Source organism: Hemitrygon akajei, chromosome 21 (genome assembly GCF_048418815.1).
Source record: "Hemitrygon akajei chromosome 21, sHemAka1.3, whole genome shotgun sequence".
Taxonomy (NCBI): domain Eukaryota; kingdom Metazoa; phylum Chordata; class Chondrichthyes; order Myliobatiformes; family Dasyatidae; genus Hemitrygon; species Hemitrygon akajei.
This window is the reverse complement of record NC_133144.1, coordinates 15,437,729-15,566,365: the sequence shown is the minus strand read 5'-3', so window position 1 is coordinate 15,566,365 and position 128,637 is coordinate 15,437,729. Positions and strand designations below refer to the sequence as shown.

At 40.7% G+C, this 128,637-nt stretch overlaps 1 protein-coding gene across 1 annotated transcript; it reads right to left on the bottom strand.

Annotated features, from left to right (window-relative positions):
• Positions 1–15,582: 15,582 nt before the first annotated feature.
• LOC140714099 (ras-related protein Rab-8B) lies at positions 15,583–82,763 on the bottom strand. The gene is made up of 8 exons (XM_073024850.1): positions 82,579–82,763; positions 34,372–34,432; positions 28,379–28,439; positions 27,280–27,357; positions 22,136–22,225; positions 21,979–22,044; positions 19,904–19,954; positions 15,583–18,427 (listed from the first exon to the last, which is right to left on the bottom strand). The coding sequence occupies exons 1-8, from the start codon at positions 82,700–82,702 to the stop codon at positions 18,332–18,334; spliced, it is 627 nt and encodes a 208-aa protein (XP_072880951.1). The 5' UTR covers positions 82,703–82,763; the 3' UTR covers positions 15,583–18,331.
• Between the last annotated feature and the right edge of the window lie 45,874 nt (positions 82,764–128,637).

The window sequence follows — 128,637 nt, the reverse complement described above, 5'->3', positions numbered from 1 at the left end:
CACACTCACTTGAGCATGTGTCACACAGGAAGCGTCACCCTGAAAAGAAGTCTGTAATGAACGGTAGCCGACCCTGGCAGCTGAAACCCTCAGCGTTCACGGACCTCTGATGATGAAGATAATAATGATGAATACTGATCACAAGTGGGAAATTCTTTTGTTACAGCAGCAACATTTAAAAACACACTTAGCAGTGTGCAGATTTAACTAATAATAAAGTATTAAGAATAACAATGAACACAATGATTTACCAGTGTAAAATAATTTGCAATAATAATGCATGAAATAATAAAAAAAGAGACTGTTGTACTATGATGTCCGGATGTGCTGGCGTTGTTGAAGCTGCACTTCCTAGCATTCACACCAATGCGCATGAGGTAAAAACTCAGTCTGGTTCACAGCCACAGGTGTCCTTAAGTTGGGGCCTTGCTAACTGGGCTTATTGTGTTAGGGAAAGGAGGAATGATGCACTGCTGCCTGAGTAGTCCAACAGCCATTTTTAAAAACCTCCCGTAGTCCATCACAGGTGCATTAGTGAGGGCTATGTGAACTTGATCAGGCATTTGCTGCACGAAGAGTCCTTTAAAAACAAAACAAGGATGGTGGTTTCCCAGGAGAGACAGCATATGGTCCATTAGCTCAGATGTGATGTGTTTCATGTTTAAGAAAAACTGTAGCAACTCATTGATTGTATTCCAAGCACTGAACACAAAGCGCAGTAAAGATGCTTCAGGTAATTATGTAATCACGTCAGGCCTGCCTCTTAAAGTGAGCCCCAACTCAATTCTGTACATTGCCACCAATTACATCATCCGAGAACTGCATCGATATGTTGGGTCCAGGATAGATCCTCAGAGATATTGACCTTCAAATTGCTCACTCTCTCCACTTCTGCTCCCTCTTTGTGGCCTGTATGTTCCTCATCTTACCCTTCCTGAAGTCCACAATCAACTCTTGGGTCTTACTGACGGTGAGTGCAAGGTTGTTGCTGTGACACCACTCAACTAGCTGGTGCACCTTGCTCCTGTGCACCCTTATCTGAAATTCTGCCAACAATAACTGTATTGTCAACAGATTTATAGATGATGTTTGAGCCGAGCCGAGCCATACGGTCATCGGTGTAGAAAGAGTAGAGCACTGGGCTGAACACACATCCCCAAGATGTGCCGGTGTTGATCGTCTGCGAGGAGGAGGTGTTAGTCCAAACCCCGCAGATTGTGGTCTTCTGGTCAGAAAGTCGAGACTCCAGTTGCAGAGGGAGGTGCAGAAGCCCAGGTTCTGGAGCTTTTCAATCAATCTGTAGAAATAACTGTGTCAGACGCTGAGCTGTAGTTGGTAAAGAGCATTCTGATATAATTATTTGTATTGTCCAGGTGTTTCAAGACCACGTGAAGAGCCAGTGAGACACTATAGACCTATTGTGGCAGTAGGCAAATTGCAGTGAGTCCAGATCCTTGCTGAGACAGGTATTAATTCCAGCCATAAACAACCTCTCAAAGCACTTTATCACAGTAGATGTGAGTGCTATTGAACAATAGTGATTAAGGCAGCTCACCCTGCTCTTTTTGGTTACTGATATAATTGTTGCCCTTTTGAGGCAGGTGGGGACTGTAGCAATGAGAGATTGAAGATGCCTTTGCACACCCCAGCCAGTTGGTTAGCACAGGCTTTCAGAGCTTTACCTGGTACTCGATTGGGGCTGTTGCTTTGCGAGGGTTCACCTCTTGAAATATGTTCCGATATCAGCCTCTGAAACAGATCACAGGGTCATTGGATGCTGTAGGTTTCCTCGGAGCTGTGGTTTAATTCTTAAAGCATGCATAAAAGGCATTGAGCTCATCGGAGAGTGAAACATCACTACCATTCATGATGTTGGGTGTCGCTTTGTAGGAAGTAATGACCTGCAAACTCTGCCAGAGCTGATGTGCCAGTCAGCCTATCAAGTCTACTCCACCATTCGACCATGGCTGATTTATTATCCCTTTCAACCCCGTTCTCCTGCAATCTTTGATGCCCCTACTGATCAAGAACCTATCACTTCTGTTTAAAATATACCCAATGAGTTGTCCTCTGCAGCCATCTAAAAAAATTCCTCCTCATCTCTGTTCTAAAGGGATGTCCTTCAAATCTGAGGCTGTGCCCTCTGGTCCTTCAATATTGGAAGCATCTTCTCCACGTCCACTCTATCTAGGCCTTTCAATATTCAGTATTCAATACCCAGCAAACTTAGGTCTAGAACCATAAATGGTCCTCATATATTAACTATTTTATTCCTGGGATCATTCTCGTGAACTTCTGGACTGTCTCCGATGCCAGCGTATCCTTTTTTTTAGATAAGGGGCCCAAAACTGCTCATCATACTCCAAATGTGGTCTCACCCATGCCTGATAAAGCCTCAGCATTGCATTCTTGCTTTTCTATTCCAGTCCACTGGAAATGAATGCTAACATTGGAGAGAGTGCAGGCTGTAGGAAGGAGGAAGTTACAGACAGACAGACATACTTTATTGATCCCGAGGGAAATTGGGTAAGATTTCCAGTGCTAAAAACCAGAATAAAACTCTCTCCACCAGCATGTTAGAGAGGGTGCAGCTTCGATGTGTTACCGTGAAAGAAAAAAAATACAACAAATAACGTAAGTTAGAAAAGTAGAAAACTAGTCGGAGCGGCTGTAACAGGCTGCATGCACAGCCAGCGCATGTGCACAAGTTAGCCCCATGGAGACAGTGGGGTGAGAGAGAGAAGAGATAAGATTGAACTGAATCAGGCTCTTTGTCCCACTGAGCCCACACTGACCATTAACATTCATCTGATATTAAAATTATCATCAACTTCTCCCCCCAGATTCTACCACTTGCCTCCACTAGGGGCAATTTAGAGACTGATGGATGAATGAACAGGCACATCTTTGGGATGTGGGAGGAAACTGGAGCACCCAGAGGAAGCCCATGTGGTCAGACAGAACGTGCAAACTCCACACAGACAGCACTGTGACGCGATGCCATTAGACAGTGGGTCTAATCACTGTGCCACTGCGCTGCCCTGGAGAAGGTGAGGATGTGAGGCTAGAAGGTGAGGGCTTAGGTTTAAGATCAGAAGTGATAGATTTAAAATGGACAGCAGGGCAGTTTCTTAACACAAAGGGTGGTGCTTATTTGGAATGAGCTGCCAGAAATAGTGGTTGAGGTGAGTAGATTAGCAACATTTAGAAGTGATCTAGATAAGTTCATGGACAGGAGTTATTTAAAAGGCCAAATGAAGGCAGGCGGGACTAGCTCTCTGGGCAACACAGCTGTCTTAGACCAGTTGGGCCTGTTATATACCTCGTGGGTATTTTGTGACTGTCTTATGAGCATGATGCAATTGAATGTCTTGTGAGCATGATGTAATTGTCTTGTGATGGTGGGGTGATGTAATTCTCCCGCCAGTGTAAGGTCACATGATGCAATTTCCCTGCTGGTGTGAGGTCACATGATGGCCTGTTCCAACGGGAAAGCCCTGCTGTGACGCAGGAGTTTCGTGTTGGTTGGTTCGTCAGTTACTCCGTTAGTTTTTAGTTTTGCTGCGTATTCGTCTCATGACGCAGTTTCATTTTAAAGTGGAGTTTTACTTTCTATTGTAAGGTAAAGTCGTTGTGCTGGCAGTTTTGCCAATCGCTGCCAGTTTTGTTTGGAGTATCTTTGATTTACCTTTACAGTCCAGGGTTGGAGAGCAAAGGAAGAAGTGGGGAAAGTTGGTGTCGTTTGGCGGTTTTATAAAGGATCGACCTTATTGAATCTTCGTTCAAGAGTAGTGGCCTGCATCTGAGATACCTCTGCAAGAGCAGGAAGGTTTGGTGCAGTGTCTATCCTCCAGAATAAAAAGGTCAGCTCCTTTAAACTGTTTTATTTCCCTCGCCATGGATCCTTCGGACGGCATATTTTGGCTGGGATCATCACATCGTCAAGGAATTCTTTGCTTCAGGAAAGTCTCTCCTAATTGACTGTATAAATCACTTGGACTTTCAAATTTACCACTTTAAGAACTTTTCCAGAGTTGCCGTCTAGCAGTTAACTTCAGGTTAAGTTAGTCGTTTGAATACTTTTTGCTATTGTTGAGCAGAGAGTTTAATAAATGTTCATGTTTGTTTATAAAACTTGTCTCAATTATATATTCATTGTTGCTGGACACGTGGCAGGCCAAAGGGCCTTGTTTCTATCCTGTAAGGCTTTGTGACTCTGTAGAAGTATTTCCAATCATGAGGGTAAAGACAGAACAAAACTGACCCCATTGCAAAGGGGTCAAGAATCAGAAAATGGCTGTTTCTCGGGGTCCGAGGAAGACTACATTCTGCAGGGTGGCAGTGTTTTTTTTACGAGGTTGAGTTGCAAGCGCGACATCAACCCGCATTAGGATGGAGAGTGTGCTTGGGGGCGGCCTGTCACTGGATCGAACTCGGGAACCTCCATTCTTGAGCCCGGCACTGATCTCACTGAACCATCGGCCTACCTTTTTGCACAACGTAACCAGTGCGTGAAAGATATTAAAGTGGAAAAGCCTGGCACAGAGACGATCCCACTCTCTCGGCTTCAGAAGTCAGGAACCAGTGGTGCGAAGAAATGTTATGTCTGGCAACTTCCTTGGCTGCATTGGATGGCCGCGTCTTCTTAAGTGTTCTGCCGCGCCCTACGCACTCCACAATGCGCTGCTGTAACACTTTCTCAGCCGTTGAACCCCCGGGGTTTCCTCGCCTGATCCACCGAAGCAGTCTTCACATGCTGGGATGAGCAACTTCCTATCTCACCAAGGGATTCAGACCCGTTGGCTACCCTCACCTGGTTTAGCCGGCCTGTCGAAGCCGTTGCCAGGGGTGTGGCCGCTGTCACAGGCAAACAGCTACGAGGAGCCACAGGGGAGAGCCGGGCGTTGGTGGGGACCAATAGATGATGAGCCACTCCAAGGAGTGCGACAAGCCCCCCATCTAGAGGTGCTACCCCTCCCACGCACCCCATACTAAATGACAAAAAATGACCAACGATAACATTAAGAGAAATGTTTTGTTATGCAGCAAGTGCTGATGTGTCAGGGACAATCCATCCCAGGCAATATCCTGGTGAACCTCCTCTGCATCCTCGCTAGTGTAAGCACATGCTTCCTGTGGCGTGGTGACTGGAACTGTACCCGGGACTGCAGTTATGCCTTAACCATATAAAGGAACAGCATTACCTCCTGCTAATTAAGGTTATTATCCCATGTGCTTCACTGGCCATCTTATGGTGTGCTCTCTCCTTCAGGGATCTTGGATGTACACCAAGGTCTCTTCTGTTCTTGATTACACCCCAGGACCATTTGTGTATGTTATAGCCCCCCCCCCCCACCCTTAATACTCCCAAAGGGTGTCACCTTACTCTCAGCACCTTCCATTGCTTTGCTTATCTTATCAATATCGTTCTGAAGTTTATGACTATCCTCCTCACCGTCAACAGCAAACCCCCCCCCCCCAATTTCTGTATCATCTGTGTACCTCATCATGCCTTTTACATTGTCATGTATGTAACAAACATCAAGAGCCCCAGCACCAATCCCTGGCTCAGGCTTCCAACCACAAAAGCAACCCATCCACCAGCGTTGGCCTCCTAGCACCAAGCCAATTTTGGATTCAATTTTCCAAACTCACTTGGATCTCATGGGCTCTAACCATTTGGATTAAGTTGTCTAGTTCATGAACTGAACAGCTTAAATATTAGGAGGTATGATATGTCTTAGTGGGCTTACCGATGGTCTGATGAGATGTGTTCTAGGCTACTCTGATAGTTGTGAGTGGATGATGCATCCTGATGGAGACATTTGAATCTTTGCTGGTCACAAGTGAAAAGCCAAATGAGTGAAATTCAGCAAATTTGGCCCCTTTATTTGAGAATAGGGACAGGGATAAACCAGGTAATTACAGCTAATGACAGTATAAGGCAGTTATTGCAAAAAATATGATCAAAAGGATTAATTTGCACTTGGAACAGTGGGATTGATCAAAGATCATCAGCATGCATTTGTTAGAGGGAGATAGCGTCTGAGTAATTTGAATTGAATTTTCTCAAAGAGTTTACAAAGTGTGTTGATGTGGGCAGTGTGGTTGACGTAATCTATGTGGAATTCAGCAGCCCCTTTGACCAGATCCCACATGGGAAGCTGGTCCAAAAGGTTCAAGCCCAGTCCAAGAAGTTGGCAATTGGATCCAAAATTGTCTTAGCAATAGAAGGAAGAGGGTGACGTGGAGCATTGTTGTGGTTGGAACCCTATGATGTGTCATCTCCCACAGGGATCCGTGCTGGGACCCTTGCAATTTATTACATACAGTACATTAACAATTCCAATATGAAAGTAGGATGCATAATAAGTTGAAACAAATAGTAAGTTGAAACAGATGAAACAAATATTGCTTGTGTTGAAAGGAGGGTAGTCTTGGGCTAAGGATAATTTGATAAGTTGGTAGATGGTTGGAGCAACAGTAGATGGAAGCCTGATAGCTGTGAGGAGATGTACTCTCAGAGGATATGATATACACACTGATTGGTAGCGAGGGCCTTGAGCTCCCTGTCCATCTCATTCTGCTTCCCACTCCATTTCTGACCTTTTCTAGTTCTGGCCCCTACATTATTGCAACAAAGTTGAAGAAACACTCCTTACCTTCTGCCTGGGTGCTGCTGAGAAGGAACCAGTCTTCTAAATCCAGCACTGAATCCAAGGGTCTAGACAATCAGCTTTTACTGCTTTGCATCTCACACTTCCATCTTCTCCGATGTATTATATCCTCCCCCTCACCCTCTCCCTGACAAAACTTTTGTTCCTTCTCAGCAGCACAGCCTTGTGACTCCAATCTGCATTGCACCATCCACAAGCACCAAGTCTACCCACACCTATCACACCATTTGCTGACTCCAGCATGGGATGCTATGTTGCTAAATTATAAAACACTAATTGGACCCCACTGGAAATTTTGAGTGCAGTTCTGCTCACTGGCCTATGGGAAAAACGAGGTTACATTGCCGAGCAGATTCACCAGTAGCACACAAAGTATTGGAGGAATGTAGCAAATCAGGCAGCATCTAGAAAGAGAAATAATCAAAGTTTAAAGTAAATTTATTATTAAAATACATAGAGTATATGCCACTATATGCAGCCCTGAGATTCATTTTCTTGCGGGCAATCACAGTAAATACAAAAGAATCAATGAAAGATTGCACCCAACAAAACAGACAACAACCAGTGTAAAAAAAAGTGCAAATACAAAAAGAAAATGAAAAAAAAGAATAATAATAATAATAAATAAACAATAAATATTGAGAACATGAGATGAGGAGTCCTTGAAGGTGAGTCCATAGGTTGTGGGAGCAGTTCAGTGATGGGATGAGTGAAAGAGACTGAAATTATCCACTCTGGTTCAAGACCCTGATGGTTGAGGGGTAATAGCTGTTCCTGAACCTAGTAGTGCAGGTCCTGAGTCTCCTGTGCCTTCCTGATGGCAGCAGTGAGAAGAAAGTACACTCTGGTGATGGGGTCCTAGATGATAGACACTGCTGTCCTGGAACAACCCTCCATATAAATGTGCTCAGTGGTGGGGAGGGCTTTACCCATGATGCATTAAGTTATATTCACTACTTTTTGTAGGCTTTACTGTCATGATGCAACCAGTCAATATACTCTTCAGCACACAACTGTAGAAGTTTCTCAGATTTTTAGATGACATGCTGAATGTTCTAATAAAGTTTTGCTGTGCTCTCTTTGTAATGGCATTTACATGCTGGGCCCAGGACAAACCCTCTGAAATGATAACACCGAGAAATTTAAAGTAGCTGTCCCCCTCCATGCTCTCTCTGATCCCCCAACGAGGACTGGCTCATGGACCTCTGGTTTCCTCCTCCTGAAGTCAATAATCATCTCTTTGGTCTTGCTGACATTGAGTGAGGGGTTGTTTCTGTAGCACCACTCAAGCAAATATTCAGTCTGCCTCCTATATGCTGATTTTTCACCACCTTTGATTCAGCCAATGACAGTGATATCTTTGGCAAACTTAAATATAGCATTGGAGCTGTACTTAAGCCTCACAGTCATATGTATAAAGCGAGTAGAGCAGGGGGCTGAGCACAAAGTCTTGCGGTGCATTGTTCTGAAGGAGATTGTGGAGGAAATGTTGTAGCCAATCCAAACCAACTGGGGTCTCCAAGGGATGAAGTCAGGAATCCATTTGCACAAGGAGGTATGGAGGCTGAGGACCTAGACTTTATTGATTAGTTTTGAGGGGATGATATTACTGAATGCCAAGCTGTAGGTGATGAGGAACATCTTGATGTATGCATCTTCACTGTCCAAATGTTCCAGGGTTGATTGAGGAGCCAATGAAATGACATCTGCTGTTGACCTGTTGCTCTGGTAGGCAAATTGGAGTGGATCCAAGACGCTTCTCAGGCAGGAGTTGACAAGTTTCATCACCAACTTTTTAAAGCACTTCGGTGCTATCGGACCACAGCACAGCATTGTAGACATGAAACTTCAACAGTCATCGTTTCAGGCCACAACCCTTCATCAGGACCGGAAAGGAAGGTGACAGGAGCCGGAATGCAGTGGTGAGGGAGCTAGCCGGAGGGGAAGCAGGGTAGGTGTGGGGAGGGTGATGAAGTAAGGTGCTGATAGGTGGAAGATTTAAAGGGCTGACAAAGAAGGTATATGATACATTTGTAGAAGAGGACAGTGAACTATGGAAGAAAGGGGGGGGGGGGAACCAGAGAGAGAGAGGTGATGGACAGGTGAGAGAAGGGGTAAAAGGGATAAGCAGAGTGGGGATGGAAAAAGAGAGAAAGAGGGATGAAGGAGAAATTAGCAGAATATCTAGAAATTGATGTTCATGCATAAAGAGATTCTGGAAAAGCTGGAAATCCAGGCCATATTTATGGAGGGGAATAAACCGTTGATGTTTCAAGCAGGGATACTTCCTCAGGGCTGGAAAGGAACAGGAAGGAGCCAGAATAAGAAGGTGGGATGAGGGGAAGGAATACATCAGACATAGGAGCAGAATTAGGCCACCTGCACCATCAAGTCTGCTCCGCCATTCAATACATGCTGGCATTTGAAGTCAGGTGAGGGGGAAGGTGGGTGGGAGGATGAGAGGAGATGAAGTCAGAAGCTGGGAGGTGATAGGTAGAAGAGCAGGAACACTTTTGGGTTTTGAGTAGTTGGACCTTTCAGCACAATCTGTATCATGGAGAAGATCAGGTAGATCAAGTCTGTTCCCCACATTTACATCTACTTCATTCTGGACTCTACTAGTCACTAGGGACAATTTACATTGGCCAGTGAAGCTACCTTCCTCCAGGCGTTCCAGTTTCCTCCCAAAAATGCACATTACTGGGATGTGTGAGGAAACTGGAATACCCAGGGAAAGCCCATGGATGTGCAAACTCCACATAAACGATACCCTGAGGTCAGGGTCGAACCTGGGTATCTGGAGCGGTGAGGCAGCGGCTCCACCGGCTGTGTCAGTGGGCTTCTCATTTGAAATTATTAAGGTCGTAGACAGAATAGACAGAGATTGGTCCTTCGGTGAAGGCAAAAGACCAGGGGTCAGTGAATGAAGGTGACTGACACAACAGACATAGTATTTACCCAGCAATAGCTCCGGCCTGGAATGGGCAATCAGGGGAAGTACAGGAGGCAGAGTCAAAGAGAAGCTGTGAAAGGATGGCAAGGCTGTAAGGTGGGGGTAGAGTCGATGGGGGAAGGGAGAGGATGGTGATGGGGAGCAGATGTGGCAGGGGTTGTTGGGACAGGGGAGACTACATGACGTGTATAGCTGAATAGCTCAGTTAAGGCTGATGGAACCCCTGGCTCATTGTGTCACTGTTGAGTCATAGAGCATTAACTGCATGGATACAGGGAATCCATGCCAACCACACCCACATTCACTTTGAATGTTTATTAAGTTATTTGATTGCGACTAGAGATGTGCCTCCACCAATATTTCAGTGGGTGACAGATTCTCACTGCTCCCCAAGCGAAGGCACTCCCCTCTAATATCCCAAATCCCTCTGGTTCACATCATCCGGATATAAGGCAAGAGTTCGTTATCTGGGTTGCCTGGGGGAACGGGGTGATGGGGGTAAGGGGACCAGTTTATTGGTTCATAAAGAAATAAAGATGAATGCAATTTCAGTCAAACACCATCTTGCAAGACATACAAAAAGGTATCAGACATGATCACCCATTCACTCTGAACCCACCATTGAGGAAGTGGTCAGTGATGGTCATCACTCTGATTGATCAAGGTTGTAAGCCAAGTCAGGCAAAAAGCACCAGTTCAGAGAGATATCTGTTAGCTGCCATGTTTATATTCTGTTTTAAACAATCTGCTGATGCCAGCCACAAACTGACAGGTACTCTTTGGGGTCCTCCTTGATGAAGCCCTATGACTATGAACTTTCTTGACATATAAAGGTTCATAGGCCCCAGAAAGTGGTGACACGTGGATAAGTTGGTAAAGACATACAACATGTTTGCTTTCATTTGTTGGTAAAAGTTGGGAACTCATGTTGCAGTCACACTGAAGTTTGGTTGGGCCGCATTCGGAGCACTGTGTGCAGCTCTGATTGCCCTTCATAGGAAGGGCTTTGGAGAGGGTGCAGATGAAGTCCACCAGGATATTGCCTGGATTGGAGAGTATTAACCATTACTGCTGGAGAGATTAGACAAACGTGTCAGAGGCTGAAGAGTGACCCAATAGCAGTGCATAAAATTAGGAGAGGATTGCATAGAGTTAGAGTCACACACCCATAGAATAATACAAACCAAAACAGACCCTTTGGTCCAACTCATCTAGATCAACCAAACTGCTTATCTAAGCTGCTCCCATTTGCCCCCGAGATCCCTTTTAAATTTAATTGTCAAGAGTCTCTTGCAGAATGAAAATGTCAAACACTAGAGGGCAGTGCTCTAAGGCGAGAGGATAAAGCTTAAGAAGATTTGCAAGGCAATGCACACAGACTACTGGAGGAACTCAGCAAGTCAAGCAGCATCTATGGAGGAGAGTAAGCAGTGTTTCGGGCCAAGACCCTTCATCAGCCCGGAAAGGAAGGGGTAGAAGCCAGAAAAAGGTGAGGGAAAGGGGAAGGAATATATGGTGGCAGATGAAGGTTGAGCAGTAGCCAGAGCTAGTGGCAGTTACCCAGACCCACGTAGCTGCGTACAGGCACTCGGTCACCTTACTGACCCTCCTCCTGACATATGCAAAACCATACAGTGCCATGTATTGGCATCATGCCAGTCTATACTTGTGTGCTAGGCCACTCTGCCCCACACTGCTAGCAGGTTTGTGGTGTGTGTGGAATGGCACCAGTAGGTACATGAGGGGAATATTTGAGGAGTGGGTTGTCTCAGAGACTGCAAATAAAAACCCAGAGTGCCACCCAAAGACCTTTCTAAGATGTCTCCAATACCATTCCTGGGAGTGGATTCCTGCCACCCACTTCATCATTCCACACCATTGCATCTGCCCTCAGCTTCCTCCACTGCCAGTGTGGGGCTAAACACAAACTAGAGGAACTACCCTCATAATCTGCCTGGGCAGTCTACAACCTGATAGTATAAACATTGAAATCTCCAACTTTTAATAACCTGCTTCTCTCACCTGCTGATCAGAGTTGAGGCCTGGGATAGATCAGCTTTGAACATACCAACTCAAACTGAGTGAGAAGTAGGCTTGAGTGGCCTCCTCCTATTCATTTCTTCATTACGTTATTGTGTATCTGTATCCTTGGCAGATGTAAAGTACTACTTTTGTTCCCTTAACCTCCTTGAATAGAGTTAAGTTCTCAGTTTCTGATCAGACCCTCTTCCTGTTGCAGCCCAACAGAGTACTTTCACGCTTGCTGTAATTTGCCATGCACTATCATTTCACACATTCTTTTTACCTTCACTCCAAATCTTGCAGTCAACCTGGCACTCACAAAGGCTCTCCTTTTTCCGGGATTTTATTTCTGTTCCATGGGAAAACACCTAAACTGTTGTACATATATCTGCACTTCAAGGGCTTCCCCTTGTTCACGTAAAGTTTCACTAGCCGAGCTTTTGATTCCAGTTTACCCGGGCCAGATCTGTTGTTGACCAACTGAAATCAGCATTTTCCCGATGAATGATCTTCACCGTTGTCTGTTTCCATTGTTTTTCTAAACTCAGTGATATGATTGGTTACCCCATTCACTGGTCTGGCTCATCTCGGAATCAAGTCCAGGAATAGCACCTTTTGTCGTGGGCCAGAAACAGAAAAAGTACAGCACAGAAGTAGACCCCTCAGCTCCCCATGTTATGCCAAACTAACTAAATTAATCCCTTCTGCCTATACAATGGAGAAATGTCCATTCTCCACACATTTCATGAGCCTATCAAAGAAGCTCTTATATTTGGCTCCAACATCTCTGGCAGTATATTCTAGGCACCCACTACTTACAGTGTAAAAAGGCTTACTCCCTCTCATCTTAAATGTATGCTCTCTAGCACTAAACATTTTGACCCCGGGAGAAAGCTATTGGTGGTCAACTATATCCATGCCTCTGAAAATCTTATAATCTTCTAACAGGTCTCGTCTCAGCCTCTAACACTCTACAGAAAACAACCCAAGCTTGTTCAACCTCTCCCGTAGCACACGCTCTCTAATCCAGGCAACATCCTGGAAAAACTCTTCGGCCCCCTTTCTAAAACCTCCACATCCTTACTGTAATGGGCGTGGGGGTGGGAAAGAACATCAAAAAATTCTCAGGAACATACCTTAGAAGCTCTGCTGTCTTTTCTTCTGTACGTTTAGCTACTACAGTCTAACATTTATTTAATTCAAGTGAGCCATCATCTTAAATTCACGTCTCTTGCATTTTTCTGCATATTTGCTCCTATTTACATCACTAGTTAGTGGCTGAGAGAATTGTCCTAGTAATGTGCCCACACCTTGTTTCTGTTCCAGATTCTGCTCATCATTTCAGAATTTCTCCATTTCCCTCCATAGATGCTGCCTGCCCTGCTGAGTTCTTCCAGAGTGGTACTTGTGTATGGCTCCACAATTTCAGCGCCTGTAGTCTCTCATGTCTGTTTTTCTTAGACACGAGAGACTACTAATTTATGTTTTTTTTAAAAAAACACTAATTTTCTTAATTTCAATAATTTTTGTACCCATGTCTTGACTAAATGAAACCAGGACAATGGATGAACTATAGGTGTAAAGCCTCCTGCTTGCACAAGTTTGTGCTCCAGGAATTGAAAGCACTTTGTCCAGCATCTTTTTTTTCTAGTCACATTAATCTTTACTGCACCGTTTCTGAGCAGAATGATATTACTAACATTTAAATCCCTATCTTTAATTCCCATCTCTTCAAAACCTGCCTGCATCCCCTTTTCTATTTATGTCTTTATACCACTACCTCTGATAGTTCATCCTTTGCAATTTTGATGCAGTTTAGTGATCAACATTAACAAACTGAAATCACATCTGGAACCACAGAAACCTTGTGCTAACTACAGAATCCATTTAAAGTAGCTCTAACTGAGCCATCCAAGGTTCAATGTCCTTGTCAATGCTGTATTTTTCAGGGAAACAATACTCCCAGTCTTGAAACCTTCAGTGGTTTCCGAAACCCCCTGCCTGTCTTCTTTTCCTGTCTGGCAGAACTTGACTGCACCAATTCCCTTGAGAAGCAGGCTGATCACTTCCTGTACACGCTGTCTTACAGGCAGCACCTGCCTCCAATTTAAAAGTTCACTTCCTTCAGCTGATGACACTTCCTGTGTCATTCAGAACACTAATGACCATTGGGCAACCCCTCCCCCAACACACTGGATAGAATATACAGTCCACACCCCTGAGATGCTATGCCAATTCTATTTATTAGATCAACTCAACAAGTAATAAACTTAAAATGCCATTCCTATTACTTACTTTTACTTAACTTGAACAAACCCTAATTCCCTGACTAAATGTTTAAAGCAAATGCTAATTGAAACTTGTTAGGTCCCTCCATTCTTCAGAACTTGAACCACACCACAGTTTAGTCTTATGAAACCTTCATGAGATTCTGACAGAACACACTGCTCAGTTCTTAGCAATGTTTAGTTCTTTGATCTCCCATTAAATAGGCAAGGCTTCAATCTTTAGAGCTTAGAGAATGGTGGGCAACATTGAAATGTACAAAATTCTCAGAAGACTTGACAGTAGCTACATGAGTTTTCTCCTGTCTGAGTTTAGAACTGAAATGGAGCCATTTCCTCCCCAAACCAAGGTGAATCTTGAGCATCCTCTACCCAAGAGGGCAGTGGGGAAAAAAAAAGAGTCAAGGTTAATTCAAAGTTGAAATCTCTTGATTCCTCTCCAAAAATCTAGCAATATGGGGCCAGGACCTTGGCACCAAATGTCTTGAGAAAGTAAATCACTTGATCTTGTTAAATGGTGGGGTAGAGTCAAGAGCCAACAATCTCCTACAGCCTTTTTTAAATGTTCAAATCATCTACTGGCTTCAAAAACAAGCCAAACAATTTTGCTGTAATGATACTGGGACTGAACTAGATGACAACGTACAGAATTAAAGCTTTATCAGATTTAAAAGGATTAAAAAGGTTTGACAACACAGCTGAGGGAAACCAAGATGATCTGGAGTTTTTAAATTAGTTGCGATAACGACATGCAATAAGGCTTGGCAGGATGCAAACTCAACAGCTGGTTTTGACAGGATGAGTAAGGATTGGCTGCAAAGCCTTCTTGCTAGTGGAGCTGAGAACAGGGTTGGGAAGTCATGGACAGAAACAAATTGATACTACTGTTATTCAAGTTGATGTCTGGAGACACTTCACTCAAGGGGTATGTAAATCTGAAACTCCTCTCCCAAAATATCAACTCTTGCATGTTTTGGGATCAAACACAAGGCTGATATATTTTTGTTAGATAAATGCACTGCTTTAGACTCAAGGGAGACAAATAAAATTAGCATCCATAACCAATAAATATTTCAAATGTTAACAAATCTGATGGATTGTTTCTAGCTGGGATACTTTGCTCTGGAAAAATCTGGGTCAATTTATTTCAGGGCAGGGCAGCAGAGTCCTGCAGAGCCACTTACCATTACTGCACAAATTATTTGGCATCTTCAGCTCCACAGCTGGGCTACAAACTGTCAGGCTTCAAATCTGCAACAGCACAGTGCCACAAGAGAAATCTATCAAGGAACTTTCAAGTGTTGCATGCAGCAAATGAGAACACTTTAGTTTCTAATATGTTTGCGACTTGGAATCTGTGACTTAATACAGCTATATCTACAAATTCTTGAAATAACGCCATGCCTCAGGGTATGAGGCTTCAATTTATGAAGCCACTTTTCACAAAAACAATGCATTTGTATATCAAAATATGCATAATGCACTTTGCAGAGTCTTTGATTTACAAAAATTTGCTTATATATATGTTATTCAGGAGCACATGCCCCTTGTAAATTGAGAAAAGCTGCAGTTAAATTGGGCAAATGTACAAAACTCTCCTCTGAAGTGCAACTTGAACATGGCATTACAGACTACTCACTGCTCATTCTGGCATTTAATTTTTATTTCAGACTCATTATAAAAAAAAGTCCACACTGAATAATAAAACCCACCAAGTTTACTTTACAGAACATCAGTACATGAATTAATTGGTTTCAAATGTTAAAACACTTATCATAGGAACTCATCCTATTCATTTAGCTGCAGGTACATACAATATTGTCAGGGTTTTTCTCAAATATTTCAAATGTTTAGAATTAATAAAAAAAAACACACTTAAAAATTTCCAAGGGCTTTTGGAAAGGGCAAGGAAGGAGTGTGATTATGTATTTTAATTTACAATGCAATAAAATTACTGATGGTCCCTGGTAAATGTTCTTGACAAACTGTAAGGTAATTAAAAAAGTTATTTTCTGTCTATTGAACAAGATTTTATGCAACAAGATACAGTCATGGGAACAAATTAACATGTGCTTACAGTTACTGCAAGCTCAGTTATGCCAAACTCTGCATTCCACAGGACCGAGATTAAAAATAAACACTGTAGTTTATTAAGAATTAATGATAATAAAGTGCAGCCCTGGAAACAGTAATACTGCTGCAAATATGCTTTCTTTTCCACAGTCCAGTTTCTTGTAAACCATACACATTGATCATTTTATGAAACAAGATTCAAAATCCACAGGGAATAGTTTTTTTTTTGTTAATTAGTATCCATACTGCAAGCCAACCCCCAGTTTTGCAGACTTACTGTTACAGTGTTGTGAACAAGTTCACAATAAGAAAGCATTTAATACCAATGCAAATCGTTTCTTTTAGAAACCTCACTCTTGCCATGCGGAAAGTGAACTTCCTACGGGCTTCCGCGATGTATTTATAATTTAGCATAGCTACAGTTAAGAAAATAGCAAAAACTTTTTTTATACATCAGAGCATATACTCCACTGTACCGCTGCGTCAAGAAGCATATTCGATAATAGTCATTACAGGCTGGAGAAGGTTGTTCTTGGAGACAGGCATGTGTGTACACATTCTTGTAGCAATTGCCAGTAAATGGTCAGTGACATGTGAAAAGTCAAGGCTTATAAGACAATTGCAACATTTGATGCATCTCTGATAATGCCCAGTGGTTTTCCTTATAATAAAGCTTTAATATTAAAATCATGAGATTGATGTCTTTAGACGAAGAAATTGCAGGAGACTTGTCAACAACATGCTCACAGCTGTTAAAGAACAGGCTACAGATTCTCTACTATTACCACACAATGACTGCAGCCACGGTATGAAAGAAACATTCAACAATAGTGCTCTGGCAGTCAGGGCATACAGACCTCAGCACTGTGAGAAGCAGCCACTTGAATCTGATTCAGTTTGTTACAGTGTACCAAAACAGCCTGAGAGACAAAGTTTGTGTCTGGTATCAAGTGACTAAGAGCAGCACAAAGTCCAGAGGGGCTGCCACTAAAGAACATACATCAGAGAGAGCCTCTGGTGGCGTGGCTCAATACACAGGGAAAAAAAGGTGATTGTGGTCTCACAGTGCAATTTAGGAAGGTATTGGCTCTCAAGTGGAGTTTCAAAGATGGAGCAGCAAAGACAGTGAGTTTGGCAATATCAGAGAGAGCTTGTGTCCAGTCAGCACTCCCACCAGGCCATACAATGTTTGTGCTCGTCTTACTGATTTCCAAATTATGGGGATGCTCGTCCTTCCACCTACACCCTCTAAAATCCAGTCACATATAGTCTGAGTGTCTGCCTCCATTCTTTCTTCCACCAGTTCTTTCATCACTCTGCCTCTCAAGACACAAATTCCTTGCTGGCACTGGGGCTCATGAGAATCAAAGTGGCCCTTTTTCCTCTGCATGCCCTGAACAGCTCATTTGGTCAGAACATCACCAAGCTGCTCAACAATCTCACACAAAATACTTTCAATGATAGGAGAGCGATGGGTCAACAATAAACAGTAGGATCCATGGCTGATGTCTCCATCTTGACACAAAGGCATGAAGTTCCAGTGCAGCACTCCTGCATCTAGCAGTCAGCAACTAACTCTAGCCCCAACACTAGGCTGGCTGATACAAGCAATCACAAGGAAATTTCACTAGACAAACACCGAGATAGAAATAATCTAAGTAGCTTTTACTTCAGGGCACTTAGCCGAAAAAGAGCATTCAGAGAAGTTCAACCTGTCCAGGGCCACTGCTTTTAATATTCAAGTTAACCTGGTTATGGCAATGTGCGTAGCGAATTGAAAAAGGAAACTGAGATCCAGAAGTATTTGTATTGAAAGATGAGAATAGAGGAAGGGAAAAGGAGGTCAGGAAAGGTTAGAGAGTTGGTAATGGGAACACAAGCACAAATAAAGTTGCAAGGAGTTTGCCAGGACCAAAGGCGAATTTGGCATATATACTGTAGGGATGGTTCCATTCACAGACAGCAGCTTCTACAGCAGGCAGTCGAGATTAAACAAGTTCACACAGCATATTCCTGTATCTCCATTTCTTCCATTTCATTTTCCGTCACAGTGGCCAAACGTGAGCCAACTGTGCTAGGGAGGGCAAGGGGGGAGGGAGATGGGGGGGGGGGGTAGAGGGAGGAGTGGAATGAGAGGGTGGGCTTGGGTTGGCACACGTGTATCTGCCCAACCCATTCAGGGAAGACCAACGGGTGATCTGCAAACAGCAAGCTCTCAGCAGCAGCAGGTGGAATTAATTTCAGAGGCTGATCAACACTGTGCTTTCACGGAAGCAAAGAAGGTTGCCCTAAGGATGCTGCAGTCTGTCATTTTAGGTCCATCAAAGCAGCGTACACCGGAAGAAACTGCTTTTCTTTGACTGGTTCTTGGCGGTGATTTTAACTTGTCCACTGCCTCCTGGAGGACTGTTTTCATTCTAGAAACAGAAAAACATTGTCAGATGTTTTTTTAGGCACATGGAGGTAAGCAACGTTTGTCATGCAGTATTCTCATTTATCTCATTACACTGCTGCTGTATTGTCAAGTTCCAAATATTCTTAAGACCATGTCCATGTCATCTGGTAAAATGTCAGTTGTTTAGAATTAAAAAGAGACTGTCAACCACATTTGCTCATTCTTTTGTTGTGGCACTAGGGAACAACATTGGAAGGGAGTGAAACAAAAATCTGGGCGTCTCAAAAGTCCATTATAGGGATTTCCCATAGAATTCTATAAAAGGTTTTCACACACAAAATGAGGAAACAATGGTCTGTTATCTACTTAGCAAAACCTCAGGCAACTATTTAAGTATCAGATAATCCATTCATCTGGAAAGTCTTGCTCCTCAGTAAGCACAGAATCTTTTCAGACTTGCACCAAGAATTAGAACTAGAAAGACGACTGCAGCTTTCAAGTTTAATTATAGGATTTCCGATGAGGCATGATGCCAGCAAAACTTTGCCCAAATAGATTTCTCTATCTTACATGAGGGCATTTGGAAATGGCAGCTTTCAGAATTGCACCCTGACTTAAAACAAAGTCCACTATCTTTGATGATAAAACTGTATATGTTTGTGGACTAACAACCAGAAACTGAAGCTGTTCTTACAAAACAGACAGTCAGCATCCACTTGCCTGCTATGTCACAACTGTTTCAATTCAAAATGCAAGACAATGGTATATTTGTAATTATCTTTGAAATGAGATGTCATCTCTTATACAGCAGGCCTGGGGCTCAAGCGGTTTCCATTTTCAGTATTGATTTGACTTTCTTGGTATGAAGGAATTTTAAAGGGAAGATAGAAGACCCTTAAAAAGATAAACAGTGAGAATATTTTTTCTCTGCTGTGCTGGCTCACTCTCACCAGAATGTCTACAAATTCTCTCGTCACTCACTGCACACAAACCAGCAGTGCACTACTGAAATTCTTGGTGATAGTCATGTGCCATTTGATACACAAAGGAATCTGGCTCAGCAACCTTTGCAGTGTGGCCCCCTCACCTATTCTATGTAGAGTAATGCAAGGATTCATTCAATCTTCACCCATATTACAACTCAAAGCTTTTACAGTTTGTGAAACACAATTGCTTTCCTGGTGAAGACCCAGTAACAATAAAAAGATGATATCCCACAAATTTCTTGAGTGCTTTAAAATCCAAAATGCCATGACTGTTTTTTTGGTGATGCCCGGCACCAGAGTGCGAGGTATGGATCCTCTCATGGACGAGGTATTACAGCAGTGTTAGGAACAGTGGCTAAAGGACACAAGGAGCACATATTGCTAAGCCGTAGTGAAATCTTCTCCAATCACAAGCTCTACCGGTAGAAGAAGTAATTCTCAGCATTCCTAGCCAATATCTCAATATTAAATTTCCACAAGTACATCTTGCAGTCCCAGAAACATTTACCTACCATTTTCCGGTTGAGTTTTGTCATGATATCCCGTGCAAGTGTAATAAATGCCTGCAATGAAATAAATAGGCCACTGTTACATGTAGCTCTGTTTATTACGCACCCGTGTTTCAGGAAATTGAGTCATGGTGTTAAAAGCTGCACATTTAGCATAACCCCAAAAAAGATACAACTTCCTGATAGATTCAGTGCTACAAGAAGGTTGTTTACTATCTTGCACATAATGATCACCAAATCGTGCATGAGTTTCATGTGTGCAGAATCCCCTCCACCAGCAACATTGAAGGGACTTTACGAGCCTTTGGCTACAACAAATTTAGAGGAATCATTTTCACATGTAACATGCGTTTCAAAGTTAAAATCAGGATTCTGAAAGGTGAAGGACAAAGGTTCCAGCATTTACAATTCTTTAGGAAACAGATGAGAACTATTTTGATTTTAAAATAAGCAAAAGAAAAAGTTTCACAGTATTTGTATGAAGAGAAGCAGTTAATAATGAAGGATAACAACTCTTCCTCAGTTATCCTGTTCACCCCCATGACACATTCTGATGTAAGATATCTGGCCTTAAGCACTGTGTCATCTTCTCAGGGGCTTTCTGAGCTGCAAAGTGTTGTCAGCATTTGGTTTCCATTTTAAATTTTCAGCTTTTACCATATTTTGCTTGTGTCATTTCAATTCTGAGAGCTCATCAGGCACAAAACTAATGTTTGCAAATTTTGCTTTTATTTTAAATACAGAACCAGAAGCTGGAGTGTTGCCACAAGCTGCACTATTTCAGTGTGACTGGCAAAATAAATACTGCTTATTCTATAGAGATTAGCTTTTTTTACTTGCCAGTTATGAAAACTAAACTCAAACAAGAATTTAAGCTGTAGCAAAGTCCTCAAAGACGATCAATATGTTTAAAACTTTTTCTGGCCTGCATGTAATCTCACCAATTCATTCATTCTGCACCACTGTTACCATATTTAGAAATGTTAATTGTGCTAATTATATTGCAGTTGATGTTTATAAATAAATTGAAACCATCTTCCTGAAGCAGATAAAACAGTGCTAATACTAAGCCAGGTGGGCAAAAGGCTGAAAACAGCAAAGAAAGAATGTGGCAAAGCAACGCAAGGGAAAGGAAATGAGAAAAGATGAGACAGCCACTTACTGCGCCAACAGCACATTTTAAAAATTCACTCTGTGTGTGGTAGGTGCTACTGGGTAGACTTGTAGTTATTGCTAACCCCAACTGCTAGGCCCAAGAGTTAAGCATATTGCTGTGGGTCTAGTCACAAGGACAAAACCTGATCCAGGAAAGATCTTTATTTAAATACTGAGACACAGCAGCCTTCCTGCCTTTCCTTAAATACATGAATGAGCCATCAAATGATAACTACAATCATTTGATTGGCAAATTTAAATTGCTGAAAAAACATAATTATGTCTCTTGATCCCTAACTCAATAACCTAACCACTTTGCCATCATACCCTCATGCAGCCCAAGTGAACTTGAATTATGGACAACCTTAATTGGTCCAAAATTTCTCCCCAAAATATGTTTTACATTTCAGGACAACACCATACTTTCACAAACACCAAAGACAATATCGGCTGGTTGTTCAAATTTACAAAAGTGAATTTGATTTCTCCATCTGCTGAAGTGGAATTTGGACGAATATTTCCACCAGTAGATCAGACTTCTGGTTGCCAGTCCGGTAACTTAACCACTAACCTGTTATATTCATCTTTACTGTCCTCTTGGATATTTCACGGAGTTCATTCCCTCTTCAACAACTATCTTTGATCCTACCTTTTTTTGCACTACCTTATCACAGACACTTCCATAAAGTCCTTTCTTCCCCTCCTCTTTCTCCCCCTAAAAATTGTCTACAGCTTTTGAGAAAAGATCAACATGAAAGATAAAAGATCATCCCTTCTAGTGAAGGCTAATTGTTTCTCCCGCTCACAAATGTTACCTTTCTTGCCTAATATTTGTTATAAATTAGTTGGGGAGTACAGACTGTACAATTGCCTCGTACATTTAATCTATGCATCAGTATGCAAAAATTTCCTCAGGTTCTTACCTCTTCAACGTTTATGCTGGATTTTGCACTGGTTTCCAGGAATTTAATCCCGTAATCTATCGCTAACTGTGGAACAGTAAAAATAAGCATCAATTAAAAACCTAGAAAAACACACTTGAACGATCAATCTTAAACAGATGAATTTTTATTGCCTTACCTTCTCCCCTCGCTCCTTTGACACTTGCCTTTTCTCATTCATATCACATTTGTTGCCCAGAATCATCCTTTCCACATCAGAAGACGCATGCTAAAAACAAAACAAAGATTTTACTCAATCCAAAAAAAGTAATTTCACTACATTAATTTTTAAACTGCCAAGATTCACTTTGGCATCTATGTTGCTCAGTTTCCATGTCAGCATACACTGTTATATCTGTGTTCCCACAAAAACCCATCAAGTGAAGAAATGACTCACGCTGATACAAAGCCAGAATGGCTACAGAAGGCAACTTTGAATGATTCAGCAACAGCTTGTACAGTGAGATCACAACATATCTGACTTCCAATTCCTCTTCCCCTCACTCCTTCATCCCTTCCAGTGAAGGTGGCAGCATCTTACTATGTTTGTCCCTCAATTTAATTAAACATTCAGATTTGAATCAGATAACATCTCAATAGAAAAATCATACAAATTCTGAATGAATATCATAACCACAACCGTCTAAATGCCTTTTAAACTAGGATCTCTCCAACTCAGGTCAGGAACATGAGCAAACAAAGAATCTGTGAATCTTTGCCTTTGTTTGGTTGCTGTTAAGTAAAAGAAAGGTGAGAGACAATGTATTGTGACCAACTAGACTCAAATTCACAAAGCTGACAGAAGCAAGTGCTCAGTTTGTGCAAATCAGCAGTGGAGACTGCAGAATAAATTCTCTGCTCACTTTACAAATTTGAGGACAACTTAATTGCTCTGAAGAGAAAATTACCTCAGGACAATTACAAACTATGTTCCCAAATGCTCAGGTTGGGTACAATTTTTTTTCCAGTATCACACTCATCCTTGTAAAACTATAGACACAGAGTGATTATCAGTGGCTCATAGCAAACAAAAACCACACTATCTGGTTTCCGCACCATCATTGCTGGAATACATAGAAGTGGAATGCGTAGTGAACTGGGGAAGATAATTGACTGAGGGGAAAACAAGCAGGCTGGGGTGGAATTGGGTGATAGTTGACAGATAAAATGCAAGTGTTAACTTGGAGAAAACAGTAAAGAAAAGTAATATAAACAAGTGGGCAGAATTAGAACAATGAGGATCGGGGGGGGGTACATATACATAGTTTGCTAGTAGGATGAGCAAGTGTGTGAAAAGTAAGAGGATCTTCAGTTTTAAAAACAATCAAGGGCCAACTTTATTCACCATATATATTTACACATATCAGGAACTTGCTGTGTGTGTTGGTCAAGGTGCAACATGCAAAACAGCAAATTCAACAATTATAAAGACTCAGGTATTTTAAAAAGTTCAAGGATAAAGTTTGTATACAGAATACAATGTGAATAAATACCTGTATGTATTTACAATGCAAACAGCATTCTAAAAAGTGGACAGAAAGAAAGCCTTCCCATCAGCAACAAAATACATTAAGAAAAAGATATGAATTAAAAAATGACTGCTTGGGTCTGTAGTGCATTGTTAGAGCAGTATTGAAGGCAGAATCAATTGCAGCATTCAATAGTGACCTAGAAATACATATAAAAGGAAAGGATTTGCTGAGCTGTTGAGAGAAAGGTGGGGGAGTGGGACAAGTTTGATTGCTCTTACATTAAACTATCCCGTGACTCTGAAAATAACAAAATGTATTTAAAAGCGACTAAATTATTTGCAAAACAGCAACTTTGGTGATATTCCTTCTATACCACATATTAGCTGGTGTGTACAAGATTTTAGCCTGTAGTATAAATGATCTGAGTGGCTAAATGGTCTCCAAGTTTCTGAAAGTGTAACAAGGTGAACTTAGTTATGCATTCAAATGTCTAACCCTACATTTGTTAAATACTAAGTGCTTTCTAAAAGTTACCTGCCCTGGAAATCTATATTTAAAATCATGAAACAATTGAGACTACAAAAATCACAATGCCATGACAAGTGTTAGGTTTATTCTGTACTTTGTAATAAGCCTGCAACACACTAGATGCCAAAACATGACATTTCAGCTGCTATTAGCACATTTCCAAGTTGTTAGGTGCTAGACTAGTTTATCTTGCTCTTTCATAATCAAAAAAACATACTGTAATGACAAATAATTAATCAGGGAGAAAATTATCTTGGCTTTCATTTAAAAAGGTGGTATAAAGTTTGTAAAAGGTGTAGTATACTTGGTCAGAATCATCTGAACCACTAACTGAAATCATCATAATTGATAAACAGCCCAACCAGTTCATGGTAGTTCTTTGTAAAGCAGCAAAGATGGTTCTGCTTACAATATTCTTTTCTCATAGGCCTACAAATTAGTTTCCCTAGGCTACATAGGGTTATAAATTCAATAGAGAACCAGCTGATAATAAAGGAGGGGAAGTGAAAATTAAAGTGAGAGGCAAAGACAGTGTATGAGAAAATGTAAGCTGCCAACATAAATAGGAATCCAGGAGTGCTGTATAAATGGTAAAGCAGTGCATAGAAGAGCAAGACTCACAAGGAACAAAACTGGGAACTTACGGAGATGCCGGAGGAGAAAATTAGTAATTATTTGCATTTGTTTTCACAGAGGAAGAGGGTGTTCGTGAATAAAGAATGAAGGAGACAGTTGGGACATCAGAAATATTAAAAATTGGTAAGGGAATGGGGGGGGGGGGGGGAAGACATATTGATCTTGGATCCTATACCATATAGGACTATACTACGATTTTGAGGGAAGTATGGGAGAATATTGAGGAAACAGTGACTGCAATGTTGGATTACGAGGGTGGCACCAGAGGAGGTTGTTCCTATAGGGAATCAAGAGAGAGGCTCAGCAGTTGCCAACCACTGATTAATCCAATGGTGAGAGTGTTTTCAAAATCATAGGTCTCAGAATTGATTAAGGTAATGCAACACTAATTTAAGAGTAAATGGTGCTCAGATGATTTGATGGAATTGTTTAATGAATTAATTCAAGATTCAAAAACTTTGTCATTCCAACCGTACATCAGCTCTGCAGGGCAGAGTGAGACAGCGTTTCTCAGGAGCAGTGCAATCATAACATAACAAACGCAACAGTAAATAATAAACATAACAATAAATAGTAAAACACAACAGCCACATGTCAGTTAAAAACAAGTTATAAATATCCAGTGCAAGTTAAAAGTGTCCAAAGCAGAGTTGGATAGAGCTGCTATTTAGCAGTCTGACTGCCTGTGGGAGGAAGCTGTTTATAGCCTTGTGGTTTTAGTTTTAATGGTGTTGATGAAAGTAATGCAATTTCTGTTTCAGACTTCCAGCATTTGCAGTCTGAGATTTTTTATATTTTTTTAGATTTACAGGATTGCACAGTGCACGAGGAGTTTCTGAAGGCTTTCGAAAAAGAGTTTTGTAAGCGTGGCAGTTACCGCAATGCCATTCCATCTTGGGGTGTTCTGGAGTTTGGTTCTGACGCCATTCCATAAGGAGTCTCTGTACGTCTTCCTCGGGTGCTCTGGTTTCTTCCCACAGTCCAAAGAGATACTGGACAGGTGAATTGGTCATTGTAACCTCTCCCTTGATTATGTTAGGGTTAATCAGGGTTCTTGGGGTGGACCAAAAGGGCCCACTCCACACTGTATCACTAAATAAATAAATAACTAAAAATCTGGAGACAGTGAAATCAGGCATAGAAGCAGAATTCTAAGCCAGAGTACTGAAGGCCTGTGCTGATCAACTGGCTGGAGTGTTCACTGATATCTTTAACCTCTCACTTTGCCAGTCTGAAGTACCTACCTGCTCCAAACAGACTTCAACTATTCAAGCACGACAGTGCCTCTACTTTCTTAGAAGTTTGTGAAGATTTGACATGTCATCTAAGACTTTGACGAACTTCTACAGATGTGTGGTGGGGAGTACATTGACTGGTTACATCTTGGCCTGGTATGGAAACACCAATGCTCTTGACTGTAAAAGCCTACAAAAAGTAGTAGTTAAGCTCAGTCCACCACAGTTACTGCCTCTCAACCATCAAGCTCTTGAACCAGAAGGGATAACTTCACTCATACCAAGACTGAACTGTTCCCATAACCTGAAAACTCACTTTCAAGAATGCTTCATCTCATGCTCTCAATTATTTATTTATTGCTCTATTTATCTATTAATTAATTAATTCTTCTTTTTATACTTGCAGGTTTTTTTTGGTTGTTCGTCTTGTGTGTGGTTTTTGATTGATTCTATTGTCTCTCTTTGGATTTACTGTGAATGCCCACAAGAAAATGAATCTCAAGTTGTATATGGTGGCATACATGTACTTTGAAGTCGAAGTGTCCAAGGGACAAAAGTGAGTCATTAAACTGAGGTGATGTAGAAGGAAAGAAAAAAAAGATCAAGTCTCTACAAGTCTACCCCATCCTACATTGAAGATCTAACACCAAAACTGTGACTGTCCATTTCTCTTTACAGATATTACCTGAACCATTGACTTCCTCTAGCATTGTGTTTGTTGCTCCAGATTCCAGCATCTGTAGACTAGTGTTTCCTGTGAACTGCTCATAACTCAGTTTGCAAGTTGGAAAAGATATTGTGAACAGGGCTCTCACCTTGGCAGAAAATGCCTGCAGCTGCTGGCAAATGCTCACCTGTATGTATGGGCTGTATACACTTGTAAGCAGGGGAGGACTTGTATAGAAATACTGAACCAGCAACTAAGCAACTTTAAGACTTGGCATCCAGTTAGCACAGTACACTTTATGGAGACAATCAAAACCAAGTCAAATCTGAGTCTTACTATTTGGAAATAATACATTTGGGGGATTCATTACCAGATCTCCAAAATTAGATCCACAGAGTTATGACAGAATAATACTAGATTTTGCCAACCTCAATTTTTCTGGAATGCAAGATGCACATATGCTTTAGTACTTTCATCACAATACTTGAGATCATAGTACACAGCCTCCTCCTACCCATCAGCCTAACATCAAGGTAAATAGGCAAGATTTATTGGAAGGTGCATCCACACAAACAGTCCAACTTTTGTAACTTTACATTAGCTTTTGTATTTTTAAGATCACAATTTTGTTTTCTTCATACACACTAGTCTAGAAACTGAGTTGCGCTTTAATTTTCTGCCTTTCATGACATATGTCAACTGGTTACTGCTGACAGATCAAAGCTTTGAACAAATGATTACTCACCTCTTCAATATTCCTTATCCAGTTCTTTATGTTATCAAAAGACTTCTCATTTGTTATGTCATATACCAACATTATTCCCTAGAAACATAGTCAAAAATAAAGTTTATAGCATGCACATTTCTCCACTTTTGCTTTCATCAATCTACAGCACATCAGCAACATGCCAATGAACACAATGTTAATTGAGTGAAATTCTTGATCGCTATAGAAAAAAATTAAAGGACATTTTAGAGATGACGAGACGTAGATCCTCAGGAGGCAACAGACATGTTATATACAAATATTATCCTGCTTTATTTTGAAACAATGATGGATACACTGTGTAGATAAGGGAGGAAACTTAGTAAATTTTGTTTAGAAATATTCCTCAGAGGGCAAAAGTTATTTCACAAATAAAAGTTTCAGAATATCTAGAAAAGCAAAACAGAAAAGACTGAATTTTTCTCGCGAAAGCCTGACAGACAACCCATTTCACAGTTTGTTCAATGACTAGCTGCCATAAAGGCATAAAAAATACAGTACTCTTCCTACACAAGCCTGCAATGAATAGACAGTTCATCACCAATTGTCCAGGCAGGAAGTACAAGCATATGCCTGCACTTGATAGTATGCTGTATACATAGTTCATTGGTTAGACCTGAGCCTGCTACACAGTGCTATTATTAGTGCTACACAGTTTATTGGATAGAAAACCAGAGCTGATGCTTCCACCCTCGCTACTGATCATAATAAATAAGTTATATAATCATGAAATGGGCTTGCATATTTCCCTACCAGTCTCGGGGACTAGATTTCATTCTTTGCATTCAATTGGAAACGGATGTACCATCTCACCTAGGACTCTTGTCATTATGTGTGAGGTTCATATGTAACCCGACTCCCTGTTCCACATAGTTCTACATGAGGGTTTCAGTAGATTTGCAAACATTACACTATTCCGATAGACAAACTCAGGGGGTTAATAAAAGTAATTAAGGGGCAGAAAGTGGTTATATTGTTTCCCCATTTATCTAAATATTAACTATTAAAATTGTAAACATTCAACTGTAGTTGTATGCAGTGCTAATTTAGAACACAGAACTTAGAAAAGACCATTTACCATAGCTCCTCTGTAGTATGCGGTTGTGATGGTACGGAATCTTTCTTGACCTGCTGTGTCCCTGATCAGAAAGAGAGGATAGTTTAATCAAAATTCTCCTGTGTTCCCATCATTAGTATTTGCAAAAGGTTGAGGTCTGAGCAGGTGGGTTGTAGTAAGTAACTGATCAGACACCCTGAAGACCCCATACCAGTCTGCAACTTCCTCTTCTCAGAACCCACAGCATTGATGAGTTGATACTGCATTCAATACTTGTTCCTCTCATCAACAGTTCCAATTTAGAACAGAATCAGAATTAGGTTTAATATCACTGGCATATGTCATGAAACTTGCTGTTACGTAGCAGCACATTGCAATACATAATACGACCTTCCATAATCCGGCACCATTGGGATCTGAGGAGTGCTGGATTAGTGAAAATGCCAAATTACAGAAGGATCACATTAAGCAATAGCTAACCGCCTTATCATACCTTTAAAATATCATGTAAATCAGTACAAGTTAGATAATACTGAAAAAGAAATAGTAAATGAGTAGCAAGTGAAATTTTAATAAAGTAATATACTGTACAGACACAGATAAAATAAAGGGTAGAGGTAAATGTACAGGAATTAACTTATACAGAACAGTTGAGCACTTCTGCTTTTAAAGTGAGACATTTAATAAACCCTCAGGCAATGTTACATGTCTGCAAATTGTGGGGTTGTCAGGTTCATCAACATCTTCATCTTGAAAAATGAGTGAAACATCAGGAACTGGTGCTGAAACTGGCACAACAGTTTCTTCAAAAACTGTTGATGTTGGTGACAGCACATCTGGGTGAGCAGAAGCAGAAGTCGGAGAAAGGAGGCCTTCTCTACGCCACATTTCATGTGACAGCCAGGTGGCCAGAGATTCGGCGCTGGGCTCTTCCCTCTTCACTCGCTGTTACTGAGGGAATCCTTGTTAGTTTCTTTTCCTCCGCTTAGTAATACAGGCAGTCTCTGGGTTACATACGAGTTCCGTTCCTGAGTTCGTCTTTAAGTCGGGTTTGTACGTAAGTCAGAATAAGTACATCCGGTATTATTTAGCGTCAGTTAGTCAAACTTTTGTCTTAGTATACAGCATATATTTTACCTTTCTATGCATATAAAACACTTAAGAAACATATGTATTCCAATAAATAAACCACTGCGTTGCTTAGTAATAATTGTAGCTTTCATCGGGGCAGGGCCTTTCACATGCTTCGTTATTCTCACTTTATCTGTTATCCTTTAAAATTGTTCTGATTGTTGACTGGCTGTAGCCTAACACTTTTCCAATGACCGATGGCATTTCACCTCTTTCCAAACGGTTTATTATTTCCACTTTATTTTCAATCGTGATCGCTTCCCGTCAATGGAACAGAAACACTGCGGGTGGTGGGTCCCGAGCTGCACCGGCCCCCGAGGTCCTCTGGGTCCTAAGGACCACCGCACTGAACAGGTTAAATGGGACAAGTGGGGGCTGTGCTGGGTTTGGGTATTTGATCCTCCACAATATTCCACGTGGGAATTTAAACTGGAGGTGGCAGTGTTTTTTTTAAATGAGGTCAAGTTGTGAGCTCGACATCAACCCAGCACAGGAGTGGTCTATCACTAAATCGAACTCGGGAACCTACGTTCTCCAGCCCGGCGCTGATCTCACTGCGCCACCAGCCGACTGGAACCCGGGGCGGGGGGGTCAGGGTGAATCTTACTAAGAAAAATTTAAGCCAAATACAAAGTTAAACACTCAACACAGTGTCAACGGCAACGACTTAAAATGGCGGACGCTACCTGTATGCTTAAATTCAGTGGGTCGCCACATCTGATCTGAGGTCGTAGGTAGAAGAGAACAGAGTGCCGGCCGGGTGACACTAGAGGGCAGTGCACGACTGCCGGCAGGTGGGTGAGAAGGCGGACCGATCCAGCGCGTGCCAGCTCCACCGCCGCTGGCGGGTGAGACAGGTGGGTGCCGGGCAGCTGTGCCTCACACAAATGATATTAATAAATACAGGAAAACAAGCAGGAATCGCCTGTCTGTGCTTACAAGAGTGTGCCAACATGTGAACAGATCTAGTGCAACCAAAACAATGTGCAGCAGATTGGCATGGTGGCTCAGGAAATTTGAAAATACAGTTGCGCGGAAAATTTGAAATCAGTGCTGGATTATCGAAGGAACTGGATTACAGGTAGTCGGATTAGTGAAGGTCGACCTGTAGTAAAAACTGAATTACAGTAAAAAAATAAACAAAATTAACTAAGTAGTGCAAGTAAGTAGTCAAGTAGTTTTCATCTGTTCAATGTCCATTCTGAAATGGTAGAGGAAGAATTTTACAGCATTGCTTCTTGAAGATGTCCTTGATGCTGGGTAGGCCCATGATGGAGCTGACTTTACAACCTTCTGCAGCTTATTTCAATCTTGTGCAGTGCTGCCCCCGATACCAGACAGTCAGAATACTCTATGTTAAATCTGTCGAAATTTGAGAGTGTCTTTGGTGACACACCAAATCTCAAGTTCCTAATGAAATACACCCGCTGTCGTGCCTTCTTTGTGACTATATTGATAGGTTGGGCCCAATATCGATCCTCAGAGATGTTGACACCCACTGAAATTGATCACTCTTTCCACTTCTGACCCTTTATGAGGACTGATATGCTTTTCCTTGTCTTACCCTTTCTGAAGCCCACAATCGTTACTTTGGTCTGACTGACGTTGAGTACAAGGTTGTTGCTGTGACACCACTCAACTATCTCGCTCCTGTACACCACCTTATTACCATCCGAAATTCTGCCAACAGATGTGTCATCAGCAAATTTATAGATTGCCTAGCCACACAGTCATGGATATAGAGAGAGTAGAGCAGTGGACTAAGCACACATCCCTGAAATGCACCAATGTTGATTGTCAGTGAGGTGAAGATGTTATTCCAGTGAGGAAGTAGAGGATCCAGAGGCCCAGATTTTGAAGCTTTTTGATCAGTCCTGTAGAAATGATTGCACTAAGCTCTGAGCTGTAGTCAATAAACAGCAGCCTGACATAAGTATTAGTATTGTCCAAGTGATCCAAAGCTGTATGAAGAGCCACTGCAGACCTATTGTGCCGATAGGCATATTCCAAAGCAGCTGTTTGACTTTTACCTGAGAAAGCAACAATTGGTATGGGCCCATGGATATACTCAGAAACCATTTGTAGCTTTATCCTTCTGTCAATTAAGGTCTACTGGTAAATTCATGAACAGCAGCAAAATGGATCTTTTGATCTTTTTGGTAGGAAAAGATCATAGAAGCTCTAACAATTTTTAGACATAAAATTTACAGCTCAACATATTACTAACCAAGCTACTGGGAGGATTCTCTATATATGCGATTAAAACACCTAAAAACCTGGTCAGCATTAGGTTTCAATCTTGTTTTATAATCAGCAGTGTAACATGAAAAAAATAAATTTACAACACAGTGGAAGAAAGAGGAGAGAATAATGGATGTGGTAGACTGCAGAACAGAAAGTGTCAAAAAAGATTTTAATCAGAGGACAATCATGGGATAAGAGGTTTTAATATGGCTCTAGTCAAAGAGTAAAGCACAGAAACTTTGGCCCACCATGTGTCCGTGCCGACCAAGCAGTTACCTATGCTTATCCAATTTACCAGCAGTTGCACCATAAATTACACTATGCCTCGGTGATTTAAATGCTTCTCTAAGTACTTAAATGCTGTGAGAGTACTTTAATCTACTACCCCAGGCAGCGCATTCCAAATTCCCTTTGGGTAAAACGGTTCTTACTCTGATCCCCTCATTATCCTGAACTGAAGGCATGTTTCACTATATCAAAAACATCAATATCCAAATGTGAGTGATCCAGCACAAGTTACAGATCAGTGTGGGCTTACTCTTCACAGTGCTGTCCAGTCCAACAGAAAAATAAAGTAGTATTTGAAATAATATCACATTTTCAGATATGTAGGAAATATATTTGTGTTAAGTAGCTGTGGGTACTCCCAGATGATTCAAAGCAATGCATCTTGAGACTGTTGTGATGCACTTGCTGGAAAATCAATGAGAGGTTTAAATCATGCAAAAAAAAAGCAATGTAGACGTTAAGTGGTTTTATTCTTTTCTATTCAGTTCTGCAAAAATGTTAGCAATTATTGACTGTAAAGGGTTTTAACATCTTTACTTCTCCATCTCAATCACCCACCCTCTCAAAGAACTAGTGAACTACTGCGTAACCTTCATAACACGGCCGTCAGGGAACGATTTTAACACCTACGTTAAAAAAGACCTGTATAAAAGGGAAAACTAACATGTGCTTGGTTTCCATATCAGGGTCATGATAATATGGGGTGGGATACCCGAAATCACAAAATAAAGGAGGAAGTTATATTGAGGCTGTGCTATATTGTAAAGATCTGATTACTCACCCTACAGCCTAAACCCATTATTCCTTGACTGATCACCTAACTGTGACATTTCACTTTACTCCTACATCTTAAAAGCATTTCTACAGATTAACATGTGCTAAATATCTGGGAAAGTTTAGTTAAAACCATTCCACAGATCTAATTTATTTTTGTGTTGTACTCTACAGCAAGTTTGTATTGGTACAATCGTGGAAAATGTTTAAAAACATTTTTAAAAAGATACTCACTAGTCCAGGATATATTGCATGTCCAGTTAATTAATCTAGAATTAATTCATATGGTGGTGACATGTTTCAGTTATTAGACTTCTCAGCATTCTACAAAATAATTTCAACCATTTACCCCAGATCACTAGGATGCAGAATTCAGGTCTTTTGAACTCAATCATGGAATACTGTTAAAAGTTTCACTTTCATGGATTAACCACTTAAATCATTTACAGTTTTGCTTCTCCAACTTAAGGGCTGCTCTCCCTCCGATTCTCAAAGATCAGGTGCAGTGTGAAGAAATCTACTTCTAATTTGGTAACCTGACACAACGGTCTTTCCAGCCGAATCAAAGAAGTGAATTTATTTCTCCATAAAAACTGCAAATCAGTCTTGTTTTTGTCTCACTCCACAAGTCTCCTTCTGAGGGCACTAAACCAAAGACTTTATAGAAATGCTAGCTATGATCAGTCAGCAAAATTCTAAAATTAAGTCATGATCGACACACCTTAAAATCTTTAAAATATTTATGCAGTAAGTGTTATAAACACTTGGTTTTTCAAAATGTTTTAAGTATTATGTACAGATAAAGCAAAGATGAGTACACTTAGCATAGAGAAATAGAGACAGAATGAAATTGCTAAAACTAGATAGATGTAGCCTGAGTTAATGATAGGACCCTTTTTCTATGTGAAAACGACCTGGAGATGCTCTACGAAGTAGCAATATGATTACAAACAATGATTGACTATAAGGTGAAGGAAATCAATTGGGCCCTTCAAAGGGCTGACGGAAAAACCAGGAAACCTAACGAGAAGGATCCCATCGCTACCACCCGTCTTCTCTATATTTCCAGTTTCTGGAAGGATCGCCAGGTTCTTGAAGAAATACTGCATTAATACCATCCACAAACCCATAAGGAAGCTCAAATTGCAGTTTATGCAGTCAAAGATGACCTGGGACTCAGGATGGCTGGCATTTACAGGATTCCCTGTAAATGTGGAGCCAGACGGGACACACGGTGGACACTAGCATCAAGGAGGGTATTCTTGAAATAGACAATTGTGCAGAAGATCAAACCAACACTATATTCCTGATTAAAATTAGTACTTTTACAATCAAATTTGCATTAAATTTTCATTCTTGCTGGAATTTAAGTTGAGGAATTCCAGTTTGGTTGCAATCTCAAGAGCTATGAAAGACCATTGATCTGAAATGTTAAATTTTTTCCCCCCATAGATGTTGTTTAATGAGCATTTTCTTGTTTGTAACATATCTAGCCCAAATCCGATATCACACTTAGACCAGTAACTGCTCCATTTTAACCGAACAAACATTACATTCATTCAATCATTAATACTTACCATATCTGGAGCTTGATTTTCTTCCCATCTAGTTCTACTGTTCGTATTTTGAAATCAATTCCTGCAAAATTGAAGTGCCAAATGAATTGGAAAAGTAAAATAAAATTTATACATTTTGACTCATCTCACATTGATCAAACAGAATCACTCCACACTAGATTTTCTTGCAAACTGGTGTGACTTGCTCAGAAACCATGACTCATTTTACCACACTTAGCAAGTCAGTGTTAGTGAAATCTCAGTGGGTCTTCTTAAATAACCAGTAATGATTATTTAGTAATGGTACATAAATATTCATATTGCAAAGCAAACTGATTGAAAAAAATCCTAGTATACTTGAATTTTCCAGTATATTTCACTTTCGCAATGTGAGCTCCAGATTCAAATTTATTTATGTCATATACTTATGTCATGTTCTTTGCTTACATGATGCTCGCACAGTAAGTAGTACTTATGACAAATGTATCGTTCCTTCTACACTGGAGAGGCCAAAAGCAGACTGAGGTGACTGCTTTGCACAATACCTTCACTCAAACATAATTCTGAGCAGTCAGGTGCTTATCACTAATCCTCCAATTAATTTCCAGTCTCACTTGTCAATGGGTCCTTATATATTCCATCGCAGGCATTACCCTCCCCACCTTCCACTGAGGACATCAAGAGGTGGTGCCTCAAGGAGGCTGTATCCACCATTAAAGACCCTCACTATCAGGACATGCCCTCTTCACATTCCTACCACTGGGGTGGAGGTACAGAAGCCTGAAGACCCACAATCAAGGATTTAGGAACAACTTGTTCCCTTTTGCTATCAGATTTCTGAAGTCTATAAACATTACTTCATTTTGTTTTCACACTATTTTTGTAACTTATAGATTTTATGTCTTGCACAATACTGCTACTACAAAAAAAATCAAATTTCATGTTAATGTCACTAACAATAAATCTGTCCCTGAACCTTAATGAAACGCTAACAAACTGCACCTGATCTTCCAACTAGGTTTCTGGATTCAATACTGCATTCAAATATTTCATTGAACATTTGTAGTATTTTTATTTCAGATCTCTAGCATCAACAATAGTAGAGTTTCCTGCATTACACCTTCACCAATTTAGTTATATTACCATGCCCTGTCACCCTGCATTTTCACCCCTATTTAATCACTCTTGCTTTCACAAAGGAGTTCAAAGAGGCACCAAAGGGATAACTGCTAAATGTTCTGATAACACAAGGAAGGTACAGTGAGTACCTGGACACATTTTGAAAAGTGTGAAATTCTTCATTAAGCAGAAGATGCAAAAACATCAAAATGAGAGATTGCTGAGCTTAAGGATGCAGAAGTACTTGTGTGCCCTAGTACACGATTCATAGAAGGCTCATATCAGGTAATTAAGTAATATTCACAAAAAATACTGCAGCTCAAATCAGCAGCAACTGAAGCTCTTTATTGGGATGAAAGGTCCTGATTAGCCTTGGCCCAGAATGGCAGCTGTTTATTCCCCTGCATAGCTGCTGCCTGACTTGCTGGGTTCCTCTAGCATTTTGTGAGTGTTGCTCAAGATTTCCAGAAGCTACAGTATCACTTACGTAAATAGTATTCAGCTTGCTTTCATTTTGCTGAGAGAACAAAAAACAAAAGTTAAAAGAATATGCCTAACTTAGTTAGGCCTTGGTGAGATCACATCTTGAGTACTATGTACATTATTAGTCTCATTTAAGGTATAATGCATTGGAAGTAGTTCAGAAAAGGTTTAATGGACTAATGCTTATAAAGAATGGGTTATCATTTCAGGAAGACTGTACAGGATTGGTTTGCATTTGCTGGAGTTTAGAAGAATCAGAGGTGACATGGTCATGAGGGGAGCTGACAGGGTGGACATTTCAGGTTTTGGGAGAATCTAAAGGGTTACCACCTCAGAGAGATAAAGCACAATTCTTTGTCTCAGAGTATCATTTCGCACGCATGGTGGAAGCAGGGTCTTTGAATATTTTTAATGTAGTACTCAGATTACCAATAACGGAGTAGGTCATCGCAAGTAGATGGAAATACATTTTGTCTCAGTTCTAAACATTAAATTGTGCAGCAGACTCAATGGACTAAGTGACCAACTTCTGCATCTAATTCATAGGTTCAGAGATCTTTACTCAGCTTCCCTTGAGACAGATGGAGAAGGCAGCACTTTGCTTTCCCCTCACTCCCGTTCTTGTAAGTTTAGTGTTTCAACTTTTACCATCAACTATTCTGGTTTAATGGAAAGGTCATGGATTAAAAAAAAATCAATTGCTTCTCTTCCCTCAGTCCCTGCCTGACTGAGCATTTTCAGCATCTTCTGCTTTTCATGTCAAACACACTTACACTACCATTTATAGTCTCTATTTTTTATATAAATAACCTAACAGTTCTTTACCTTAAATCACCATATTAGTGTCCTATTTTCTACAATGCCAGCTGACTAGAACTGGTAATTGTACTTGTGTGGGGAGATTAGGAGGAAAATGATAAAACTGGGTGAAATCAAGATGATTTTACTAAGGGAGATATCTGGCAAAATTGTTAGAATTCTTTAAATCAGTAACAAGCAGATTTGATTAAGCAGAGTCAGTGGAAATTATCAGAAAGACTTTGACAATTAGCTGCACACAAGGCTGCTAAAAACAATGAGTTCATGCTATCAGAGACAAGATACCAGCATGGATAGAAAATAAGATGATTGACAAAAGGTAGAGTGGGGATAAAGGGGTCCTGTTCAGGATGACTGCAGGTGACTAGTAGAATTTTGGATGATGTTAGGACCACACATATTTCCACTTTATAATGATCTGGAAGAAGGAACAGATGTTATTGTGGCCAAGTTTACAGATGATATAAAGACAGAGGGACAAGTAGATAGCTTTGGGCCCCGTGTCCAGGTATAGTAGTGCTGGCCTTGGAGAGAACAGGGGGAGGTGCACAAGAATGATCCCATATGAGGAGTATTTCATGACTCTGGGCCTGTACCCGCTGGAGATCAGACGGATGAGGAGTATTTCATTGAAACCTACCAAATACTGAAAGGCCTGAATACAGTGGATGTGCAGATGTTGTTTCCATTAGTAAGAGTGTTTAGGATCCAAGGGCACAGGCTCAGAATAAAGACATGTCCCTTTAAAACTGGGTTAAGGATATATTTCTTTGGGAAGTGGTGGAGAATGTGTATTTTGTTGCCCAGAGGGCTATGAAGGCAAAGTCATTGGGTGTATATTTTAAAGGCAGAGATTAATAGGTTCTTGATTGGTAAAGGGTTGAAGAATTTTAGGGAGCGAGCAGGAAAACAAGTTGGGAAAACAATCAGACATGATTGAATAGTGAAGACTTAATGGCTGAATGGCCTACTATACCTTCAGGGTTTTAGGGTAGAGGACCTTTGTCCCTTTAGATGGAGCACTGAAAGTGAAATGCCCTGTAAATGAAAAAGGAAGGAAAGCGGCACGTAAAAGCTGATCAAATTAGTAGCTTTGTAAATTAAACGAGTTCAAATTTTTAAAAAAATCAAAGCCTGAATGTATAGTGTTATTCAATTTAAAGACTACAATTTAATTTGGATTTTCACAGCAACATTTCAGTGAGGTTTTCCACATTTAAACTGCTTTAAGTTTATACTATTAATGCTAATGTAATTACATGTGATGGATTTCTTATACTACACGCAATCTCATATCGGAATTGGTGGCAAACCATTTCATAGCATTCCCACACCACTGACAACTCAAGCTGATATAAGTCATAAAGGTTGAGCACAATGATTTACAGAAATGACTGCTGCTTTACAAGGGACAAGTTGTAAAAAGCTATTCCTGTAACAAATGCTTACAGACAGCTAGAACAAAGTCTCTAGTGAGCTTGTGACTGTCAGCTGATCTGGAATGAGAAGCTACTCTGTGCTCTCAAGTCTTTCACAACCCAAGATGATCAGCTACAGCTTGTCACAGAGACTGCCACATCATTTCCTCACAATAAAAGGTCACAGCCCAGGTTTTACTGTTTCAATAGCAGGTTAATTCACCGTCACTTCTGTATGCAAACTCAAATCATTTATTCTTACAGCTGAGGAAAAGATGTACTCCACTGCCTCAAGCTAACAGAAATAAAGTCATGTGATACAATGTCATTCAATGTCTGAACTAAATCTGGAATGGCAGAATCTCAAAAAAGTAAAGAAATCCAATAACTCAAATTTTTCAGGCTTTATGTGGAACCTTTCATTTCAAGATCAATCAAAGGTCCAGTTTATACTTCAATCTACCCAACAGGTAATCACAGGTTACTGTTAGCAATAGGTTTGCTGAACCAAGGCTGCTGGATAGCGGTCTCTGCTGGAGCAATGTTCGTCTGGGTTCTCTTCCTAGCTCCTGTCTAATACTCTTGTAATTTGCCCTCCCCTAGTTTAATACTTTCATTAAAAAGTCCATACTTAATCATAGTTATCTTAAAACTTAAGGAATTATGATCTTTGTTTCCTAAAGGTTAATAATCCAACCAGGCTCATTCCCAAAACAAGGTTCAGTATAGGCTCCTCCTCTAGTCGGACTATCCATATACTGTTCAAAGAATTTCTTGGATGCACAAAACCATGCCACACCATCTAACCCTCTTTTCACTAAATAACTTACACAATCTACATTACGGAAGTTGAAGTCACTCAGTACAACAACCTTGATGTTTCTGGAGACAACCCGATAAGGCTGCAGTTCAGGATACTGTCAGAGAAGTACACTTTTTACTGTTAAGTCCCCCCAAACAAATTTGATACCACAGGAACACTGATTGCATTTTACGGATCTACTAGGTAGAATTTCAGAGTAATAGTATTTAAATATCTTTTTGACAGCCCTCTGCTAGGCAATCCAAAGAAGGACTAAAGCTAATTTTCATTTCTATCCAACGTATTATCTTTAACCAACCTAATGCATTTAAAACTAAAGGGTATTCAAGTCTAACTGAAGCAGGTCCCATCTGTATTTACAGTATACATTATGAAACATATTTGCTATCATATTTCCTTTTCTTATTCACAAGGATAGAGGCCAGGAATTTTTTGGAAAGGGGTAGAAACAAAGAATGAACTTCTAGAGAGGGAGATGTCACCTTCACTTGTAATAAAGCCAGGAATATTAGAATGAAAAGCATTTTGAAAACCCTCTGGCAGAAACATTTCTACTTTATTACAAATCCCATTCATTTGCCATCATACATTTAAACTGCAATTGCAGCAAACTATGAAATGCTTCACAAAAATATCAAATACCTTCGTGATGAAATCCTAAAGATCAGGATCTGCATGGTTTGAAGTACATCTGCCGTTGAATAATTAAATTTGAGGATTAGACCAAGGGTACTGCTATCAAGAGTTTCACAGCAGAGAGAAGTGAAGGGTGAAGCCATGGGAGACTGTAGGGATATGTGCTGCGAGGTCTGGGAGCACAGCGAGCAGAATGCGAAAACAAGGTGAGTGTGTTGCTTGGTCTGCGAGATTGTGCAGGTGGCCAAGCAGGGGATGATGATAAAAAGGCAAGGTGGTTCAAGCATTAGCAGTAGTTTTGGAAAGCAAGTTTACAAACAAGATAGGTCTTTCAGAAAGACAGGTGATATATTCAAGCCCAGGAGGTAAAAAATGGCATGAATTAGTTTAACAAAATTAGATTTGTGAAGTGGTGGATTCCGTGGTAGCACTTTTGGGCCAAAGTTCATCTCAAATTTAAATTTGCTACTGAGATTGCTAATAATTTGGTTCCCTTTCAGACAGGATGACAGAGGTGAGGATGGAATCAGTGACTAGGGAATAGCTTGTGATGTTGTCAGTAAGTAGTTGAAGGAAGTTTCTGCTCATTCACTGCTATACATCAAATAAGTAGTCTGACAATTTAGATTGCAAATGCTGAAATCAGGAAAAGTGGCTATGTGATGGAGCTGAGCACTGTTATTCCCCATCAAAACTAGTAAGAATGTAGGTGAGGAACTAGATTTATTGTGTTACACTGTTCCAAACAGAACCCTGCTATGAAATTGTAAATCTAGTTCATATGCAAATATTACATTCAATTTTGATAGAACATAGACCAGTACAGCAGAGGCAAGGCCCTTTGGCCCACAATGTTGTGTGAACCAGCTAGAAATCAAAAATTCCCCAAAAACTAAACCGCCCTACCTACACAATGTCAATATCCCTCCATTTTCCTCACACTTATTTGCCATTCTAAAGGTCTCTTAAAAGCCTCTAACGTAATTGTCTCTACCACCATACCAGACAAGTGCATCCCAGGCACCCACCACTAAGTAAAAAAAAAAAACTTACTCCTCACATCCCCTTTGAACCTTTGATCCAATGCATGCCCTCTGGTATTAGACATGTCGACCCTGGGAAAAAGATACTCGTCCACGCGATCTACCTCAATCTTGTAACCCTCTGTCAGATCTCCCCTCAGTCTCTGCTGCTTCAAAGTTAAAAAACCCAAGTTTATCCAGCCTTTCATGAGAACACATGCCCCTCTAAACAACGAGGCATCCTGGTAAACATCTTCTGCACCCTCTCCAAAGCCTTACATCCTTCCAATAGCGGGGCTATATCTGTATCCAGAACTGTATGCAATACATCAGATGTGACCTAACCAGAGTTTTATAAAGTTGCAACATAACCTTTTGACTTTTGAACTCAATGCCTTGACTAATAAAAATATTCCACATACCTTCTTAACCACCCTGTCACCTGTGTAGCCACATTAAAGGAGATATGAACTTGGATCCCAAGACCTTTCTGCTCAGCAACACTGTTAAGGATCTTGCCCATAACAATGTACTGTCTCCTTGCATTTGCCCTACCAAGGTGCAACACCTCACATTATTTTCTGGGTTAAACTCCATCTGTCATTTTTCTGCCCATATCAGCAACTGGTCTATATTGTGCTGTAATCTTTGCCAGTCTTCTACACTATCCACAATTCCACCAATCTTGGTATCATCTGCAAACTTACTCACCCTCCCAGCTACATTTTCATCCAGGCCATTTATGTACATCACAAACAGCAGAGGTCCCAGCACACATCCTCGCAGAACACCACTAATTATAACCTCCAGCTGGAATAAATCCATTCAATCACTACCCTGTCTTCTACTCGCAAGCCATTTCTGAATCCATGCAGCTAATTCACTGCGGACCTGGATCTTCTGGATTAGCCTCCCATTACAGACTTTGTCAAACCCCTTGTTAAAAAACCTTGCTGACAACATCCATTGCTCTACCTTCATTAATCTTTCTCGTTACCTTGTCAAAGAATTCAACCAAGTTGGTAAGAGATGACCTGCCCCGCACAAAGTCATGTTGGCTCTAATTAGGCCATGGGTTTCCAAATGCTGATATACCCTATCCCTAAGAATTTTCTCCAGCAATTTCTCTACAACTGACATGAGACTCACCGGTCTATTGTTTCCAGGTTTTTCACTTGTTCCCTTCTTAAACAGAGGTACAACATTAGCCACTCACCAGTCCTCTAGGACCTTGGCTGTGCCTAGAGAAGATAAAGGTCAATGCCCCAGCAACCTAGTCTCTCTCAATTATCTGTGGTAAATCTCATCAGGCCCTGGGGATTTACCTACCTTATTAGGAGGCCCAACTCTTCCCCCTCTTTGACCTCAATATATTTATACATTCAGCACTGATCTCCTGGTCCTCTATGTACTTTCCCTCAGTGAATACTGAAGCAAAGTACTCATTAAGTACTTCACTCACATTCTCTGCATCCAAGCAAATGCTCTCCCCCCGCCCCCCAATCCTCAACTGGTTCTACCCTCTTACTCGTTAACCTTGGGATTCACCTTAATCCTTGCCAAAGACTTTTTCATGGCCCTCTTGGCTTTCCTAATCCCCTTTAGTTAATTTTTGGCACCTTTATACAGGTGCTCAGTTTGATCCTAACCTACAAAGCTTTCCATACTTTTCCATTTTCTTCTTGAGTAAATTCATCATCTCTCTGGACATCCAAGGTTCGCTCATCTTTCCATCTTTGTCCTTCCTTCTAACAGGAATGTACCTTTACTGTACTCTGTGCAGTTGATTTTAACACCTTCCATGCGTCTGATACGGACATGCCAGAAAAAGGTATTCCAATTAACTCTCCTTAGTTCCTGTCTAACGCCCTTGCAATTTGCCCTAGCCCAATTTAAAACTCTCTTGCAAGGACCATACCTCCACTTATCTATACGTAATACCCTGGTTTAAGAGCATGCATTATTTTATTCTGTTGGGCATTTTATTTTCTGCAGGTTTTCTCAAATACGTTTTCCTTTAATTACATTATACAATCAAGTACAGGTGTCTCCCCCCCTTTACAAAGGTAGAGTGTTCCGGTGAAACCTTTCTGAAGCTGAAATGGCGTAAAGTGAAGAACCATTAATTTATATGGGAAAAATTTTCGTAAAAGTAAAAATCCTCTTTGTAATGCAAAAACAAGTTACTAATGCAAGTCTTTTGTAAAAGCGAAGTGACGTAAAGCGAACATTCGTAAAATGGGGGGGGGGGAACCTGTATGTCATTTTTGCTATTTAAAATAAAATTCAGTTGATTGTTAGACTTGTTGAATTAGCCAATAGGATGTGCCTTGGGGACATTCTATCAAGAGTGCGTGAAAAAGAATGGGCAGCCATTTTCTCGAGAGAGCGTGGTATTGAAGGAGGAGAAAGGAAAATGGAAACAAACAGCGAACGTAACAGAAGAACATGGTGAAATGCTCAGAGAACCCATTTGGTAGGACAGATACCGCTGTTGGAAAATTCTCATGCAGACAATGGTCTCACAGGAAGGTGCAGATAACTTTTAGTTAGCACATGCCATTGGAGAAAGCTCAAAGCCTTTTTCCTTGGATATGGTGTGGATATTTAAGTTTCGCTTGGACTTGGTTTTCAGACAAAACGGTTTCAGTACCATGAGTAAACAAAGTGAACAAATTGATTACGCAACAATGTGTTCCAACGATTATGTGTGCATTACAGACTAATATTTATATATTTTGTCAATACAATTTTGATCTGAGTTGATACTGGTGTGATTTAAATTATTGCTTCCTAGTGAACAGTAAATTTTGACGGGTGTGCCAATATTCATACAAGTACCAATACTGCTTTCCCTTAAAGGAACATTCAAACTTTTATTATTGTATTCACTTGAATCATATTTACCCTAGACGTGTTTATTTATTGAAAACAGATTATTCCCCATTATGATTATTCATTATTCCCCATACATTGTTGAGTTATGTTGCTGTGAGGTAGAATTCACAGCAGCAGCTAACTCATTACGAGCCTATGGTGAGAGGGTTACATACAGCTATCCTGAAAGTTAAGGAGCTGTGGTCACTACTCCCTAGCTGCTCGGCCACTGAAGGGTCAGTATCTGGACAGGCTCATTACTCAATACCATTTCCAGTATAGCCCCTCCTCTCATTGGACTGTCCACATATTGATTTAATAAACCCTCCTGGATACACTTAACAAATTGTGCCCCATCTAAACCCCTTGTACTAAGAAGGTCCCAGTGTATATTAAGAAAGTTAAAATTGCACAAGATAGAGCGGGGAGGGTGTGTGTGTGTGTCTGTGCGTACACACACACACACACACACACACACAAAATATAATCTGTTTATATATCTGTTCAACGTCCCAGTGGCCCATAGTGTAATCCATTTAGTGTGATGACACTTTCCGATTCCTGAGTTGTACCCAAATTAACTGTCTCAGTGACTTATGTCTCCCGTTCGTGCAGATGTGATATTGACCCTGATTAGTAGTGCAACTCCCTTCCCTCTTTTATAATAATTTAGTTTCAAATCAAGTATGTTAGTGACATTAGAGATAGGAGATATTTTGGTACGTTGCCAAGTGAGTAGCATTTGACCAGTAAGCAAAATGTTATTGCAACTATACCCGTAACAGAAACTACAGCAACATGTCTTGTTCAATTTTAACTGCACTTTTAACTTTCAACAGAAAGCTGCAACTGTCAGTACTCAACTCTAATGAACATGCAATTTGGATGAAGTACAAACTTACAAAGAGCAGAGCTAAATTGGATGACAGGATGCAGTACGGTGTAGGGATACAGGAAGTGGTAGACTCTGACAATTAACTCAGGACATCAGTGCAACTAACCACTTCCTTTAGATACAAACAATGACATTTTCACTTCCAATACCTCTACAAAACGAACACAGCATACCTTACAGAACTGCCATATTTTTATTATTTGGTATAAAAATAGAATGTGCTGCAACTAAGCTGTAGAAAACATTTGTCAAGAAATCTTCAAATGATATTTGATTGCTGTGTCGTCAGGTTAAAACTTGCTGTTGTTGCTGCAATTGTCCCTTCCAGTCAGCTCAAGTCAGTTCCACTCCTCTGCTCTCAATATTTCCTTTCAGCACTGTTTCTGGATCTGGTCCAACACCACCCACTCCCTCTCTGGGCTCAACACTTACCCCTCCTTGCCCTCTCTCTCCCCTTGTAAAGCTCCCATTGGGAGCTGCAGTGCAACATGGCTTTGCTGAGATAACTAGATGCAAAGTTGAACAGAAAGATCAAGGGAGAAGTAAAAGTAGGAAGAAATAGAAGAAACAAGTGTCAGCTCCTTAGCCTTTTGGTATCAATTTCCTTCAGTGAAGCAGGATAATGAGCGAGTCAAAAAGTCTAAATGCATTAAAGCTTCTCTCCTTTAGGGAGACAGAGCAATACAGCATGAAAACAAGCCCTTCAGCCCAACAAGTCCATGCTGACCACAATGTCTATCTAGCTAGTTCCAATTTCCTGTATATCCCTCTAAGCTCCACCCCTCCATGTAAACTCCAAGGTAAATAAATTCTTATTATAGTAAGTTTTAAAAAGCACACAGTACTACAGATCGAATCAAGATCCTACACACTTGCAACTTCTCTTATCCATGTAGCTTATTACAAAAGGCCAACATCCTTCTGTTCTCCAATTGTAGCCTGTACCTGTATTGCATGAATCAATGTCCAAAACTGTCTGCTTTACTAGTTTTGCCAAAAGATACTTCATACTTATCTGCCACAGATATTCCATTTGCCATCCTTGTACCCATTAACTAACCTGTTAATCTATACTCCCTTCCAAGCAAACTATGTCCTTTTCAGTTTATTTCATACACTGTTTTGAATGAAGTCAGTAACACTGATCGCATAAGGTCTAAGACCCAGTTCCAGTCCATATGTCATCACACCAGTACTGCTATCCACACTAAGGAACTCATCCTAAACACGAGCCCTTTCTTTTGTAACAGCCGGTGTGTTATCTTCACAAATTCATGTCAAGTTTATTCTCATCTGACTGTACACAATCAAATGATGGACCGCTGTGCACCAAAACACATCACACATGGCACATAAAACAAAATATTACATTAATAACATATTAAAAATGCATGTAGCGCAGGGCATCCATTAGTCTCAGTCTGAGGGAAGAAACGGCTATCTAGTCTGGCAGTCCTGGTCCTGATGTTTCTGTATATCTTTCCTGATGGTAGTGGGTCAAAGAAATTATTGGGGGGGGGGGAATCAGTGGTGGGGGTCTTCAACAATGCTCTTCATCTACAATGCTTCCAGTAAATGTCACGGGGGGGGGGGGGGGGGGTGCTGCTGAAGGGAGACGCTGCTGATCCTCTCAGCAGTTTTTACTATCAGTTTACTAAATTACTTTTGAGCATCCATCTATACCACATCACTGGTTCCCTTTATTCTGTTACTTTGATCCTCAAAAAGCATTAGTCAAATGTGATTTTCTTTTCATTAATCCAATACCTAATCACTTCACGATTTTAAATAGATAGGATTTTTACAGCTCTTACCTGTCAACCTAATTGGCAGATAATTTCACTTTTTTTTTCCTCCCATCTATTCTTGAAGAACAATATTACAAGGTGAAGTATCCCAGATAGGAAACTGGATGCGTCTTTCCACAGATGCTATTGAATTTGCTGAGTGCTTCCAGTATGATGCTCTTATTTGGATTATAACACCTAGTTACTTTTATTTAGCCATTTTCATTTATTGCTGTCCAATCTATTGGGATGATTCAAGAACTTTCAAATGTTGGAAGACTCTGTTAACACAATAGCTATTTCAGTAACCATAAGGGTACAAAGCTATGTCAAGGAGATCTGCTAACTTTTTATACAACTTGCATTTCCCCAGTATTTCCTTTCTCCTAACCGATTCTATTCCACTTTCCATATTCATTGCTTCAGACTACAGGAGCTTCTAAAATTACAAATGACTTCAGGAAATAAGACTTTACACAAATTCTCCCATACATCTTTAAAGCATTGTCTAAGCTCACTGTTTCATTAACTAAAGACTTGATGCAGTATAAATTCTATTAATTTAATTATGGGTATTGTTAGGATGCCTATTGAATAAGATAAAATTATAGCTAGTGTAAGTACGGCAATAAAATGTTACTGTAGAAAGCAGATGTTCTGACACATATTCCATACCCTGGAACTGAACCCTTAAACCAATCCTGGCAGTGTTGTATACCAAGTCCTCAATGTTTAATGGCACAATCATGACTCATGGATAGTTAGAAGTTCTGCTGAGAACACTCCTGAAGCATGTGAACTTCCACAGTGTGGGAATATAGACACTGAAGATGTAGGTATCTTGTTCTGCACCCTGCAAGTTGTCAAGTACAAGAACATTCTATTGCATACAGCTTTTGGGACAAATATATTCTATCTCAATGGCCAGTCAATCATGTTAATAGCCAGCATATCTAATATGGTCCCATTTAATTGAATTAATTTACTAACCTACTTTTTAAAAATGCAATTTTTTTCCCAAAAATATACAAAAAATATACAAATATTTTCAGCTGATATTCATTATGTGAATTTATATAGATTTTTATATTTTTCTCCACTGTTTCTCAGCAGGGAATTGTCAGAAGATAGCTTGAGCAGTACTCGAGCAAGCTTTACTTTCTGTTGCTATCCGGGACTGCGGAAACACCAAGGCTGGAGGGATGGCCCCATGATAGCTGGACCTTAGGACGAATGTACAGTAGTTATAAATAGACACCAGAGTGCCAGACAGTGTTGCTTCAATTCAGCCAAATACTTCAATAGTTTTTTAAATTCCCAATTATTATTTCTGGCCAACAAGCCAGTGTTCACTGATTACAGAAAAAAGTTAGATAGAAATTATGTACTTAAAGTTTTGGACAGCTGATGGACATGAGATCCTTTCTGTAAAGACTCAAGAACAACATGCAATGAACACAGCTGGGTCCATTCTCTTTTCAGGCCTGGATGCTGCAACTCAATCTGGTTCAGTTAAACCAAATTGAGATGCATTGAAGACAACCCAAAAACAGGAAATGATGAAGGCAAGCATCATTCATAAAGGAAATAGCTCAGAATAATTTCTGTGGTGTGAAACATCTTATATTGCAGCTACTCATCTAGGCTGAGAAACTCCCGAACTACCACCACAAACGGAGAGCCTGGCGGGACATCACCACCTGCCAATTTCCATCCATTTTGTACACTTTTGTAATCAAATGTATTATCATTTCCTTATTATAGGAATTTAATGTTATCCGCCTGTAATACTTATTCAAATTTTTACTCTTATGCTTCACTGACCGAGCTGCTAGCATGTCCAACATTCTCCTTTTGGTTTCAATGCTTCTGGTCTGCATTTCAGATCAACACATCCCTTTCTGTTTGCCATCATAAATAGATGACTCTGTAAACAGGTGGATCATGCCAGCAATTCTGGCCTCATGCAGAGATATTCCTTTAGTTCTATCCATCCTTCCCCTACCCTCCCTGCAGCCTAAAACAAAAGTTTTTTTAATCACCTTCCCAGTTCCAAATATTGATAAAGAATATAATGTGCAAATTAATGTGTTGAAATAATGTGTTGTTTATTTATTATTATTACATTTTTTTGTATTTGCAGTTTGTGCCTTTTGCACACTGGCTGAATGCCCAAGTTGGTGCAAGTATTTTATTGATTCTTTTATGGTTATTATTCTATTATGGATTTATGAGTATGTCCACAAGAAAATGAATCTCAGGGTTGTATAAGGTGACAAATATGTACTTCGATAATAAATTTACTTTGAACTTTGGAACTGTGAAGGCAAATGCAATCAACCTGTTAGACGTCAAGAGTTCTGGTCAGAAAGCATCATTCCACAGAGTGGTGCACTGCAAGGATAGCTGATCTTTAAAATGACAACAACACAAATATAGGATTAATAGAATCCCTATTATTACTGAAAGGTTAAGAAGGTGGTATACAAGATAGCCATAGGAAAACAAAATGAAATTGAGTGAGGAACATTTTCAAACTTGCAAAATATAACTTTAAAAAAAACACAGATTCATTACACAATAAAATATGGTTGTAACTGACATAAGGAATCATTTTATTGGTAATTCAATGCATTAATGAGAGGGGAAATGAAGGTTTGTTCCAAGTGGCTTTTGCCCTCTCTGAGGATGTTAATTTTGTAGACTGACAACAGGTAGAGAATTCCATCCGTGGGTAGGACCAGCAAAACCAAGGCGGTTTCTATTTATCGCCCGAGTGAACTCTCAATTATAATGTACATCTTTCACACTGGAATTTTGCAGAATGGAGCACATGCACATTTTTGTTTTCCTAGTGCTTAATAACTAGATGTGTTCTTGACTGATTCCACAATATCCAAAGTGCCAAAGGTCTCCTCTAGAATTATCAGCCTGGGTAATTATATGGCTTTCAATTAATACAGGGAGTTTAAGTATGGTACATAAATCACTTTCGTACAATGTCATTTAGACAAATTTATGACCTACATTTGTTACATTGATATTTGAAATTGCCAATGTCTAAAATTCATAACTCTCCAAGATAGTTAACATGGGAATTTAAAATTGAAACATCATCTTTGAAAAATAGCAACAGTAATCAATTGAATAGATTAGTATCCAAGAAGGGTATTGCTCTAGGGACATGAAATTGAAATCTATTATGGCTACTTAGGAATTTAAATTCAATTAAATAATTCTGTATTGAAAAGCTGACATCAATAATGGTGAAAATGAAAACATCATTGCTAAGAAAGCAACACCCATTTTACTAATAGCCTTCAGGGAGGGAAATACTTAACTGTTCAGCCTTATTCTGTCTGGCCTGCATTATTCTGGACTAATCAATGTGGATGAATCTCACCTGCCCCCTGTAATGGCTCAGCTCAGTTCTGAATGTGACTGGGATAGACAGCAAATGATGATGGTTGAGCTCAGGACATGGATCAACACCTGGAATTAGATGTTGTAGCCACAAGTGAGACTTGGTTGCAGGAGGAGTAGGACTGGCAGTTTTAGACATGACACAGCAGAAGGGATTAAAGGGGAGAGCATTAAATTGGTATTACTAGTCAGGGAAAATGTCAGAGCAGTGCTATGTCAGGACAGACTGGAGAACTTGAGTAGTGAGGTGTTATGGGTGGAACTGAGAAACAAGAAAGGTCTGATCATGTTAATAGGGCTATATTATAGACACCCAATAATCCTAAGGATTCAGAAGAAGACATTTGTGCAGAGATTGCAGACTGTTACAAGAAACATAAGGTTGTTATTGTAGGTGATTTTAACTTTCCACATATTAACTGGGAGTCCCATACTGTAAAAGGACTAGATGGGGTAGAATTTGTCATGTGTGTTCATCGTGGAGTAATGGAGCCAACCATGCATTTGTATTCCACCATTAGGAATCAACACAGTGTACATCCCCAGCGATGGTCGTAGACGCACTCTCCACGCATCCTTGCGGAATCCCCAAGCAGATTGCAGAAGTGACAGATTGTTTAGTGTTAACATGAGCGAGACATTTATGACTGGTCACATTTGTTGAGAAGCATGTGTTGCACAGCAATTCATTAGCTGTAAGTACAACTGTACACAACTTTCAATTGGTATTGGTTTATTATCGTCACATGTACCAAAATACAGTGAAAAGCTTGTCTTGCATACTGTTCATACAGATCAAATCATTACACAGTGCACTGAGGTAGTACAATGTAAAATGCAGTGCAAGTGAACAATAAGGTACAAAATCAGATATAGGTTGTGAAGTCAGGAGTCCATTTTAATGTTATGTAGAATCATTTAACTGACCTTTACCAGTGGGTAGAAACTGTTCTTGAGCCTCACAGCTAACAATGAACATAATGAAATACAGCATCAGAATGCATGCCAAATGTAATTTGTGGCCATTTCCCAAATCATATGGCTAATATTAAGAGCAATAAACACAAAATGCTGGAGGAACTCAGGAAGTCTGGCGGCATCAATGTAGAGGAATAACAGTTGAAGATTTAGGTGAGACCCTTCATCGGAACTGAAAAGGAAGGGAGAAAGGCGACAGAATATGGCTAATCTTAACAGACTTCAATGTCCAAGTATGCTATTATACCCATTTAGAACTTAAGTAGCCAGGCATCGTATTTGCTTTGAAAACAGTAGTACTACACACCTCAAAAACAGTAGTATACAGAATTTTGCACTTCCTTAGAATAGGATCTCTTTTGAAGAGAGTGGAAATGACACTTGACAAGCTTCAGCAAAGATTGGTCCACGTCCCTCACTCACAAAGCAACTATAGTAACAATTTAAATATGGTCTCGATATACAGTGAATACCAGTTAATTGATACACATCGGGACCAGTACCTTTTGGCCCAATTAGCCGAAGTTTCATGGATATAGTATAAAAGGTATAAAAAGAGAAACTGTTTAACTGAGTATCATTTATGTACTTAAATGAAATACAGATTAGAATATTACTAATACTACTACAGTACAATCAAATTGTTTTTCATTGTTACTGATGCCGTGTTCTTTTGATTGATAATCACCAAAAACAGCGCAGACGTCCAGAGCAGATAATGGAGTCTTCATACAATGCTTTCAATGATTGCATCCTTAAAATTTTCATTTTCATTGTAACGTTCAACTGCTATTACCTTCAAATTCTTCGAAGCTCCTAACTTGTAGTGAAATAGTTTCATTTTCATTCCTGGCCCTTTCTGGCATCTCAAGGAAATGTTTTACAATCAGCAAAACAGTTCCAAATTATCTTAATGCCCATTTCCTGCTAACTACCAGTGACAAAAATCACTGTTTTCTGAAGACAAACACACACAACTGATGGTATTTAAAAACTCTTCGCTCAAGTACGGTGTAGTGTAATGACCAAACAAGTGCACACAATTGACACTAGTTAGAAACTGTTTCACAATAAGTGGTATAATGTTGCAAATAAGCAAAGGGAATCCTGGCTACTTTCCTCGACTAGCTTTTGTTCTCTTAGAGTTGCCCTAAATAAGCAGCTGTCTGAATTAATCAGAATCCACTGTATATGCAATACTCCTTCAAGAAACATCGATTAGTTATGCAAAAACTGCAGAGTCTTTGGGAGATAAATATTTCTCAAGAACTATTATGCTGGTTCTCAAAAGTGATCCCATTCCCCACCTATTTCCTTGCAACCTATTTGTTCACAAGATGCCCACAAATTCTCCTGATTCTCCCATCACATACATACATACATGGAGAGGTAAATCACAGCAGCTAATTAACTGCCACTGCCACCTCATCATTTTATCAGCAACACAGTCAATGCTGCTGGATACTCCCATTACAGCAAAACCTGTCCATTTCTTGTGGTTTATGTTCTTCAATTATAGACCTGAAATGGATTAAACCTTCAGAAAAATGGTCAACCCTAATCATTTGAAAAATACAGCAAAGAAATCTGTGACCTTAGTATTGCTGTAATTATATGCACTCAGTGTAACCAGCAAAAATAAAACAGCAATAAGTTAGCACTTTCATTTTGGCCTTCAGAAGGTCAAACATATTACCACTGATGTAGGACTGAAATGGGCTGTAATTCTGGGAAGTGATAAGCAGCATGAGAACTAGTTCCCAAGTTCTTTTTCCATGCAACACCTGAATATTGGGTTACCTTGTTTCTTATCTGAGAGGACTTTGCCATATGAAATCAGGAGTTAAACTGAATATGTATATTATTCATACAGCAATAACATCTACATACAACACAGCTTATACTGCTTATTTAACTAGACTTTTGACAATTTAATCACTTCAAATGCATTAAGAGTAACAACCAACCTGGGACACTTCCATTAAGTCTACCAGTGTACTACTGAAAGTGCTGGGTTTTGAAATAATCTTCAATTGAAAACAATGCTTGAAATATTAAATATTTTGAAGTACACAGCTATTGCTGAAATCCAAACTTCCCTTCCTATTGCAACTGATAACAAAAGATAGTTAACCAAAAAACCATGACCTAACAGCTTGCTTGTACTTCTGATTTAACAAGCAACAGTGCTCATGCTCAAAATAATGGTTAAAAATCATGCCTCTTACTAAAGAACTGAGGAAAAACTACTGTTACCCTTTCAGTTCTATGAACAACTACTTAAAAATACAAACGAGCCAATTACAAAAAGTTACACTGGTAACAAAAAAAACCAGAACAGGTATGAAATATCATCACACACAAAATGCTGGTGGAACACAGCAGGCCAGGCAGCATCTATAGGGAGAAGCACTGTCGACGTTTCGGGCCAAGACCCTTCGTCAGGACTCTTGACAATGAAATATCATTGTATACTCTTCAAATTAAATGAAACAATCAAATAGTTTGAAATAAAATGCAAATCAAATATAGTGACAAACCAGCATATAGGATGCAGATCAACAAACTGGCTTAGTGGTGCAAACAGCAGCCTCTCACTTAACGGCAGCAAGACCAAGGAGCTGATTATTGACTTCACAAGGAGGAAACCAGAGGTACCATGAGCCAGTCCACACCAGGGGATCATGGGTGGAAAGGGTCAGCAACTTTAAATTCCTCGGTGCTATCACCTCAGAGGACCTGTCCTGCAAGCTCCATTACAAATAAAGCATAGCAACGCCTCTACTTCCTTAGGAGTTTGTGAAGATTCAACATGACATCTAAAACTCTGACATACTTCTATTGATGTGTGGTGCAGAGTATAGCTACTGGCAGCATCACAGCTTGGTATGGAAACAATGATGCCCTTGAATGGAAAATCCCACAAAAAGTAGTGGATACTGCCCAGTACATCACAAGAAAAGCTCTCTCCATCACTGAGCACTCTACATGGAGTGTTACTGCAGTGAAGGCAGCATCCATCATCAGGGACCCCACCATCCAGGTCATGCTCTGTTCTTGCTTTGCCATTATGGTGGTGGTACAGGAGCCTCAAGACTCATACTACCAGGTTCAGGAACAGTTATTATCCCTCAACTATCAGGTTATCTAAAGGGATAACTACACTTGCCCCATCATTGAAGTGTTCACACAACCTATGGACTCCGTTTCAAGGACTCTTCACCTTATGTTCCTGAAATTTTTGGCTTATTTATTATTATTACTTTTTTGTATTTGCACAATGTTTTCTTTTGTACATTAATCGAAAGCCTGGTTGGTGTAGTCTTTCATTAATTCTACGATCGTTATTATTCTTTATGTATTTATTGAATATGCCCACAAGGATATGATTCTCCCAGTTGTATATGGTTAACACTATGTACTTTGATGATAAATTTACATTGAACTTTGATGTGTATTTGATGGATTGGCATTTAGTCACCCCAAACCCCCCATTAAACCAGCTGAGTCAACTGGATAGTTAGTACTACAAGCAAAGAAAATAGCCTTGCTTTATCTCGATGAATACCGCATGTTCGGTGGAAGTCAGACTTAATATCGTGAGAATATAACACTACACCCATCCTGTTTTTCATGTGTTCTTTGTCCTAGAAAGAAACAATGATGAAGTGGAACTTTTCTTTGCTCCTTTTGGGAATATCTAATGAATACCATGTTCTTCAACTAGCAGATACAGAAAGTTAATTTAAAAGAACATAACAGAACAAAGAGCTTTACTGAATGATTTCAAATAAGCCCACTTAGATGACCGCTGCATTTTTGTGGTGCTTCATTTCATAGGCTGGCCCACAAGATATCTGCTTGTCAAATCATGTACTAAGTCAGTGGAGGGGTGGAGAGAGTACGCATGATTAGTATGCATACCATATAGAAACTTCTTGCTGGAGATGTGAACCACAACAAACTAATGATGTTCTCTACTTAAAGCCTGTAACCACCTTCCATAAATAGCATCAATTCCAATCACATGTTGGAGTAGTGATTACTGCCTGTAAAATCATACCATAATAAATCAAGAAAACTGGGCAAAGAAACAACAATGAGCATTATTACTCTGGGACCACCAATAATAGAAAGGAACTGTGCCCATTGAAGGACATTATTTGCTGCTCAGTGCAGCTAACCATGCAACAAATACAGCCTAACTGATGATACATCTCTTAAATAAAATCTAATTTTCAAAGTTGGAAGTTTATATTTTCCTTTGTCCTGGACAGCTGCTCACCAATATAACTTGCTAATGCCTAGTTGTAATCTCAAATCAGACTTGCCAGACTACATTTTTGGGGTAATCTCATTAGCTTTCTTGAAAAATAATTCTAAAATCTCCAAGAAGCAGTGCAGCTCTACTTTCTATAAAATGAAACAGCAGAGTACAACACCCATCAAGTTTCTGAACACCATACAACACACAATTTCTCTCACTCTTCTGAGAGATAAGGATAAGGCATTTATTTCCATGAATTCCATTAGGTTGTTTGTCAAAGAACTCAAGCTCCAAGCCAAGGTAAACAAGTACATTGGCAGTGCTGTCAAATAAATGTGACATGTATTGGCCAGGGTCATGAAATAAAACCACAAAACAAATGACTGTAACCCAAGATGAGGCGGGAAAAAAATAAATTTGATATAGTTTATACTGATATTACATATTTTTGCAATACCAGTGTTCCAGTTCTCTCCATTCAATACTCCAGTGACCACACTGATGCCCAGTTAAGTAATGGTCTCAATTTAAGAAATTTCACTTCTTTCAAATCTTTGCCTTGGCTCCACAATCCTTTGAGATAATCTTAAACAGTTATCTTTTACTTCAAGAGAAAGTTTAATTGCTCTTCTTGAAAAATACACAAATGGACTAAAGAAACATCTGCAAAATAGATGCAGGTTATCCGAAATGCTTGGGGCCAGAAGTGTTTTGGATTTCAGATGATGGAATGTGTAACGAGAAAGGTAGGTTTCCTACTCTGAATTTGTGCATTACCAGTGAGCAGTCTGTCTTACACTTATTCATCACACATATGTACTGATGAAACCATTCAGCATGTTAGATTTTCAACAATTATGGCAAATGCAATGAATTTCTCTGCTGCTTCAAGATCAGCAGACGCTTTATGTTCTCCAATGCTGATATATTCACTTTTTCAATCTTCCACAATCAAGATATTCATTTTTTCTTTATGCAATGCTTTCTATTTTTCATTAACTTCTATTCATTTCATATGCGAGGTGAATTCTCAGAATTGTCTGTGGTACAGAGACCTGTGCATCGTCTGAGAACCTTCCCAGCTGCTTGTAGAATTTTCCATTCATGATGACTTGTCAGGATTTTAGAGGTTTACAGATTTTGGAATTTCAGATAAGGGGTACTGAAACTGCACTTTGTTTTGAGAATTCAATGGGATACCATGTAGTGTAGCAGTTAATGCAACACTACTGCAGCTTAGGCAGAAGGCACAGTTCAATTCCAGTGCCCTCTGTAAGAAAATCTATGTGTTCTTCCTCTAGATGCTCCTGTTTCCTACCATAATCCAAATATGTACCAGTTAGTAGCTTAACTGGTCATTCTAAACTGTCTTGCAATTAAACTAGGGCTAAATAGAAGGGTTGCTGGGGGCATAGCTTGTTGAACGGAGAGTCTGTTAAGCACTGTATCTCAAATTGTTTTTTTTTAAAAAATCACAAGGAACAGTAAGATTATAGTACATAGATTTCTAAAACAAAAATTAAACAGGTTACAGAAGCATGTTACACAACAGGGATTCCTAAGGGTTGTTTTTTTTGCTTAAATTTCCCAAAAAAAAAAGTCAAATTCTCAAACAAAAATTTTCAAACCATAGGTAAACCCCCAACCTTTCCCCAAAACTGGAAGTTTCAGCCTCAATGCTCTATCAACAACGTACTTCAATCCGGCAGCCAGCTTTGTTCTACTTGCACTTCTATTAACCATCTGATAACTATCTCCTACAACAAAAACACAAGACCAAAACCACCATCTCCAAGCCTCTTCCTCACAATTCATGTGCCGTACCTAATTGAGAAAAGAGAGATCAAAAGGTACTTAGAGCAGATCATTTAAATGAGGTTCCAGTTTTTCCCCTCCTTCCCAGTTTGACAAAGGGTCTAGGACCAAAAATATTCTTTCCCTTTCTATGGATATTTCTAACTCAAGTGTTTTCAACACTTTTTATTCTGATCAGTTATATTTGCCATCACAGGATCACAATCCACAAAACAATAAAGTGCATTGGTCAGAGAGCTGTAACAAAAAACAGGAAAACTGGAGATAACTAGCATCAGGTAGCAACTAAGAGTGAAACAGTTAACACATCAGATAAATAAGTTTGTTTCAGAACTGGAAAAGGAAGAAATAGTTTGTTCTAAAATGAGCAGGAAAGAATGGAGGGAACTTATCTCATTAGATGAAGACCAAAGCTGTGCAGGTGACCATACAGTGCTGGTGCCACCCAAGAAGAGTGACAAATAGATGGTAATCTTGGCTGATCCATCTAGGGTGTAAATATGGCACCATGAATAAAGTCAAGAGAACAGCATCATGCTGCAGCTATGGGATGTAAAACAAAGCAATTTCTGAAAATCAAAATGAAAGACCGATGGTAGAAATAACTCAGATCAGGGAGCATTTGTAGATGTCTTTATAGCAGAGCTGGGAAGTTAAATGAAACTTATAATGCACATGGAGTCCAGAAGGTTGCAAGGTTGCAAAGTGCTTAAACAAAAGCTGAGGTGCTATTCTTTATCACAACGAAGGTTCTTTAATATTACAAGATTTAGATTAACCGGTGAAAGAATAGCTTATGGAATTTAACTCACTGACAAGTGCAGTAATGCAACAAGGAGTTAAACCAGGCCAGTACTTAAGACAGTGAACGGCAAGGCCCTGGGGAGTGTTGTAGAGCAGAGATGCAAGGTGCAAGTATATAATTCCCTGAAAGTGTTACACAGTTAGACCCCAGGGTGGCAAAGGCATGTGATACACTTGTCTTAATCAGTCAGGTCAATGAGTATAAGAGTAGGTATGTCAGATCATGGCTGTACAATTCACTGGTGAGGAGTTACTGAGTGCAACTTTGGTGGCTGTATAAAAGGAAGAATATGATTAACACATGAGTATTCAGAAACAAAAAAAAAAATCACAAGAATGATGCCAGGACTGGTTGCCTGAAATATAACAAGAACTTGAACAGGCTGGGACTCATTTCCCTAGAATGAAGAACACTGAAGGGTTAGAGAGATTTATAAAAACATTAAGGATGAAAACGAGGTGGATGGTCAGTCTTTTTATCATGGTTAGTGGAGTTAAACTAGGTTTAAGGTGAGAGAGGAAACATTTAATGAAGACACAAGGAGGTTTGTGTGGTGGGTAAAATTGTAATGTTTAGAAGACATTAGGGCAAGTACGTAGATACAAAAGGTTTAAGGAATATGGGCTAAACAGTAGCTGAGGTAGGCATCTCCGGCTCTGCTGTCACTCCAAAAGATCACAGCTAGTCTAACTGCAACCTCAATTCTATATTTCTTCCTACTCACAGAACCTTTCACCCACTTTCTTATCAAGGAGATATCCACTATTGCTTTAAAAAGATGAAGTTCCCTTTAAGAAGCAGTTCCAAAGACTCATTATCCTCCAAACATTTCATCTCATCTGTGAATTGCATTTTATTATAAAGAATGCTCCTCAAAGTAGTAAAACAAAATCTTGGCTAGAAATCCTGTATGCTATCACAAGTAATTTCTGATTTCAAACCAAGTATGTTCTATGAACATACTTAGCCGCTAAGAACTCAAATTGAGAAAGGCCATTAAGTCCTTCACATCTGCACTTCAACAGCATATCTGTCATTTTAATATAGTGCCCTGCAAACCTCACTCTCCCACTATCTAAGAATGAGTCCACCTCAGTCTTGACTATTGGCAGTAACTATGCTTCCACAGCCCATTTGGACAGAAAATTCATCATCATGTAGGTGAAGCAATTCCTTCTCATCTCAATCCTAAATGGCTGACCCATTATTTATTTATTTTTTAAATAGCTGGGACCGTTGACTGTCGATCTCATTAAAGGAAACATCAGCACTGTATCAAAAAAAGTGATGTGACCCACTGACCATAAGACCTAGGTGCAGGATTAGGCCATTCAGCTCACCAAGTCTGCTCTGCTATTCCATCACCACTGATTTATCATCCCTCTCAACATCATTTCCCTGCCTTCTCCCTGCAACTTTGCTCCTCTGCCCCAAACAATGTTTTTTTTAAAAAGATCCTCCTCAGGTTTTGTCCCATTTGCTGTTAGGCTAGCCTCCATTTGAACTTCCATTTCTCCAGGCATCTTAAAATATTAATTTCCAACCTATTATTTTGCAAGCACATTTCTACAGTGGCTTTAATTCACCCACCTACTTTGAATGCTGCACCTATTTTGATGAAAAGCCTTTAATTGTCTTTTACTCATTTTTCTCCTACTTGGACTAAATAGAAATGTGTATCCTGTGTATCCTATCCCTTCCTGACATACTCTGATTACTATTTCCCCCTTTGATTTCCTGCACTCTCACCCTGCCCTTCATCTTCAATATTTAAATTTACTCCCAGCAGAACCCACTTCTCCCAAGTCACGGGTTTGAAGTCTTATTTACAGCTCTAGTTAATCCGCTGGCTGCCCCACTAGAAATGCTCACACTTTGCTCAGTCTGCTACCAATGTTCCATGAATTGAAACCCATTTCTCCCACACCAATCTTTGTTCACACATTCATATCCGAACTTGTTGATATTTTGACAATGTGACTAGAATAGTAATCCGCAGATGACCACCACGATGACCACCTCTGTGGTTCTTAAACCTATCAAATGTTGAAAAGTCTTGACAGAGTGGATGTGGAGGATGTTTCCTTTGGTGGGAGAGTCTAAGACCAGAGCGCACAGCCTCAGAATAAAGGGGGTACCAATTAGAACAGAGATGAGGAGGAATTTCTCTTGCCAGAGAGTAGTGAATTTGTGGAATCTGTTGCCACAAGCAGCTGCGGAAGCTAAGTCATTGGGTAAATTTAAGGCAGAGGCTGATAGACTCTGATTAGACAGGGCATGAAGGGATATGGGAAAAAGACAGGAGATTGGGGCTGAGAAGGAAAATGGATCAGCCATGATGAAATGGTGGAATAGACTCAGTGGGCCAAATGGCCTAATTCTGCTCCTAAATCTTATGGGTTTAAACTTAGCTTCCTGCTGCTCACATTCCTTCAGCAGAACTTCCTACATTTTGTACCATTAGCTTCCAAATGGACCATGATAACTCTTTCTTCTCCTCTTCCAAGTTCCCCTGCAGCCTTGAGATATTCTTAAATGCTAGCATTAAAAAGTTTGAAAGATACAAATGTAGGTGTTGAAAAGAGCACCGAATACACCATAATCCTTACTCTTTATCTGAGAGTTTCTGCACAGAAATAGTCTATATAGCTAGCTTCAGAAAGTGGAAAGGAAGAGGAATGATATATCAATTTCCCTTCAGATTCCTGAACTCCTGGCTTTTAACATTAGTCTGGAAAGTGTTGAGTGGCTAGGAAAATTGAAAAGGAAACCCATAAAATGACTGTTCAAATAGCAAGGATATCCCTAATACAGGGTCAGGAAATAACTGAAACTGAACCGACAATGCACATGCATTTCTTTTATTGACCATCTCTACTGATCCTCAGATTACACTTATAAACTTAGACCACAACAATGCCATCTTTTTCTTTTAACATTACCTTTGATAATAAACTATACAGCTAATATCCTTAGAACAAGGTTAAGATTGTCGAGTTATAATTAAACATTTAAATATACATTTGAAACCCCACCTCTAGTTTAAATCTTCCAATATTAACTAGTATTGTCTTGCAAGAGAGTGACATTGTAAATATTTATGACAAAAATTTCATTAGTGGAATTCAACATATTGCGTTCCCTCAATCATAAAATCTTCAAAAATACATTACGGGAAAGTTTTAATCCAATAATAATGCAAAGAAAAGCCACTTGTATTGGATACATAAAACAAACTGTCCTAATTTTAAATCTCCGAGAAGTAGTCCAGCTATACTTTCAATAAAATGAAACAGCAGAGTACCACACCCATCAATACACAATTTGAACACCATACAAGACACAATTTCTCTCACTCTTCAGGGAGATGAGGAAAAGGCATGCAAAGCCAGTGTTCCACTTCTCACCATTCAATACCCCTGTGCCTACACTGATGCCCAGTTAAGTATACCCGTGTCTACACTGATGCCCAGTTAAGTATACCCTTGTGCCTACACTGATGCCCAGTTAAGTAATGGTTTCAAGTTTAGAAATTTCACTCTTTTTAAATCTTTGCCCTGGCTCCACAATCCATTGAGATAATCTTAAACAGTTACCTTTTACTTCAAGAGAAAGTTTAATTGCTCTATCACGGACAACCATGATTTTAACCATCCTGGGCATTTACTTGAATTCAATCCCTAAACCATTTGGCCTATACCTCTTATAATGCTCAAAACCAACACAGCTATATGTGTAAATATCTCTTTGGATTGTTTGGGATGTTGGGACACTTTGCTAATTTAGAAAATCCTAAACAAAAGTTCAAATGATGGAATATGAAACACTAAAAATATTTAGCAAATAGCAGCTACATGGAGGGGAAAAAAAGTTGTTTCGTGTTGATGTTGCTTCTCTCCAGAAATTCTTCTGAAGTTAATGAACATTTTCAACGTTGTATCTATGTAAATATATTTGCATGTTTTGCAGCTACATCAAAAATGCAAATTGATGAACTGATGTGCATACACTTGTAATATTGATTTTGACTTTGCCTAGAACATTCAAATACTAAATCCAATCTTACACTAAAATTCGACACGGATAGGTGACTGAGCTACTGAAAGCTGCTAACACTGCATACAAGTGCAAAATGGCCCATATATTACAATTCCTTCAATCTGTTTCACTTTTGAAAGGCCTTAGATTTGTAAAGTCTTTCACAATTCACTAAGCTGCTTTACCCAGAATCACAAAGACTGACCCAAGATGATCACAGTCAACAATTTCCTTGATACTTAAGCAGAGCTGGCCTAAAATACATTACACAAACATTTAGAAACAGAGAAACAGAAAAACTACAGCACAATACAGGCTCTTCGGCCCACAATGTTGTGCCAAACTTGTACTTACTTTAGAGATTACCTCTGGTTACCCATAGCCCTCTATTTAAGGGTAATAGATTCACCCTCCCATTACTGAACACTTCCTTTCATAAATAGTACAATGAAGGAGGGAGACGGTCTATTTTGCAAATAAAATGTACTTGTTATGGAATACTGTCTAAAGGTAATATTTCCATAGCTAATTGAAATACCATTTTGATAATAAGCACAAAAATGTCCTGGATATTAAAATGAATGTACAAATTCTGTCCTGTTTATCATGCTGATCCCAGAAAGAGACAAAGATCAACAGGAACGCTTGCTATTACGTGCTGCACCGCTTAAAAATGATAGGAGTGGAATCAAGAAATTGGACAGGTAATGAAAACAGAAGTCATGGTCAGTTATATAAAAAGGTCATGCTAGAGTCAGTATGCCTGACTAACATTGCTATTGCAGTTTCTATGAAATGCAAGCAGACCTTCGTTGACACAATCCTATTTACCATCCAATGATCACAGTGGATCCCTGAGCTCAAGTTAGCTAACAATGTCCTGGTTTCCTCAGTTTCTAAAAAAAAAATCTTTTAACTTGAATAAAGTCAAGTGATCATTCACACTGCTCTGGGGAGAGAATTCACAAACTTTTAAGTTAAAAAAAACTCACCTCACCCTGATTCTGTGAAAATGGCCAGGAGATTAAGAACTAGTGCAGAAGATCAGAGAACTTAAAAGACGGTGAGGTCAATCATGAAAAGGCAAGCAGTGGCAAAGCTCTGAAGAGACAGTTTCCACCCACACAATCCAGTTGTTCTGTTATCTCTTGATTTCAGAGATCTGTCCCCACCCCAACTTGTTATAGCCTCCACTTCATCACCTTCTATGTACACTCTTCAAGAAATATTCAATTTAACAGGCACATATTGCTCAGATAAGGCACCTACCCAGAATCACATAGGTTCTCTTGATCTTCATCTAATCAATGGTATTCACTCAGCCCTCTTCAATCCTCTCCCTTCTCAGAAAAACAACATATTTACTCTTACTTCTCCAGTTCCAAAAAAGTTCTGTGAACCAAAATACCTTCAGCATTTTTTGTTTTATTCAACTGAAAAATTATCGCAGTTCTAAAAGAGAAATGATGAAGCTACAACATATAGAAATTTTGTACCTTTTACACTGCTTGAGATAACCCTGCTATCAGACGTAGGTTCTTCACTTAACTTTGATCTGTCTTCTTTTCTCATTCAACTTAAAGCATAGTTGTATTTTAGCTCTGAAGGTTGATTTGCATTTTATCTGGCTATAAACACCAAGACCTCATTAGGAAACAGTTTGAAATGTATCGTAATATTTATTTCTAGGTTAATCAATTTTGGGAAATGTTTTCCTTGATTTGAACTTATCTATAAGTACCTTGATTTACCTCTTTGGAAGCGGCCATGTGATAAAGATCATCTTTACAATGATCATTCAGATATGGCCTGGACAGCTTTGTACAAGCTTTGCCTGTGACAAAAGATGCAGATAAAAAATAGATTTTCATACAAACAAATCATATAAAATTAGCAAAGTCAAATACAAAGTTACTCAACACACTGTCCATCAAAGCAATCCAAAATGAACTCAACTGTGACATTTATTTCCATTACCTTCCTTTATTTTGCTACTTCATAAACCAGGGGTGTCAAACTCATTTTAGGTCATGGGCCGGATTGAGCAAAATGCAGCTTCATGCGGGCCGGATCAGTCGGACGCGTGCGAACGCAGCTTTCGTTGCCTCCGTTTTTTCAGCCTGCTCTCATGTGTCTCAGTCTCTGCTATAACTACAAAGTGTTTCACTTTACAAATTCCGTTTCTTATGAAGAAGACTGACGAATAAACACTAAAAACCCTGAAAACCTGGTAACTGAATAAACTCAGCATTAGCCATATCATACGCCATAGACGCTTCGATTACTGGGGCCAGCTTTAATAGTAATTAGATATTATTTCGCGGGCCAAAGATAATTCCACCGCGGGCCGGATTTGGCCCGCGGGCCTTGAGTTTGACATATATGTCATAAACAATCAAGTCTAAACAATTCAGCTGAAGTTTCCTGAACAGTTTAAACAGGAACTAACCAAATAATGCTAATGCTTTCTTCACACAAAAAAAACATTTTGCCTGTGTAGGTGCTAACTTTTGGAAATACCATTAACAAAAGATAATATTCACTAAATTTTGAGTTGAACAGAGAAATGAGACAAACAGTCATTAAAGACAGGGCACGGGGTTATGAATGACTCCATCTCGAAGCAGCAAGGAAGACTGAAGCATCAAGGTGTATACGGAGGGTGTCAGCAATTAACGAAGGCAAGTGGGACAACAATGGTCAGCAGCAGGGTCAATGGTGTTTGAACTCGGTGTGGCAGTAATTCTTCATGGAAGGACTGAATTCAGGCGGCTGCTCTCCTCGTATGCTGACGGAAAGATGTTTTCAATATCCTGAGATTTATGTGATTATCAGACTGTACCTTATATTGGTCTCCTTTGGTTTTTCAGCATTTTCTCTCTTGTGGCTCATTGGCGAGTGGGTGATCTGTTAGCTTTGTGTTGGGGATTTGTTGCTATTGTTGCTTTTTTTCTGTGATGTGAGAGGGTTGGGGGATTATTATTGTTTTTTTCCTGTGGGGAGGGTTTGGGAATTCGTTGCTTTTTTCACTGTGAGGGAGGGCTAGGGGATTTTGGGGTTTGCAAGTTTTGTTTCTTTTTCTTTTGTGTGCTGGAGAGGGGTGGAGTTGATGTCTTTTCTTCAACAACTCCCATGGTCTTTCTGTATTTCGTGGTTATCTGGAGCAGACAAATATCGGAGTTATACATGCATCTTTTGACAATAAAATGATGCTCTGAACCTTTGATGGGCAAGATATTAGATTACAATCCATAACATGCTAACCTAAAAATTCAGGAGCACTTAAATGAACTTTGATTCACGATTAAGGAACACTCACAACAAGATTCAAAAAATTTATGGCAGAGGTAGTCATTCTATTAGTGCCAATTAGAAAGCACTCTGCTGCCCAATTCTGCCTTCCAACATTTGGCCCACATCCCTGACTATACATGCTGATATTATTTAAATCTGTTGAAATGTCTGCCACCAAGGCAACAGAACTGTGTTGGTAGACAGCTGCTACTTTACAGCTTGAAAGATCTGGGCTCAATCCTGACCTGACCAGACCGTGGCTCCTGCCATGGAGCTTGCACTTTACCTCCCCATGCCAGCATGGGTTTCTACTGAGATCTCCAGTTTCCTCAATTTTCCAAAGACATGCAAGTTGGTAAATTAATTTGCCACTGTAAACTGTCCTTGGTGTGTAAATGGCTGGTAGAATCTGAGTGGATTTGATGGGAATAGTGGTTTAGTTTATTTAGAACAGTTATTTTTTAATATTTTCATGTCTCCATAATATTTAGTAAAAATCGTCCCACAAAAATGTTTCAATGTCTTACAAATACTAAGCCCAAAGATATTGCAAAATAAAATATTTAGCTTAATATAAGCCTTAGGAATCCCAGTTTCTTGGTCTGCAACAAATGCATGTTCTATAAATTACAAAATCAATATTTACACATTCCCTCTCTTTCTGTTTCCTCTGCAACTTCAATAATGACTGGCTCCCATACCAGATCTGAGGTGACAGCTGAGACCAATGTGGGACCTGCACACTTTACTACAGACGGAGTAGGAGGCACCTATCAGGCAAACAGGAAGGATATTTGAAATGATATGCTCCCAACATTTTCACTAGGCTCAGAGTCAGAGCCCATTCAGCCGAACAAGTCCATGCTGACCAAGATTTCCATCTAAGTTAGTCCCACCTTTGATCCAGATCCACTTTTCTATCATGTACTTGTCCAACTGTTGTTAATGTATTTGCTTCAACCACTTCCTGTGGCAATTTATTCCATATACTAACCACCCTCTGGGTTAAAAACTGCCCCTCAGGCTCCTATTAAATCTCCCCTCATTCTCCAGTATGCCAATGGGGGGAAAGACGCACTAACCTGCTCAACTTCTCCCTATAACTCAGGCCCTTGAGCCCTAGCAACATCCTTCTGGATAGTCTCCAACCTGATGGCATAAACATCAATTCCTTGAACTTCCAGTAAACATCCCCACCCTCTTCCTTTCCCATTCCCTTTTCCCTCTCTCACCCTATCTCCTTGCCCACCCATCGCCTCCCTCTGGTGCTCCTCTACCCCTCCCCCTTTTCTTTCTTCCATGGCCTTCTGTCTCTTACCAATTTACTTTACAGCTCTTCACCTTATCCCTCCATCTTCAGGTTTCATCTATCACCTTGGGTTTCTCTCTCCCCTTTCCTTATCTTTTAAATCTACTCCTCAGATTTTTTTCTCCAGTCCTTCCGAAGGGTTTCAGCCCCAAATGTTGACTGTACTCTTTTCCTAGATGCTGCCTAGCCTGCAGAGTTCCTCCAGCATTTTGCTCCTTGTAGATCTCCTCTGAACTTTTTCCAGCTTAAAGACATTTTTGCTACAGAAAGATGACTAAAATCAAACATAATATTCCAAATGAAGCCTAACCAATGTCTTGTATAATGGCAACAAAACATCCCAACTTGTATACTTAATGCCCTAACTGAAGGACAGCATGCCAAAAGCTTCCTACATCACCCTGTCTACCTGCAACAGCACTTTCAAGGAAACATGCGCTGGTCTGGAATATGGCCTGCCCATGGGAGCTGGCAGTACAATCATTGCCTTTGTGCCAGGAACACTGAACTAGGAAAGAACTTGGAGCCTTTGCCAGGAGTGGTGATATCAGTAATCCAAGAGTCAGATGTGTAAGGGAAGGACAGTGATCAGTGTTTTATGCAAGGCTTAAGGCCCCGATTTTCAAGCAGCCTTTTCCACCCTGTTGTACAGTGGCTGTATTGGCATATTGAAGGATATACCAAAGTTCACTCATATTTGCCAAGGCGGGGACACTCAGGATAAGATAAGCGGTTCACATTTTCAAAGGTGTAACCATGAATCTTTATTTTGGAGGGTGGTGTACAAGAGGATGATGATAGGGAGTACCTCTGTCCTGTGATATTGAATAAACTTTAGTCAATAAGGGCTTGCAATAGTCTCTGAACTCTGCTACACTGAAGTAAGGAATGCCTACCATTCCTTGCCCACTGCACTTTTGGAAATCTGAGCAATTGGCTGTCCTTCTCTTCTTGCATACAGGCAGAGGCTGAAGAGCAAGGCTCCAGACATTAGGATAACTAAGACCATAAGATACAGGAATAGAGTTAGGACATTTGGCTCATCGTCCGCTCTGCTATTTCCATCATGGCTGATACATTTCCCTCTCAGTCCTATCTCCTGCCTTTCCTGTGTGGCAACGAATTCCACACATTCACCACTCTCTAGCTAAAGAAATTCCTCATCTCTGTTTAACTGGACCTCCCCCTAATCTGAGGCTGTGTCCTCTGGACTTAAGACTCCCTCACCATAGAAAACATTCACTCTATTGAGGCCTTTCAACATCTGATAGATTTCAATGAGATTCCTCTTCATTCTTCTGAATTCCAGTGAGTACTAGCCCAGGGTAACCCAACACTCCTCATAAAAGCCTTTCAACCCCAAATAATTTTGTGAACCTCCTTTGAACTTTCCAATGTCAGTATATCCTTACTTAGAAGAGGCCTAAAACTGCTGATAATACTCCAAGTGAGGCCTCACCAGTGCCCTATAAAGCCCCAGCATTACATCCTTGCTTTCATATCCTAGTCCTCTCAAAATGAATGCTAACATTGCATTTGATTTCCTCACCACTGACTCAACCTACAAATTAACCTTTAGGAAATCCAGCACAAGGACTTTTGCATCTCAGATTTTTGAATTCTCTCCATTTAGTAAATAGTCTACACTTTTTTTTCCACTACCCAAGTGTGTGACCATATATTTCCTGACACGGTATACAATCTAACCCTTCCTTGCCCATTATCCAAAATCTGTTTAACTCCTATTGCAGCCTCTCTGCTTCAACACTGCCTGCCCCTCCACCTATCTTTATATCAGTCATAAAGCAACCAATTTCATCATCCAAATCATTGACATACAATACAAAAAGCTGTTCCAACAACGATCCCTGCGGAACATCACTAGTCATTGGCAGCCAATCAAAAAAGGCTCCCTTTATTCCCATTCTATGCCTCTAGCCAATCAGCCAATGCTCTAACCATGCTCGTATCATTCCTGTGAAGCCATGGGCTCATATCTTGTTAAGCAGCCTAAAGGGCAGCACTTTGTCAAAGGCCTTCTGAAAATCCAAGTACACAAATTCCATTGATTCCCCTTTGTCTATCCTGCTTGCTATTTCTTCAAAGAATTCCAACAGATTTGTCAGGCAAGATTTTCCCTTAAGGAAACTATGCCAACTTTGGTTTATTTTATCATGTACCAAGACCACATCCTTAACAATTGACTCCAACAACTTCCCAACCACTGAGGTCAGACCAATTGGCCCATCATTTCCTTTCTTCTGCCTCTCCCTTCTTGAAGAATGAAGTGACATTTGCAATTTTCCAGTCCTCCGGATTCATGCCAGAACTCACTGCTTCTTGAAAGATCATTACTAATGTCTCCACAATCTCTTCAGCCACCTCTTTCAGAAAACTGGAGTGTAAATCATTTGGTCCAGGTGAGACATCTTCCTTCAGATCTTTCAATTTCCCCAAGCGCTTTCTCCTAGGAGATAGCAACTTCAATCACTTCCACCCCAAGGCTCTCAAACTTCTGGCATACTGTTAGTGTCTACATCAGCGAAGATCGATACTTTTTCAGTACATCCACCATTTCCTTGACCCTCACTACCTCGCCAACATCATTTCCTAGCAGTCCGATATCTATTCTCGCCTCTTTTTAATACTTTATATACCTGAAGATACTTTCTGCATCTTCTTTAATATTACTGGCTAGCTTACCTACAAAATCGATCCTTTCTTTGACTTTTTTTTTTAGTCACCTTTTGTTGGTTGTTAGAAGCTTCACAATCCTCTAACTTCCCACTATTTTTTTCTCTACTATATCGCCTCTCTATGGCTTTTATATTGCCTTTGACTTCTCTTGTCAGCCATGGTTGCATCATCCTGCTTTTAGAATACTACATCTTTGGGATGTGCCTTCTGAATTGCTCTCAGAAATGTCAGTCATTGCCGCTCTGCCATCATCCCTGCTAGTGTCCCCTTCCAATCAATTTTGGTCAGCTCCTCTCTCATGCCTCTGAAATTTCCTTTACTCCACTGTAGTACTGATACATCTGATTCAGCTTTTCCTTCTCAAAATGCATGGTGAATTCTATCATATTATGATCACTACCCTAAGAGTTCCTTTACCTTAAGCTCTCTAATCAATTCTCAATCTAGAATAACTGATGCCCTTACGGGCTTAACTACAAGCTGCTCTAAAAAGCCATTTCATGGGCACGCTACAAATCCCCCCTCTTGAGATCCAGCACCAACCTGATTTTCCTCAATCTACCTGCATACTGAAATGCCCATTGTAACATCATCATTTTGACATGCATTTTCTATCTCCTGTTGTAATTTGTAGACCACATCTTTGCTACAGTTTGGAGGTTTGTATATAACTCCTACCAGGGTCATGGTACCCTTGCAGTCTTTTAGCTCTACTCACAACGTCTACACATTCCAATCCCATGTCACCTCTTTCTAATTATTTGATTTTACTTTTTTTTTACTAACTGAGTTACCCCATCCCCTCTGCCTACCTGCCTGGCCTTTTGATACAATGTTTATCCTTGGACATTAAATTCCCAGCTATAATCTTCTTTCAGCCACGATTCAGTAATGCCCACAATGTCAAACATGCCGATCTGTAACTGTGCTACAAGTTCATATACCAGATTCCATATATTGCTTGCATTCAAATATAACACTTCAGTCCTGTATTCATCACTCTTTTCGATTTAGCCTCCCTTTTACATTGCAGCTCATCCCACTGTCAGCAATTTTGAGCTATCATCAGCCTGTCCTTGATAGGAGACTCACTACATCCCACCTGTTTGTAAATCAACTACCTCAGCACTACCACTGGTTCCCATTCCCGTCAGACTGGTTTAAACCCTCCCAAACAACTCTAACAAACCTGCTCGCAAGGATATTGGTCCCCCAGAGTACAACCCATTTGTACAGGTCATATCTTCCCCAGAAGAGATCCCAATGATGTAGAAATCTGAGCCCTTCAGCCATGCAATCATCTGCCAAAAGCTCCTAGTCTTACGCTCACTGCCATGTGGCACAGACAGAAATCCAGAGATTACTACCCTGGAAGTCTTGCTTTTCAGGTTTCTACCTAGCTCCCTAAAATCTCTCTTCAGGACTTCCTCACCTTTTCTACCTACATCATTGGTGCCAATATGGACCAAGACTACTGGCTGCTCACCCTTCCACATTGTGTCCAGGGCATTCTAATCCAAGAGATGTCCTTGAGTCTGGCACCTGGGATGCAATTCATGATCTGGGTGTCTCTATCACATCTACAGAATCTCACCTCTATTCCTCTAAGGAATCTCTCATTACTACTGCAGTCCCCTTCACCTCTTTTCTTTTCTGAACCATAATGCCAAACTCGGTGTGTGAGACCCAGTCGCTGCGGCTCTCCCCAGCAGGTCGTCCCCCTCAATGGTATCCAATGTGGTATACTAAATATGGAGGGGATGCACATAGGGGTCCTCTGTACTGGCTGCCCATTTCCCTTTATTCGCCTGACAGTCACTAGTTTCTTGCTTCCTGCAACCCAAGGGTAACGACCTTTCTGTAGCTCCGATCAATCACTTCCTCAGTCTCCCATATGAGCTGAAGATAATTGAGCTTCAGCACATACCAAAGAAGTGGTTGCAAAGCTATGGGATTGCTTTGAGTTGACAGACTGGGCCATATTCAAGGAATCATCTGTGAATCTGAATGAATACACCACGGTTGTCATTGATTTTATGGAAACTGTCGTAGATCAATGAGACCCCACAAAGTCAGTTTTCCCTAATCAGAAGCCTGGATGAACCATGAGATCTGCAATCTGCTGAGGGCCAGATCAGAAGCATCTCTATTCTGCTACTCAAGAAAGTTACAAGAGGTCCATGTACAATCACTGAAAAGTCATTTCACAGGCGAAGTGGGAATTCTGAACTTGAATCAAGGATGCTCGACAGTTGTGGTAGGGCTTGAATGCTATCAACTCTTCCAAAGTGAAACCAAGCGACATAGGTGACAATAAGGCTTCACTTTCAGATCAGCTCAATACCTTCTGTGCTCCCTTCTACTGTCAAAACATGGAGGAACTATCACAAACTCTCCAGACTCCGATCCCGTGACTTCAGTCTGAGGCTGATGTAAGAGCATCCTTCAGGAAGGTGAACCCACAGATCATCACCTCAGATGGGTACTTGGCAGATTTCTACAGACCTGTGCTGATCAACTGGCTAGAGTGCTCACTGAGATCCTTAACCTCTTGCTTCAGCAGTGTGTGATACGAACTGGCTTTAGTCAGGCTTCAATTATATCAGTATCAAAGAAGAGCGTGGTAACCTGCTTCAATGACTATTGTCCAGGAACATTTACATCCCTGGTGATGAAGTGCTTAGGGGATGGTGAGGAAGCATATCAACTCCTGCCCGATAAATGACTTGAATCAGTTCCAGTTTGCCTATCAGCACAACAGGTTCTTAGCAGATGCTATTTCATTGGTACTTCACTCAACCCTGAAACATCTGGACAGCAAGGGTGAATACATCAGGATGCGCTCTATCAACTATAGCTCGGCATTCAATACTATCCTCCTCCTAAAACTAATCAATAAGCTTCAAAACCTTGGCCTCAATAACTCCTTGTGCAACTGGGTTCTTGATTTTCTCACTTGCTGACCCCATCAGTTTGCATTGGCAACATCTCCGCCATAATCTCCATCAGTGCAGGTGTATAGCACAGGTGTATTCTAAGACCCCTATTCTACTCACTTTACATTTGTGACTATGTGGCTAAGCACAGCTCTAATGCCATATTTGTTTGCTGATGACACCACTACCATAGGAGGGAGACTGAAAATCTGGCTGAGTGGTGCCACAACAACCACCTCTAACTCAATGTCAGCGAGACCAAGGAGCTGATTTTTAACTTCAGGAGCAAGAAACCAATGGTTCATGAGCCATTCCTCTTCAGGGGATCTGAGACAGAGAGGGTCAGCAACTTTAACTTCCTCGATGTTATAATTTCAGAGGGCCTGTCTTGGGCCCAGCACACAAGTGCAGTTACAAAGAAAACATGGCAGCACCTCTATTTCCTCAGGAATCTGCAAAGATTCAGCATGATATCTATAATGTTGACTAACTTCTTTAAATGTGTGGCGGAGCGTATATTTTACTGGCTGCATCATAGCCTGGTATGGAAACACCAATGTCCTTGAACAGAAATTCCTACAATAAGTAATGAGTATTCTATTATGGGTAAAGCCCTCCCCACCATTGAGCATATCTACACAGAGCTCTGTTGCAGGAAAGCAGCATCCATCATCAGGATCCCCACCACCCAGGTCATGCTTTCTTCTCACTGTTGCCCTTAGGAAGAAGGTACAGGAGCTTCAGGACTCACCACCAGGTTCAGGATCAGTTATTACCCCTCAATCATCAAGCTCCTGAAAAAAGGGGATAACTTCATTCATATTAATATATAAATGTATATTCATTCTGGATTGAATGCTATGCATGCCGAAAGAGTTCAGCCCGAAACGTCAACTGCTTTTTTTCCATAGATGCTGCCCGGCCTACTGAGTTCCTCCAGCACTTTGTGTGTGTTGCTTGGATTTCCAGCACCTGCAGGCTTTCTCTTGTTTGTGACGTAATGACCTAGATTTGATTAGGAAGCTTAAGGTAAAGAAACCCTTTGGAGGCAGTGATTATAATACGATAGGATTCACCCTGCAGTTTGAAAAGGAGAAGTTACAGTTGACCAAAGGGAATTCCAGAGGCATGCGAGGGGAGCTGGCCACAGCTGACTAGAGGGGGACACTTGCAGGATGACAGAATAGCAATGCCCCATGTTTCTGGGGTAAATTTGGAAGACACAGGAAAGAAACCTTCCAAACATGAAGTAGTATTCTAATGGGATGATGAGGCAACTATGACTAACAAGGGAAGTCAAAAACAGCTTAAAAATTAAAGAAAGAGCATATAATATGGCAAAAATTAGTGGAAAGGTAGAGGATTAGGAAACTTTTACTAACAGAAGCCAACTGATTTCATGGGTTTCCCCTAGATCTTCCAGTATCCTCCCACAGTCCAAAGATATATCAGGTAGGTTAATTGGTACACTGCCCGGTGATCAGGTTAGGGTTTTGTCAGGGTTTGCTGGGGCAGTGTGGATTGAAGGGTTGGAAGCCTGCGCCATGCCGTATCACTAAATAGACAGATAAATAAAAATTTTTAAATAATTTAATCTTTTAAAAAGTTCTAAAATATATATATTTTTTAGAATTTTTTTTGGGACAAAAGTGGATACCAGACCGCTGGAAAATGACATTGGAGAGGTAGTAATAGAGGATAAAGTAATGGCGGAAGAACTTAAGTACTTTGAGTTAGTCTTCACTACGGAAGACATTAGTAGTATTGCAAAAATGTGAGTGTCAGGGGGCAGAAGTGTATACAGTTATATTACTAGAGAAAAAGGTGCTTAGGAAGCTGAAAAGTCTTAAGGTAGGGAAGTCACCTGAACCAGATGGACTGCACCCCAGGGTTCTGAAAGGAGGCTGAAGAGATTATGGAAGCTTTAGTAATGGTCTTTCAGGAATCACTGGATTCTGTTATTGCTCCTGAAGACTGAAAAATTGCAAATATCACACCATTCTTTAAGAACGGAGGAAGGCAGAAGAAAGGAAATTATAGGCCAGTTAGTCTGACTTCAGTGGCTGGAAAGATATTGGAGTATATTAGTAAGGTTGAGATTTCAGGGGGCTTGGAGGTACAGACAAATAAGCCAAATTCAGCATGGTTTTCTAAAGGGGAAATCTTGCCTGACAGATCTGTTGGAATTCTTTTGAGGAAATAACAGGCAGGATAGACAAAGGAGAGTCAGTAGATATTGTTCATTTGGATTTTCAGAAGGCCTTTGACAAGGTGCCACACTTAACAAGCAAAGTGTCCATGATATTTCAGGAAAGTTCCTAGCATGTATAGAAGATTGGCTGACCATCAGGATGCAAAGGGTGGGTATATTGAATGGCTGGCTGGTGGTGACTAGTTGTATGTTATAGGAGTTAGTATTGGAACCACTTCTTTTAAGTTATATGTCAATCATTTTGATTAACTAATTGATGACTGTGTGGCCAAGTTTTCACATTATATGAAGACAGGTTGGGGGGGGGGCAGGTTTAGGAAGCAGGGTGTCTGCCAAAAGACTTAAGACATATTGGGGGAATGAGCAAATAAAGTGACAGAAGGAATACAGTGCAGAGAAGTGCATGGTCATGTATTCTGGCAGAACTCCAACCACCAATTCCCCCAAAACTATATCATAACCTATCTTTATGTCTAAAATATAACCAGCAATGAAAGACAAATATAATCTATATTTCACATTTTGAACCAGGATGTTATCCATCTCTAAAGTTTAAAAAACACAGTAGATGTTAAAATAGAGGAGAAAGATTTGTGATTAAAATTATTAAAAACGTGTGTGATTACCAAAAATAACTCAATCTACCTGAAAAAACAGATAAATTATTACTGTTGGCATAGAAAACAGAAGAGGTGTGATCTAAAACCCTAAACTGACAGCAGCCACCCTGTCAACTGGTAGAATCAAATCCAATTGTCAGGCAGATGGAAAATCTATTTAGTCTCACTAAGCACTCCATGTAACAAAGGAGCAGGTAAACAAGGTCTCAACTGAAGCTTTAGCAACCTGATGTCTTTCTGAATCACTTAACAGTGACTACAACGTAATGCAGAAGACAAAATTTAGACGTGATTATTTCCAGAGATGTCTGGAGAGAAAAATTAACAGCGATGAAAATATTTGCTTGCCTGGCCTTTACTGACAATAACTGTACTTTCAATATTCAATTTCAGTTTTCCAACACTTGCATGGAGCTTCCTAAAGTCAAAGTTCAATTTATTATCAGAGTATATACATGTCACCACATTCAACAACACTGAGATTCTTTTTCCTGCGGGCATACTCAGCAAATCTATAGAACAGTAACTGTAAACAGGATCGATGAAAGAGCAAGAACATAGAAAACAGTGCAAATATAAATAAGCAGTAATAAATAATGGGAGTATGAAATAACAAGACAAAAAGACCTTAAAGTGAGATAATCAGTTATGGGAACACCTCAATAGATAAATGTAGTTATCCCCTTTTGTTCATGAGCCTGATGATTGAGGCGTAGTAACTCTTGAACCCGGTGGTGAGAGTCCTGAAGCACTTGTACCCTCTACCTGACTGCAGCAGAGAGAAAAGAAGATGACCTGGGTGGTGAGGATCTTTGATGATGGATGCTGATTTTCTATGACAATGTTTCATATTAATGTGCTCAATGGTTGGGAAGGCTTAACTTTGATGTACTGGGCTGTATCCACCATCTTTTGTAGGATTTTCCATTCAAGGCTGCTTCCCATACCAGGCCATAATGCAGCCAGTCAGCACACTTTCCACCACACATCTAGAGAAGCTGGTCAAGGTTTTTGATGACAAGCAATAAAAGACATGCATGAACTGAAAATGCAAACTGAATACCCTTTCACTTGGGTTATATTATGTTAGGGTTTGTGAACATCATTCACAATTTTTGTCTGTTCTACTCCATTCTTGCTTCGGAAGCATCGCTGCATTTAAGCAGTGAAACATGCCAAGATGAAACTGTTGTATAATACCCTTGGGACAAACAATGGAAACATTCTGGACATGAACTAATGGAAGTAGTTTACATTTAAAAAAAATGCTGACTTAATGCAGTGGTAATATTGCAATTTTCTTCCCTTCAACACCTCTCACTACCAGTCTCTCTTTCAACTAGGCTTCTCTATTACAGGGGGAAAGGAGAAAACAAGAAAGGGACCTCATCAGCCAATTAATGCTGGATATCTTGAGCAACACACAAAAAACCATGGAGGAACTTAGCAAGTTATGCAGCATCTTTGTCTTAAAGAAGTGTCTTGGCCTGAAATATAAACTGTTTATTCACCTCTGTGGACGTTGCCCAACTGACAGAGTTCCTCTCGTATTGTTTGTTGTGATATATGCCCTAGACTTCTTCAATCAAACCAAATGCACAGATACCATTTTAACAATTAATATACAACCCCAAATGTTAATTATGGTCAGCATAGTGGTAGAAGAAAGCATTCTCCCTGCTAAGTTTCCTATCTTCTCCACGGTATCTGATGCTAGAGTGATAGTAGCAATCAAATAAGCTTTTACACAGCAAACACACTATATAAAAACATACTTTGTATGTTTGACATAAATTAATGGATACAAAAAAACATGGCACATGTTCAATTATGACTGATTGCAGAGAATTCCAGTTAATGGGACAGCTGCTTATTTGGGACAACCTTTAAAGAAAAAACACAGACCAAGAAAATAACTGGGATTCCCTTTGTTTATTTGTGACACCATGCCAATTAATTGGGACAGGAAACTGTGACTGAAGTTTAAATTTTATTTTTATTTTTAAAAATCGCTTCAGTTACATATGTTTTGAGTTCAAAAAGCAGTGATTTTTGGCACTGATAGTTGGTGAGAAATAAGCACCAAGACAATTCAGAACAGGTTTGCTCAGTGTGTTTTCAAGCATTCAGGCTTGGAGATGCCAGAAAAGACTGGGGAGTGAAAATAAAACTATTTCACCACTTCAACAAGTTAAAGAATAGGAAGAATTTGAAGGTATTGACAATTGTCTTGAATGTTACAATGAAAATAAAGATTTGGAAGATGCAATCATCAAAAGTACTGAATGAAGACAGTCCGTTATCTGCAATGTATCTGCACTAATTTTGTTAATTTACAATTAAAAGAACACAACAGTGTACAATGGATGAATTTCTCTGCCAGTAACTATTAGGAACCAATACAGAATTTTATAGTACTGCAGCGGTATTGGTAATGTTTTAAATTCTTCTGTATTTTATTGAAATACATAATTTGTTACGCAGTTAAATGGTAATTTGACTTTTTTTTAATACTGAACCTTTTTAACTATTTTCATGAAACTCTTGGCAACCACTTAATTGGGTCAAAATGTACTGGTGTCGATGTGTCCCAATTAACTGGAATCAGCTCCACCTCCATGGATATAATTTATGTATAACATTATTTTAATCTGGTGGATGATGGATAGACTTAAATTAGTATAACTTCTCTCAACTTTGAAGTAAATTACAAGCATTTTCTCTGAAATATCGAATACCTTCAATTGCACAGTGATTCATGACTAGGAAAGAACCTTAATCCCGAGGGGTGCTTCAACTTCCCTTAAACCATTAGGAAAATTGTATGGACACCTTGTGCCAATTAATTAACAAAAATCAAAGAAAAGGGGCGATCTTAGAATGACTATCATTTTGGTTCTAAACACTAATTAAAACTATATTAACTATACATCCTAGGATGCACTGGGACACATCACCAATGATGTAAGCTGGGGTCATCAGGTGTTTTGGGTCTCTGAATATCAGACACCCTCGCCCAGGTGACTCTGCCAGGGTTGATCAGGCCCTAGCTTATGTCCCAGCAGCATTGACCCAAGGGTCACAACTCTTGATCCACAGTGATCTGGAGGCTTGCTCAGCCTCTGTGACAGTCTGCATCTTTCTTGAAGAAAAGCCACTTAATGCTTGGCTCAAAGTCTAAAGTAAACTTTTCAAGATTCAACTTGTAAATATCTAGTCTCACAACTGTACAAAGTCTGATGCCTTAATGTCAAGTGCTTGGTACCAATTTCATGTAGGCTGGCCTCAAGTGGCATAACAGATTAGCTTCAGCACAAAACCATGCTTTAGGAACTCAGTGGGTCAGACAACATGTGTAAGGAAATTAACAGTCAATATTTGTTCATCTGGACCAGCTTCATCATTGCGTCTCAACTGAAATTGTGTATATCCATTTCCCACCCTTGATGTTACCTGTCCCACTGAGTTTCTTCAGCATTTCTGTGTTGCTCCAGACTCCAGCATGTGCAGTTTCCCTGTCTCTGTAACAATCATGTTCACTTTCATTGGAGTGAAGATACAAAGTTTCCAGTCCTCATCTCTGCGCCCCTGGTCACCAACTAAGCAGACCTACACTTACAGCTCAAATCACCTATCACAACAGATTTGCACAAAAATGCCAACAAAGGCAATCAATGGTCAAGTTCAGGAACAAGAGACAAGAAAATTTGTTGAAGATATAAAAAAAACCCACATCACTGCAAAAAATGTTGTGGGTTTTCGTATCACAACCCAATGCCAAAGCATAGGCATTCTTTGCCAAAAGTGAATTTATACATTCTTTAAAATTAAAAGGGAATGCTATTACTTTTAAAGAGGAATATTAAAAAAAGATGCAAGCAGTAATTAAGAAATTAACACATTTATACTGTAACTGTGCTAAAGATCCAAAATGGATATAATTTTAATGGAAATATCCATATTACAGTTTACAAATTTAATTACTGGTTTAATTATTTACTATGTTTCACTTCCATGTGTTCAGATGACAAGAAATAAACAGGCATTTTGCTTGATCATGTAGGGTTTCTCTTCAATTATGTAAGAACAGTCTTCTTCATGTGCCTTGCGCGTTACACGCTTGGGTGATCATGGCTCTCCACATCAAACGATCCCTCGCAGCGTCAATGATATCTCACACATTTACATTTGTTAGTTCTTTCACAATTTACTTATATTTTCTTCTTCGCCTTCCTCTTCCGTGTTTCCCAGGCATACGGCCTTGTAAAGTAAGGTATTCTATTTCTCCCTTTCTGATGACATTAAATTAATCCTCTCATTTAATGTTCTCATTAAAGATCTTTTTGTATGGGCATGTTGGAGTACTGTCTCATTAGCTACCCTATCTCTCTATGATACTTTCAGCATTCTTCTAAGAAACCACATTTCTGTTGCTTCTAAGTTTCTTTGGAGTTCTGGTGTTATAGTCCATGTTTCGGAAGCATACAGCAAGGTTGACCAGATGTAACATTTTAGTACAAACAGTACAGAACCAAAATGCAAAAAGCAAATTTAAGATGCAGAAACCAACCAGCAAAACCCGATTCTCTAATTAACTTCTATTGCAGGTGAAAAAACATATTTACCAATTGTTACATCAAATTTGCCAGAGTTTAAACATTTGAACCACATCAAATGTGGTTCAAAAGCCCACAATTCTGGTCTCCATCAAAATACAACAAAAACCAAATAATTAAATAGATACACCACCATTAAGTGAAGCTTAAGTTAAATGTTACAGTTCATAATAACAAAATTGCAGTAATCAATTTGGCTCCAGTATTAATCAAGGCTTCAGAGCACATTTTACAACCGGATTTTCAATTATGTGACTGTCATTTTGTTTTAATTATAATTCTTTCTGAATGGAATTTAATTCCATGATTCACAATGTTTCTTTTTACTTAAAGAACAAATAAGGACATAGCTCTCCACTGTAACTGCACAATCTCAATAAATTCTCATTTCAAATTACTTGAAATTTCAAAAACAATGGTCTTATTACAAACTTTAATCAATCAAACATAAATGGTGACTAAACAGACCATTTCCAATTGTGCAAATCCTACATCATAAATAGGAAGCCCTATAATATTTTCTATTTGCTTCACCACTCAATGAGATCAAGGCTAATCCTTGCCCAGTTTTATCTTCCTCTTCATTCCTTTCATCCCTGGACTAAAAGAACAAAAAAATCTAATGGTCTCAATTTTAAATATAGTCAACAGTCTGAGAATTTTAAACCTTTTTCACAGATCTAAGAAAAAGCTACATCTTAAATGTCAGGGATATTCATGACAATGAGTACAATCTGAAATAGTAAATTAGAATCAAGAAATATATTACCATAATCAGGCTTACTACCACCGACATATGTCATGAAATTTGTTTTGAGGCAGCAGTACAAAGCAACACATAAAAAGTTACAATGAGAAAAAAATAACAGTGCAAAAAGAGAGCAAAAATAGTGAGGTAATGTTCTTGGACCATTCAGAAATCTGGTGGCATAGCGAAAGAAGCTGTTCTTAAAATGTGTGTCTTCAGGGTCCTGGACCTCTTCCCTGAAGGTAGAAATGATAAAATGCCTTGGATGGTGAGGGTCTTAAATGATGGATGCTGCTTTCTTGAGAACAATTATCCTTACCAGTTCAAATGTTATTTTACCTGCAGCAGTTTAGGACAAGGGCAAAAATGGGTCAGAAAATTTCCTATACTACTGACAATTTTGGTTAAGGCCAAACATTTCCTAAAGCCTGCTTTTGCTTTATTCTCATCTTTGCTGAAGTAAACACCAAACAAGGTTTGAGTTCCACTTCCGTTCCATTTACACAGAACTTCTGATCTTAATGCCAGATGCATGAGTTGCAACCTACTTTGACGTGAGAGCTCTGCAAATGCGTGGTTAGGCAACTTTGAGGGTTGAGAAAATGTATACTCTTACATTAAAAGAACTATGGGCAGATATTGTAAACTATTACACTGACATGATACTGCATTACGTTAAGTATAAACAGCAGCCCAGGTAGAGAACTAGCTGATTAGAACAGACTTCCTCTGTAACCTATTTATACAAAACCAAACTCTCTCTGGCATGTTAATGCAAATTAAATTGAATGCAAAATTGAATAGTGAATATAAAAGGCAGTAGGCATCACAATTAGATGTAGAAGCCATGGCTATGTTGCAGCTTGTTTTGTATACCTACCAAATAAAAAATGATTTATCAGTAAAATGGCAGTCAAAGCAATACACTAAATTAATACAAATATGTGAACAATTCAAACTAAATCACTTCAAAAATGCTTTCAACACCAAAAAATATTCCCAACAACTGATGAGAATTTCCCAGTTTGAAATGGACAAAATGCAAATACTTGGGGCCAATACTGAACTATAATTTAATGATAATTGGTAGGATTACTCTGGTTTGAGGCAAGTGCTGGACTACCCACAGGAAGTGTGTATACTTCACATGAGAAAAGCAGAAACTACGGTAATCTACACCTGATAATCATTTGTACTGAAAGTTTGGTTTTGAGATTAACTTTGTAAGAAGTCTCCACAGGTGCTTGAAATATAGAGACCAAAAATAAAACAGATGACATTTGTGTTCAGGATATGGCTCAAACTGAGTTACATTTTTTAAAACAATCAGGAAATTCTATATGGTGGTTTTTGACCTCAAACTTAATTAACTGTTCTCCCACAAACCAAAAAAAAACTACAGATATGGAAATATGACAACAGATGTTGAGAATACTGCAGGGCAATGGAGAGAGCATCTGTAGAATATCGTTAGCAATTTTTATTTGATAAAAGTACTCTACCCATTTCAAAACTCATTCAATTCAGGTTGTAATGCTTAACCTTACAACTTAGCAGTACAATGCCAAACATGTGAGTCTTGAAACACATTTAAAGTTCTAGTAATCTTAGCATATGATCTACAATGGCATTATACTTTTGTCTGGTCAAAGATTCGACACCTTGGTTGAGAGGGCATGTCTATGCCTCACACACCATCTGCACACAACTTTCAAGATGCACTTCCATGATCTGCAGAAGTGGCTATGACTCAGCATAGATCGAGGTGAACAACTTTACCAGCAACATAGAAGAGTACAGCACAAAATTAAGCAATTTGGCTCACAATGTCTGTGACCCAACACAATTCCAAATTCTACAGTACAAGGCCTTCGATTCCCTCCCTGCATTATGATGGATCTGTTCAACAGCTTAAATGACAATTGAATGCACTTCAACTACTAATGTTGGCAGCTCATTATTCCAGGGAACTAAAAAAAAATCCTGCCCTCTATATATTTTTTAAAAGTTTCCCCCGCCCACCAATGCAGTTGGTGCTCTAGTGGGGCTGGCTGTTCCAAAGTCAAAGCCCAAAGACAGTGTAGCAGAGCAAGGACGACTCATGAGATCAAAATACTACTGCGCCCTTCCAGTCATTTAACAGCAACAGATCCCAGGACTACGTTTGCGAGAGCGCAATCATCGCCGATAGAACGGAATAATTGTTGATAACAGGCCCTCAGAATATGAACCGGTAACTGTCGCCCTATGGGAGGCGCCTTGACAGCAGCCAGCCCGCGGGTGGGGGGCCAGGCACGCGAAACAACTTGACAGCAGATCAGGTGGCGGCAGTGGGTCACTGACAATAGCAGACCCCGGTATGGAAAGGGGTGAGGAACTCTACTGGGCCCCGCGGTGGTGGGGGGCTGAGGGAAAGCCTGTCACCAGCAGAGCCCGGGGAAGGATCGAGTGGAAACCGCTATGGTCCCGGAGACATGGGGGATGGGGGAGAAAGAAAAGTGGTCGGAGGTGGGGGGGGAAAAGCAGGGTCTGGTGGGTAGGGTGGGGTGGGGGAAGCCCGGCACCAACAGGCCCAGGCCAGCCTCACTCACCTATTGTGGAGATGAAAGTTGTGTTAAAGGCGTCCTCCGAGAAGCGGAAAAGGAGGCAGGTTTTGCCGACGCCGCTGTCACCGATCAGCAGCAGTTTGAAGAGGTAATCGTACGTCTTCGCCATGTTGGGACGGCTGAACGGGTGGCGGCGGAGGAGGGAGAGTGGTAATGCGAGGGGCGGAACGTCACCAACAGGCTCACAGCTTATTGGCTGATGGCTGACGACTTTGCGCGGATCGATGGGCCCCCCCCAATACTGCCGCAATAGCTGATGGGAATTGTAGTCCTTCTCTGAGGGTGCTCAGTGAACAGTCATTCCGTGGGTAGTTTCGTTTCTCATTATTTTCTATCAGTCTATTGTTATTAAGCGTTGCGAATGGAATTCAACAATTTTAATAATTACGCTATGATGAGCAGGAATGAAAGTGTATTTTTGCTTTGGGAAGGAAAGGCCCAGAGTCCAAATACTAGATGTCAAAAGCTCCTATAGTAGATGTACTCCTTAGATCGATAAAACAAAAAAATGTATACATTGATTTGCCAAAATGAAGATGATTATCTACCAATTTAAGCATTTGATAACATTTAAACGTTTGATAAAAGCAGAGGTAGAGTGGTTCTTGTTTGCCACTTATCTGGCCTATATTGAGCCATCTCTACTTATTGCGTCTAAAGCTCTCCTCCTTACCGTTATACGAGCTTTTATCATCACCTGCAAACTTCTGGAATGTACTGGCAGCCATCTATATTGGCAGCAGTGGCTTTACATCATTCAAAAAGGTGCGGGACATATCTGAAAGGGAAAGGCTGTGGAAGAGGGACTAGCTAGAGAATTCATAGATTTTGTATAAATCATGAATATACACTACAAAAGGAAAGGGTTGAAAAACTGACCCTGTGAAATCTCAAAGGAGCAGCCTTCCAGTTGCAAATGATCTGTTAACCATTACTCTTTGTCCTTATCACTGAAACAGGCTTGGATCCAATTTGCTGCCCTTCCTTGAGGGAACAAACTCTTTTCTACCCCTTTGATTTTTGATACAAGTTTGTTTTTACAATTTACAGCCAGACAACCAGGATCCCTTCATGGAATTACAATCACAGAATTGTTATAGCATGCAAGGATGCCATTCAGTCTGTCAGGCCTGTATTGAATATTGTAAGAGCAATCCAGTTAGCCCTAATAACCTTTCTAAAGGAAAAAAGAATGAAAAGCTGACTGCATTTTGTAAACATTCCACAGATTGATTTTTTCCCCCAAATATTGTGCTGCCTTCTGGTTCTGTGACAATCCATCGTCTACTTTTAATGTCTTCATTTAATACCTACTGCTCACTATTTTTCCGATAAATTGCATATTGCTCTAAGATTTGTATGTTCTGCAGTCTGGTGGATTCTTTACAGAATTACCTGTTTTAAAAATGTCACTGTCCATTAGGTTCTTATACAGCTGTGCCTAATGCTTTGATTACATTTTCCAGCTTCCTGGATCTTTTTTACCACACTGTCTGGTGTGTCCTATACAGTACTGCCTGCTGAATTTTTTATGTAGCAGTGGCTGCAGTTATTTTTATGCTCTGTTGCCTGCTGGTTTATTTATACCTCACTGCTTGCTCTTTCCTTGATTTGCTGCCTCCTATTTTTTATATTCTGCCACCTCCTGGATTTTGTGTTTCAGTACTGTGTGCTGGTTTGTACCTTACTGCTCTTTTTTTTTTAGGTTTCACTGCCTGCTAATTCCAATACTAGGACTTTACACAATTTCCTGCTGGAATTTTGTTTAATACAGAGATACCTGCTTGCTTTTCTATAAATGGATTCCATTTAATTGGGACACATTGGAACCAGCGTGTTTTGTCCTAATTGGCTGAAGTTTCATGGAAATAAAAAACACAAACCCATCATTTAATTAAGTAACAAATTATGTATTTAAATAAAATACAGTACAAATTTGAATATTACCAATACCTGTTTATTACTATAAAGCTGTGTATTAGTTCCTAATAGTTATCGATGGAAGAATTCCTCCAGTGTACGCTGCCGTGCTCTTTCGATTGACTGTAAATGAGCACAATCAGTGCAGACACCTAGTGTAGATAATGGTCTGCCTTCATTCAGTGCTTTCGATGATTGCATCTTCCAAATCTTCATTTTCATTGTAACATTCAAGATGATTGTTGATACCTTCAAATTCTTTGTAGTTCCTAACTTGTTGAAGTAGTGAAATCATTTAATTTTCACTCTGGGTGTTTCTGGCATCTCCAGGCTTAATGCTTAAAACCACGGTGAGTGAAACAGTTCTGAAATGCCTTTCTGCATATTTCTAGCCTACTATCAGTGACAAAAATCACTGCTTTCTGAACACAACCACATGCAACTGATGCTTTTTAAAAACTGTTTGTTCTAAGTATGGTGTAAAGTCTATTGGGCACACAAGTGCACACAATTTATGCTAATTAGAAACTTTTAGACAACAGGCTGCTGTCCCAATTAAGCAGCATAATGTCCCAAATAAATAAAGTGAATCCTGGCAATTTTCTTGATTAGATTTTATTCTTTATGAGATGCTTCAAATAAGCAGCTGCCTCAATTAACCAGAATCTACTGTATTTCAGTGCCTGATCTATTATAGGTTTCTGCCTGCTGGTTTATCTGTACACCCAGCATGCTGTTCCTATATTATAAGCTCTTCACTCCTGGATTTGCCTGTCTTGCATTATACTTTATAACCTGCTCTTATTTAATGCTTCTCTGCTTCCTCTTTTTTGTTCTTCACTGCTGTATGATCTTCTTATATATATGAGGGGTGATTGATAAGTTCGTGGCCTAGGGTAGAAGGAGTTAATTTTAAAAAACCTAGCACATTTATTTTTCGACATAGTCCCCTCCTGCATTTACACACTTAGTCCAGCAGTTGTGGAGCATACGGATCTTGGACCTCCAGAAAGTGTCCACAGCAGGGGTGATTGATTCCATTCCTAAGGTAGAAGGAGATGAGTTATTAACTTCAAACTTTCTGCATAATCACTCAAAGAGCCGAACCGCACGTGCATGTAACGAGAGCTGTATAACTCATCTCCTTCTACCTTAGGCCACAAACTTATCAATCACCAATTTGTGGACACTTTCTTGAGGCCCAAGATCCGTATGCTCCACAGTCGCTGGACTAAGTGTGTAAATGTAGGAAGGGACTATGTTGATAAATAAATGTGCTAGGTTTTCTAAAATTGACTCCTTCTACCTTAGGCCACGAACATATCAATCACTCCTTGTACTTTACAACAGGCCACTGGTTTTCCCTCATACTCTCCTGCCACTGGGCTTTTTAGTTTTGGCCATCTTTTTATTCTTTGCTGATTTTTAGTATTTTTCTATTTGCTGTTAGTACTGTGTTTTGCACCTAGGAGTGCTGTTTCGTTTGGCTGTATTAATGGGTATTCATGTATGGTCGAATGGTAATAAAACTTCAACTTGAACTTGCTGTCTCTTTAATATCTTAATGACTGCTTTTTAAAAATCTTACTCTACTGCTTCCGGGGTTGTTCATCGACTTGGCTGCATGACATTGTTTAAAACTTCACTTGCTGCTCTATCTTCATTATTCCACTATTTGTTGTTCTTTCATACAGAGCTACTAGCTGTTTTACTTTATTCGAGACCTGGATGTTTTTGTTTTGTATTTTTCACTACCAGTTTTATATTGATCTGTCTGCTATAGCTTTTCAATTGGTTGCATGCTTATTATTATACTTTTCGATCACTTTGCACCAATTTTTTTCTAATTGTTTATATTTTCCTGTCAATACAGGTTATATGTGTCCTGTGATGCTGCTGCAAGTTTTACATTGCATATTTCCATATGACAACAAACTTGACTTTGGCTTTGACTTTCTGAGATAATTGCATGCCTTTTTGTTAGACTCTGCCATCTGCTGGTTTTTCTGATGCAGTGCAGAGCCCTCTTATATTTCACTGCCGGCTATCTCCCCTTTCTTTCCAGTCTAGACGAAGGGTGTTGGCCTGAAATGTTGAACGTCCACTTCCCTTCCTAGATGATGCCTGACCTGCCGAGTGCCTTTAGCATTTTTGTGTTGTTTCAGATATCAGTATCTGCAGTCCCTTCTGTCTCCATAGTTCACTGCCTGTCCTTTTTTTTTGTTATATTCTATGTGCTGCACCCAACTAGAATGCTTTTACTCCATCGTCTGCTGTTTCATTCAGAGTTGCCTTTATCTACTCTGCTGCTGGCTACTTTTAATTTAATCGTTTGCACACAGCTGAATATTTATTGATTATTTTTTATACAGTACTGCTTGCTGGTTGTTTTATACTCTATTGCTTGCTTATATTTGAATTACGCATCTTCTACTTTTATCATACAACACTATCTTCTGGTTTTTACACTGTACTGACTGCACTTCGTAAAAACACAATTTTTTTACTTGTGGTTGACTCCTTGTCTTAACATACCTGCATGTTTTATCTGTTGTCAGCTTTCTGGGTGGTTCTTCGATATCTTTACCTCCCCTCCCCCTCAGCTTTCCGCAGGGATTGCTCCCTCCATGATTCCCTTGTCCATTCGGCCCTCCGCACTAATCTCCCTCCTGGCACTTATCCGTGCTACACCTGCCCATTCACCTCCATTCAGGGCCCCAAGCAGTCCTTCACCTGTGAATCCGCTGGGGTCATCTATTGTGTCTGGTGCTCCCGATGCAGCCTCCCCTCCATTTGTGAGACCCGTCGTAAATTGGGGGACTGCTTCATCCTCCAAAAGCAGGAACTTCCTGGTGGCCGAAGATTTTAATTCCAATTCCCATTCCCATTCCAACATGTCAGTCCCTGACCTCCTCTTGTGTTAAGAGGAGGCCATCTTCAAGGTGGAACAGCAACACCTCTTATTCCGTCTGGGCAGCTGCCAACCTGATGATATGAATATCAATTTTTCCTTCTGGTAAAAAATTCCCTTCCCCTCCCCTATTTTTCTATTCCCTACTCTGGCCTCTTACTTCTTCTCAGCCACCTATCACTTCCCCCGGGGCCCCTCCTCCTTCTCTTTCTCCTATGGTCCACTATCAGATTCCTTCCTCTCCAGCCCTTTAACTTTCCTACTTACCTGTCTCCACCTATCACCTTCTATCTATCCTCCCCCACCTTTTTGTTCTGGCATCTTCCCCCTTCCTTTCCAGTCCTGAAGAAGGGTCTCAGCCCAAATCGTGCTGCCTGTCCTGCTGAGTTCCTCCAGCATTTTGTGTGCATTTCTTTCATATGGTGTTGCCTGCTTTTATTTACAGGATAGACTGCTAGTTTCCTGTTCTCAGACAGAACTTAAAAAATTCTTCACCTTTACTCCGTTTTCACCAACCTCTTACTTTTATTGGGCCCATTTCTGATGTGTCTTCCCTTCGTTCACTTTTTCTATTGGAAGAGATGACTAGTGATTAGTATCTGAAAGGACCCCTGGACTGTTCCAACAGTTGACTACCTGCCTTTGCATCATGTTTCCTGGAGGGATCCATTCCCTTCTCTTAGGTTCTCACTCCACATTCTGCAACAGTGTTTCCGAAATATCTTCCTTTCCATCTCCAGCACTATGGATGGGGCTTTCTACCCTCTCTGTTCAGCTTCCTGTGACTTCTTAGCTTCCCATCTAGAGCAAAGAGTTACCCGTAATTTCACCTTCCACTCCACCAGCCTCCACATTTATCCAAACGTACCCCATAACTTCTGCCATGTTCAACACATCATTATCAACCTTCCCTCTCCCCTCCACCTCAACTCCCTGTAGTTATTCAATCCCCACCAACCACTCCCTCCCTCATGCCACCTTCCCATTCATTCTACAGGAGATGCCTATTACTCACCCTCCCATTATCTAGGCACCAAGCATCTCTTCCAGGTGAAGCAGAGAGTCTCTTGCACTTCCTCTAATTTAGTTACTGCGTTTTAAAAAAAACCCTATGAACTCTAGCTTCATAGAGTTGAAACTATGAGGCAACTTCTCCACTGACAAACAATGTGGCCTCCTCTACACTACACTACACTCCTCTACACTGAAGAGACCAAATGCTGATTGGGTGACCACTTTGCAGTTCACTGGTCAACAAGGCTGTCAGCAAGCTTTCAATTGCCCATCATTACAACTTGAATTCTTTATCACTTTTAATACTACTCCAACAAATTTCAGCATTAGATTTGCTCTTGAGGATTATAAAGAAGCCAGAAAAGAACTCAAGAAGGAAGGGGCTGCGAAAAGTCCTTGGCAAGCAGGATCAAAGAAAATCTGAAGGCATTCTATACATACATCAAGAGCAAGGGGATAACTAGGAAGCGGGTAGTAGCACTCAAGGATAAGTGAGGTGGGGAGACATTTGGTTGGATGTAGGGGATGTGGGTGAGGTCCTTAACCAATATTTACCAAGGATAAGGATGTAGAGGATAGGGAAATCAGTGCCAAGTCTATTAATTGTGCTTAGGGCATTTTGAGGAAGAGGTATTGTTGAATATCTTAAATCATTATGGTGGATAAATCTGAATGGATATACCCCAGGTTACTGAAAGATGAGATTGGTGGGGCCTTGACCAAGATCTTCATGCCCTTTGTAGCCACAGGCAAAGTCCTGGAGGACTGGCGCGTAGCTAAATTTTCATTATTCAAGTAGAGAACCTGGAATCCTGGAAACTATAGACTGGCAAATCTCATGTCAGTGGTAGGGAAGTTACTGGAGACTTCTTGGGTATAGGACTTATGAAATTTGGAAAACTATGAAGACCCAGCATGGCATTGTGAGGGGCAAGTCTTGTCTTACTAATTTGTTTAGAAACAGTTATTACCCCTCTACCATCAGGCACTTGAACCAAAGGGGATAACTTCACTCACCCCATCACTTAAATGTTACCACTCTCAATGACTCACTTTCACTGACTCCTCATCTCATGTTCTCGACATTCATTGCTTATTTATTATTTTTTAACTTTCTTTTTGTGTTTGGATAATTTGTTGTCTCTTGCACGTTGGTTATTATTTGTCCATCCTAATTAATGCAGTCTGATTGTGTTTCTTGTGTTTACTATGAATGCCCACCAGAAAATTAATCTCAGGGCTGTATATGCTGACATATACGTACTTTGATAATAAATTTACTTTGAACTTTTTGATGAGGTTATGAGGGAGTTTGTCTACATGGACATTTCACAAGGTCCCTCATGGGAGGCTCGTTCAGAAGATTAAGATAAATGGGATCCATGGTGAATTCAGAACTGGCATGCCCATGCAAGACAGATAGTAGTGGTCGATAGGACTTATTTGAACTGGTCTGTGATTAGCGGTGTTCTGCAGGGATCTGTACTAGGACCTCTGCTGTTTGTGATATATATAAATGACCTGGATGAAAATGTAGATGGGTGGGTTAGTAAGTTTGCAGATGATATGCAAGTTCGTGATGCTGTAGATAGCATAGAAAACTGGCAAAGAATACAGTGGAATATAGATCTATTGCAGAGAAATGGCAAGTAGAGTTTTATCTGGTCAAATGTAAAGACATTATGCTGTTAGGGGCAAGACCCTTAACAGTGTTGATGAGCAGAGGGACATTGAGGTCAAAGTTCATAGTTCCCTGAAAGTGGCTACACTGGTTGATAGGGTGGTTAAGAAGGCTTATGCATGCTTGCCTTCATTGCTCGAGGCTTTGAGTTCAAAAGTCAGGAAGTTATGTTGCAGTTTTATGAAACTCTAGTTAGGCTGCATATGGAGTATTGCATATAGTTTTGGTTGTCCCATTCCAGGAAGGATGTCAAGGCTTTGGAGAGGGTGCAGAAGAGGTTTACCAGGATGTTGCCCGGATTAGAGGGCATGTGCCATAATGAAAGGTTGGACAGATTTGTTGTTTTCTCTGGAGCGGCGGAGGCTGGGGGGAGATCTGATAGAGGTTTATAAGATTATGAGAGACATAGATAGAGTAGACGGTATCTTTTTCCCAGAGTTGAAATGTCCAATACCAGAAGGCACACATTTAAGGTGAGAGGGATAAGTTGAAAGGAGATGTGTGGGGCAAGTTTTTTTACACAGAGTGGTGGGTGTCTGGAGTGCACTACCAAGGGAGATGGAAGAGGCAAATACACTGGGGACTTTTAAGAAATGTTTAGATAGGCTCATGGATGTGAGGGAAATGGAAGGAAATTGACATTGTGTAGGCAGAAGGGATTAGTTCAGTTGGTCTTTTGATTACTAATTTAACTGGTTCGGCACAGCATTATCCTATGTTCTATAAGTAGCACAGTGGTGTTGCTGCCACAGAGCTCCACAACCCGGCTTCATGCTGACCTCTGGCACCATTGGTGTGGGATCGCACCTTCTCTCTGTGACTGCATGCATGCCCCAGAGTGCTGTGTTTCACTGACATCCCAAAGTTGCACGTTTGTAGGTTAAATGGTAAATTGCCACTGGTGTGTAGGTGAGAGGTAAGACCTAGATAGGAGTTGGTGGGAATGTGGGAGAATTAAGTTCAATTAGTTTGCATTTAGCATCAATTGATGGCGGTTATGGACTTGGCAGGCCAAAGAGACTGTATCCAGGCCATGTCAACTTCTCATTGTTACATTGGGGCACCCTAAAGTCCCACAGCAGCAGCTTCAAGGACAACTATGTTCATTCAAGGCATGGAGTAGATAGCTGGTATCTTTTTCTCAGGATTGAGAAGTCTAGTACTAGAGGGCAAGGAGGGAAAGTAAAAAGTGACACTTTTTCGTTGATACAGAGAGCGGTGGAGGCCTGGAATGCACTGCCAGAAGCTAACATAGGAACATTTAAGAAACTCTTAGATACACATGTGGAAACAAAGGGAGTGGAGGGAAATGGTCAATGTACAGGGAAGAAGGATTAATTAGTAGTTTAATTAGTTTAGCACAAGATTGTGGGACAAAGCACTTGTCCTGTGCTACACTGACACACTATTACTGTGCATGTCTTCAAAGAAGAAAGCACAAAATAGCTGCAGGATGCATTACAGTATCAAGAGGTTATCAAGGGCGAGGCACAGAAAGAAATAACTTATTGCACTGGAGAAGTTAGTGAGCTTGAGGGCTGATAAATTCCAATGATCTTCAAATCTGAGTTTTGTAAAAGGTGGCTATAGAGATAGTGGATGTCCTGGTTCTCATTTAGCAAGATTCCGTGGACCTGGAATTGTTCCTGTGGATTGGACAGTACCAACCGACACCACCAGTTAAGAAAGGAATGGGGTAGGGGAAGCTGTAACTATTAAACTAGCAGTCTGACATCATGGGTTGAGAAAATGCTGCAAGTTAATGTGAAGGATGTAATTTCAGAACAACTTGGTAACAGGATTAAACAGTAAATGCAGATTAATTAAGGGAAATTATGTTTGACCCATCTGTTGGAATCATTTGAGGAAGAAAAGAACCAGTGGATATGATGAATTTGTGCAATATTTTCCAGAAGGTCTTTTATTAACAAAGTTAGAGTATGTGAAATTCAAAATAGAGAGTGATAGGTCTATGAGCATTAAGAGAATTAAGGGATAGGGTATATTGTTGGAAAATGCACTGAGGTAGAAACAAATTTAAAGGGTCAGTTGGGCTGTACCTGCTCCCATTTCTTATGTTATTATATTTCCACCATTCAATGTCTTTTCTCTTTGTCATCTTCCACTATTTCAGATTTCATTTCTCTACTCCTGTTTAAGAAATTCATGCTTTTTGTCTATCACCTGCCATTACCACTGTCCCTCTGCTAGCACTATCACCTCTACTGGTCTCCATCCCATTGCAGACAGTCCTTTTTATTTGTTTTCTCCATTTCTCCCTACTTTATGGCAGCATAAAACTTGTTTTTGAATATTTAGGAGACAGTTCATTTTTCAGTTCTGTTGTGGATTATTGCCCTGATATGTTATCTTGGTTTCTCTCTCCACAGATGCTGCCTGATCTGCTGGGTGTTTACTTGCAGCACTGCTGTTTCAGATCTCCAGTGTATGCAATACAGGGGTAGTTTGCTTTTGGAGGGTGTAATCATGCTGCCCGCTTGGGTGCTTCTCCATCTTTGGGAACTTGGACTGAAGATGATTGAGTTGAACTGACCTTATGATATTTCCTCTCACTCTGGGGGTCATGGTTAGGCAGCGTGAGAAGCTCCTCACTGTGAGTTCTGCACTTTACACTCGGAATCCAGACACCTGAAATTCAGGCATCATATTCAGAAAAAAAAGCAGCCAACACAACAAAAGCTTGTAATTTACTCAAAGTCCTGCACTACTGTTAATGGAATGATGAGAATATTAAGTTATTAGTAAGGGCATCTCAAGCTGCTTGTCACAACCCGCACTCACTTGCGCTGGGAAATAATAATTAATGCACTCAGAATGCTAATAATATGTAGAATGGAGAGTCCTGTATTAAACATGTCACTGACAGAGAGGCAGTGATAAATATTGAGTGACTACTCCAGTTGAAATCTCTATTTAAAAAGCCACATTCTGTCATTTCTTATGAATCAACCTTGTAATTATTTCAGAGCAGGGAGACTGTAAGGCTTTAACTCACTATGTCCTTTCGAATGTTTGCCCACAGCTATAGTGCAGTGTAGCAGCACCAGTGATTAATCCTCTGCCTTCAGCGCTGAGCAGGAGCTCCTTTTCATTGCAAAGGCAATCAGTGAGATGGAAAGTTTGCTGCTGCTGCCAAATGGTTAAAGCAGCGGTTTGGACAAACAATAGACGGGGCTCATGTGGGACCCACTCATCTCCAAGTGGATTCACAGTCACAGCGCCTCACCTCAGCAAAGTCAGGTTGGCAGCCCTCAGCGAATCCAAAACACCATTCAATGTTCAGTGTGTCGTCGGTGAGAGTTCAGCTGACCGAGGACGAAGGTGCATTTTCTCTCTCATGATTTCTCTCCACGTACATTCACTCAGCCATTGCTAACTGGAGGAGCACTCTGTGCTGATACAAATCAGTGGGATGAGCTGTGGGGAGGCTTCCGACAACTTAGCACTCCGTGACCATTTGATCTGTAACACTCTCAGTTACTTTTGGGAAAGGCATCAAGGCACACATTTAACACTTTACCTGATAGCCTCTCAATTCGGCACTCCCTCTGTACACGCCTGTATCTTTTCAGGACTCCCTCAGTGTGCCCTCTGTAACCTTGCACTGTTCCCTCATCAACATCGACCAGGTAACAGAGCTACACACCGAGAAGTCAGCTGTTATAAAAAGCAGGACTTCCTCAGTCCAACCTCTGTAACAAATCCTCAGTACAGTCCCTTAAATAGTTCAATACTCTATTGAGAAGGCTGGTCCTTAGCTACACAACCAAACTGATGAGTTGTTAAGATGGGCAGAACAGTGGAAATTGGAATTTAGACCTGATAAGTGAGGTGATATACTTTGAGAGGATAAACATGGCCAGGGTATACAAAGTGAATGGTAGAGTTTGGGGATGGTTTGAGGAAGTCTTGGTGTCCAAGTTGAAGGATCTGTGAGGTCATCAGGAGATAAGATGGGGAGGACTCCATACAGGAAACTTGTATTCATTAGCTAGGGGACTGAGTATAAGAGCAGGGAGTTACGGTACAACGTCATAAATCATTAGTTAAGCCTCAGCTGGAGTAATGTGTGCAGTCTGGTGTCCAATGGAAGGATATGATTACAAAAGAGCAGATGCAGAGAAGATTCACCAGAATATTGCCTGGAATGGAGTGTTCCAGCTATGAGGGGAGAATGGATTTGTTTTCCCCAGAATAAAGAAGTTGGGGGGTGGGGGAGTACTGAATGAGATTTACAAAATAACGATGGTCATAGATAGAGTAGATAGTGAGAAACTTTCCTTTCGTAAAGGTGCCTGTAGCCACTGGGCACAAGTTTAAATTAAGGCACTAAGGATGTGAGGAAAGATTTTGGAGGCAGGTACTCTCACAACCTTTAAGAAATATCTAGATGAGCACTTGCATCATCAAGGCATAAAAGGTTACGGACTAAGTGCTGGAAAATGGGATTATTGTAGATAGGCAAATGATGACTGGCATGCAAACGTGGCCCAAAGCGACTGTCTGCATGCAGTGTGATTCTATGATTTCCTCAGAAATACTTCTAATACTGCTGTCTCATTAGTATCTCAAAATGTACAACTGACAGTGAAACACTCTCTCAATACTGCCCCTCAGGGAGTGCTAATTTTGCTCCTTCATGCCTCCTCACTATTATCCAGATTAGGTCAGCATTCTTTTATTATTCAGAACTCCATCAGCAAAACCCACAACAATGCTGGACACCTTTTGTGTTGTGGAGGGAACAGTTGATGTTTCTGGTCAAGCCTCTTCATCTGTACTGAACGGTCTCCACCTGACACTTTATCACATAGATGCTTCCTCACCCACTTTGTTATATGCCCGAAATCCCAGCATCTGCAGTTCTTATCTCTTCTCTTGTATTGTGGTTTTTAAGTGGAAGCTGTTCCTCAGGATAGCTTCTCCAAGACTTCAGCATCCTCTCAAAACTTTAGCAGCCTCTCAAAACTACCCTTCTTACAGATCTGCACACCTTCAGAATAGTCCCTTCAGCAGTGAAGTGTGACCCTCTCACATTATAATATTCTCTCAGTACTGCCTATTTAATAGTGTGGATAGCCAATTATTCATCACACCCTTAGCATGGCCCCTTTTAAATTCAGTAGTGCCCTTGGCATTTTTCCTCTTGGAATTCAGCACTCCTTTGGTCTAGCCTCTCTGAGACTGCAGCTTCCTTCAACACTACTTCTAGCAGTTCAGCATTCTCTAAACACTATACTTGTAACAGTGCAGTAGTCCTTTTGTACTGTTCCTATAAAACTTCAGCACTGTCTCAGAAACACTGTCTCAGACGCTGGAAATCACAAAATGCTGGAGGAACTCTGCTGTTCAGGCAGCATCAATGGGAATGCAGCAGCGCTCGACATTTCAGACCATCATCAGGATTGGAATGGAAGCAGGAAGATGCCAGAGTAAGAAAGGTGGAGAGAGGGGAAGGAGGACAAGCTAGAGAGTGATGGGTAAAGTCAGGTGGGTAGGGGAAGGGGGTACGAAGTAAGAAGCTGGGAGCTGATAGGTGGAACAGGTAAAGGACTGGAAAAGAAGGAATTTTATAGAAGAGTGGACCATAGGAGAAAGGACACTTGAGGGAGATGGTAAGCAGGTGAGGAGAAGAGTTAAGAGGGCCAGAGTAGGGAATTGAAGGAGAGGGGAAAAAATTACTGGGAGTTGGAGAAATCAATGTTTATGCTGTTAGGTTTGAGGCTACTTAGATGAAATATTAGGTGTTTCTCCTCTAGCCTGAGAGTGGCCTCATTGTGGCAGAAGAGGATGCCATAGATTGACATATCGGAATGGGAGTAAGAACTAAAATGGTTGGCCACTGGGAAATTCTGCTTTTTGCTGTCTGAGTGGAGGTGCCTGGCAAAGCAGTTCTCCAGTCCACTATCCTGTGTGCCTTCCTAACCATCTCATCTCCTTCTGCTGCTGAACTTCAGAGATCCTTGGACACCAAGACCCCCTCAATACTCCCCGAGCTCTACCATTCACTATGTATACCCTCGCCATGCTTGTCCTTGCAAAGTATATCACCTCTCTAATCAGAAGGGACCACATCGGGAGCACTGGATACAATAGACAGTCCCAATAGATTCACAGGCAAAGTGTTTGGTGTCTGAATGGAGGTGAATGGGCAGGCAAAGCACTTAGGCCATTTGCAGTGATAAGTGCCGTGAGGGAGATGAATGGGGAGCGACGAATGGACAAGGGATTAACAGAGTGGAAAGTGGGCGGGGGGCTGGTAAAGATGTGTTTGGTAGAGTCCCGTTGAAAATGGCAGAGGTTGTGGAGAATGATGTGTTTGATGCGGAGGCTCATGGAGTGGTAGGAAAGGACAAGAGAAACTCTATCCCTGTTAAGGTGACAGGAAGATGAAGTGAGCAAAGATGTCTGGGAAATGGAGGAGATGCAGTGAGGGCTGAGGAAGGGAAACCCTGTTCTTTGAAGACGGAGGACATCTCTGATGTCCTGGAAAGGGAAACATCATCCTGGGAACAGATGTGGCAGAGACCAAGGAACTGAAAAAAGTAAATGCCACTTTTAGTGGAGACAGGGTAGACAAGAGGTATAGTAAAGATAGTGGTGGCAATTGGTAGGTTTATAAAAATGTTGGAAAACAGTTTGTCTCCAGAAATGGAGACAAAGGGATCGAGAAAGGGGAGAGAGGTGTCAGAAATGGACCAGGTGAATTTAAGGGCAGGGTGGAAATTGGAGACAAAATTGATGAAATGGACAAGTTCAGCTTGGGTGCATGAAGCAGCACCAATGCAGATGTCAATGTAGTGCAGAAAGAGTTGGGGAGCATTACCAGGGAAAACTTGGAATATGGAATGTTCCACGGATACTTGTATGTTCCACACACTCTCACAGGCTTATTATTACCTATTACCTCATCTGCCTACCATTTCCCTCAGGTGTCCTTTCTCCTGTGGTCCACTCTCCTATCAGATTCCTTCTTCTCCAGTCCTTTACCTCTCCTAGATGAGCTACCATCCGTGGTTAACAAACCCCATCTGCCCGGAACAACTGGTTTAAAGGTGCCAGTGGCCCACCTTTGCCCCTTTTCCTGTCAGTGAGAACAGCTCCGCCGGGCATAAGAACAATGCCACACGTGAAGGCCAGGAGTTGGACTTGGTTGTCAGAGGCTGTTTGAGACTCACGCCATGAAGAGCATTTGTTTAGCAGTGGGAGCTCGTCCCCACTACCACCCTTTGGCTATGACTACCCTTGGAGCCCACTGTATATGTTGGAGAATTAGAGGTGCACAACAAAAGTAACACAATATTCACAGGAGCCTGTCATTTACATAAAGATTTGCAAAACAAATTAGGAATAATAATTTGGAATCTAAGGGCTCATTATTGGAGGAGTTATCACAATAATAGGTCTGGAAGCAGTGGGCACAACCTTAGGATAGTCGGACAGAGAACATTGAGAACAGAGATGAGGAGGAATTTTTTTTGTCGGGGTGAGGAATCTGGAATTCATTGCCATAGATGGCTGTGGAGACTAAGTCATTGGGTATATTTAAGTTAGAGGTTGACAGGTTCTTGATTAGTCATGGCATCAAGGTTATGGGGAGAAGGCAGGAGAATGCTGTTGAGAGGAATAATAAATCAGCTATGATGGAATAGTGGAGCAGACTTGATGGGCCAAGTCTCCCAATTCTCCTCCTATGTCTTATTGACAGACGGACAGACGTACTTTATTGATCCCGAGGGAAATTGGGTTTTGTTATAGCCACACCAACCAAGAATAGTGAAGAAATAAAGCAATATAAAACCATAAATAATTAAATAATAATAAGTTAATCATGCCAAGTGGAAATAAGTCCAGGACCAGCCTATTGGCTCAGGGTGTCTGACACTCCGAGGGAGGAGTTGTAAAGTTTGATGGCCACAGGTAGGAATGACTTCCTATGACGCTCAGTGTTACAGTGTTTTATGATCTTAATGTAGTGGTGTAGTCACGTGCAATGCGCTACTAAAGAAACACACGGAGGCAGAGAGAGCTGAACTCAGAATGCCTTTACTGATTCAAAATTGCGTGCCTAAATCTCCCCTCCCATAGGCCCCTGCGACACATGGGGCAGGCGTGACGTCAGAATGTCCCCGGAAGGTCCGCCCCGAGCAGGTAGTTCCAAACACGCTACCGCTTGTCTGTCCGCGGCTCCCGATGGCGGTTCGAGTCCTGCAGGTGCGGGCCGCCACAGTGGAATGTTATAGGAAAATGGGAAATAATTTAGTTCAATCAGAAACCAGTATCTTAAAGGAGATTACAAAGGTTTGAAGGGTGAATTGCCTGAGGTACTTTAGATAGGGAAAGTACATTAAAATATTTTATAGTAGATGAAAAATAGTCATTATTTAAATAAGTGTGAAGTTTACAGTGAAAATAGCAGTTTCAGTCACAAAATAAGTTAGGTTAGGTTAGGATCGGTATAAGAATGAGTGCTTGATGGTCAGCATTGAGTCAGTGGGCCAATGATCTTTCTCCCCCTCTCTCTCACACACAATCATATACTGCACTGTATATATCTATTACAGTTGAAAAATTGGTTCAGCTGTGAGTAAACATACAAATTCAATCTGGTGCTGGATTATCAAAAAGACCAGAAGGATTGAGGATTAGGAAAATGTTAGATTCAGCAAAGAACCAAGAAACTGATACAGAAAGGTTAAACAATGAGAAAAATAAAATCAGATAATAGAAGTGTCTGTAGACTTGTTAAAAAGAAAAGATTCGCAAAAGATATTGCAGGTCCTTTAAAGGTTGATACGAGGGGGATTATGTAAGGGGTAAGGAAATTGTAGAGAAATTAAACAATATGTGTATCTACCTTCTTTGGAAGAAGATGGAACAGTAGTAGACCAGAAGGAATGAGGAACTGCATCACAGTAGACACTTAGAAAATAATAGAAAGGTTGGGGCAAGTTAGCAAGGATTTATGCAAAGAAAATCTGCTTTGACCAATCTGTGATGAATGGGGTTCTGCAGAGATTATAACTGGGATTCTAATTTCTCATGATCTAACTGAACCTGAATGAGGGAACTAAGCATTATATCCAAATTGGCATTTAATACTAAGTTGGATGTCAATGTTAATTTTCATGAGGAAGTGGAAAGGCTTTAAGGAGATTCTGACAGCTTAGTTGAATGGATGAGAATATAGCAAATGGAATATAATGTGCAAAGACCTGGGGTTGCCCACATTGGTAGACAAAGACAGTATTTTTTAAATTGTGAGAGATTGAAGGATGTTGGTGTTCAGAGGGATCTGACTGTACTTGTACATAAATCACATAGTTAATACACAGGTACAGCAAACAATTAGGAGAGCAAATGTTGTGCCTGGTATACTGACGATAGAGATTCAAAATTGATGACTGGCTTCGGGGGATTGATGAAAAGAAAACGTCGAAAGATTAAGCAAGCTGGGCCTATGCTTTCTTGAGTTTAGAAGAATGAAAGGCGACCTCATTAAAATACACAAGATCCTTTCAGGGCTAGTCAGAGCAGATGTCAGGATAATGTTTGCCCTGGCTGGTCTGTCTAAAAACAGCAGTCAAAATCAGCTATTCAAGACTGAGATGAGGAGACATTTCTTCACCCAGTGCCAGGTAATATGTTCAAATATATTCAGTAATTTGAGCCCTAGAGGCTCAGTTGCGGAATATATTTAGGATACAGTTTAATAGATTTTTAGATGTTAAGGGAATCAACAAGGTTTCTGCAGGAAAGGAGCTCTGAGGTCAAACAGGAGTATGATCCTGTTAAATGGTGGAGCAGGTGTGAGTGGCCAAATCACCTACTTCTCTAGTTCCGAATGTTGTCATGTTCTTCTGCCCCTCGAACAGTGCAGCACTCCCTCAGTGTTGCTGCTCAAATGGTGGAGCACCTCTTCATTCCCGCATCTCTGGCAATTTTGTACTCCCTCGGTACATCCCATCTAATAGTGGAACACTTCCTCTACTCTGCCACTCCAACACTATGTCACACCCTCAGTTCTGCCCTCAGCAATATAGTATTCTCACAGTGAATTAAAAGCTCCAAGCTATTGTCAACAGTTTCACCAAAGCACATGAGAGAATGAACATTCCACTCAACAATTGCAAGACAAAGTTCCTCTACCTATTTGCCCTTGCAGCACCCCACCTCCCTCTCACAATGATTCTCTGGAAAGCACAGCTTGCCATAGAGTGTTAAGCTTCTGGGGTTCTTGAGCACCTAAATTTACTCATTGTTATCTTAACTAGGGCTGTTAAACCCTTGGGCTTTTGCTTTAATCTTGTCTACTTAACTGTGACTGGTGTGTGTTACCCGTATTCTATGATTATTTAAAGAGAACTCACACAAGATGCTGAAGGAACTCAGCAGGCCAGGCAGCACCTATGGAAAGAGTACTGTTGACATTTTGGGTTGAGACCCTTCAGCAGGACTGTACTCTTCTCCATAGATGCTGCCTGGCCTGCTGAGTTCCTCCAGCATTTTATGTGTGTTGCTTGGATTTCCAGCATCTTCAGATTTTCTCTTGTATGTGATTTAAAGAGAACTTGTCTTGAGCTTTAGTGGAGTCATTGTATTGGAGAGAATGATTTGTTTCGCAGTGACGCTCAGTCGCTCCTCCAAGGTTCTGTTGGTATTCCTATGCCTATCCTCTTGCTTCCATCTCTTCATGGGGATTCTACCATCCCTCTGCTCCTGGGTCGAGTTGTGAGCCTGCCATCTGCACCTCGTGGGCTGAGTCGGTGCCAGTGACACCTTGGACAGAGAAAGCCTACCGTTCCTCCGCACTTTGATCGAGTCCTCCAAGAGAATACTGTGACACAGAGCACTTCCCATATCTTTGGGAGCAGCCTCTTCATGAAGGCAGATATCAATGATGAAATTCACCTTCCCTGGATGATCCAGCACAGCATTTTGCTGATTGAGGACAGGATGTCTGAAGTTCAAGACCTCAGACCTGACATTATCTATGACCATAATGATCAATAGCCTTTTTTGTACATCTGATCCATAGGAGGCATCTCAGAACACTGGAAAAGGACCAACACTGCTGTCTCCCAACAGTCCCCTAAATTCACTGGAAGGTTAAGTGAGCTGGTGTCAAGGTCGTTGTCCTCATTCTAGTCAACAGCTCTAGAAGAGAAGTCTCAGTTAACCTTAAACAGTGACATAGCTAGCCATGTCAATTACATGCTTGACACCAATCTCTTGAATCAGACACTCTGTTCATCAACCAGTCACTGGATGGGATTACTAGGAGGACAGAGGAAAAGATTCAAGGATGTGTCCCTCCTTAAAAAAAAATTGCAACATTTACTTCTGGGAAAATCACAGCTGGGACTGTAGCTTCCAGAATGGAATTGAGAACCTCGGGTCCATGCACAAAAAAGATGCGTGTAAATGGGAGAAGGACTGCACCATCTAACAGTCTACCCACTCACATACCCCCTGAGCCCTATCCATGGACATTGGTTTCATCTGTCACCTCAAGGCCTATAGAAGCAGATGGGAAGCAATCATCCTTAGTCTTAAAGGACTGCCCACAAAGAACTGAGGGAATGCTGTGCTGTCAGAGAGGCAGCACTGAAGGAGTGCTACTACATTGGAGAGGCAGTAAGGGAGTAGCAGTGATGATGGAGCACTGCAGTCTCGGAGGTGCTGCATGCTGAACTGTAAGAGGGACAGTTCCTAGGGAATGCCCCAACGCTCGAGAGAAAGCGCTGATGGAGTACCGCACTACCTGATGGCCAGTGCTGTGGCGGTGCTCAACTCTGTGGAGAATAATAATGGAGTTCAAGGAGCTAGAGTCAGGCTGGTGGGTAGATAAAATTTAATGCTGAAAAATGTGAAATAATACATTTTCGAGGTATAATGAGAAGAGGCAGTACTGTTAAATCCACAACTCTAAAGAACATGGATGAACAGAGATATCTGGAGGCTTTTGTACAAAGTTGTAGGCAAGGCAAGATAGGAAAGTGATCAAGTAGGCAAACAGAATTCTGTGTTTTGTGAACAGGGATAGAGAGTACAGGAACAAAGAAGTCATACTAAAACCTTATTAAACTCTGCATCAGCCACAACGTTGGTATTGTGACCAGTTCTGGGTGGCACATTTATGAAGTACAGAAGAAATTTAACAAAGTGCTTTAAGAGATGAGGAATTTCAGTTATAGTCAAAGAGTCATAGGAAACTACAGCTCAGAAACAGGCCCTTTGGCCCACTCAGTCCATGCTAGTCTCTCTGACCTGGACCACAGCCCTCCATACCTCTCCCATCCATGTGCCTATCCAAACGTTGAAATTGAAATCGCTCTCACCACTTGTGCTAGCAGCTCGTTCCACACCTTCATCACTCTGAGTGAAGAAGTTTCCCCTCATGTTTTCCTTAAACTCTCATCTTTTACCCTTAACCCATGACCTCTAGTTGTAGTCTCATCCAACCTTAGTGGAAAAAGCCTGCGCAGATTTACATTATCTATACCCCTCATAATTTTGTATACCTCTATCAAAACACCTCTCAATCTTTTACATTCTAGGGAATAAAGCCTATTGAATCTTTCCTTATGACTCAGGTTTTCCAATCCTGGCATCCTTGTAAGTTTTCTCTGTACGCTTTAAATCTTATTTATATCTTTTCAATAGGTAGGTAAACTGCACACAATAGTCCAAATAAGGCCTCACCAATGTCTTATACAACTTCAACAGAGCATCCCAACTCCTGTACTCATCACTTAGATCTTTGAAGGCCAATGTGTCAAAAGCTTTCATTACGACCCTATCTACCTGTGTCAGCACTTACAATGAATTATGGACCTGCATTCTTGCGTCCTTTTGTTCTACCACACTCCTTACTGCCTTACTGCGCACAGTGTAAGACCTATCCTGGTTGGTCCTCCCAACCTCACACTTGTCTGCATTAAATTCCATTTGCCATTTTTCACCCTATTTTTCATTCTGATCCTGATTCTGCTGCAAGCTCTGATAATCTTCCTCACTGTCTACTACACCCCCAATCTTGGTGTCAACTACAAATTTGCTGATCCAGTTAACCACATTATCATCCAGATCATTGATATAGATGGCAAACAACAATGGACCCAACTTTGCCTTTATCAACCTTACTGGTGACATCCTTGAAAAACTCTACATTGGTTAGACATGATCTACCATGCACAATGCCATGCTGATAATCCCTAATCCAATCTCTGTCTATCCTAATACTCATATGTCTAATTCCTTAGGTTGCTTTCCAATAAATTTCCCCCTACTGATGTCTGGGTCATGAGCCTATAATTTCCTGGTTTATTCTCAAAGCCTTTCTAGAGCAGTTTAACATTATCTATCCTCCAATCCTCTGGTACCTCACCTGTCACTGAGGATGATTTAACTATCTCTGCTAGGTTCCCTACAATTACTGCACTTGCCTCCCACAGGGTCTGAGGGAACACCTTGTCAGTTCCTGGGGAATTGGCCACCCTGATTTGCCTCAGATATGCATAGATTGGAGGTGTTAGTGCTGTTCTCCTTGGAACAGAAGATTTAATGGAGATATTAAAGATCATGAAGAGGCAGATGGAGGTGATTTAAATACAAATAGGTGAACTCTGAACATATGTAACTCCCTCCCCACCTCAATCTGGTCCACCATTTAAAAAGACCTTGGCTGATCTATCAACTCCATTTTCAGAACTACCTGTGACAGCCTCTCTCTCCTTACTTATCAAACTTCTATCTATTTGCCTTGGATATATTCTAAGACTCTGCATCCACCATCCTCTAAAGAAAAGAGACCCAAAGACTCATGACCTTCAAAAAAAAATCATATTTGCACTCACTCTTTTAAACTCCGGTGGACATAACATTAAAAAGTAAGATTCAATGAGAAGGGTAATGGTACTGTGACAAGATAAGGAATTTGAGAATGGCATTAAATTTAGAAAAGGGAATACAATCTATTGAAGATTAGTGGTAGGCAGAAGACTGAAAATATTTTAGAAACCAACAAAAAGGTACTTCCAGAAATAACAGGGGGCTTAAATAGATTATTGAACTGAACTAGTAATGAATATAAAACGTAGCACTTAGTGTAATACCATTACAGCACCAGTGAGCTGGGTTCATTTCTGCTGCTGACTGTGAGGAGTTTGTATTTTCTCCCTCTGACTACATGGGTTTCCTCCCACTTTCCAAAGATGTATGGGTTAGAAGGTTAATTGATCACATGGGTGTAACTGGTTGGTACAAACTCACTGAGTTGGAAGAACCTGTTATCTGCTGTACCTCAAAATAAAATGTTGAAAACAAATTGCTTCTACATTTAGATAAAGGAAGAGAGCAGCTTGGCCTCTCAGTGTGAGACAGGACAATGGAAAATGGCAGAAACTTTCAAGTGTGTCCCCCTGACTATGACAGTTTCAGTGTACCAATGTCCAGTGGCCGAGGCGCTGGGCTTGCTACTGTATTAAAAAAAAACATTTTAGGTGCAATCTGCTCTCTATCAACAATTTTTCAAGATTTGAGGTACATACAGTATGTTTAAAATCTGTGGTCCAGATTCTGTCCTCCTAAATCCAATGCCTGCATTCTCTCGGAACCCTCAGAATTCTTATCCCCTCTTATATTGAACTATGACAGGACTGTTATCACTGGTGATAACAATAATCAACTTAATGATCTCACAGATTCAAACTCTATGGCAGCTGAATTCATGAACTTACTGGACAGCTGAGATCTTACCAGGTGTATCACTGAGCTCACCCATCAACTTGGAAATACACTTGACATGGTAAAGAGATAACTATTATTAATGTATCTCTGTCTAATTCTATTATCTCTGATTATTTTTGTGTACTTTTTGATGCCCTCCTGCCTTTAATGAAGAGCACAAAAAATTACAGTTAAAAAACTGTTTCCTGATGCTGCAACACAACCTAAATTCTCTGAGTTGGCTAGTTTATCTGACCCATGTGACCTAAACTGCACAGAAAATGAAATGGTTGATTCTTTAAACACTAACTTGACAAATATATTAAGAACACTTAGGGTTAAAAAGAAATCACTTAGTAAATCACCATGGTTAAACAATTCTGTCAGCAAGCCAAAGAGATCATGCAGAGTAGCTGAGAGAAAATGAAGGAAAATGGGCTAGAAGTCCATCGTAATACTTTCAAGGAAAACCTAGCTTCCTTTAACATTGTTATATGCTTTGCAAAATGAGCCTGTTTTCCCAAGATTATTACTGAGAATAGTGATGATTCAAGAATATTGTTCTTAACTATAATTTGACTGTTGAATCATCCCCCAACCTATAATGTCCTTAGTCAAGCATCTGCCACAATTAGGGAGACTATAGCTACCTTTAATAGTAGCCATACTGGTAACCTCTATAGCCAAACTCATAAAAAGATGGCAACCATGTCAAAATTCATAAGTATTTCCAATTCAGAACTCTACAAGATTTTAACAAAGTATAAACAGTGTTCTTGCTGCCTTAACTTTGTTCCTACCACACTTTTAAATGACTTTTTTAAATAATGATTTCAATTCTGTTAGAAAAATGATTAACATGTCCCTTTGAACCTGGAGTTTTTCCCAGATGCCCTCAAAATTGCGGTTGGTCATAAGGTACTAGCTAACTACAAGCCAAAATCAAATCTTCCCTTACTGGGAAAGTTTGTTGAGAAAGTTATTTTCAACCAACTCAACAACTTTTTGAATGAGAACAATATTCTACAAAAGTTTCAGTTAGGATTTAGAGCAAACCACAGCATGGAGATGCTCCTTCCCAAAACTGTCAACAGCAGGTCTAATTGAGACGGGGTCTCAGTTTTAATTCTCCAAGATCTAGGAGCTGCATTTGACACAATTGACCACGACATTCTCCTAGATTGCCTTGAGAACTGGGTTGGCCTTTCTGGTACTGACCTTAATTGATTTCACTCGTATCTCTTAGAGAGAATTTTTTTGTCTGTTTTGGAGAGCATTTTTCTAAGAGATGCATATGATGTACCCTTTGGTGTTGCTCAGGAAAGCTGTCTTGGTCACCTACTCTTCACCTTATACATGGTTCCCTTCAGAGACATCATTAGAGAGCATAAGCTCGATTTCCACAGATGATACACAATTGTACATCTTGGTTGAGCCAGATGATGATAACCCCTTACCTTCTCTGACTTCTGGTTTATCTGTAATAAGCAAATGAATGAGCAATAATTTCCTAAAACTAAATGAAGATACAACTGAAATACTTTTTATTTGATCCCGAAGCTAAAAGAGATAAACATCTTGATAAACTTGAGGACTTGGCTCCCTTTGTAAAATCAGAATTAACAAGGCTGGGTGTTTTCCTTGATTCAGGTTTTGATTTTAAATCCCACAAAAAGAAAATGACCGGAGTAGCATTTTTACAAGAAATATTGCAAAGATATGTCTGATTCTGTCACATGGTGATGCTGCAAATCTAATTAATTCCTTTGTATCGAACAGACTAGATTACTGCAATGCACTTTTTACTGGCCTTCTATTGACAAACCTCAACTCATTCAGAATGCCACTGTTAGACTTTAAAAAAAATATTTAGAGCTACAACACAGTAACAGGCCCTTCTGGCCCAATTTCATCCATGTGACCAATTACCTACTAATAAGTCTTTGGAATGTGGGAGGAATCCGGAGCCACTGATCACATGGAGAATGTTATAAACTAATTTACTGACAACGTCAGGAAATGAACTCGGGTCATTGGCATTGTAATATCTTTACACTAAGTGCTACACTACCATGCTGTCTACTCTTGGTGTACATGGCCAAGGAGCTCTGAAGGCAGAATCCCAGTTAGATGAGGTGATTAAGAAGACATAGGAGATAATGCCCTTCTGGTGCAAAGAATATAAAGACAGGAAAATGTGGTACTACTGTACAAAATATAGTTATGCAGCAACAGCAGTAGTCTGTGCAGGGGTGATCACCACGTTCCAAGAAGGATGTGATTACACTGGGGAGTGCAAAGGAGATAGAGCAGGATATTCCCTAATTTTGGCTTAGAGGAGAGAATAGACAGCCTGTGCATATTTCTTTTGAAGCTGGGATAGCCAAGGATAAACAAAATTGAGGAGCATAGATGGGGTAGATAGTGAAGAAACTGTTTCCGTTATCAGAACTATTTATAACCAAAATACATAGATTTAAGGTAGGGGAGGAGACTTAGACATATTTTTGTTCAGGGAAGTTGTTATCTGAAATGTACTGACTGGACAGTGCAAAGTTGTGGTACTCTCATAGATTTAATCATTATTTAGATACTTTAAGCTAAAACCAGGATGAGGGATATATCACTGCTGTCTTAACTAATCTCTGTTGGCTTCCTGTATATTTTAGAATTGATTTTAAAGTTCTCTTACTTGATTTTAAAGCTCTCAATGGTCTGGGACTGAAGAACATCACAGAATCGCTTTCATTTTATAACCCTACTCGAGCTCTCAAGTCTCCTTCCGCTAGTCTCTTAAATTTTAACAATCTCCCTCAAAAGATAATTGGCAGGTCAGCTTTTTTGAACTACGCTCTTAAACTGTGGAATTCAATCCCTAAAACCATAAGTGATGCAGACTCAGCTAACACTTTTAAATGTCAGCTCAAAACCGATTTATTTAACTTTGCTTTTAACTAACAACACACACAAAATGCTGGTGGAACACAGCAGGCCAGGCAGCATCTATAGGGAGAAGCGCTGTCGACGTTTCGGGCCGAGACCCTTCATCAGGACTAACCGAAAGGAAAGATAGTAAGAGATTTGAAAGTAGTGGGGGGAGGGGAAAATGCAAAATGATAGGAGAAGACCGGAGGGGGTGGGATGAAGCTAAGAGCTGGAAAGGTGATTGGCAAAAGTGATACAGAGCTGGAGAAGGGAAAGGATCATGGGACGGGAGGCCTCAGGAGAAAGAAAGGAGGGGGGGTAGCACCAGAGGGAGATGGAGAACAGGCAAACAACTAAATATGTCAGGGATGGGGTAAGAAGGGGAGGAGGGGCATTAACGGAAGTTAGAGAAGTCAATGTTCTTGTCATCAGGCTGGAGGCTACCCAGCCGGTATATAAGGTGTTGTTCCTCCAACCTGAGTTTGGATTCATTTTGACAATAGAGGAGGCCATGGGTAGACATATCAGAATGGGAATGGGACGTGGAATTAAAATGTGTGGCCACTGGGAGATCCTGCTTTTTCTGGCGGACCGAGCGTAGGTGTTCAGTGAAACGGTCTCCCAGTCTGCAGATTTCCTCGTGTTTGCTTTTAACTAACATCTTTTTGTCTTTTATTTTTATGCTTGCACTTTATTGCATTGTGAAACACGTTAAACTACATAATTTGAATGAAAAGAGCTCTATAAATAAATTATTATTATTAAACATCTTGTGAGAAAAGAATCAGAGTTAACATTTCTGTTCTTTACAGAACAGGGAAAGGCCATAAGACTAAGGATAAGTTAACTTTCAGTTGTGCAGAATGGTGAATTCAAAGGCTAGTAGGGCAGAAGGTGAGGACAGAGAAAACTCAAAACTGAAACTGAAAACTAATTTGTTTCTTCTCTTTCCCAAGTTTGATGAAGGGACTTGGACCCGAAACATTAAATCCTATTTCACATTCCACAGATGCTGCCTGACTTGCTGACTAGCAATTTCTGTATTTATTTCAGATTTCCAGCATCTCTGTTTTTAAAAAATTTCTAACAAGCATATGGCATCTGGACAATGCTAAGTCCATCTACTAGATACCACCATTGAGAACCTGGTGTAATGGACAGTCTGTGACAAGAGAAAGTCCCCTCCTCTAAGTTATCAACAGTGATTGACAGGCTGATCGCAAGTTATAAATTTTCATTACAAGATTTTATTGTCATACCTTTCAGATTGATTTCATTATTTTAATGACAGTTTTTATAAGGATGAATTTGAATACCATGATTTCTGAGCTGTGAAGATAATGTAACAACTTCAAGATTGGACACTATAAAAATCCCCCTCTCTGTGGCAGTTGCTTTATTATGACAATAAAACATAGTTGAATGCAGATTCAAAATAAATTGCTCTGTGATTCAAAGCCTGGAAGTGGTGCAATATGTCACACAAGACGTACAGCTATTGTTTCAGTACTGAGATATATTTTATCATCATTTGTCTGGTGGCCACTAACCTTGTACACATCATTGCCTGTTCCTGCTTAGTTAGTTTGTCAAGGTCAGAGTGCTTTGGCCTGTTATGGATGTTAAACTATTAAGGAATGAACACAAGCCCGGCATAAACATATTTAAATGCCTGTGTCTGATACAGCTCAACTTTGGACTGGAAACTGAAAGCAGGAAGATGTCTGCCTTTGATTATATTTAAGCAGAATATTTTAATAGTAATTATCAGAAGGCTTCAGTCAGTTAGTGGCAGATGTTCTGGAGAAGGGACATCTGAGTTCGCTGACTCAGAGTATTACTGGACACCAGTACGACCTTGCAATCAGGACTTCAGCTCCTGCCTGAACCCATACCCTGCTGGTCTCGACGGGGATGCACCTCACATGCACTCACACGTGGAGGCCCACAGGAGAGTGATGAGTGGTGTCGCAGCAACAACCTTGCACTCAGCATCAGTAAGACCAAAGAATTGATTGTGGACCTCAGGAAGGGGAAGTTCAAGGAAACAAACACCAGTCGTCATCCAGGGATCAATAGTGAAAAGGGTGATCAGCTTCAAATTCCTGGGTATCAACATCTCTGAGTATCTTTCCTGGGTCTAACATATTGATGCAATTAGGACAAACTTTTTCACCCAGAAAGTTGTGGATCTATGGAATACTCTGCCTCAGAAGGCAGTGGAGGCCAATTCTTTGGATGATTTCAAGAAAGAGTTAGATAGAGCTCTTAAAGATAGCGGAGTCAAGGGATATGGGGAGAAGGCAGGAACGGGGTTACTGATTGTGGATGATCAGCCATGATCACATTGAATGGCGGTGCTGGCTCAAAGGGCTGAATGGCCTACTCCTGCACCTATTGTCTATAATTACCAAGACAATGGCTATATTTCATTCAGATTTTAAGGAGACTTGGAATGTCACCAAAGGCTCTTGCAAATTTCTACAGATGTACCACGGAGAGCTTTCTAACTGGCTGCATCACTATCTGGTATGGACAGGATTGGGAAAAACTGCAATAAGTTGTAAACTCAGCCGGCTCTATCATGAGCACTGGCCTCCCCAACACCAAGGACAACTTTAAAAAGTTGCTTTTTAAAAAGCAACTTTAAAAAGGTCCTTTAATCCATCATTAAGGACCTTATCACCCAGGATGTGCCCTTTTCTCATTGCTACCATCAGGGAGGAGGGACAGAATCCTGACAACACACACTCAATGTTTCAAGAACAGCTTCTTACCCTCTGCCATCAGATTTCTGAATGGATAATGAACCCATGCACACCATCTTGCTTTTATTTTTACTCTCATTATGCATGATATATTCAATTAATTATATATCTTTTTCTTTATGTAGTCTATAGTTTTCTAAAGTTATTATGTATTGCAGTGCGCTGCTACCACAAAATAACAAATTTCATGACCTATGCCAGTGGAATTAAACCTGATTCTGATTCCCCGTTGTCACTCTCTAGTAATTGGTGTACAAAGGGCAAAAGTGTCAGAAAAAATCAGTAGATGCTGGAAATCTGAAATAAAACAGAAATGTTGAGAACACTCAACAGGTCAGGCAGCATCCATGAAAAAAGAAACAGTTAATATTTCATGCCTGGGGTCCGGAATCCTTGGTCAGAACTGGAAAAGATGGAAAATCTTAGCTAGTTTTCAGCAGGAAAAGGTTGGGTAAATTAAAGAGAATCTCTCTGATCAGGTGAGTCCATATGAATTAATGAGGCTGTTAGGTAATAGTTACAAGAGCATTATGATTTTCTGACTGAAATATATGTTGTTAATAGTGAGGTTGTGGGACAGATACAGCATGGGAGACAGTCCGAATGAGATTCAGTTGGCTAATCCTGGGATGAGAGGGTTGTTTTATCATGACTGGCTAAAGAGTTGAATCTGTTTTCTCGAGTTTTTTCTTAAAGAATGCGGGAGATTTTATTGGTATACACTGAATGGCCACTTTATTAGGTACCCCTTGTACCTAATAAAGTGGTCATTGAGTGTGTGGTTGTGGTCTTCTGCTGCTGTAGCCCACCCACTCCTGGGTTTGATGTGTCGTGTGTCCAAAGATGCTCTTCGCACACCTGTTCTAATGTGTGGTTACTTGAGTTACTGTCGCTTGAACTGGACGGGCCATTCTCCTCTCATTTCTCTCATTAACAATGCATTTTCGCCTGCACAACTGTGGCTCACTGGATGTGATTTGTTTTTTTGCACCATTTTTTGGATGTGTTTTGATTTTTTGCACTCTAGAGTCTCTAAAGTAAACTCTAGAGACTGTTGTGTGTAAAAGTCCAGGAGATCTGCAGTTTCTGAGATACTCAAACGTACCACCATCCATCACTCCGTGGTCAAATTCACTTTGATCATATTTCTTCTCCATTCTGCTGTTTAATCCAAATGACTAATGAACCTCTTGACCATGTCTGCATGCTTTTATGCATTGAGTTGCTGCTACATGATTGGTTGATTAAATAATTGCATTAATCAACAGGTGTACCTAACAAAGTAGCCACTGAGTACTGTATAGATGATGTTAAGGGAACATAACAGAGTAGATGCTGAGATGTTTCCAGTAGTGGGAAAGTCTTAAACAAAGGGACTTTGTTGTGGTTTGCAGGAAATTCAGTAGGTGGTGAATTTCTGGAATTCTCAACCTCAGAGTTGTGGCTAGATTAGAGAAGGTAGATCTTTTTTTTTAAGAAGAGGTGGGATTTCGACTAGGTTAAGGCTGGGGCACTGTGCACTAAACCAAACATTGAAATTGATAGGGAAACACCAGACAGGATTGTGTGCGGAATGTCAGGAAGAGGAGTCAGTAGAACATGTAGTTCTGAGTTGCAGGAAGTATGGGATACAGAGAGAGATTATGAGAATTAATCTAAGGGAATTGGGGGTGCAGGAATTCACATTAAAAGGGTTGCTGGGCACGGGTGAGAGAACACAGGTCAGGGTATTTTTAGCTTTCTTAAGGGGTACAGGGGTTTTTTATAGGATATGATGGATAAGCAGAAATAGGGTACTAGGATGGGGAGGATAAAGTGTAGGTTAGGGTATGTGTATGTATGCGATTGGGTGAAGGGATTTAGAATGTGAGTCCATCGCATACTCTGGAACAGAAGGAGGCGGTAATGCACCATTAAGCTGGGTGCCAACCGCCGTAAAACAAGACGGAGAGAGAGAGAGAGAGGTGGGATTTCAGGAATAGGGGAGATGGCATGGAGAAGGAATAAGGCCCAGGGAGAAATCAGCCGTGATCATGTTGAATCGTGGGGTTGTGTTGATGGGCTGAGTGGCCTACTCCCATTTGAATATTTTGTGTCTTCAATTTCCCCTCCACATCCATCCTGACATTAGCCACCTCAATCAAATCTCCTCAGCCCTCTTTCCTTCACATGGCAATCCAGTGTTGCCAGAACATTCCAGTAAACCTTTACTGCATCCTCACTGGGACCTTCACATACTTCACAGGAGGTAGCCAGCACTGGATGCAGCCATTGTGACCCAACCAGTTCCACATAACAAAAACATGTGAATTAGGAGATGTCACATTTGGTTGGCTGGTGGCATAGTGACATCAGCACTGGACCCCGGAACGGAGGTTCCCGGGTTCGAAACCAATCAGGCTGTTCCTGAGTACGCTTTCCATCCATGCCAGGTTGAGAGTTGAGCTTGCAATTTGACCTCATAAAATAAAGAAAAATACTGTGAAATGTCTGCGTGAGGAGTGGCGCACCACACAGTCTTTCGTTCTGCGCCTTGTAAGGCATGAAAATGCCTGACACTGGCCTCTCAGGCCTGAGTCGACATCATCATCACTTGATCTCTTAAGCATATTCCACCATTTAATATGTTTATCCAGATTTCTCCAGCAGTGTCTCCAAAACACTCATTCTCTATTGCCCAAAAAAAGGGTATCAGGTGCCTGGAAACAACTTCCCTCCACACCCTCACTGGTTCTCCATACCCTGCACCATCCTGATGTACTGTACAAATATATCACTGACCAAACACCATCGCTGGGTCTAAACTCTGAAACTCTCTACCAACAGGACTATGGGAGCACCTTACAGCAGTTCAAGAAGACAGGTCAACACCACCTTCTCTGGGGCAATTAGGGATGGACAGTAAACATCGCTCTTATCAGTAACCCAGATCCTGAAAAAAATGAATGAATTGAAATACAAACATTCTCTCCACATTCACCCTGTCAAGATCCCTAAGCATCTTGGACGTATTAATCAAGTCATAGTTCACTTTTCTAAATTCAAGTCTAGCCTGCCAAACCTTCCTCCATAAGACATCTCATCATTCCAGGATCTCATGTAGTAAACCTGCTCTGGACTGCTTCTGATTAGTGTACATTTTAGTAAGGAGATCAATACTCTGCATGGTGCTCTGGATGTTGTCTCACCGATGCCCTATACAATTGAAGTATAAGCTCTCTATTATTGAATTAAATCTCTCTTACGATAAATAACATTCTGTTAGCTTTCCTAATTATTTGTTTACCTGCATCTGCATACCACCCTTAATCAAATAATTTTGGGAATAGTAATCATAATTCTGTGAGTTTCAAGATAGTTTTAAGAAGGAATACAGGTGGTCTGAAAAGTAAAGTATCGTGAAAGAACGTGATCTCACACATTTTCACATTAAACTCCACTTGCCAGTCCTTTGCCCATTCACTCAATCTATCTATATACCATTGCAGAATCACATTATCTTTGTCAGAACATGTTCATCCACCTATTCAGAATCAGAGTCAGTTTTATTAAAACAACACTGTTGTAACACGTGTCTATTTGTGTTACTGCTGCCTTATTGTAAGCTAGAAGCAGTCTAGCCATTCTTCTCTGACCTCTCTCAATAATAAGGCATTTTTGCCCACAGAACTGTTGCTCACTGGATGTGTTTTGCGCGCCACATTCTCTGGAAACTCTACAGACTGTTGTGCACGTAAACCCAGATCAGCAGTTTCTGAGATACTAAAATACCCCATCTGGTACCAACAATCATTCCATGGTCAAAGTCATGTTGATCACATTTCTTCCCCATTCTGATGTTTGGTCTGAACAACAACTGAACCTCTTGACCATGTCTGCATGCTTTTATGCATTGAGTTGCTACCATGTGATTGGATGACCACATATTTGCATAGAGAATCATGTGTATCTAACAACGTGGCCACTAAATGATTAATGGTACGAGGGAGGAGTTGTCTAAGGTGGAATACACAAGTTAAGAGATAAAGGTGTTCAAACGACTGATTTATAATGCTCAGCAGGAGCTCATCCCAATCAAAAAGAGAGAGTGTACGAGAAAGAGGTACAATCATAGTTAACAAAGTCAGTAAAGGATAGGGTTAAATTGAAAAGTAGGGGATACAATATAGGAAAATCCAGTGACTGACTAGAGGACTGGGAAGAACTTAAAATTCAACAGCAGAAGACTAAAAAGCTCATAAAAAGGAGAAATTCATTTTTGAGAAAAAAATTACATATAGTATAAAAACAGTCAAGTTTCTATGGATATATAACTAGGAAGAGGGTGGCCAAGTTAAATGTGAGAATAAGGTAGATTAATTATTTAGAGTAAATGAAGGAATGACAAAGTCTTGACATTTTAATTGGTTTCTACCACCGAAAACATCATTAATATTCCAAACATATCAGTTAGGCTAGAGTCATAGAAATACACAGGGCAGAAAAGGCTCTTCGGCCCATCTAGTCGATGCAGAACCATTTAAACTACCTACTCCCATTGCCCTGCACTTCCATGGCCCTACCATCCATGTACCTATCCAAACGTCTCTTAGACGTTGAAATTGAGCTCGCATGCACCACTTGCATTGGCAGTTTGTTCCACACTCTCACAACCCTCTGAGTGAAGAAGTTTCCCATCATGTTCCCCTTGAACCTTTCACCCTTAACCCATGACCTCTGGTTGTAGTGCCACCCAACCTCAGTGGAAAAGCCTGTTTGCAATTACCTTATCTAAACCCCTCATTATTTTGTATACCTCCATCAAATCTCCCAATAATCTGCTACATTCCAAGGAGTAAAGTCCTAAACTATTTTATCTTACAACTCAGGTCCTTCAGTCCCGGCAACATCCTTCTAAATTTTTTTCTGTACTCATATTTGTATATTTCCTGTAAGTAGGTGACCAGAACTGCACACAATACTCCAAGTTAGGCCTCACCTCACATCTTATACAATTTCAACACAACATCCCATCTCCTGTACTCAATAATTTGATTTATGAAGGCCAAAGTAGCAAAAGCTTTCTTTATGACCCTATCTACCTGTGCCACCACTTTCGATGAATTATGGACCTGTATTCCCAGATCCCTTTGTTCTACTCGGTTCACTGTGTAAGATCTACCCTGGTTGGTCCTACCAAAGTGTAACACCTCATACTTGTCTGCATTAAATTCCATCTGCCATGTTTCAACCGATTTTTCCAGTTGGTCCAGACCTCACTGAAAGCCGTCCTCACTGTCCACCACATCCCCAATCTGTGTTGTCACCCACAAATTTGCTGATCCAGTTAACCACATTATCATACAGATCGTCAACATAGATAACAAACAACAACAGACCCCGCACTGATCCCTGCAACACTTCACTAGCCACCAGTCTCCAGTCAGAGAGACATCCATCTACTACCACCCTCTGGCTTCTCCCGCAAAGACTATGTCTAAGCCAATTTACCTCCTCATCTTGAATGCCAAGCAACTGAACCTTCTTGACCAACCTCCCATGCAGGACCTTGTCAAGTTCCTTGCTAAAGTCCATGTAGACAACATCCACTGCCTTACCTTCATCAACTTTCCTGGTAACATCCTCGAAAATCTCTATAAGATTGGTTACACGTGACCTATCGTGCACCAAGCCATGCTGACTATCCTTAACCAATCTCTGTTTATCTAAATACTCACATATCCAGTACCTTCGAATACCTTCCAATAACTTTCCTACTATTGATGTCAGGCTCACTGGCTTATAATTGCCTGGTTTAATTTTAGAGCCTTTCTTAAACAGCAAAACAACATTAAGTATACGCCAATCTTCCAGTACCTCACCTGCTGCTAAGGATGATTTGAATATCTCTGCTAGGGCCCCTGCAATTTTTGCACTTCCCTCCCACACGGTACCAGTAATATCTTGTCAGGCCCTGGGAATTTGCCCACCTTTATTTGCCTCAAGACAGTAAATGCATCCTCCTCTGTAATCTTATAGGGTCCATGTCCTTGCTGTTGCTTTGCCTCACATCTATAGACTTTGTAAATACATTTACAAAAGCCCATTTAAGATCTCCCCCGTTCCTTTTGGCTCCAAGAATAGATTACCATTCTGATCTTCCAGAGGACCAATTTTGTCCCTTGCTATCCTTTTGCTCTTAACATATCTGTAGAATCCATTAGGATTCTCGTCACCTTGTCAGTGAGGGAAACCTCATGTCATCTTTTAGCGCTCCTGATGTCTTTCTTAAGCACGCTCTTGCATTTCACTAGTACTTCATTTGTTTCTACCTACTATACACACCTCTTTTTTTCTTAACTAGAGCCTCAATATCTCTTTAAAAGCATGGTCCTTTAAATCTGTTATCTTCACAGGCACATACATGTCTTGTACTCTCAAAATTTCACTTTGGAAGACCTCCCACTTACCAAGTACACCTTTGCCAGAAAACAGCCCGTCCTAATCCACACTTACAAGATCCTTTCTAATACCATCAAAATGGGCCTTTCTTCAATTTAGAATCTCAACCCGCAGACCAAACCTATCTTTTTGCATATTTATTTTGATACTAATGGCATTGTGATCACTAGATACAAAGTTTTCCCCTACACAAACTTCTGTCACATTCCCTGTCTCATTCCTAAATAGGAGATTTCACACTCTTTCATTGGGAGTTCTATGTACAGATTAAGGAGACTTTCTGGAAAATATTTGACGAACTCTATCCCATCTGGTGCTTTTACAGTATGAGGGTCCCAGTCAATATGTGGAAAGTTAAAATCACCTACTATAACAACCTTATGCTTCTTGCAACAGTCTGCAAGCTCTCGACAAATTTCAGAATCAGGTTTATTATCACCGGCATGTGACGTGAAACTTGCTAATTTAGCAGCAGCAGTTCAATGCAGTACATAATCTAGCAGAGAAAAAAATAATAAAATAAAAATAATAATAATAAACAAGTAAACCAATTACATATATTGAATAGATTTGAAAAATGTGCAGAAACATAAATACTGAGGTAGTGTCCAAAGATTCAATGTCCATTTAGAAATCGGATGGCAGAGGGGAAGAAGCCGTTCCTGAATCAATGAGTGTGTGCCTTCAGGCTTCTGTACCTCTTACCTGGTGGTAAAAATGAGAAAAGGGCATGCTCTGGGTGCTGGAGGTCCTTAATATTGGACCCTGCCTTTCTGAGACACCGCTCCCTAAAGATGTCCTGGGTACTTTGTAGGCTAGTACCCAAGATGGAGCTGACTAAATATACAACATTCTCCAGCTTCTTTCGGTCCTGTGCAGTAGCCCATCCATACCAGACCGTGATGCAGCCTGTCAGAATGCTCTCCATGGTACATCTATAGAAGTTTTTGAGTGTATTTGTTGACAGGCCAAATCTCTTCAAACTCCTAATAAAGTATAGCTGCTGTCTTGCCTTCTTTAAAAATACATCAATATGTTGGGACCAGGTTAGATCCTCAGAGATCTTGACACCCAGGAACTAGAAGCTGCTCATTCTCTCCACTTCTGATCCCTCTGTGAGGATTGGTATGTGTTCCTTCATCTTACCCTTCCTGAAATTCACAATCAGCTCTTTCGTCTTATTGACGTTGAGTGTCAGGTTGTTGCTGTGACACCACTCAACTAGTTGGCATATCTCACTCCTGTACGCCCTCTTGTCACCACCTGAGATTCTACCAGCAATGGTTGTATCATCAGCAAATTTATAGATGGTATTTGAGCTTTGTCTAGCCACACAATCATGGTATATAGAGTAGAGCAGTGGGCTAAGCACACACCCCTGAAGTGTCCTAGTGTTGATCGTCAGCAAGGAGGATACGTTATCACCAATTCGCACAGGTTGTGGTCTTCTGGTTAGGAAGTTGAGGATCCAATTACAGAGGGAGGTACAGAGGCCCAGGTTCTGCAACTTCTCAATCAGGATTGTTGGTGGTCTCTAATATAGCCCCATAACATGGTCATATCTTTTTATTTCTCAGTTCCACCTACAACGCCTCTCTGGACAAGTTCTCCAGTCTGTCCTGACCGAGTACTGCTATGAAATTTTCCCTGATTAGTAACGCCACCTCTCCTCCTTTAATCCCTCCCTCTCTGTTGAGTCTAAAGCAATGGAACCCTGGAATATTGAGCTGCCCCCACTGCGTGTCTCACCAATGACTACAAAATTATAATTCCGTGTGTTGATCCAAGGCCTGAGTTCATCTGCCTTTCCTATGATACTGCATTGAGATATACACAGCTCAGGGCTTTTGTTTCCTGACCTTGTTTGAAGTTTCAACAACATCTATCTCCATAGCCTCTCCACTGTCTGTTCTAGCACTCTGGTTCCCATCCCCCTGCAACTCTAGTTCACTGCACCCCCCCCCCCCCACCTCGGGCAGCACTAGCAAACCTTACCGCTAGAATATTAGTCACCCTCCAGTTCTGATGCAAACCATCTCTTCTGTACAGATCCCACCTTCCCTGGAAGAGAGCCCAATGATCCAAAAATCTAATGTCCTCCTTCCTACACCAACTCCGTAGCCACACGTTAAATTGTGCAATCCTTCTATTTCGGGCCTCACTAGCAATGGCGTGGGTAGCAGTCCCAAGATCACAATCATGGAGTTCCTGTCCTTTTACTTGGTACCTAACTCCCTGAAGTCACTTTGCAGAACCTCATCACTCTTCCTACCTACATGGACCGTAGCTGCTCATGCTCCCACCTAGGAATGCTGAGGACTCAATCCGAGATGTCCCGGACCCTGGTACGTGGGGGCAACATACCATTTGGGAATCTTGTTCTCATCCACAGAACCCTCCTTTCTGATTCCCTATCTAACAAATCCTCTATTACCACAGCTCACCTCTTCTCCCCTCTTCCTTTCTGAGTCACAGTGCCAGAGACCTGACTGCTGTGACTTTCCTCAGCTAGGCCAACCCCCTCCCCCACAATAGTTTCCTGTTGTTGAGGGGGGGATGGCCACAGGGGTACTTGCACTAACTGTTTAACCCCTTTCCTCTACCTGTCACCCAATTTCATGTGTCCTCCTCCTTGGGTGCAATTACCTCTGTACATCCTCTCTATCAGTCCCTCAGCCTCTCAAATTTCATAACTCACTAAACTCCAGAAAGGTACCAGAAGATTGGAAAACAGCCACTCTGACTCTTTGTTCAGAAAATATTCAAGTACATTCATCCAACTCCAACTCCTTAATGTGGAGTGTTAGAAGCTGCAGCAGGATACACTTCTTGCAGGTGAAGTCATCAGTGACCATGGAAGCCTCCCTGTCTTCCTACATTCTGCAAGAGCAGCGTTCAATTATCCTGCCTGGCATCCCTATTGTTCTAACTGTGCAAATATAAAGAAAGAAAAGAATAAGTAAACTGGAGTTAAATCTACCTACAGCTTTTCAACCTTCTCTCACTCAAGCCTCTCCTCATTGAAACCTCAAAGAGCTAAAGTATCAAAAATCCCCACTCTAGCATGGTACACTCCAACAATAGCCACTCCATTTGCCCCTACTTTATTTAAATTTGCTCTTGCCAATCAATCATGATCGCTGATTGCCACTGCTCAAAAGACCAAACTGTCGTGAATCAATGCCTTGTGTACTCAGTTGGCGAACCCGAGTGAGCTATGTCTTCTCAAACTCAGATTGCTGATTGCTACTGCTTAAAAACCAGTTTCGAAGAACATGGTAGAATTTACAATAATCTTAATTACAAAGGATAAAGTATTGGAGAAACTCAGCTAAAGGCAGACAAGTCAGCAGGACCCAATGGACTGTACACTAGGGTTTTAAAGGAAGCAGCTGCAAAAATTGTGGACTCATTGGTTGAAAAAATTCATAGCTCACTAAACTCCAGAAAGGTGCCAGAAGACTGGAAAACAACCGCTCTGACTTTGCAATCAGAAAATATTCAAGGACATTTATTATCAAAGTACAGTATGTACAGTACAACATCACTGAATGCACATGTTAAACTTTGAATTTGACGGACTACACTACAGCAGCTGAAGGCTATGAACATACACCTAGTGGCCCTATTTTAACATACAGGAGGTACCTAAAAAAGTGGCCACTGTGTATAACTATTCTTATATTGAAGAGAGTGGTTATGGATCTGTGGTGTTCATCCTCAAACTATATTTGTAATTATTGTGGTCTGAACTCCTAAAGGGATCTTTAACCACAAGATCCCTGTTTAATCCTTCCTTGTTACATATGACAACATCTAAAATAGCTGGTTCCCAGGTAGGTTCTACAATTCACTACTTTGAAAAGCAAACCTTGATGCGTTCCACAAATTCTTCCGCAGTACTATTACCAGTTTGTTTTTCCTAATTAACATCAAAATTAAAATCTCCGATGATAAATACAGTTTCCTTGAAACATGCCCTAGATATTTCCCTATTTATGCTCTGACTTATTGAGAGGTCACAATTTGGGGGTCTATATACTTCTGTCAGTGTCTTGTTTCAACTGAAGCGGTTTCCACATCACCGTCCACTGCCCATATATCACAATGCAGCAATGTTTTGCCTTCCTTGATTAGTAATGCCACCTCACCTCCTTTGCTCTAGGAACAGCGTGCCTATGTTGACAACTATGATATTAACTCATCTTGTTGCAAACCATTGATTTACCTCTCTAATCCCTACTTACCCTTTGCCAGTTAGCAGATGGTTCAGGTAATAATCTTGAGAATATCTCCCTTGTGGTCCTGCTTTTCATTTTTGCCCTGATCTCCTCATAATCCTTTAGCAGAACCCCCTTCTTGTCCTAGCTATATTGTTCGTGCCCACATGGACTCCTCCCCCAACCCAGTACCCCAGGTTCTTCTCCAGCATGGAAGAAATGTTCTTAACCCTGGAACCAACACCCTTCAGGGCTCCCCAACTTTGTTGCAAAGAACAGTGTCTATTTTCCTATCTGTGCCATCCCCATGGCTTCTCTTTTGTTCCTCCACTTGAAAGGCTCTCCATTCCATGGTGCTTTGGATACACTTTGGTTACAGGATGGCATTGCTCAGCTAGAAAATTGGCCAGAGCAATGGTAGATGGTTTCTAGTTTGGCATATATTTTCCACAAGTGTGGGAATTTTGGGAGCTCTAATACGGGTAGAACATGAGGAGTATTGAGGGACAGATGGGTTTTGGTGTTCAAATCCATTGATCCCTGAAGCTGGACAAGGTGGTGATGAAGGGATGCAGGACACTGGCATTCACTAACCTGGGCACAGAACATAAGAATCTGGAGGTCACGGTTCAACTTTATAATCGGAATCAGGTTTATTATCACTAGCATGTGTCGCAAAATTTGTTAACTTAGCAGCAGCAGTTCAATGCAATGCAAGAAAAATCAATCAATCAATTACAGTATATGTATATTGAATAGATTAAAAATCATCCAAAAAGCAGAAATAATATATATTTAAAAAGTGAGGTAGTCTCCTTGGGTTCAATGTCCATTTAGAAATCGGATGGCAAAGGGGAAGAAGCTGTTCCTGAATCCCTGAGTGTGTGTCTTCAGGCTTCTGTACTTCCTACCTGATGGTAACAGTGAGAAAAGGGCATGCCCTGGGTGCTGGGGGTCCTTAATAATGGACACTGCCTTTCTGAGACACCGCTCCTTGAAGATGTCCTGGGTACTTTGTAGGCTAGTACCCAAGATGGAGCTGATGAAATTTACAACCCTCTGCAGCTTCTTTCAGTCCTGTGCAGTAGCCCCCCCCCCCCCACCACCCCCATATCAGACAGTGATGCAGCCTGTCAGAATGCTCTCCATGGTACATCTATATAAGTTTTTGAGTGTATTTGTTGACATGCCAAATCGCTTCAAACTCCTAATGAAGTATAGACACTTTCTTACCTTCTTTATAAATACATCGCTATGTTGGGACCAGGTTAGGTCCTCAGAGATCTTGACACCCAGGAACTTGAAGCTGCTCACTCTCTCCACTTCTGATCCCTCTATGCGGATTGGTATGTGTTCCTTCGTCTTACCCTTCCTGAAGTCCAGAATCAGCTCTTTCGTCTTGCTGGCATTGACTGCCAGGTTGTTGCTGCAGCACCACTCCACTAGTTGGCATATCTCACTCCTGTACGCCCTCTCGTCACCACCTGAGGTTCTACCAACAATGGTTGTATCATCAGCAAATTTATAGATGGTATTTGAGCTATGCCTAGCCACACAGTTATGTGTATAGAGAAAGTAGAGCAGTGGGCTAAGCACACACCCCTGAGGTGCGCCAGTGTTGATCGTCAGTGAAGACGATATGTTATCACCAATCAGCACAGATTGTGGTCTTCCGGTTAGGAAGTTGAGGATCCAATTGCAGAGGGAGGTACAGAGGCCCAGGTTCTGCAACTTCTCAATCAGGATTGTGGGAGTAATGGCATTAAAAGCTGAGCTATAGTCGATGAACAGCATCTTGACACAGGAGTTGTATTGCCCAAGTGGTCTTGCGGTAATAGGCAAATTGCAATGGGTCCAGATCTTGAGTGCTGTATGCAGTTATGGTAAACACAAGTCAAGAAAGATGTGAATGCACTCAAGAGGGTGCAGAGGCGATTCACCAGGTTATAGCGTGGAATTAAACATTTCATCTATGTGGAATGATTGGATAGGCCAGATTTCTTTTCTTTGGAGCTGAGGAAGCTGGGGGTGGGGTGTGAAACTGAAATTTTGCACAAAATTATGGTGCGAGAGGATGGCAGGATATTGAAAAACATTTCCCCAAACTAGTTACGTCTGAAAGCTGAGGGTATGAGTTTGTGAGGAAGAAGAGGGCTGGAAGACATCTGAACACTGCACTCTGACATACACTCCCTAAGAAAAATCAGAATAGACATGACGAAATATTTCTCCCAGTGCGAGTTGTGGGTGAATTCAATGCAAGCATTTTGGATGGAAAGCACGGATATGTACGTGAAGAGTGGACACTTGCAGGAATTAGTATTTACGGATAGAATCAGCAACACTTAATCAGCTTTCTTTTTGGGCGTCACAGTTGTGTAGCAGTTAGCATGATGCTATTACAGCTCAGGGCGTCAGAGTCTGGAGTTCAATTCTGACGTCATTTGTATGTCCTCCCTGTGGAATGCATGGACTTTATGCAAGTGCTCCGGTTTCTTCCCGTAGTCCAAAGATATGCCAGTTAGTAGGTTAATTGGTCATTGTAAATTGTCCCGTAATTAGGCTGGGGTTAAATCAGGGGTTGCTGGGCGGTGAGGCTCGAAGGACCAGAAGGACCTGTTCCACGCTGTATCTTTAAATAAATAAAATTATGGGATCCTGCTGAGGAAAGCTCTGCCAATAGAATGGATGCCTTCCTGTGGCTCCTGCTGCAGTGCCAGTGTAGGGCTGCTCTACTGATCATGAATCACTGGGTGTATGGCCTTTGGTTCCATCCTGGAGTCTCCTTGCTGAGCTGTGAATTCCCAGTCCTGCTGTAATTCCATGAGTGGCTCCCTGGCTTTGGCAGCTATCCACCGGAACCCACACTGGGCTTCTGGCGAGGCTGGGATCTCCTTGTGAGATATGCATGAGGCAACAGACAACAACACGGCTGAAAAACAGGCTGGTGGGAATTGGGGGTGGGGAAGAGGTAAGATATCTCTCACTCCCACCAGCCTTCTGACTCCCACCACTTGATGCAAACACTAGGAAGGTACCTCATGCCAGGATTCCAATGGCTTCCCTTGCTAGCAGTGCTCCCTGCACGCGCCAAGCACAGAGAGGGTCAGAGGCTGAGGAAGGAGGGGAACCCCACCACCCACTATCCAAGTCTCAGGGTGTGGATCAACACAGATGCCTCAGAGTGAAAGCCACACGAGGTCTCACTGAGCATGAAAATCTTCCCCGTGGTTGAGCTCTGTGATGAAGCTCCAAGCTCTGGCAGTTGCACCCTGAATCTTTAGGAGTCCCACAAACTTTCCAGATCCCTGCATCCATTCAGCTTGTGATCCTGCTAAAGGGAAAATGGAGGAAGACCTTTCTCCAGGGGCAGAGTACTGACAAACTTCCCAGCCTCTCAGTGAGAGGTGACACCACTTGGAATGCTCTGGATGACAGGAAGTTCAGGGGAATGCAGACCAAGGACTCCATGGGTGGCGTGTGGGCACAGGCATGGACGGAGCTGCACCCGCAGAAGGGCGCAGCTCATTGTTCCTATGGATGTTTCTCTGGAGACTGCTGGAGACAGAGTCACAGAGCTACACCGCATGAAAACAGACTCTTCAACCCAACTCATCCATGCTGGTGAATTTGCACAACTAAACAAATCCATTTTGCTGGCATTTGGCCCTTATCCTTTTAAACCTTTCCTGTCCAAATTTCTTTTAAATGTCATAATTAGACCTGTTACGTTCCCAGTAACCGGGTGACTTACCAGCAAAGATAGAGAGGTCCGCGGAAGTCTGATGGTACTATTTTCAAACGTTTTTATTTTATAAAGGGGCACAAACGTATGGTTAATACAAAACATTCAGATCATATACATCATCAAAACTCAATCTAAAGCACAGGTATAGTAATAATCAATCAGAAATAAGCTCTATCGTTGTCTAGGGGAATACCGAGTCCAATGGAATATAAAAGTCACTCATAAATCTGCAGGCTTTTCCGTTTGGGAACCGCTGGCATTTCACGTGTTGGAGAGAGAGAGTGGTGAGAAAGAAGGAACACTTGTCCGTCGTCTTTGCGAAGAAAATCCCGGTTGTTAGTTAAAACGGTTTTCCTTTGGTTTCAGCCACAGACTCCCGATCCGGAATCTAACGCACGTGGCTTCCTTCAAAATGGCTTCCCGCTCCGACGGGAAGCGCTATCGTGTCTTCTTCATGTGTCTCCTTGGTGCGTCTGAGGCCCCACCTCGGCAGCCCACCTTTTATCTGGACTGGCAGGGTTGTAGATGTCAATCAGGGTGGGGGTGAGGCAATCTTTCCCCCATCACCCAGCCCACGTTGCCCTGAGGGTTTGCACGTAGTCCAGTCCCTTATTCCACAAAGGTGTCTCCCAAGACAATGGCCGTGTCCGTGGCTTTTGTCTGGCTGAGAGGCCAGACCACATTCCAAACCGTAAGGCTGCTCTCTCTCTCTTGCGATTCTCACAAAGGAGGGGGCTGGGGTCATAACAGACCCACTTCTATCATTTCCTCTGGTAGCTTGTTCCATATACTGACCACCCTCTGAGTGAAAAAGTTGTCCTTCAGTTTCCCTTTAAACTTTTTCCCTCCCACTTTAAACCTTTAGTTTTGGACTGCCCTATGCTGGGGAAAATACTTCATTATCTATGCCTCTATAAACATGGAGGTCACTTCTCAGCCTCCAACACGGCAGCGAAAACAACCTCAGTCCATCCTTATAACCCAAGCCCTCCAGTTCCAGTAACATTTTTGTTAATTTTTTTTGCACCCTTTCCAGTTTAATTACAGCCTTACTACAGCAAAGTGACAAGAACGATACACAGTACTCCAAAACTGGACTCACCAAAATCCCGAACAGCTGTAACACGTTGTCTTCATTCCTGTACTGAATAGCTGACCAATTAATACAAGCAATCTAAATGCCTGCTTCACCACCCTGTCTACTTGCATTGCCACGTTGAAAGAATGATGTGACCGCGTCTAAGCGGTTCTACAACACTCTCCAGGGTTCTGATATTTACGGTACTTTGCCAATCCTGCCCTGGTTTTTCCCACCACCCTAACCCGTGGCAGAAAACACTGGGGTTTGAATGCACTGTGACAGCCAAGTTGAAAACCCTCAGAGGGAAAAGTTAATTTCACTTATAGTGTGCTGGGAGAAATACTCAGAAAAAGGCAAAAAAAAATAAGCCTTTCTAAAGGGTACTTGGGCACATGAAGCAAAAAAATAAGAGAAAGTAGAAAAAAAATACTCAAGAAAGACAAAAATACGTAAAAGACAACCAATAAATTCAATAAAGATGACGAAAAGGGGATCTGGTAGTCAAAGATAAAATAGATAAAATTAAAGGAAAATACTATTAAAAAGTATTAAAAGCTGTAGTAAGGCTGTAATTAAACTGGAAAGGGTGCAAAAAAAATTAACAACAATGTTACTGGAACTGGAGGGCTTGGGTTATAAGGATGGGCTGAGGTTGTTTTCGCTGCCGTGTTGGAGGCTGAGAAGTGACCTCCATGTTTATAGAGGCATAGATAATGAAGTATTTTCCCCAGCATAGGGCAGTCCAAAACTAAAGGTTTAAAGTGGGCTTACTCTCAAAATGAGACAGAAAGTTACCCAAGAAGACAACAGTCAAAACTATGCCCCACAGAACACAAAAAAGGTTAAAGACTCAAAAAGAACTCTGAAAGAAAACTGGCAAAAGAGCACTCAGAGATACATTGAAACACAATAAAATGAGCAGTAAAGAAGGCAAATGGTTAAAAAAGACACACAGACAGAGAGACGAAAAGACACTGAAAAGGCTCACATGAAGAAGTACTCTAGCAACCGCACAAAGGACACACAAAGGCGGAAATGGCCCCCAAATCTGAAAGGATTCTTGAAAGTGTACTTAAAATAAACAAAAGAAATTCGACATTACACTCTTAAAAAAAAAACACAAAACAGATTAAAAAAAAAGACATTGGAAAAGACATTTTAAAGTCACTCAAAAAGGTGCTTAAAAAGACAAAAAAATACTCAAAGTAAAACATACAAACCTTTGGAATATAGAATCCAAAAAGACTGCAAAATTGAAGCAGAAAATAAAAGACAAACAAAAATGATAAAAATAGGCAAAAAATAGGTGGTTTAGAAAAAAAGGTACACAAAAAGGCAAAAATACTTTCAAAAGTCAGAAGGCAAAATACAGACACTGCCCTCAAAAGGACAGAAATCATTTGTTAAGATACTGAAAAAGACAAGGCACCATTAAAGAGAAGCTGATATTTGCTTTCTTAGTGGACTAAAGGTGGATAAATCCCCAGGGCCTGCCTGATGTCAGGTCAAACCACCCCCATTATCAGAGGTTGCCAGGCTAGTCAGTGTAAGAAGCAATACCACGTCAGGGCAGTCTGTGAATGCTGGTGTTTATGGAAGGCTCCACTGCAAGCAAGTCCCTCCTACTTGGCTTGTCCATTCCTATGTGCTGTGGAAAAGTGGATTAACACTTCCCTCGCTGAGAATGAGTCTGCTTGTCCTCCCCAACACAGTAGTGGTAGTGGGCAGCAAACTCTGTCCTGTCAGGGGTCAGCAGCAGCTGGGATGCTCCTGAATGACCGAGGGTTATGGGCAGACAAACGGCTGTATCCGAGGTTACAGGAGGCCATACTGGGAACTGATCTGGTGAAGCCAAACCTGCATTGATATTGCTTCTCAGAGAGGTTAAACCATGAGCTTGTATTTGGATTAAGTGTTGAATGCTGACTTCTTTCATGCCTCTATCCACATGGGCCGAGCTGCTTGTGAGCAAGAGAAAGACAAGCAGGAGCAGGCTATTCAGCCCCTCATTCCTACTGTGCTCTTCAGCAGGATCACAGCTGACCTTTTATTGGGCACTGTTTCCCTGTGCTAAATCAACATCCGTTGACTCCCTCATTATTTAAAAGATATCTAGCACTGTCCTGAATAAACACAGGAACTGAGCTTCCACTGGCTCTGAGATGGAGAATTCCAAATATTCACCACGCACCAGGTGAAGCAGGTGGCAGGGTGGAGATTCGTCTCTACCAAAGGAGGTGTAACGTGCTCCCCCCCTCCACTAGCCCACAGGTCACCCTTGGGCAAGATGTAGCACCTGCTTAGACCCCTGATCAAGATCACGAAGCCATGGAAGCAGGTGGTGGATGGTTGTATGAGCAGCTGGTGCATATCACAAGTCCTGGTTATGTGACCACTGACGCCAGAAATTCTATGAAGAGTTCTGATAATGGCTGGGTCACCTGTCTTGCAAAGACACCGCCCAGAAGAAGGCAATGGCAAACCACTTCTGTAGAAAAATTTGCCAAGAACAATCATGGTCATAAGACCAAGATCGCCTGCGTCATACGACATGGCACATGATGATGATGATGATGACGATGAC

Coding starts and splice junctions, on each gene's coding strand:
- LOC140714099 (XM_073024850.1), bottom strand. CDS start 82,702: ATGGCGAAGACGTACGATTACCTCTTCAAACTGCTGCTGATCGGTGAC. Junction 28,440..34,371: donor AAAATCAAGCTCCAGATATG/GTAAGTATTAAT, acceptor CTTTCTGATCAG/GGACACAGCAGGTCAAGAAA. Junction 22,045..22,135: donor CAAAGGAGCGAGGGGAGAAG/GTAAGGCAATAA, acceptor ACTGTTCCACAG/TTAGCGATAGATTACGGGAT.